At 55.9% G+C, this 108323-nt stretch overlaps 32 protein-coding genes across 32 annotated transcripts; 11 read left to right on the forward strand and 21 right to left on the reverse strand.

Moving 5' to 3' along the window:
- Positions 1–3813: 3813 nt before the first annotated feature.
- On the forward strand, positions 3814–6911 carry B0H18DRAFT_1120739 (uncharacterized protein; the record flags this gene model as incomplete). The annotated part of the gene is made up of 15 exons (XM_048034198.1): positions 3814–4039; positions 4088–4291; positions 4357–4473; positions 4522–4667; positions 4731–4988; positions 5039–5386; positions 5437–5664; positions 5716–5868; positions 5924–5994; positions 6051–6143; positions 6194–6483; positions 6539–6580; positions 6644–6664; positions 6717–6817; positions 6876–6911. The coding sequence occupies 15 exons, from the start codon at positions 3814–3816 to the stop codon at positions 6909–6911; spliced, it is 2334 nt and encodes a 777-aa protein (XP_047891584.1).
- Positions 6912–13183: 6272 nt separating this feature from the next.
- On the forward strand, positions 13184–14510 carry B0H18DRAFT_1120741 (uncharacterized protein; the record flags this gene model as incomplete). The annotated part of the gene is made up of 3 exons (XM_048034199.1): positions 13184–13424; positions 13473–13587; positions 14135–14510. The coding sequence occupies 3 exons, from the start codon at positions 13184–13186 to the stop codon at positions 14508–14510; spliced, it is 732 nt and encodes a 243-aa protein (XP_047891585.1).
- Positions 14511–16738: 2228 nt separating this feature from the next.
- B0H18DRAFT_1016682 (P-loop containing nucleoside triphosphate hydrolase protein) lies at positions 16739–20794 on the forward strand (the record flags this gene model as incomplete). Its single annotated transcript, XM_048029285.1, has 11 exons — positions 16739–16745; positions 16801–16992; positions 17019–17226; positions 17280–17957; positions 18013–18234; positions 18288–18483; positions 18552–19252; positions 19307–19651; positions 19710–19874; positions 19929–20025; positions 20058–20794. 11 exons carry the CDS (start codon positions 16739–16741, stop codon positions 20646–20648), a joined length of 3402 nt encoding a protein of 1133 aa, XP_047891586.1. The 3' UTR covers positions 20649–20794.
- Positions 20795–23540: 2746 nt separating this feature from the next.
- B0H18DRAFT_502585 (uncharacterized protein) lies at positions 23541–25031 on the forward strand. Its single transcript, XM_048038339.1, has 3 exons — positions 23541–23858; positions 23916–24476; positions 24531–25031. The coding sequence occupies exons 1-3, from the start codon at positions 23816–23818 to the stop codon at positions 24860–24862; spliced, it is 936 nt and encodes a 311-aa protein (XP_047891587.1). The 5' UTR covers positions 23541–23815; the 3' UTR covers positions 24863–25031.
- Positions 25032–27287: 2256 nt separating this feature from the next.
- B0H18DRAFT_1120744 (uncharacterized protein) lies at positions 27288–28784 on the forward strand (the record flags this gene model as incomplete). The annotated part of the gene is made up of 7 exons (XM_048034200.1): positions 27288–27425; positions 27492–27592; positions 27635–27767; positions 27826–27858; positions 27909–28025; positions 28105–28348; positions 28405–28784. 7 exons carry the CDS (start codon positions 27288–27290, stop codon positions 28782–28784), a joined length of 1146 nt encoding a protein of 381 aa, XP_047891588.1.
- A 3614-nt stretch (positions 28785–32398) lies between these two features.
- On the reverse strand, positions 32399–33308 carry B0H18DRAFT_1016715 (thaumatin; the record flags this gene model as incomplete). The annotated part of the gene is made up of 6 exons (XM_048029286.1): positions 32399–32650; positions 32714–32793; positions 32852–32865; positions 32886–32980; positions 33055–33131; positions 33196–33308. Coding segments are annotated over 6 exons (483 nt in total), but the record flags the coding sequence as incomplete, so codon positions are not given.
- Positions 33309–35056: 1748 nt separating this feature from the next.
- Positions 35057–35845, reverse strand: B0H18DRAFT_1016717 (uncharacterized protein). Its single transcript, XM_048029287.1, has 2 exons — positions 35796–35845; positions 35057–35523 (listed from the first exon to the last, which is right to left on the reverse strand). The coding sequence occupies exon 2, from the start codon at positions 35498–35500 to the stop codon at positions 35294–35296; it is 207 nt and encodes a 68-aa protein (XP_047891590.1). The 5' UTR covers positions 35501–35523; positions 35796–35845; the 3' UTR covers positions 35057–35293.
- B0H18DRAFT_502787 (uncharacterized protein) lies at positions 35659–36207 on the reverse strand. The gene has a single exon (XM_048038340.1). It carries the CDS (start codon positions 36087–36089, stop codon positions 35715–35717), a length of 375 nt encoding a protein of 124 aa, XP_047891591.1. The 5' UTR covers positions 36090–36207; the 3' UTR covers positions 35659–35714.
- A 1176-nt stretch (positions 36208–37383) lies between these two features.
- Positions 37384–37954, reverse strand: B0H18DRAFT_879151 (Osmotin thaumatin-like protein; the record flags this gene model as incomplete). The annotated part of the gene is made up of 3 exons (XM_048040674.1): positions 37384–37487; positions 37545–37624; positions 37680–37954. Coding segments are annotated over 3 exons (459 nt in total), but the record flags the coding sequence as incomplete, so codon positions are not given.
- A 686-nt stretch (positions 37955–38640) lies between these two features.
- Positions 38641–39549, reverse strand: B0H18DRAFT_1016739 (uncharacterized protein). Its single transcript, XM_048029288.1, has 4 exons — positions 39316–39549; positions 39238–39292; positions 39128–39155; positions 38641–38974 (listed from the first exon to the last, which is right to left on the reverse strand). The coding sequence occupies exons 1-4, from the start codon at positions 39381–39383 to the stop codon at positions 38868–38870; spliced, it is 258 nt and encodes an 85-aa protein (XP_047891593.1). The 5' UTR covers positions 39384–39549; the 3' UTR covers positions 38641–38867.
- A 1052-nt stretch (positions 39550–40601) lies between these two features.
- B0H18DRAFT_1120747 (Osmotin thaumatin-like protein) lies at positions 40602–41288 on the forward strand (the record flags this gene model as incomplete). The annotated part of the gene is made up of 4 exons (XM_048034201.1): positions 40602–40654; positions 40714–40989; positions 41044–41123; positions 41182–41288. 4 exons carry the CDS (start codon positions 40602–40604, stop codon positions 41286–41288), a joined length of 516 nt encoding a protein of 171 aa, XP_047891594.1.
- An 87-nt stretch (positions 41289–41375) lies between these two features.
- B0H18DRAFT_503025 (NAD-P-binding protein) lies at positions 41376–43389 on the reverse strand. Its single transcript, XM_048038342.1, has 10 exons — positions 43137–43389; positions 42913–43073; positions 42841–42863; positions 42695–42777; positions 42520–42633; positions 42408–42454; positions 42306–42349; positions 42090–42251; positions 41961–42033; positions 41376–41904 (listed from the first exon to the last, which is right to left on the reverse strand). The coding sequence occupies exons 1-10, from the start codon at positions 43183–43185 to the stop codon at positions 41620–41622; spliced, it is 1041 nt and encodes a 346-aa protein (XP_047891595.1). The 5' UTR covers positions 43186–43389; the 3' UTR covers positions 41376–41619.
- A 21-nt stretch (positions 43390–43410) lies between these two features.
- On the reverse strand, positions 43411–45269 carry B0H18DRAFT_503093 (uncharacterized protein). Its single transcript, XM_048038343.1, has 10 exons — positions 44909–45269; positions 44836–44858; positions 44700–44782; positions 44523–44642; positions 44405–44451; positions 44306–44349; positions 44091–44252; positions 43963–44035; positions 43601–43906; positions 43411–43545 (listed from the first exon to the last, which is right to left on the reverse strand). Exons 1-9 carry the CDS (start codon positions 45173–45175, stop codon positions 43622–43624), a joined length of 1104 nt encoding a protein of 367 aa, XP_047891596.1. The 5' UTR covers positions 45176–45269; the 3' UTR covers positions 43411–43545; positions 43601–43621.
- Positions 45270–46292: 1023 nt separating this feature from the next.
- On the reverse strand, positions 46293–47976 carry B0H18DRAFT_1183469 (uncharacterized protein; the record flags this gene model as incomplete). The annotated part of the gene is made up of 11 exons (XM_048035990.1): positions 46293–46693; positions 46750–46822; positions 46878–47039; positions 47091–47163; positions 47207–47242; positions 47321–47434; positions 47492–47574; positions 47628–47650; positions 47706–47774; positions 47804–47865; positions 47928–47976. The coding sequence occupies 11 exons, from the start codon at positions 47974–47976 to the stop codon at positions 46409–46411; spliced, it is 1029 nt and encodes a 342-aa protein (XP_047891597.1). The 3' UTR covers positions 46293–46408.
- Positions 47977–48319: 343 nt separating this feature from the next.
- B0H18DRAFT_503488 (uncharacterized protein) lies at positions 48320–49339 on the reverse strand. The gene has a single exon (XM_048038345.1). The coding sequence runs from the start codon at positions 49059–49061 to the stop codon at positions 48432–48434; it is 630 nt and encodes a 209-aa protein (XP_047891598.1). The 5' UTR covers positions 49062–49339; the 3' UTR covers positions 48320–48431.
- On the reverse strand, positions 49248–50482 carry B0H18DRAFT_1120751 (uncharacterized protein; the record flags this gene model as incomplete). The annotated part of the gene is made up of 4 exons (XM_048034202.1): positions 49248–49664; positions 49715–50053; positions 50112–50220; positions 50268–50482. The coding sequence occupies 4 exons, from the start codon at positions 50480–50482 to the stop codon at positions 49248–49250; spliced, it is 1080 nt and encodes a 359-aa protein (XP_047891599.1).
- Positions 50483–51106: 624 nt separating this feature from the next.
- Positions 51107–51959, reverse strand: B0H18DRAFT_503369 (uncharacterized protein). Its single transcript, XM_048038344.1, has 2 exons — positions 51714–51959; positions 51107–51658 (listed from the first exon to the last, which is right to left on the reverse strand). The coding sequence occupies exons 1-2, from the start codon at positions 51850–51852 to the stop codon at positions 51378–51380; spliced, it is 420 nt and encodes a 139-aa protein (XP_047891600.1). The 5' UTR covers positions 51853–51959; the 3' UTR covers positions 51107–51377.
- Positions 51960–52025: 66 nt separating this feature from the next.
- On the reverse strand, positions 52026–52903 carry B0H18DRAFT_1105507 (uncharacterized protein; the record flags this gene model as incomplete). The annotated part of the gene is made up of 5 exons (XM_048032654.1): positions 52026–52064; positions 52136–52270; positions 52319–52544; positions 52601–52698; positions 52778–52903. The coding sequence occupies 5 exons, from the start codon at positions 52901–52903 to the stop codon at positions 52026–52028; spliced, it is 624 nt and encodes a 207-aa protein (XP_047891601.1).
- Positions 52904–54672: 1769 nt separating this feature from the next.
- Positions 54673–56256, reverse strand: B0H18DRAFT_1016813 (uncharacterized protein). Its single transcript, XM_048029289.1, has 4 exons — positions 56137–56256; positions 55893–56079; positions 55395–55854; positions 54673–55374 (listed from the first exon to the last, which is right to left on the reverse strand). Exons 1-4 carry the CDS (start codon positions 56177–56179, stop codon positions 55132–55134), a joined length of 933 nt encoding a protein of 310 aa, XP_047891602.1. The 5' UTR covers positions 56180–56256; the 3' UTR covers positions 54673–55131.
- A 2919-nt stretch (positions 56257–59175) lies between these two features.
- On the reverse strand, positions 59176–60475 carry B0H18DRAFT_1016849 (uncharacterized protein). The gene is made up of 3 exons (XM_048029290.1): positions 60215–60475; positions 59929–59995; positions 59176–59881 (listed from the first exon to the last, which is right to left on the reverse strand). The coding sequence occupies exons 1-3, from the start codon at positions 60264–60266 to the stop codon at positions 59218–59220; spliced, it is 783 nt and encodes a 260-aa protein (XP_047891603.1). The 5' UTR covers positions 60267–60475; the 3' UTR covers positions 59176–59217.
- Positions 60476–60931: 456 nt separating this feature from the next.
- B0H18DRAFT_503536 (uncharacterized protein) lies at positions 60932–61777 on the forward strand. The gene is made up of 3 exons (XM_048038346.1): positions 60932–61370; positions 61425–61485; positions 61540–61777. The coding sequence occupies exons 1-3, from the start codon at positions 61111–61113 to the stop codon at positions 61738–61740; spliced, it is 522 nt and encodes a 173-aa protein (XP_047891604.1). The 5' UTR covers positions 60932–61110; the 3' UTR covers positions 61741–61777.
- Positions 61778–62538: 761 nt separating this feature from the next.
- Positions 62539–63561, reverse strand: B0H18DRAFT_1183474 (uncharacterized protein; the record flags this gene model as incomplete). The annotated part of the gene is made up of 1 exon (XM_048035991.1): positions 62539–63561. The coding sequence occupies exon 1, from the start codon at positions 63424–63426 to the stop codon at positions 62539–62541; it is 888 nt and encodes a 295-aa protein (XP_047891605.1). The 5' UTR covers positions 63427–63561.
- Positions 63562–71894: 8333 nt separating this feature from the next.
- Positions 71895–72401, reverse strand: B0H18DRAFT_956129 (uncharacterized protein; the record flags this gene model as incomplete). The annotated part of the gene is made up of 2 exons (XM_048042433.1): positions 71895–72288; positions 72334–72401. The coding sequence occupies 2 exons, from the start codon at positions 72399–72401 to the stop codon at positions 71895–71897; spliced, it is 462 nt and encodes a 153-aa protein (XP_047891606.1).
- Positions 72402–74535: 2134 nt separating this feature from the next.
- B0H18DRAFT_1095395 (NAD(P)-binding protein) lies at positions 74536–76321 on the forward strand (the record flags this gene model as incomplete). Its single annotated transcript, XM_048032415.1, has 9 exons — positions 74536–74559; positions 74601–74750; positions 74810–74832; positions 74889–75091; positions 75357–75446; positions 75553–75670; positions 75748–75820; positions 75880–75996; positions 76106–76321. 9 exons carry the CDS (start codon positions 74536–74538, stop codon positions 76271–76273), a joined length of 966 nt encoding a protein of 321 aa, XP_047891607.1. The 3' UTR covers positions 76274–76321.
- Positions 76322–79161: 2840 nt separating this feature from the next.
- B0H18DRAFT_1016896 (uncharacterized protein) lies at positions 79162–79811 on the reverse strand (the record flags this gene model as incomplete). The annotated part of the gene is made up of 4 exons (XM_048029291.1): positions 79162–79339; positions 79392–79465; positions 79534–79668; positions 79695–79811. Coding segments are annotated over 4 exons (504 nt in total), but the record flags the coding sequence as incomplete, so codon positions are not given.
- A 4690-nt stretch (positions 79812–84501) lies between these two features.
- B0H18DRAFT_956131 (uncharacterized protein) lies at positions 84502–87597 on the forward strand (the record flags this gene model as incomplete). The annotated part of the gene is made up of 13 exons (XM_048042434.1): positions 84502–84615; positions 84855–84875; positions 84983–85125; positions 85812–85835; positions 85905–85993; positions 86042–86358; positions 86411–86504; positions 86553–86874; positions 86935–86947; positions 87004–87078; positions 87222–87407; positions 87462–87484; positions 87507–87597. The coding sequence occupies 13 exons, from the start codon at positions 84502–84504 to the stop codon at positions 87595–87597; spliced, it is 1512 nt and encodes a 503-aa protein (XP_047891609.1).
- Positions 87598–88163: 566 nt separating this feature from the next.
- On the reverse strand, positions 88164–88918 carry B0H18DRAFT_503809 (uncharacterized protein). The gene is made up of 3 exons (XM_048038347.1): positions 88895–88918; positions 88697–88838; positions 88164–88645 (listed from the first exon to the last, which is right to left on the reverse strand). Exons 2-3 carry the CDS (start codon positions 88771–88773, stop codon positions 88240–88242), a joined length of 483 nt encoding a protein of 160 aa, XP_047891610.1. The 5' UTR covers positions 88774–88838; positions 88895–88918; the 3' UTR covers positions 88164–88239.
- A 1788-nt stretch (positions 88919–90706) lies between these two features.
- B0H18DRAFT_1212470 (copper amine oxidase) lies at positions 90707–93773 on the forward strand (the record flags this gene model as incomplete). The annotated part of the gene is made up of 12 exons (XM_048036473.1): positions 90707–90863; positions 91589–91838; positions 91921–92011; positions 92062–92202; positions 92321–92495; positions 92527–92534; positions 92609–92713; positions 92776–92862; positions 92916–93020; positions 93071–93206; positions 93259–93384; positions 93489–93773. Coding segments are annotated over 12 exons (1665 nt in total), but the record flags the coding sequence as incomplete, so codon positions are not given.
- A 795-nt stretch (positions 93774–94568) lies between these two features.
- Positions 94569–95364, reverse strand: B0H18DRAFT_503870 (uncharacterized protein). Its single transcript, XM_048038348.1, has 3 exons — positions 95334–95364; positions 95135–95276; positions 94569–95083 (listed from the first exon to the last, which is right to left on the reverse strand). Exons 2-3 carry the CDS (start codon positions 95209–95211, stop codon positions 94723–94725), a joined length of 438 nt encoding a protein of 145 aa, XP_047891612.1. The 5' UTR covers positions 95212–95276; positions 95334–95364; the 3' UTR covers positions 94569–94722.
- A 325-nt stretch (positions 95365–95689) lies between these two features.
- On the forward strand, positions 95690–97298 carry B0H18DRAFT_956134 (uncharacterized protein; the record flags this gene model as incomplete). The annotated part of the gene is made up of 7 exons (XM_048042435.1): positions 95690–95751; positions 95806–95899; positions 95956–96135; positions 96191–96520; positions 96567–96590; positions 96615–96835; positions 96884–97298. The coding sequence occupies 7 exons, from the start codon at positions 95690–95692 to the stop codon at positions 97296–97298; spliced, it is 1326 nt and encodes a 441-aa protein (XP_047891613.1).
- Positions 97299–106720: 9422 nt separating this feature from the next.
- B0H18DRAFT_1016951 (uncharacterized protein) lies at positions 106721–107333 on the reverse strand. Its single transcript, XM_048029292.1, has 3 exons — positions 107164–107333; positions 106856–107128; positions 106721–106830 (listed from the first exon to the last, which is right to left on the reverse strand). Exons 1-3 carry the CDS (start codon positions 107180–107182, stop codon positions 106790–106792), a joined length of 333 nt encoding a protein of 110 aa, XP_047891614.1. The 5' UTR covers positions 107183–107333; the 3' UTR covers positions 106721–106789.
- A 432-nt stretch (positions 107334–107765) lies between these two features.
- Positions 107766–108194, reverse strand: B0H18DRAFT_1120766 (uncharacterized protein; the record flags this gene model as incomplete). The annotated part of the gene is made up of 1 exon (XM_048034203.1): positions 107766–108194. The coding sequence occupies one exon, from the start codon at positions 108192–108194 to the stop codon at positions 107766–107768; it is 429 nt and encodes a 142-aa protein (XP_047891615.1).
- Positions 108195–108323: the final 129 nt, after the last annotated feature.

Below are 108323 nucleotides of genomic sequence, written 5' to 3' on the forward strand. Positions count from 1 at the left end.
CGCCACCCGACCTCCTACCCCCGTCCCGCCGCTCTCCGCCGCCCCCGTGTCCCGTCTGCTGCGCCAAACGCAGCCCCAGGCCGCCCTGGGACTGCGTCAACACCCCGCGCGTAGCGGGGTGCCTTGTGCACGAAGGCCGGGCCCTCCAGTACCACGCCCGCCACCCGACCTCCTACCCCCGTCCCGCCGCTCTCCGCCGCCCCCGTGTCCCGTCTGCTGCGTCAAACGCAGCCCCAGGCCGCCCTGGGACTGCGTCAACACCCCGCGCGTACGCGGGGTGCCTTGTGCACGAAGGCCGGGCCCTCCAGTGCCGAGCCCGCCACCCGACCTCCTACCCCCGTCCCGCCGCTCTCCGCCGCCCCCGTGTCCCGTCTGCTGCGCCAAACGCAGCCCCAGGTCGCCTCAGGACTGCGTCAACACCCCGCGCGTACGCGGGGTGCCTTGTGCACGAAGGCCGGGTCCTCCAGTACCACGCCCGCCACCCGACCTCCTACCCCCGTCCCGCCGCTCTCCGCCGCCCCCGTGTCCCGTCTGCTGCGCCAAACGCAGCCCCAGGCCGCCCTGGGACTGCGTCAACACCCCGCGCGTATGCGGGGTGCCTTGTGCACGAAGGCCGGGCCCTCCAGTGCCGAGCCCGCCACCCCGACCTCCTACCCCCGTCCCGCCGCTCTCCGCCGCCCCCGTGTCCCGTCTGCTGCGCCAAACGCAGCCCCAGGTCGCCTCAGGACTGCGTCAACACCCCGCGCGTACGCGGGGTGCCTTGTGCACGAAGGCCGGGTCCTCCAGTACCACGCCCGCCACCCGACCTCCTACCCCCGTCCCGCCGCTCTCCGCCGCCCCCGTGTCCCGTCTGCTGCGCCAAACGCAGCCCCAGGTCGCCTCAGGACTGCGTCAACACCCCGCGCGTATGCGGGGTGCCTTGTGCACGAAGGCCGGGTCCTCCAGTACCACGCCGCCACCCGACCTCCTACCCCCGTCCCGCCGCTCTCCGCCGCCCCCGTGTCCCGTCTGCTGCGCCAAACGCAGCCCCAGGCGCCTGGACTGCGTCAACACCCCGCGCGTACGCGGGGTGCCTTGTGCACGAAGGCCGGGCCCTCCAGTGCCGAGCCCGCCACCCGACCTCCTACCCCCGTCCCGCCGCTCTCCGCCGCCCCCGTGTCCCGTCTGCTGCGTCAAACGCAGCCCCAGGCCGCCCTGGGACTGCGTCAACACCCCGCGCGTACGCGGGGTGCCTTGTGCACGAAGGCCGGGTCCTCCAGTACCAGCCCGCCACCCGACCTCCTACCCCCGTCCCGCCGCTCTCCGCCGCCCCCGTGTCCCGTCTGCTGCGCCAAACGCAGCCCCAGGCCGCCCTGGGACTGCGTCAACACCCCGCGCGTATGCGGGGTGCCTTGTGCACGAAGGCCGGGCCCTCCAGTACCACGCCCGCCACCCGACCTCCTACCCCCGTCCCGCCGCTCTCCGCCGCCCCCGTGTCCCGTCTGCTGCGTCAAACGCAGCCCCAGGCCGCCCTGGGACTGCGTCAACACCCCGCGCGTACGCGGGGTGCCTTGTGCACGAAGGCCGGGCCCTCCAGTGCCGAGCCCGCCACCCCGACCTCCTACCCCCGTCCCGCCGCTCTCCGCCGCCCCCGTGTCCCGTCTGCTGCGCAAACGCAGCCCCAGGTCGCCTCGGACTGCGTCAACACCCCGCGCGTACGCGGGGTGCCTTGTGCACGAAGGCCGGGTCCTCCAGTACCACGCCCGCCACCCGACCTCCTACCCCGTCCCGCCGCTCTCCGCCGCCCCCGTGTCCCGTCTGCTGCGCAAACGCAGCCCCAGGCGCCCTGGGACTGCGTCAACACCCCGCGCGTATGCGGGGTGCCTTGTGCACGAAGGCCGGGCCTCCAGTCCGAGCCCGCCACCCGACCTCCTACCCCCGTCCCGCCGCTCTCCGCCGCCCCCGTGTCCCGTCTGCTGCGCCAAACGCAGCCCCAGGCCGCCCTGGACTGCGTCAACACCCCGCGCGTATGCGGGGTGCCTTGTGCACGAAGGCCGGGCCCTCCAGTACCACGCCCGCCACCCGACCTCCTACCCCCGTCCCGCCGCTCTCCGCCGCCCCCGTGTCCCGTCTGCTGCGTCAAACGCAGCCCCAGGCCGCCCTGGGACTGCGTCAACACTCCGCGCGTACGCGGGGTGCCTTGTGCACGAAGGCCGGGCCCTCCAGTGCCGAGCCCGCCACCCCGACCTCCTACCCCCGTCCCGCCGCTCTCCGCCGCCCTCGTGTCCGTTCGTGTCCGTCTGCGGTGTCAATTGCAGCCCCAGCACCCATCGGCACTCCGTCAGCACCCGCGCGTCGGTGCACGGTGCCTCGTGGGCGAAACGGCGGGCTGTCCAGCGCCGAGCCTACCACCCGGTCCTCAGGTAGGTATGTAACGTTACATCACATACATTCTGTAGTGTCTACTGTACTTTCCATCACTTAGTACAAGTCTAATCAACAACGTTCTCTCTAACTGTTGTTGTGCTGTCCGCCGGCCCGAGTGACTTACTATTATCGCGAAGTGTGCGGCGCGTCCGCACAGTGCCGCTCGACCGTTTCACCTCCCTCTCGCTCACCTTTCAAGACTGTGGCGACCACGAACGCCGTGGCAGGGACAGCGCTCCGGACGCCCAGGACGCCCAGCCCAACCTCTGCACAACTGTGCTGCCTCCCTCACACTCACGCGGCCAGAACATTGGTAAGTTTACCTTCAGCTTCCTTCCTGACTACTTAAGATGGCGTTTTAGGGCATTTATCTGCACGCGGGGCAGCGGGGCACCAGCCGGAGGACCTGTGAGACAAGACCGTGCCGGACGTGATATCGTGGCAGGATAGGTACCCACTTATGTCTCGATTTCGAGTTTACTGATCACCCGGCACCCAGCTACGTTTACTGTACAGAATGAGTGCGTAGACACAATACGTACGAGTCCTCGCACTCAGTATCAGTCACGAACACACGAACGTCGGCTGGTCCTCTGGCCATATACCAAGCACGGTGAGTCTTCGTACGTTGGGCGCGGCGGATAACCGTTTGTCTTGCAACCACAACCTACCTCAGCAATATAAGGTGACGTATATATGGATAGTCTTCCCGTGAGTGGGATGTCTGCGACGGTGCGCATGTAGTCAAATGCACACGTACTGGCACTGACACTGTCTCACTAACCTACCGTTTCACTCGCCCGCTGTTCCGCTTGCCCACTATTCAGCCGTCCACCGTCCACCGTCCACCGTCCGCCGTCCGCCGTCCGCCGTCCGCCTTCCGCCGTCTCTGTCCGCTGTCCGTCTCGCTCGCCCGTCATGTCTCTCATGCGCTATCTCGCTCACGCGTCGGGTCTCTCGGCGCCTGCTGTCTCACTCACCTGCCCGTTCCGTTCGACGGGCTAGGATAAGACGGACGAACTGAGTACGGTGGGGCGGAGAGTTGGTACCTAGGGCGTGAACACCGTCGGGTCCTACCGTGGCAGCGACTGGCTGAATGCGTGCGCGGAAGTACGAACGGCGCCCGTAAACATTCGTTACACTGGGTACTGTACACCAAATAAGACTCTACCTCTCCGCGCCCATGTCTTCTAAGACATGTGCAACTTGGCCTTTACGTCTTGAAAGCTGCGCGGTGGGAAATTGAAGCCTACGCTATCATCAATCGCTGTGGGAATATCCGTGGTAGCTCTCTCGCAACTTGAACGCTCCCTTTGCTGCTACCACGACCTCTCTTGACGGTTCCACTGGCACGACCTCTCTGGACGTATCCACGACGTCTACTACCACGGCGCTTCACCTCCTACTATGTCGTCTCCTCGCGTCACAAGATCCAATGCGAAGTCAGCCCAGAAGGAAACAGCGACATCCCGGAAACCTCCAAGGGCGGGTACCGCGAAGAGCAAAGCAAGAAAAGCAGATACCGAAGGTAACGAGGCAGCGACTTGGGACGATGCTGAAGAGAAGGAGTTTCAGAGGATGCTGAAGCGGAAGAAGCAAGCGCTTCAGCGCAAGGAGAGCGGCCGTCAGGGCGGTGAGTGCACTAAGATTTCCAAGATGTACAAGTATTGATACATTGCAGACGTGCGTAAGAAGGCCTTAGACATGATCCAAGAAGAAGAGCAGTCCGAGGGCGAGGAGACGCGACCACGTAAGAAAGCGAAGAACGCATCAGGCTCTGGTCAGCCTGCGAGCGGAGAGGAAGCCGATGAGCAGACAGAGCAGGAGGACGAGCAAGAGCGTGATGAGGTGGTACAGTCTGAGAGCCCCAGGGCCAAGCGTCGCCGTAAGTACTCAGTTGCGACCCAACGAAGCCATAGGATCTACTAACGGTACGTGACTCTTACCTAGCCCAGCCAAAACCCGCCTACAAGCAGGGGAACCTCAAACTTCGTGGCGACGACAACGAGCGTGACGCGAGGCCCGGGCTTGACGAAGGAGAGGGCAGCATTGCTGCCGGTCTGTTAGGTAAGTCGTATATTGCTGTCGTTGCTAATCAACCTGATATAATCATAGATGAGACGCAGACGTCCCCGCGGTCGAAGGTGAAGGGCAAGGGAAAGGGAAAGGGAAAGGTGGTGACGGTGAGCGGTCTTGTGAAGGATCATGACGGAGCAGATGAGACGGAACCTGACGGGCCCAAGAGCGCGCGAGGGAGGAAGGTAAGGCTCACGGAGAAGAGCCTCCAGGCAAGTACCACCGTCAGAACTTAATGCTACCTCGAGCTGACACCTTACACGACCGTCGGTAAGTCGAAGGCCGCCGCTTCTGCCAAGAAGGCAGCGGGCAGCCAGAAGGCCGGCGGTTCACGCAAGCAGCTGAGGGATACTGACGACGATGATGATGATGATGGCGATGACGACGACGACGACGACGACGACGACGACGACGACGGTGCCTACGACGAAGACGCTCTCAGCGTCCACAGCTCAGACGAGGATGTCAGCGGTGACCAGCTAATCGATGAAGACGACTCGGAGATGGTAAGTCTTCCATCTGACTAGACGTCCACAGAACGTTTGAGCCTGGCCAGGTCGTCACACAGGGGAAGGACAAGAAGTCCGCGAGGGCCAAGAACACCAAGCCGCGCCAGCGTGTCAAGTTAGCGGACCTCCCTCCCAAGATCCGCGCCCTTGCCGTCGTGGCTCAAAACTCGCTCCGCCTCACCCTCTCGCTCGAGTCGGCCTGGACCAGCGACTCCAACGTCTCCAGCCCACGCCTGCTCGCGAACGTCAACCTTACAGCCGAGGCTCTCAAAGACGCACGCAAGGGCAAGAATAAGGATGCGCGGGAGAAGAAGGAACTTAGGCGGGCGTATGCGAAGGTGCAGGCGGGGGAGGGTGACGAGGGAAATCATCTGCGGACGTCAGTGAATACCGTGGTGAGTCTCTCAATGTATTCCGTCTTCAGTTACTTAGTGAGGTTGGTCAGGTGTGGGCGGTGGCTGCGCAGTTGCGCAACGAGGTGAAGAAGAAGGCTAAGACCGTGGTTGAACACGCGTACGGCTTGAACATGCACCCAAAGCAGCGGCGTGTATCTCTCGCAACATGGCTCCTCAAGACCCATCCAATGCGGGTGAACGGTGTAAAGCACGACATCCCGAACTTTGTGTTCGGGGACATGGAGCTTGCGTGGAATAAGGACGGGCTCGACACTAAGGTGCGTCCCATGCTCCGTCTTCATATTCTCAACAACGCTGAGACCCACCAGAAATGCCGCGTGAGCCCCGAGCAGCCGTTCCGCCACCCAGCGATCGCCGAGATTATAGTGCAGCAATGGTTCCTGGGGAACGGCGGCGCCGGTCAAGCGGTCCATCGCTTCCGCGAGGTGCCCGACAACCTCATCTGCCTCGTGTGCAACTCGGTGAGCGGACGCCGTATTTCTCTTCAGTATATCGCTAACCGGTTGCTGGAATCAGATCGAGCTTGGGCTCAAGGAAGCCGTTAGCTCTACTCAGATCATGTTCACGAACAGGCAGTTCGCTCCAAAGTAAGTAGTTGCCGTCGCCGTCTCTCAACTTAACTCACTGACGACCGTGAGCCTAGGTGGGATAGTCTCATGACTATACTGGAGGCCATGCAGGAGAACGCGCCTGACTACTACCGCGACCTCAAGACGTACGTTTGGGGCCGTATCAGGTGAGTCAGTTGCGTTCAGAAAAGAGCCACTGATCAAGAATGATCTGCAGTCAGCGTGTCGACGGCATCACCAGCGATCAGTCGGACGACGAGCCAGACGAGAACTTCATGGACTGGACGGCTTTGCAACAGGCCGCAAAGCCGGCGTCACCGTCCAGACCTGCCAGTGGGCCGTCAACATCGCGTCCAACCACGGCGAAACCGTCCTCGGCGAAACCGTCCTCGGCGAAACCGTCCTCTTCAAGAGCCGCTGCGAAGTCAGCGCGGACCGCTGAGCAAGAGAAGGACGGCGAGGTCGCGGTTGACGAGGTCGCGGTTGACGAGGTCGACGAGCTGCAAGGTATGATATTAGAAGACGTGGTAGTATATTGACGTTCACTGACCTTCTCCTGCAGATGAACGGGATCCGGTTGCCGAAGGTCGTAGGCAGGGCGATGGTAAGGAAGGAGGAGACAGTGAGGGGGGCTCGTCCACTTAGTGAGTGCCGTAGCGTTCTACAGTCCGTGCGTACGAGTTCCAAGGTGAGTACTGTACGTAGTATCTGGGTTATGCACAACTGAAGACTGTTCCTAGGCATATATCCTACCAATCAACACTCCCTTGGACTACTAGAGTACGTATTTCAGTCGACGTCGACGTTTCCTCCACTTCTGCCATCTGTCTCGCCTCACGCGGTGTGTATTTCGGAGCGTAGTAGCAATATCCTGTACCGTATCTGTACCGTTGTATTAGTATCAGCCCAAAGCCACTATCATCTGCACAACCTAATAAGACACAAAAGAACTGTCCGTCATAAAAGTCAATCAAGTGAACCATTGTGTAAAAAGACTTGAAAGTGCGACATGCCATTGAGGCATTATGCGTCTTGAATGTGTGGACAAATATCCAAAGACAGTCAAGAATCTATTGTAATAAAGCATTGGATGTGCTCAACGTATTTTACCACTGCGGAAGACTACAAAGACTTTTTGGGACTTTGAACGTAGATAAAGAAGGGAGGTTGTCTTTGTGCCTTGGTTTACCTTTTTTCCCTTGAAAGTCCTGAAAGCTAATCCGATTTTTCCTGATGCGAAGACAGGAGAGATGGTGCATGTCCTCCTTCTAAAGAAGTAAAGACAAGGCACATAAACAGTGAGCTTCGATCGTATAGACTTCGTCTGCACGAATGACCCCCAAGAGACGAAAACGCACCATGTGTATGGGTGTACCGTGAAGGCATGAATACCCGGGGCCGATGGCGTACGTCCCAGATGAAGACTCTGATTTCTTAACGAGACCACAATGTAACGAACGCGACAGCGCGCAGAGTCGAACTAGTTTCACAGGCGTCAGGCGACGTCGATGTCGTTCCGACTTCCTGAATTTGTGATGCATGAGGGAGCTTCATGTACGTGTCATAGTAGGCACTTTCGTTTGAACGGATTTGACGTCTTCAAGAAAAATGCCTCGCTCGACCGCAGAGCAAGGGATCACAGCGAGCTTGCACGTTTGTGAAATGTGCATAACGTCGTCGTTGCAATCTAGCGCTGCAGGGTAAGCGTTCGGCAGACCATCATGACAGGCTATATTTCAGACTCACACTCAATGCACATTTGTGAGCAATCAAGCTCATTGAAGATAAGAGACTGTATTATGTTGGCAGTATGTGTGTTCAGTCGCGCGGAGGAGGAGGAGGAGGAGGAGGAGGAGGGGAAAGTTCACAGAACTGTGACACGCATATGCCAGTGCGTGCAAAAGGAGCGCTTGCGGCACAAATCTCGGCGCTTAGACTTCTGCTTTGTGCCATCACCGACCTTGAGCTACAATATTACGACGGTACTGCGTACTGTGTACATCCGACACTCCCTCGGGATCGCTGATGTCCTCCTACTGAGTTCCGACCTCGCGTCTCGTTCCTTGACTATATGATTACACTGAAGATGATATAGGCTACAGTTACACGTCGCGGCTGGATGTCAATGAAACTTGAAAGCAAGGCATCACAAAGACAGGTGCTAGGAAGAGCGGAGGGAAGCGTGCGAGGGCGTCGTGGTCGAAAGGAGGTGCAAGGAACATCGAGCAAGAGAAAAGGATCAGTGTATGGATCGGAAGGTGGATGGAGGTGAGTACGTGACACTGATAACACGACGAGGGAGCATAACAGCGATAGCAGACAGATAGCTTGCAAGACAACGTAGGGAGGAAAGCAAAATGTAACATAGTCCGAGTCTAGGGTTGAATCAAGGTCAGACGTCCGTCGGGTGACTGTCTGAGGTAGTGTTGAACGGGATTGACAGGCAGTGCAGAGCACCGAGGCCATCACCAAGCTCCCGACCCATGAAAGAACTGCGAAGTCGGATCGAAAGAAAGCGAGTCTGGAATTGCCCCGGAGGCGCCATCTCCGAAAACAGTGTCCGCCCCGAGTGGCAGTAAGACCAAGCCGGTGCCGTGTTCCAGTGGCGGTAGCCTTGTAAACATATCCCGTGTATCTTCCAGTGGGGGTTGTGCGTTTGTGGGTAAGTTGAGCCATCGAGGTGCTGGAGCGACCGCCTGTGCAGGTGCGCCCGCCCACAAGAGCCCCGCGGGCTGGTTGGGGTCCATCTGATATATTTGTCCAGGACCTGTGCCGTGCGAAGGCTCGTACGCGGGTGTCACACGCGGAGCAACAGCTTGTCTCTCTGTGCATATCATCAGACACGTTTCTGAGGATATGTAACATACACTGGTGCGTACCTTCCGGTCCATATAGGTTTTCGATCACTGTTTGTTCTGTGCGAGACACATCCGACAGGATTAGAGGGTGTTCTGTCGCCATGGTGCTGTTCCACCATCGTTGGGCATGAGAGTTAGTGCCCTCAACGCAGCCTCTGTGTCAGGCTCCGCGTACGTCTCAGTCTCGGCGACAGCATGTCCGTGGAGCCGCGTCGTGGTCTTCGCTTGCGTTCGCGACCCACGTAATCGACTCAGGAGCTGACAGCGAGAGCGTTTGGATGGTGGCAGAGCGGAAGACACCTGAGGTCCGGGAGACCACTCCGAGGATGACTGTGTCGCTGCGGGTGAAGCTCTATGCCACTGTACGGCTCGGATAGTCCTCCGCTGATGGCGTAGAGACTGGCGTGACTGGGAAAGACTGCCGTGCGCGGAGCGGTAATGTAGAGTGCACTTGCTTCCTCGTATGCTCCTGAGCTCTCGGGCCGAAGGGCGTCGTCTCACCGGTACCAGTCTGAGGAGGATGACGACACTGGGCTGGTCCTGGAGCTGTACCCGGCTTGCGACATGTTGCAGAGGTGATGAAGGTGTGTAGTGGATGGATCCCAGAGACGAGGTCGAGGTCGCTGGCGTGGACCTCGCCGATGCCCAGTATTGTCGGGCTACGGATGGCGACGGCGGGGCGTTGTAAGAGGCAGATGCAGCCGAGGTAGATGTAGGAGGTGACACGACGATCTGTGGCGGTCGGGCGTAAGGGCTACTGCCTACACCGCCGTGGTCAGCAAGCTCAGGACAACGATGAAGTTAGCATTGCAAACATACCGTGCCGTGATGATCTCGCTGTTGTCTTTGATGTATTGCTGTCCCGGGTGTGTGGCGTCGGCGAGTTGCTCGCAGCTGTATTGGCGATTGCAGAGCGCTCCTTCCATACGACTGCATGTTGTTGGATGGAATAGTTGGATGACCCAGGGTGGCGTATTCAGAGGGAGGGTCCAGGGGCATCTGGAACGAAAGATGCAATGGCATCGGTTGGACTGGGTAGGCGAGCTGCTGCTGCTGTGGTTCGCGAGGCTCTCGGTCGCGTTTTCTTGCACTCGGCGGGTATGTTTCTTTCATCATGGTTCGAGACGCCGTCGGGAGCGGAAGGGCAGCAGAGCCGCTGCTGGAATCCTCGTGTGTTTCTCCAGGAGTGGCAAAGCCGCCTTCGGTACTCCTGGAAGCTGCAATGCGCGCGGACAACGATTTGTCCTTTTTCCCCCACGACACTCCCCAGACGCCGAACTAAAGCAATGGGTTGAGAGAGTGGGCCTGCAGAGGAACGATGAGGGCAGACCTTGCTCGTATCTGGCAGTTATCCCTTAGAAGCTTCTGTAAGGGGCGCGTCTTTGGTGTCTTGTTCTTCATGATGGCTGATAGCCGCAGAGACAGGGTATAACGAAACCAGGCGAAGAACAAGGGGCGGAGATCCAACGACTCCGCGGTGGGAGAGAAGCGGAGGCGCGCTGTCCAGCGACCCCCGACGCGCATACATATACTCTGGAATACCTGTACGCGCGAAGCCTCCCGCTGTGCACCGCCGGGTCACCGATACGGCCCGCAAGGCTGACCACGACGACCGGCACGGTGCTCTGGAATGGAGCTCATCGACAGTGGACGCATAGGGGTCGGCGGCGAGAGGGCTGCGCAGATTGGGAGCCGATGTCAGGGCCGGGTATGGTAACACGTTGGGCGGGTAACCTTGCTAGGATGGCTAGATCGCGGGTTGGCGTACAGCATCTGGGGAAAAGAACTCCGTTAAAACCTAGTAATCTAAATCTCATTGCATAGATAAGATCGACATGGTGGCATGCAACAATAATGATGTCGTCTCGTCAATACCTGTGTTGAGGGCACCACTGAGCCTGTTCCTCAGTGTAGAATGTAGAATTTCTTAGGCGCAAGCCTGTAGCAAAGCATTGGTGAATTTGGCTATATGAACTTGAGTGACGGGCGTAGAGAAGAGGTTGTTCCATCTGAACGTGGTCGAACCATGGTACCGTAAACGCTCGACGCGTGGAATTTTACATACCGAAAACTACACGTGACCGCGTTGGCAACGCGTTGTTTTTGTCCGCCTCGGCGCTCGCTACTGATCTATCCCTCGTCCGTTTCCCTACAATGGCTCGCATCACTGTACTGTCCTATGCTTCATTACAGCATAGGAAAGCTACCAGACATGCCTGGGCGACGACCTTGCTGCACTCGCATGATACTGGGATCGTCCCGCTCGCCTTACTCCTGGAACAAGAACAACACACCGCGTCTGGTGTATAACAGATGCCGTATGACCTTGTCTGCCGCTACTCTGTGTCAATTTGAGGGTGCGTATTTTATTCCATTATAGATGCTTGCACGGATTAGAATGCACACTACTCATCCAGTGTCACTCCAGATACCAGCTGGTATTTCACTCGCTCCAAGCGAGGCAATCCACCGGTCGCACTGACACAGCATTCTCCGCGCTAGGCGAGGTTGACGGGCACTCCGGCTCTTGAACAAAAGAGTGTATCGAGGAGGGATCTCGAGCACCGGACTCGACCTTTATAACGGAAGCTGCCCCCGTTGCTGTTCCCACGTCATCTGCCTTCCTGTCCGGTGCGTGTCTCCCCGAATAGTCAGTCTTGTACTCTATGGCTGTACCTACCACCCCTTCTCATTTGCCTCATGGAAAGTGATGCTGCTGTGCCTGTGCCTGGTAGTCGCGAATATCATCCTTGCCGCCGGTCATCTTCAAGCGTCAACCCTGGCGACTGTAGGCTTATTACAGGGTAATATATCGCTCTCAAGAGCTCCATCGACCACAGCGCGAATGATGGACTTGTGATGGACTATTGATATCCGATCTGAACTCTATATGATCCAGCCCTGCTTGCAGACATTGCCCTTGGTCTCGATCTGCCATGCACTCTGTACATATTCTAGTATATGCTTCGATCTGCTCCGTCGCTCACGCTATGTCGAATGTACGCTGCCGAACGAGAATCTCTAGTAGCCCAAGATCATACACGACTCAAAGATGCATGTACGCCATCGTATGGATAGAGCGTGCCCATGAACGTACCAGGGTGAGCAAAATCTCGGCTTTCTTCGCGGGGTGCAAGACATCATGACACTCATTGATTCATGCATGATCGTCGCCGCTCGAGTATATTCTTGTGTACTCAACGGGACCCGCAGGTGTTCCTCCTGTATCCCATCGTTCGATGAACGCGATGGAATCAGACTGCAATATGACACTGCTCGAATTGGCGGCATCGCCCGCATAAAACTTGACGTGCACGGGACTGCCACAGCTCTGTGCTGGTGCTGCTATCACATTCGGCAAAATGACTCCAGACAGGCAGTATGCCCTGGACGCGTTGTGACTTTGGATTCATGCCATCCGCATACACGTCTGACCAATTTTGTAAATCTTAGCTCAATCTGGAAGCAGAGTCGTTGAAAAGCTCTGCATCTACTGAAGCCGCGCGTTTTTTGACAGAGGGCTCTCGATGGAACTGCAGCACGACTGCCAGATTCGTGTGCAGACGGCATCTGAAAGTTGGCCAGTGCGCATGAGCATTCGCTCTGCCTGCCTCCCGGAGTATGTAAAGGCGCAGGGAGCTTTTTTGAAGCCCCAAGACTTTCTCCCCCTCTCCTCTATACGGCCGCGTGCTTCTTCCTGCTTTTGAGTTGCTTTTGAGTGCACTATCCCTCGTCCCGTGACCTTGTCGTTCTGTCGCGTATTAGTAAGTACGAATGCCTCGCTCCTTCAACTTCCCGCGAAGCTTATTTGAATACGGGATCCCTCTTCCAGCTGCCCGTCTGGGGCGTGCGAGGGACATGCCACTTTTGATGGCTATGATGGCCGTGGTACATCTACGCACATCGGGATGTTAGCGCAGTCGAAGAACGTACTGTTGAGCATACTCCGGCAGTTGGAAGACAGCATAGTGAGGTCTTGTATATCATCAGTTCACGCAGAGCTGGGCTGACAGTGATTATATGATACTGAAGCAGCACAGGAAGGCCCGGGACACGCGTGTCAGCAGAATTGCGAGAGCGGGGGCCTGCCCCGGTGACTGGTTCGAGATTTGTCTGGGGCGTGCACGATCTCTGATGGCGGAGAAGGGAATAAAGTTGTGAAGGTGATGTGATCTCATCGAATCACAAGCCCAACGCTAATCATAATGCCTGGCTCTGGCCGTCTTCCTTCTTGCGCAGTCGCGCTATTCGTCAGGCCTTCAGGCCCTATATAATGTCTCGTCCCGACCTGCAGTGGGAGGTGCTAAGCCCTCGCTTTACCGTACGTTCTTCCCCGTATCGGGCCGGCCATGGATCCCACCCAGTTTCACAATGCCAACAGCGGCGACCACATGCCCGAGGTGTCTCTCGGCACTTCCCCCGCAGCCGTCTACGCAAATGCCACCATACATAATAATCTTGTCGCTCACCGAGAACACTCTCATGAGCTCCAGCTCCCTCCTGACGCACAAGAGGAGGAACGATGCAGACACGTCTCTGTTGGTCATTTCGACCCCACCGGCGTAGACGAGCTCAAGCGCACCATGTCTCGTAAGTCGCATGGTCAGCAAGGCGAAACGCGAGGTGCACCCTCAGCAGGGCTCATGCCGGCCTATGCGTCTCACCACTCGTCAGATCGGTCCTCGGACCACACCCTCGCGCCTGGAGATGGGCCGTTCGACTTTGAGAAGTCGCTCCAGCACTTGGTCAGACGGTGCGTAGCATAATTTAATTTCTTGCAAGCTCGGTCCAGGCTATACCGGCATATGTATGTATAGAATACCTGTAGTTAGCGCAAAAGGGTGTATACATAACAAGCCTGTACTTACTGGAGGGCGCCTCTCATACATGAGCCGCCACTCGCTCATGTATGAGCGAGGCGCCGTTGGTCGCTACCCAATATAGCAGCCATGCCGGGGCAGTCCGGTCCCTTCGTCCGTGGCGGGGCCGCCGGGGCGGCACCACTGGCGCGCGATGCGAGCTGCCCGATATGGACGCACATCGGGGTCAGGGCATTCTGAATCAGGTCCTGAGATCCCCAGGCGATCCCTGCGCGGCGTCAGTTTCGGCCAAACCCGGGAGCTCGCAATGAGCCGAATGAGCGGCAAGCGCTTCCGCCCGCTGTTTACGACCACCATCCCGCGTCGGTCACCGACGTTGTTAGAGCACAGCGGGCACGACGACAGCGACTGGGAGTAGCCGACACTGGCATTCAGGTGAGCACAGACACACACGAGCGAGCGAGCTGACCGTGGCCACAGGACGCGGCGACGTGCAGTACAACACGTCGACCGCGAGCGCGCAGGGCTAATGCCCCGCGTGAAGACGCAGCCGACGGATGGACCACGGGCACAGGCGCGAGGGTCGGTGGGCGCGCGCGGGCGGATAGACGGACAAGCGGATGGATGCGAAGGCGGACTGGCGGGCAGGAAGACGGGCAGGAAGACGGGCGAGAAGACGGGCGAGAAGGAAGACGGGCGGGAAGGAAGGCGGACAGACAAGCGGACCGGTAGGAGAACGAGCAGACGGGCAAGTGGACAGGCGACAGCACACGCCCACTGCGAGTGTGCTGGGCGAATGCCCGGCACGCTGACACAGCCGACGGATACACACGCAGGCCCGCAAATGGGCGCGTAGGCGGACGGGCGGGCAGGCGGACGAGCGGGCAGGCGGACGAGTGGGCGGGCGGACGGGCGGGCGGGCGGACGGGCGGGCGGGCAGACAAGCGGATGAGCAGGTAAGTAGGTGAGCGAGCAAGCAGGCAAGCGAGCGGGCAAGCGGAAAAGCGGGTGAGCAGGACAGTGGGTGGTTGGGCAAGAGGGCAAGCGGGTGAGAGGGAAAGCAGGCGAGAGGGAAAGCAGGCGGGCACAGAGCGCGGACCAGCACCACACGCACGGTGACTGCGAGCGTGCAGGGCAAATGCCCAGCAGGCAAGCACAGCCAACGACCGTAAGGTGGGCGCGTGAGCGAAAAGCGGGTGACCGCGATGGTGGGCAGGGCTGGGGCGCGCAACACGCCAATTGCAAACACAGAGGGCGACTGCCCTGGTGCCCCTGCATGCAGATACAGCAGACGTCTTCGTAGATAGAGTTCTTGTAATGCTAGTATGAATATACACTATAAAACTGAGACCGATATATTCACACCACAACACCCCTTACGACTCGAGACTAAGAGAACCAGTACAGAAGTGTAGATAGACACCCCTACTGTACACGAGAACCCTGGCCTTTATGCTGTACTCATCTATTGAAGTAGATGCCACTAAACATGAATTAGATCCCTTAGACATACCTTAGACATGCGGACATAGTGTGATAACGTCCAGAAAGCGAATCGTAGGTATGTTGCAGCTCTAGGGGGACCATTATTCGCGTCCTGATTGGCCAGAATCAGTCCGAGCACATCGGGTTTGCCCAATTTGGTTAGGAAACAAATAGACACAAATGTTCGATTCACGGGGGCGCCCGCAAAACTCACCTCTTGCGCGTGCGGTCTACAAGGTGCTACATCCGTCCCTCTACCCTCTACCCAGGCGCACCCTCTTGCCTCTTGTCCTGTTCCCCATGTCCCTTCCTTGCCACTCGCCGAATCACACATCAAGACTCAACAAGTACGTCCGATGGCGCGTCAATGAGCACATGTGAATGGCATGTCGGCATGGCCCATGCCCAGCTACTTACATCAAGACATCTCGCAGCATGGTAAGCACGGACGAGATTGCATCCGTGTAAGGAGGAAGCTAACCGACTCGACCTCAAGGGCTGCAGCGTGCACGTTGAGGTAGAACTGCACAGCGAGAACAGCCCCGATCAGGAGACACTTCACAACGGGCGCAACATCGGGAAGACCCTCCCTGTGGACTACGCATGCAGCATCATGCGCACCGTCGTCATCGATGGCATCGACCGCAGCCTGTACACCCCCTCCTCCGAGCAGGTGAAGGACAGGGGAATGATGGTGATCTTGTCTGCCTATTACATAGTGCCTAGTATACTCTCCAATGTCGATATTATGCACAAATAATGAAGCACTATACAACCGCTGCATTTGTCACAGCGGGATAATTTGTCAAGGCCTCAAACATACCAAATCGGGAAGGCTGCCGCTTGATCCCTTGGCCCTTTACTTACAGTGTCCACGAACTGCATCAAGACTTGAAGTTGAAGCAGTAAGTGACAATTGGCATTGCAATGAATGTATTCCTACTAGGTGTATGTCGTGGCGCACGACATACATGCTGTCCATCTGCCGGATCTCGATACAGGCTATCTAGGCACGGTGCATAAATCACTATAAACGGCAGTGTATCTAGGCCCAGAAACCGTCAGATCACAAATCACGATTGCAATACCCGATCCGGGCCCGCAGCGGCACCCAAAGTGGAAGAGTGTGCAATACGACCTATTTAGGGTAGGGCCGCCGCCGCGAGCTCTCCCCGGCGCCGGATGACCTAAGCTGTCCCCAAAGGGCAGCTGCCTCTTTAGGTAGTGAGTGCGGCGCCTCGCTCATACATGAGCGAGTGGCGGCTCATGTATGAAAGGCGCCCTCCAGTAAGTACAGGCCTTTCATGTATACACCCTTTTGCGCTAACTACAGGTATTCTATACATAGGCCTGCCAGCACCTGGTGCTCGGTCGGCCTAACCTCTGCGCAGGTTGGACCAGTCTGACATCAAGCGCCGAGAGCTGGGTGTCGTTTTCGACGATCTTCGAGTCGTCGGCCTAGGCGCATCCGTCAGCTACCAGCCTACCGTCGGCTCGGTCTTGAATCCGTTCCAGATATTCGAGACCGTCAAGAAGATTCGACACCCTCCCGTGAAAGATATTCTGAGCGGTTTCGAAGGATGTGTGAAGCCAGGGCAGATGCTGCGTAAGTCAACTTTCATGCGTGAGATACGAACACTGATTGCACGGCATCGAGGCAGTGGTACTTGGGCGTCCCGGTGCAGGCTGTAGCACATTGCTCAAGACGCTCGCCAACCAGCGGCAAGACTACCACCAGGTTCTTGGTGACGTGTGGTACGACGACTTCACGCCGCAGGAGATCGAGAAGCAATATCGCGGCGATGTGCAATACTGCCCGGAGGACGATGTCCACTTCGCGACGCTCACCGTCCGTCAGACACTCGACTTTGCTGCAAAGATGCGTACCCCCGCGCGCGTGTGTACGAGATGCGTGAACAACACCGTAACACAATGATCGACGTTATGACAACCATCTTCGGTCTGCGGCATGTCAGGGATACACTTGTCGGCGACGCGAGTGTCAGGGGTGTTAGTGGGGGCGAGAAGAAACGTGTCTCCATCAGCGAGGTCCTCACTGCGCGTAGCCTCCTTACATCCTGGGACAAGTACGTGCGTTACCGTATACACTCGCTATAATTCTAACCATTCTTAATCACAGCTCCACCCGTGGACTCGATGCTTCAACCGCTCTCGAATTCGTCCGTGCGCTGCGGCTGGCTACAGATATTGCCCGTGTCTCCACGATTGTCTCGATTTACCAGGCGGGCGAGCAGCTCTACCAGTTGTTCGACCAGGTCTGCGTCATTTACGAAGGCAAGATGGCGTATTTCGGGCCGGCCTCCAGCGCCCGCCAGTACTTCATCGACATGGGGTACGAGCCCGCGAACCGGCAGACCACGGCAGACTTCCTAGTCGCAGTCACGGACCCGAACGGCCGTATCCCCCGCGCAGGCTTTTCAGGCCCTCCTCCACCGCGCAGCGCGGACGAGTTCGCGGCGTATTTCAAGAACAGCAAGCTCGGCCGGCTTAATCGCGATGACATGCGCCGCTACCGCGAGGAGGAGAGCGGGATGCTGGAGAAGAAGCAGATGTACCGTCTCAGCCACCGTGCGGAACATGCGAAGACCACGTCGAAGAAGAGTCCCTTTATCATCTCGATCGCGATGCAAGCGCGGGCCCTGATGCTTCGTCGGTGGCAGATCATCCAGGGTGCGATGGCTACGCAGGTAACCCAGGCCTTGAGTTTCGTCTTCCAGGCTATCATTGTCGGCACGATCTTCCTGCGGCTGGACAACACCACCGGGACGTTCTTCTCCAAAGGCGGTGTTATCTACTTGTGAGTGAAGAGTCTATGTCACGTCTTTCCTGCTTTCTGACGTCGGTCTGTATAGCGCCCTTCTGTTCGGAGCTCTCTCGACCATGGCGGAAATCCCGGCGCTCTTCGTTCAACGTCCTATTGTACAGCGGCACTCCCGAGCCGCGATGTACCATCCGTTCGTCGAGGCGCTCGCGCTGACACTCGTTGATATCCCAATCACCGCTATAACGCTCATTCTCTTCTGTATCATCCTTTATTTCCTTGTCGGCCTCCAGGAAACTGCCGGCAAGTTCTTGTGAGTGTCGTGCTTTCATTATTCTTGCCATCGTCTCAATGTATGTGTTGCAGCACGTTCGTTCTGCTCATCTTCAGCATGACGATCACAATGAAGGGCTGGTTCCGTATGATCGCTGCGATGTTCAAGAGCCCTGCGCCCGCGCAAGCGATTGCTGGAGTCTCAGTCCTCATCTTGACCCTTTACACCGGCTACACTATCCCGCAGCCGTCCATGATTGGAGCTCTTCGCTGGATCACCTATATCAACGTGAGTACACTGTAACCACGAAGCGGCCTCTGGTTCTCACCGACCAATGCATTTCCAATGTTCCATAGCCGCTCAAGTACGGTTTTGAGGCGCTCCTGGTGAACGAGTTCCATGGACTTCAAGCGACGTGCTCCCAGATCGTTCCCTCAGGCCCAAGGTACGAGGGTGTTTCGCTCGCGAACCAGGTTTGCACGACAGTCGGCTCCGTCCCGGGTCAGGCGACCGTCGATGGCATGAGCTACGTCGCGTTATCGTTTGGCTACGCGTACAGTCACCTCTGGCGGAACTTCGGTATCATCTGTGCATTCGGCATAGGCTTTATCTCGCTCCTCCTGGTCATCTCGGAATTCAACCTCGGTCTCGCGGGGGAGTCGTCCGTCACGCTGTTCAAGCGCGGCACTAAGGTAAACATAGACCAGCCCAAGGGCACGGCGGACGAGGAGAAGTCGGGTGCGAAAGGTGACGGTGCGTCGGTGCGGCGCGTGTCGGAGGTGTCCCAGAAGGCTCTTGAGGAGGTGCCCGGGGGCAGGAACACGTTCTCGTTCGAGAACCTGACGTACGTCGTGCCGGTGCAAGGCGGGAAACGGAAGCTCCTGGATAATGTCTCCGGCTATGTTGCGCCCGGCAAGCTGACTGCGCTCATGGGCGAGTCTGGTGCGGGTAAGACGACGCTCTTGAACGTGCTCTCTGATCGTACGGCGGGTGGTGTCGTCACTGGCGATCGCCTGATGAACGGCCAGTCTCTCCCCATCGACTTCCGCTCTCAAACGTAAGTCCACGTGTTCGAGCTGGACAGATCAACACACTCACTATACATCGGCAGTGGCTATGTCCAGCAGATGGACACTCATTTACCGTCTGCAACTGTCCGCGAGGCGCTCCTTTTCTCTGCCAAGCTCCGTCAGCCCGCCTCTGTCCCGATTGAGGAGAAAGAGGCCTGGGTCGACAACTGTCTGAAGATGTGCGGCCTTCAAGACTATGCGGAGGCCGTTGTGGGCTCTTTGGGCGTCGAACAACGCAAGCGCACGACTATTGGTGTCGAACTCGTCGCGAAGCCGTCCCTGATCTTCTTGGATGAGCCTACGTCTGGCCTTGACTCGCAGAGTGCCTGGGCTATCGTCTGTTTCCTGAGGAGCTTGGCGGATGCCGGTCAGTCGATCGTTTGCACGTACGTGGTCAATGCCACTGGCATGGGCGTTCGTTTACTGATGATCATTTTCATTTAGCATTCACCAACCGTCGGCGGAGTTGTTTGAGGTTTTTGACAGGCTGCTCCTCCTGCGCAAGGGTGGTCAGACGGTGTACTTTGGTGACCTCGGTCACAAGTCCTCGACACTGATCAACTATTTTGAGAGCAACGGCGGTAGAACCTGTGCAAAGGATGAGAACCCGTAAGCCCTGTCGTTCGCGTTGCATTTAGACTATCCACTCACTGCTGTGGACAGGGCTGAGTACATCCTGGACGTCATTGGTGCAGGTGCTACGGCAACAACAGACATTGAATGGCACGACGTTTGGAAGAAGTCGCAGGAAGCGCAGAATGTCAACAAGGACTTGGAGCAGATCAACGCGAGGGCCGTGGACGTCCGCCTGTCCAGGCGTCGATGACCGGCGCATTCCCGACGAGATGGGGCTACCAGCTGTGGACTCTGCTCAGCCGTGACGTTCAGCACCGCTGGCGTGACCCATCCTACATGGTGGCGAAGCTCGGTGTCAACATCGCTTCTGGTCTGCTTATCGGTTTCACTTTCTTCAAGGCGAAGGACAGTATCCAGGGCACGCAGAACAAGCTGTTCGCAATCTTCATGTCGACCATCATCTCCGTACCGCTCTCGAACCAGCTGCAGGTGCCGTTCCTGGACTCACGCCAGATCTACGAAATTCGCGAGCGCCACAGCAGCATGTATAGCTGGACTGCGTTCCTCACCTCCCAGCTCCTCGTTGAGTTGCCGTGGAACATCCTCGGCTCGACGCTGTACTTCCTATGCTGGTATTGGACCGTCGGCCTCCCGAGCGACCGCGGCGGATTCACATATCTCATGCTAGGCATCGTCTTCCCGCTATACTATACAAGCATTGGCCAAGCCGTAGCAGCGATGTGCCCGAACGCGGAGATCGCGGCGTTGGTGTTCAGCTTCTTGTTCTCGTTCGTGCTGTCCTTGTGAGTAATTCTGCCGTACATGTGTCGGTCTTGGTTTGATGTGGCCTGCAGCAATGGTGTCTTGCAACCTTTCCGGGAACTCGGCTGGTGGCGGTGGATGTACCACCTCTCGCCGTTCACGTACCTCGTCGAGGGCCTGCTTGGACAGGCCATCGGACATAGCGCCATCACTTGCTCGTCGACGGAGCTCGTCACGATCGAGCCACCTTCGAGCCAGACGTGCGGGCAGTACATGGACGACTTCATCAGTGCTGTGGGTGGATACCTCACGAACGAGGATGCGACGAGCGGGTGCCAGTATTGTGCGTATTCGACGACGGATGCATTCCTCGGCGAGAGCTTCAACATCTACTATTCGAATTACTGGCGCAATTTCGGCATCTTCTGTGCATACATTGTTTTCAACGTGAGTGTGATCGTGGTGTTGGTGACGAGGTCGTGCTGACAAGGTTTCAAACAGGTTGCTTGCATCTTCGCCTTCTCGTGGCTCTTCCGCTTCAGGTCAGGGAGCATGTTCGGATGGATTAAGAGGCTCGTCGCTCGCAGAACCTAGACATTTCATTCTCATATCCAACGGGCTATCAATCAAGATGCAGTCTCTGGCGCTTCGCATCTAAAGTACTAGATTTCACGTACCGCACATATAAAGTTATGACACTCAGGCTTAATGCAAATCGGTGTTCTCTTAGACCAAGGCCTCTGATACCGATTCCTTCTGCTGTGTTTGCCCTCCAAACATCGATGCTCATTGCAGCTTTCAGGGACATCATACGTTGTATGTTGCATTCGTGAGATTCAATCGGTACGAGACGTTACTTAAAGCATCGCTGGAGAACCTTTTCATACGGACGACGACATGATGAGGCATTGCGTTCTGAGGTTCCACACTCAAAATATCGCATGACCGCCTGGCCTTGAACACCATTTATCTTTGTTTAGAAGCACCTCCGTACGGGTCTCCCTATATCCACACATCAGTGCGGAAAACTCGCCCTAGCTCGCCACGCGTTGCCTGCAGCCAACACCAGTACACTGACAACAAATTCTCCGAGTGCTCACGTGCATCAACGATTCGAAGTGTCTCCCTCACCCATTTTCCAGACACACTGGACATGCACTGGATGGCGTAAGGCCCATTAACAGTTCCCGCTACGGAACCACCCACCGCTGCATCCGGGAGAGGGCGCGCTATGTACGCCTGCAGGGCTTGCTCACTTGCGAGGCCCATATGCGTGATGCTCCCCGCGAGCGCAGGCAGGACACCGCCGCGCGTTGGCGGCGTGACGGTGCGCGGGGTCGGGTTTAACGGCGCGGAAAAGAGCAATTAGTACTTCTCATACTTAAGCGTAAGACGGGGGACTCCGAGGAGCGAAGGATAAGTCCGGATGACAGGAGGGCAGCGTGGTTCAGAGTGAGCCAGGTGGGAAGGAGACTGGAGCCAACGAGCACTAGCTGTTCGGTGGCGTATAGAGTTCAAGACGCAGGGTAGAGGGCTCATCGGAGGGCGTAAGTCTTTATACCGACACACTGCATTCCAGATATTCGGATTATGCATGCGGGCGATGCTAGCCAGTATGGAAGCTGCCTGAGGAACGCAGTCGGCGGTGTTCGCAGGCTGCCAAATAGTGACGAAAAGAAGAGACACAGCATGCCATGAGGTCACACGAGGCCTCGCACCCGGGCTGCCGATGAACAAGGCTGACCATAAGAAGTGAGATTGAGCAACAAGGGAGGAAGGTGACGTGGGAACGGAAGAAAGCCTGAGTATAAGGATGAATACGTATAATCATGATTTGGAGCGCCATAAAACAGACCTATGCCAGAGTCGACGAGCCCCACAGGTCGTGGTGTGAAACCCTCGTCTCGTTTGGAGGAGTGCAGCTCGCAGCGACGAAAGCTTGCAGGTGCGTTGCGTACTGGAGGATTTTCTACGATGTATAGCAGAGGATTCCAGGTGATAAGAGGATGATTACGTCAAGCGAGGGAGAGAAATACATACCCTTGGGCTGCGACCCTATCGAAGTACGAGCACAAATTGAACCTAGACGAATTATCAGTTGCAGGAAGACCGGAGAGCAGACGCTCGTACGTCCGGCACGCGATCACGTGCACGCTGTAACGACGTTGTCCACCGCTCCGCGTCGCGCTTGCAGGGCTTCTCAGGCACTCTTAGCGCGTCAGTCCGGTGTCTAACCCAGGACGGGGAGCTCGTCTCCGATAAGAAGACGGTAAGGACCATCTGGCAGACATCCCATTCGTCAATCACTGCCGGACGTCTGTGAGAGTAGTCCTTGCATACATATGCCGGACAGACTTACCTCACTGCCAAGTAGCACCGGCCGTTCTAGCTCTCTCCCGTATAGATAGTGCGCGTCTGGTCGGCTGGGCACAGTATAATATAGCACGCTCGACCATGCTGCCCCGACCGGCCCCTCGACCTGAACTGCCCCCGAGATGTCGACATCCCGTCAACGACGCGCCGACCGATGCCTCCTCCCAAATTCGTCCGGTATCTTGACGCTGAACCAGTGCAGCCCCCGCGCCGCCGACCCCTATATGTCGAACGTCGGCGGCGTCAGTTCTCTACGTAGAAACGGGCCAGCCGACGAGCCAGCCGGACGACGCGTACTGTACCTGAGACCGGGCGGTGCGTGAGCGAATGGCTCCCAATTTCGCAGGAGCCCAGCTCACAGTCGAACTTCGGCGCACTGCTGAGCACCATCCCTCCTACTTCCAACCACCGCGGGCCCGTTCGCCCTCCGCCCCTTGTACTTCCTTGTACTCCGCTTCGATACGTTGTATCGGCCTAGTCTACGGCGATCAAGTGCTTCGAACAACACGATGGCAAAGAAGACAGACTTACAAGAGCTACTCAAACGAGGGTGCCGGACCAGACCGGAGTGAGTTGTGCTTAATGCCCGCGACTACCGACGCGACTCCTGATCATTCCACTAACAGTTCGCGGTCTGGCGCGAGAGATGGGGAGAAAGTGGATACGCTGCCTCTGCTCGCCTCGCCGCGGCGAGTGGAAGTCGCGAGGGTTCGTTCGAGGCCACATCGGAGGCGCCCCAACAAGTCGCGGACACATCTTCTGGAGTTTCGACCTATTCCGCGCAGCACCATGGCCAGCAGGCTGTGGGCTCGGGTCAGCGAGTGGAGTACGCGTCGCCTATGGGCTACTCGCCGACGACAGTGAATGGATCTTCGGGGCTAGGTACGTCCAGCATCTCGTTGTGCTTTCGGTCTCGAACCCGCTGATGACAACGGACAGTAGGCATGAGCGCGAATGTCCTCGACTCTACATCCATCTTCAACACAACCCCAGTGTCCACGACGTTCCACACAGGCCCCCAGTCGTACCTCGACTACTCGCACGAGGTATCAGCGTACTCATATCCGACCAGCGAGTACGCTGCCACGAGGGACCTGTATGCTGCACCAGCCATTGCAGACCATGGGTCAGTCACGCAACGGGCCCCGCAGCATGGACCTCATAGCACGACGGCCACGTACGGTCCCCGTCCTGACTACATGAACGAGAGCTCGCCGAGCATCGAAGGGTTCAGCGGATTCTCGCCCCACCCTCGCAGCACCTCCGCGACCTCTCTCACTCCATCCCACGATGGCCAAGCTTCCGAGCTACCATCTGCGCAAACAACAATCCGGAACCTAGAACTCTCACCAGAGCCTCTGCAATGGAACGGAGCCTACGGCGACGGAATCATCCCGATCGAGGAATGGCTTGCGATACTGAGGGCTGCTGCGTCCGGAAGTCCTGACGCACCCGACACAGAAAACGAGGGAAAACAGGACGACCTACAGGCCTCCACAGGTGAGTACCGTATCAATATAGCCGACTCCCGAGTGATAATGAAACGTCTCGAAGACTTCAACGCTGCGCCTGTGCAAGGGTTCACCGCAGCGGCTTCTACACTGCTCGGCGCCGAGCCGCAACCCGTCCCCGAGAGCACAGGGCAGCCAGCCGGCCTCCTCTGGACGGATGCTCCTTCCGCCGAATTGGTCGAATGGCTGGACCTTCCTAGCGATTTCGACTTCACTTTCGGCGCGTCACCCCAAGGGACCACCGACGACGAATCGCTCCGCGCACCACGTCTCTCAGGGAGCGACGAGTTCAACCCTTGGTCGGTAGCGGCGCCTCCCCCAGCTCCATCGAGGGCCGTCCTCCCACGACCTCTGGGAGCACAGAGGGACTGGTAGTCTGGATCACAGCCATCCGTCACGAACCAAGATCGTCCTAGAGCAGGATGGACTTACCTTTGAGCTTGGACTTGACATCTCTTTCGCACCTCTCACGTACTATCGTCTCGCAATCGTCTCGCTGTCGCCGTTATCTCTGCTCTTCATTCCGTCCAGTCTCGCTGCGATTACACGTTTGTCGCGCTGTCCCATCATACTGACCTTGCTCTGAACTTGTCGCGCTCCTATCGCTCACGTACTTTTGTATCTGTAGACGTCCACATCCTCCGTTTCTACTGGTCTTATAGTGAACAGGTTAATATAAATCTCATCAACCCATATGCAAGCCTCTCACCGTCTCAGTGTGCCATATTCCCGTCCTTGCGTCGTTCCGGTTGTTTCACACAGATCTCGTTGGGTGCCTCAAAGGATTCATAGAGGATAGTATGTAATTGCGATGGAGTAGACTGCAGTAAGTCAAATGGAAACGCGCGACTTGCTACGTGGCACTCAAGTGTGGCCTTGCACGTGACATGCATAGTTCCAGATCGCGATCTGGTATGGGATCTCATTTTGGTTCCGCCACACAACGCTTGGACCCGTGACACACCTCGCTGGCCGGCTCGCTCTGTTCTTGTTCTCTGTGATTGCTGTGATGGACAAATTGATATACTTCCTTCATTCTCAGTGCTCAGGGTGGTTCTCGACATGATTACGACTCATAAACCAGCCTCGAACATCAGGAAGCGGGCACGCCTTGTGCACGCCGGAGAGTCCGAGTCGGAACTACATGGTAGTCACGGAGGATGCCTTGGACTCAAACAGTGAATACTAGTGAATGGTTTGGCCGAATCCAGGCCAGAATACCCTCGGCGTATGCTTACACCGGTGTCTAACTCGAAAACTCCCAGCAGTGTAGCCCGACCATCAACCTGAAGTGCTGCATTCGCTGATGGACAGGCCCTCGGAGGCGCGTCGCCGTCGTTCAATGTTGGAGATCATATAGGAGAGACTGGTGCGTATCTGAGATTTATTTGGCCATGGAACAGCTCACGAACGTCGGACGTTGAGTGCATTTTTTTGGTACACATGAATTCGGATTTGGGAGTCGGACTCTTGAAGCGACATGCAGATGCCCCTCCGGAATTATTGGACGCTTTAATAGGGAGGCATGAGAAGGCAGGAGGCGCTCCAGAGGGTAAGCGTTCGACAATGCAATACGTTCCGGATACGACGTTTTCAGGCGTCCTCCGGTGTACAGCGGCCCCGCTCGCTGTCACTATGTCCGTCCATGCTCCTCGACGGTCTGTGGAAACGCGGCACGTTAACGCAAGCACCTTGCGACTTTCTCGTTAGTCTCCTCTATACTGTACTTAGACACAGCGCGGCCTTTCTGGGTCCTGATACAGTCTGCACAGTAAGTACCTGTTCAGGCAATTGACCTTTGAAGGCGCTGGCTATAGACACAAGCTTGACATGACGGCACGTTGGCGGCGCCGTTAAGAGCTGCCACTTGGGACGTACACCTCGGTTGGCCTGGAACTCTCTCGATGTGGTAAGCTCTGCCAAGATATGCATGCCTCCAGTGCTAACCGGCATACTAGTCATTCAGCATGACTCGATGCCAGTGGGATGCCGATGGTCATAAGTCAAGCATCTTCCCAGAGAATGCTGGAGACTTGACTAGACGATACAGCAACGCGTGTGGGTGGCGTGCGTCGGACACCTCCAAGGCGACCTCCCTGATTCGCCGCGCATGACATGCCTGACCCTTCGATCGCCACAAGATTCTGCCAGCGAGGATCGCCGGATGATACTTCGCCATCCGATACGTATATGCTACACCGGGGGCCATTCGGCTCCACTCCCGTATTCTCCATTTTGCGGGCTCTCCTGTGGTTCTGCCATGAGAAAGTCTCCGGAGGTAACTATGGCGTGTGATACGAGGTAAGCCAAGGATACGCATTTCGTGCTAGAAGATTGATGTAGGAAAGCTTTCGGCTTTCATCAGGTTTACTTGCGCCTCCATGCTATGCCAGAGTTGCACGGCGGCTAGCACAACACGGTGCTCGGGGTTCTGTGGCGTCCTGTGTCTGGCCTCAGGCTTTCCGGTCCGATGTCGTGCAGATACTCGGACACATTGTCAAATGCCTGGTCGAAGTCTCGTACCGTCCGCTGTCGCATTGAGCGTCCTGCGCTCACCGCCTGCTCGCTTCATCCTCCAGTTCATCCGTACAACCCTTCCAGCGGTTCGTCCTTCGGCTGCCCGCTTCTGTGAGATCACCGTCTTCCGACGTGGGACACCACAAAATGCCCCGGGGGAATGTTCGTCGTTGCTAGGCTCGTGGTATATAAGTCTGGTGTTATGTCCACATCATCATCAGGCTCAACAGCAATCAACCCCCCCTCTTCGTAACACTCTGAAAGTCAACCGCAACACAACATAATGTCTCCCAGCACGCAGAGCGTCCAAATTCACCTCACATCGGCTGCCGGAGAGTTGGTCCTTGAAGCGGGACCTTCTCGTTGCGACCTAGGAGCGGAACACATTTTAATCATCGGAGGTGGCGTGACCGGCTTAACGGTGAGTGATGGCAACCTACTAGTTGCCCCATCATCCGAGGACAGTTTCTGAGAATATCATTCGCAGACTGCATGGGCTCTCTTGGACGCAGGCTACCAGGTAACCGTCGTCTCGGACCGATGGGCCAACCCCAAGAACCGCATCACCTCTCAGATCGCCGGAGCCTTGTAGTCGCCCCTTCAAATCTACTGCATCCTAACTTTTCCTAGGTGGGAACGGCCGCCCGCAGTATGTGGTAGACATACCGATGTTATCTCCCTGGAGCATTCGAAGGGATGGGCGATGACGTCCTACCACGTATTCGAGAAACTGATGGAGCTCCTACCCGCGGAGGCACACGGCGTCCGCATGCGCCTGGCAACTTTTTTTCGACCGGCCGTTGGAGAACCTGCCTGATCAGTACGAGAAAATGATAGAGATTGAGCACTGCGGGGTAAGCGACAGACAAGTTCATCGTTTTCGGCTCGCTCATGAGGATTTTAGGTCGCTGGATTCAAGCGAGATCCCAACCTCGTGAAGCAGCATGCAGTAAACCAAAGAGCCAGCGTCGTCGACTCTTACCGCCATCTCGCTCCCGTTGTCGACACTGACCATTACATGGTCTGGCTGCGGGATCTTGTCACCCAAAGGCGCCACGTTCATCACAGGACGCATCTCCGGCGACCTCCTGAGCCAAGAGGACAAGCTCCTGTCAAAGTACGGAGCGCATGCTATCGTCAACGCCACGGGGCTCAGCGCAGTTGAACTAGCAGGAGATGAGACCGTCTATCCTCTCCGCGGCGCACTCATCCGTGTGGTGAACGACGGGAAGAGTTTTCCGAAAGTCACGGAGGCTCTGGCTGTCGGCATCGACGACGCGCACAGAGACGAACAGGACCTCGTGTGCATTGTGCTGAGGAACGACAACGTCCTCATCCTCGGAGGTAAGTTCATCTTCTGTTGGACGCGGCTTACGGACTTAGTCAATCTCGTACTATAGGGATCGCACAGCCGCGGCAGTGGAACCTCGATCTAACACTCGAGAGCCCGGAGATCGTCCGCATGCGGGAACGCTGCAATGACTTCGTGCCTGGATTAGACAACGCGGAGTACGATCCTGACGCGCCACTGGTGCAAGGAAACCGTCCGGCTAGGTCCGAGAACGTCCGCGTCGAGAGAGAGATGCGCCTCAAAGCGGACGGTTCCGCTAGCCGGATCGTTCATTCCTACGGACAAGGCGGATCAGGCTTCTCCCTCTCGTTCGGTTGCGCCGGGGAAGTACTCGGTCTGCTAAAGGAACTCTCTCTGGGTGTCTCACCTGCGAGAATGGCTCAGCGTGGACGGGTACTAGCGGCAGATTTGGCGCGGGCACACCTATAGCTTTCGGTCTGCGTGGCATGTGCCCATAATATGCTAGTTAGTATATACTTGTATCGTAATCCTGAACATGTCACTTCGTCACTGGCGATAGCAGAGAAGTGAACTTCGACGTATCGAGCTTGTTGTCAATTAACGACTTTCGCCCCAGCGCACCGTCTGCATCGTTGCGGCCAAAGGGAATGTTTAGGCCTTGGCAGTAATAGTATAGTACTACTCATTTCACTGGACTTGGATTGCCTCCAAGTTAAGGCATGCCACTGCGCGCACCAGCAACGTTCGAGTTGCTCATGGGCGTACATTCGAGCGCAATAATGACAAGGGAAGCTCGAGGACTCGCGTTGGATTCGAAGAGACGGAGGGTGATAAAGTAGTACTAATACTTAGTGTTTCCACCACTGCTAGTGGTTACGTAATAAGCATGTCACAGTAGCGGGCCTCACAAGGCCCATCGCTTGAGTTTTCTCTCGACTCCCACCTAGGACTGCACAAACATCGCCCATCGGGTCTCAAATTGAACTGAAAGGCGCAAAGGTATAGGTCTCAAAGCACTACGGAGGTTCATTGCTCACGTTACGGTTCAGCGCTGCCACAGTGAGCGGGCCGAACACTCCCAAACTCGAAGTTCGCAACTGCCATGGTTGCTTGGAATAGTGAAAGCGGCGGCCGCGCAGCTACGATTTATTACTGAATGGTTCATGCGATATGAATCAGAGAGATCATCGTGTGTCTGAGGTATGTTTCTCCATGGCAACTTCAACTTGAAATTTGCTTTCCATAGTATCCGCCACCTTCCATCCGTCTCAAAATCTACGTCTTGTAGATAATGGATGGTCAGGGTGCGCACGTTCATGCTGGATGTTTTGTCGTGACACGGAACCCAGCGCTGTCTCTGCCATTGGAGTGGAATGCTGTCTGCCGGGCCCCGTCATTCAGAGAACTTGAAACCGTGCTGCTGAGTATCTTGCATGCTCATCACCGTGCACCTGCTTTGGACTTGCATCCACTGTACTGCTCTGAAGTGCTAACGCGTTACGAAATTGAACCAGAGCGAGCGGGCGGCGGTCGAGTCGGGCAGTGAAGATGACAACGGCGTGATACAGCGCAGCTGTGTGTAAGTGTCACGCTCTTTGCTACATAGTAGACGAGCCTCTCATTCTGCGTCAGGAGATGCCCCGAAGGGCGCGATCCTCTTCAATCTTCCTTTAACTGTTCCATGAAGACTGGGAAGAGCACTTCATGTTGACTCTACGGCTATGATGTGTTCCGATGCGGTGCGGACCTCCGGCTCACCTTTCTAGCCATTGAGTTGCTCATGACTATTGGCTCTACGTCCATTCTATTTTACTTAGATCCGAGTCTTAGGAACCGTATTTTCTTCCTGCTCACCAACAGCCTGAGCACTTACCTCATATGTCTCAAGTGCGTCGGCGCTTTGACAATGTCATATCATGAACTTCGATGCATCCTGCTGCCGGGCTTCTCTGCCAGTGTGTAACCACGGTCATTATCAGTCCGAACATCACATGCACGACTGCTTCGCGCAGCATACAGTTGTCACTGCATGGCTTCACCAGGACGCCTTCTGTGGCCAGGGCACAGCTTGCAAATCACTCACCTTGTGGGCACGCAGGATGCCGTGGCACATTCGTTAACGTCTGAAAACGAAATATGGCTGAATGCGTACTCCGAATGGCTTTTCTTCCTCACATATAAAGCGTGTCTGACTCGTAGCGGCTGACCCCCAGAGTCCTACAGCAGCATGTCATCTGGAAACGAGGCCCAACTTCAAGCGATCGATGGCGTTCTCGCAGCTGGGTGAGTACACACCACTTACCAGCAACCTGTCTGGTCAACTCATTCCGGCCCCAAGTTTCGTCACGCGATATTGCACGTTTTCTGCCTTTGGTCAGTGATCCATGTTCATGGGCCATGTATGCGTAAACATCCTACTGAGGCAACAGACGCACATTGCAGCAATTGCAGTCTATGATCAATGCTTACTTCTCGAGAAGAAGTCAGGTTCATATGGCAGCGGAAGCTGTCGCTTATGACGTTTTTGTATGGCGCTCTGCGCCTGATGACACTGGTGTTCTACATCTCCAGCGTTGCGCTCATGTACACCAGTTCTTGCGAGGTACGCTTTGCCGTGACTGCATGTTCCGTACGTTGTCACTGACATAGTAGTCCTTTGGTAGATGTATGCGACCTTCTTCGCTCGATGATGACTGAATTCTGATGCCGTGATGTGCAGCGATTATTCGATGGCCCTTGTCAGCGCGGCATCCCTGGTGATCCTTACGCTTGATAGTGCAGGTGCGCCAGCTACCGTTACTTGATCATTCTCGACGCTAGTTGAATCATATCACTAAGTGATTCCTGCTTTACGATATATGCCATTAAGGGCTTGACCGGCGGGGGGCCTTCATTGTGTTCGGCATCCTCCTGTAGACCCTGTATATCTACTGGTGCGTATGCACCTTAGAAAGAGTGTCTTTAACGTCACCTGTATTCTGCACAGTACCAGGTGTGCACCCTGCTCGTTCCCGGATCCTGACGTGACAGGATGCTTCATATACCTGCTAATGAGACGTTTTGAACGAGTACGTGGCGATGTTATTTGGATCTGGAGAAACTAACATGCTCGTATTGAAACAGTTGTGCGTGTTCATCACAATCTGACTTCGACGATGCATTAACATGAGCGCACGTGAACGTCACAGTGGGTAACATTGCCACAGCGACATCGGCAATTGGGAACGGGCTCGTGCTGGCCGTTACGTGGCGGCGAACATATAAGACCAAGAAATGGCTGATCGTGCCGACGTCAGCGCATCAGTGTCAACCTTGCTACTCAGAGATGGTACATCAACTCGTTTGTTTCATGCATTGTCAAGTTCTGATAGACACGATTGATCTCCTCAGGAAGTTTGTATTTCGGGTATGCCGAGCTACAGGCGGGCATGAGAGCACATCTAGTAATGCTGACGCCTATCTGTTTACAGTGCAATGTTACTGCTCAATATTTCCAGCACTGTGTTGAGTCTCGTGCCCTCCACGATGGTGCGTATCATCTCCTCGGGCTTGCGACGATCACTAAGGCTTCACCTGCAGTGGTTCTCGGGGTTGACTGACATAATTTGACGTGAGTCACGCGTCATCGAAACGGCTCACAAGCTCACGCATATATCCCCTTTACCCGAAACCTCTAACTAGCCTCCAGACGGTCATACAGACCCGCTTCCTCCTCAATCTGCGCGAAGCGGCCTGGTTCCCGATATACCATCACGTGCTTCTGAGATGTCCGACGCCCAATTTCAGAGAGCGTTTGGCTGCATCGGAGGCTCGATTGAGTACGAACAAGATAAAGAGGCAGAAGAAACAATGGGATCGATCAAGAGGACGATGTGGAGCAGCAGACACGAGCCCTACAGGAAGAACACGAATCACGGAGTTCGATACTAGCGTACAGGAGATTCCGCGAGACACAGGAGAAGTCGTGCCAGTGGATGTGTAGCAATAGACTGCTGGATGCTCGGGTAGAGGATGTCAACCAATGGCGCTGCGTATTTGTGAGACGTGCCGGTCTAGCAACATGAGGGAACGATCGCCCGCTCTTTCCGTAGGGCAACGTACTCCATTACAACATGATCAATCGTAAGGTACAACAACGGGGACTAACAGTCTCAAAGTCCGGGATTATCCCTATGTTTAGCACGCCTTTCAGGACTACCCTTCACAGGGATCAACACTTTTAGACCTGCGCTAGCAGAACGAGACAGTGTAGTCGGTGCCCGTCGGGCAGGAGCTCGTCATGCCGCAGCCGTCACCCTCGTCCTGAGCGGTACAAGCCTGGGCGCCGGTAGTGCCTACACGCAAAGGCAGAGTTAGAGTTCAATCGTTCAGACGAGGGAAATCAGCATGCAACGTACATCCAGTCCCAGGAGTGATCGTCACCGCCACGTTGAATCCATCCGTCGTGCTTGGGTTAAAGAAGTCCAAGCTTTCCCAGCTACACACAGCACGTAGTCAGCACCCGAGCCCCTCTCCGTTGCCTTTCCCAGACTCACCTGTTGATGGTGAACTGCGCGAGCGTAACACCACTGCCGCAGGCGCAGTGCAGTTCTCGCCGCCGGAGCAACCGCCGGTCTGGCAGTTGCCCGATGCGTCGCAGCCCGTGCGGCCCCAGATACGCCCGCCTGAAGTCCACGCCGAGTCGAGCGAGACGGATGAAGAGCTCCTGCAGCGACGGCGAACCCGCCGGTGTAGGAACCGTCGGAGGCAGTCGCAGCGGGGTAGAAGCCCGGGTCGACTTCGTAGCCACAGTTGTTCGTCACAGTGACAGTCGTCCTACAGGTATTCCAATCTGAGTCAGCTGCGAGGACGCGAACTGGCTGGGTTGGGGTGCACTTACGCAGACGCGATAGCAGCAAGAGCAGCGAGGACAGCGGATGTGCGACAAACATCGTGGAATGAGTAGCGAGGAGCGGAGGTGGTCAGACGAAGAATGCGAAGCGGATGAGATGGCCTAGTCGACACTCACCGTCGTCTCCCTCTCTTATATACACCAAAGACCAGCGCGCCACCACATCATGGCGTACGGTCGCCGCACCAGCCACACGCGGTGTTCTCTGGGGCTCCGCATGTAGGTATATCAGCGGCGTTGGACAGCCTTGGCGGGCACTGTGCCAGTGGGTGCACACAGCTTCTGCGGCGAGTGTATGTAAACACCCTGCCCGACGCAGACAATGTTGCACTGCAGCCTGGCGGGTTGCTGACGGGTGCGATTTAATGAGATCATCCACGGCGAGTTATGACCGACACCATGGTGATACCCTTCTCCCTGGGAGCCCACATTCCTTGGTCGTGGCATTGATAGCACTGTGCTGCACGAGCGAAGCTGAGCATACGAATGCAACGCTGCGCATGCGGCATACGTTGAAATGCATGTATCATCCGAAGAAAGCAGAGACGACCAGCGCAAGAACAGCCGCGCAATAGGACTCGTAACGTACACACGTGGTGATGGTAACAAACGGTACCGATACGGTCAGGTGATCGCGTTGATGCACGACGCGACTGTGTTAAACCGAGGTTCAACCAACAACCTGGCATGTGGGTGGACTGTGGACATGGTCACCATACCCTTCGATACACGACGTGACGTGGCAAACAAGACATTCGATGGAGGTAGTGTTCCTCGCGCTGAAAGGCCCGTCGGATGAAGCACTGCGGATTCAGGTCTAAGTACTTCCCGGGACCTTGAGAGCTAAATCAGGACGGTCGTTTAGCGTGTCAAACTATGACAATTGACGCAATGATGGGAGTTCTTCATATCGTCGCTGCAAGTGAGCTCGGTTTCGGGAGACCACTGCGGTAAGGCTCAGAAAAGAAACAACGCCCTAACTTCGGAGGTGGGCGCGTGTGTGGATCCATCTGTTCTCACGCCCGAGTCGTCCATTCGAGTCGCTGGTCGGTTATCCACGTTGCATGTCAGAATAAAACTATCGCGATGCTTGCGGGCGTTGTATGCACAGTAGAGAGTTTGGAAACAACTGTTGAAGTTGAATTGAACGGTGGAGGTGGAGCTGAGGTCTGGTGGTGGTGGGGCTCCGTGGGCTGGTCGAGAGTGGACCGATGACGGCGTGACACTCCTACATTCATGGCAATTCGCTCACGACACGCTCGAGGCGGCGGCGCCCGGTCACGCCCACCGCAGACTGACAGAGTCGGTGCGAGCGTGGTCTGTGGGCGGAACTCACAGGCTGCCAAACTCTCTAGTAAGGCGGTGGCGGAATCGAGCGTCGAGTCGGCCACATACTTCGCGCTAATAAGTATCGTCATCGGATGACAATGGAATGACGATTATTTCCACAACTGATTCTCAGCGCTCATCTCTGGCGGACAAGGTCATAGACGACGGGTACCATACTGGTAGCCTGCCCAGTCCCATGTAAGCAGCCCCTTGTCTGGATGTTCATGCCGACCGTCCCAGTCAATGTCATTATTTGCAGCTCGCCCCTCTGCCCTTCCTCACTGCACCGTTGTTGAATGGAGACAAGGTGTTGACGAGGTCATTGCATGCGGTAACAATGTTGTGAGCGAGAACGATGCTCGAGGTATCGGTATCCAAAGGCGACGGTACCCAGGCCGCGCACCTGCCAGGCCAGACGCGCAGCACGGCCCTTGATACAGAATGGTATTGAGCAGAAGCTGTTGCGAGTCTGCGACGCTGGCCCCTCGGAGGCGGGTTGGTGATCAGTTGGAGAGGATACCATCGTCAGCGCGCGCCCGACTAGGTGCGCTTAGCGATCCCATTCCGTCCTTGTTGCCTGATCCTCGCGCATCTCGCTGCAGACGTCTACGCCTTCTGCGCCTCTTGCATCCTCAGGAACGACGGTGGTGCACGCGTCCCGGTTCACGGGCCGTGATTCGTCGTCGATGTCGCGTGCGCACTTTGCGAGGGATGTCTCCACTGCTGAGTATCTGCACCAAGCATCGATATCAAACATTCATGGGGCTGCAGGGTTACGAGAGTTCGTCAAGCGCACGATACAACGATGTCCGAGCCTCATGTTGATGATGCAGTTGGAGGGCCAGCGTAGCACAGCTACAAACGAATCGTGCAAGGTGCCAAAGATCCAGATGTGTGTCGTATCATGGGGAGGTACTGGTGGAATGGCATCAATAACCAAGGAGGGAGGACTCCGGGAGAGCATGAGTTGGATGCGCCGAATGAAAACTAGAGTGAACGACCAAGCGTCAGGGACAACTCGAACATACTGGCATGCCGTGAGAAGGGTTACTCCGGCGAAGTGTTGATGCGTCGCCACGTTAGTGGCATGCGATCTTGAGGTGCTCGCGACGACCGCTGGCTGCGCCTGGCTGCACCGGCCGCGTTGAACGCGTTATCCGAGCACTAAGAACAACAGGTCAGCACTGCGTGGCGAGCATCCCAAGGTCATTTGCGCCTCTTGAGCAGTAGCGCATTCCAACAGAGGACGGGGCGCTCACCATCATTTCTCGCCTAGCAGTTCGACACGCCCTTGCAAGTTCCTCACGTCTGGGCGCCTTTGAGCAGGCGGTTCGGACGTGACGAACCACACCGTCTGCGCGCGACAAAGCTGCACTGCAGTAAGGGCATCCCTTTTTGGAGCTCTTGAGATGCGCTGTTGCGATATGCTTGCACCTGCCGGTATAGACGCGCAGCACGGCCCTTGATACAGAGTGGTATTGAGCGGGAGCTGTCGCACGTCTGCAGCGCAGGCCCTCGAAGGCGGATTTGTGATCAATTGGAGAGGGTACCATTGTCAACGCGCGCCCGACTAGGTGCGCTTAGCGATCCCATCCCGTCCCTGTTGCCTGATCCTCGCGCGTCTCGCTGCAGACGTCTACGCCTTCTGCACCTCTTGCATACTCAGGAACTTCGGTGATGTACGCGCCCCGGTTCACGGCCGTGATCGCCTGCGCACTTTGCGAGGGATGTCTCCACTACCGAGTCCGCCTCGACTGCTTCAGCCATGCCCGGCCTTGCGGTAGACCGGTCAGCATACAAGCCAACTTGAGACCTCGAGACCAGCGGGTACGCGAAGTAGATAAGCTTCCTTGAAGATGCGGACCGTGTACGGCCTGGTCATTGCACGCCCACCGGGGAAGACGGCACGCATCGAGGAAGTCGACGCGGTTCGTGTGGTCCTTCGTAGCACCCTGCAGCCCCCCCCACATGCCGACAAGAACCATGACGTCCGAAGGCATCGCCGCGTGTCTTCGAGGGGTGTCGCCCGCCAGTCGGAAGGAAGATTTGGGTCGGACTCCATGCCACGCGCTTCCTGATGAGGTTGCCACGTACCGAGCACTCCGACGACGACGTGGATGGCAGGGATGAAGATTGCCCCATTCGTGTGTCGACGTCGTAATCGAAGCCGCATGTGTTGGCGGCCTCGGGCACTCCAGTCCGCGTCTTCAGCAGTCCGTCATGCGGCGACTGGCGAAGTGCGCAGGTGGCCACATTGCACTTGAGCGTGACTCTGCGTCTCCGTGAGACGGCATTTGAGGCATACGTCGTAGCGAGCGGGCCCGGTCGTGTCGGGCTGTCGTTCGCCGATTCGCGTCTGAAATGGGTGGTGAGCGGTGCTTCCAAGGGATGTAGGCAGAAGACTGACTATGAAGTATGTTCGATGCATGTACATGACGGTGGTAAGTAGCTTTTGTGCGGTGGAAGTGAGTCGAGAGGAAAGATGTTGTGTCTGCATCCGCTCGCTGTGTCCGTTATATACTAGGAGCGTCGCCTCGAGAAGGGTAGTCAGACGGGCTGTTCACGTTAGACCCCTCGGGACACTATTGTTGTCTGCTACTATGCGTCGAACCCATCTACGCCCACACCGACTGGCTATTGTGTTCTCAGCCTCGTACGCGTATCAGATTCGACGAAACTACAAAACTCACTGCTACAATACGGAGCGACCGCAGCATCATCACTGCAGACAACAGAGCTTGTATTCGATATTGTCATACAGTCCAAGATCATGTCCGAGCACGAGACAGTCCAAATGCGAGTGCAACAAACGTCCTATTGAAACAGTCCACGCGTCCATCGTCACGTTCAACAGAACGAGATAGTGTAGTTCGTGCCGGTGAGGCACGTCGAGGTGTCGCCACACCCGGTGCCCTCGCCTGCAGCCGTGCAGGACTGCGGGCCCGTCGAGCCTGCAGACAAGTCGCGTCAGCACGGCGAATCCACGACCAAACATAAGGAACACGTACATCCGGGACCGGGAGTGATCGTCACGGCGACGTTGAACCCGTCCGTCGTGCTCGGGTCGAAATAGTCCAGGCCAGCGTACCTACACGCACAGTCAGCTCTCCAGCTCCAGGCACACCACCGCGCTTATGACGCACCCGTCAAGCGTGAATTGGGCGAGCGTCGGGCCCGCAGCCGCAGGGCCCGTGCAGCTCTCCCCGCCGGGGCACTCGCCCGTCGAGCAGTTGCCGTCGGCGTCGCACCCCGTGCGGCCCCAGATGCGCCCGGAGTAGGTCGGGTCGAGCGTTACGTCGGCGGAAAAGCTTGCATGGAGCGGGAAGCCACCGGTAGACGAGCCGTCGGAGGCGGTCGCGGCGGGGTAGAACGCGGGGTCGACTTCGTACACGCAATTGTTAGTGAGCGTGATGGTGGTCCTGCGAGAGGCAGAGGGTCAACCGCGAGTGAGGTACGATGCTTGGGCTGCACTTACTGAGCGTATGCGGTCGCTGCGAGGGCGCCGAGGACGAGGACGGTGTGGGCGAACATGGTAGAGGTGTAGGCTGGATGTGGTGGGTCGAGGATGTAATGAGTAGGAGATCCTGGCTTGAAGGCTCTCGATGCTGCTCACCTTATTTATAGCTCCTCCCCTCGAGCCCATCCGACGTAGCGCATCGTCAGATGGCATGCCCTCGCCGCGGTGCGCCCGGAGCTGTCAATGCGTGAGGTCATACTGAGAGCATTTATTGCGTAGGCGCAGGGCATTGCAAGGGATTGTCAGGTAATTCGGATTCCAGAGCGTGCGGGATGCCATGGGCCCCGCGTTCGTTACGAGATTCGCACTGCATGCGCGGTCTGGAGGCCCCGCTCTCGGCGGTCTTGTGAGCGGTCACGGACGCCTGGGAGACAGCGTGGATCATCGACGGCCATACGTCCCCGTAGCCAGAGCGTCTTTCAGTCAGGGACGAATCCAGACGAATTCGAGCGGCTGTCTCGGGAAGTGGAGGCCAGAGAAAGTCGAACGTGCATGCGCACGGACTCGGAGACGATGGACGACGTCGACCGCTGTAAGTATGAGGCCCACTCAAACAAAATAGACGCCTGAGGTACGGTATGTTTCCGGTCACGTGTGAAACACGTACGGTACGTACCAGTACGTACCGGTACATCAGCAAGCGTTTGACTTTGTACTGAGCTTCCTTTCTCGCGTTCTCTCCTTTCCTCCGACTCGGAGTCCCAGGCCACATTCTCACTGCTCTAGCGGACACCTGATTTCACCGTTCAGAGCTCAATTGACATCGAAGTGCGGAGACTCGTCATGAAGCTTAATGGCTAATATAGAGTGGCACTCAAGTCGGCACTAGTGGCGGGCCTAGGCAAGTCTGGAGACTCGCGACGCTAGCACGAGCGTTGACATGGACAGCTGCCGCTGGCTTCCTGCATCGTCTGCGCCCACCTTTCGATGGAAAGCAATACTCGGAATACCGCCTCGGGAGAACCGGACGGCGTCCCGTTACCACTGTGGCAAGGAAACGCAGAACTGGCGTGGCGGCACTGTTCGAATGAGGGCTCTCGAGGTCATCGTGTTGCGTCATGATTCGCTCCGCACGTCGCATAAAGACGACAGTATCCTCAGGCTGTGATCCTCCATTCCGGGTGAGTTACTCCACCGAGCCTGGGTGACCTGTGCTCTAACTGCTTGAACTGGCTGAAGGCCACCTTCCGCTCGTTAGACGAGTCGTAGTATTGCATGTACGATGCAGAGCAGCTATGTCTGCGGTCACAGGCTGGCGCAACAGCGACGCGCTCAGAGTCCGAAAGACCGCACATTTTGGCAGACCAGATCCGAAACGCCCCATGCGCATCAGTTCTTCAGTTCTCGCGTCTCTATGCACCCTCCGAATACTGAGCGGTTCACCGTCGGGATGAAGGACAGTCCGGTGTGGCAAGGTGTGGGTGTTCAGCGTAATCCCTACACGTGCGATGTCCATGCTCCACCCAGCACTAGCGGCGCCTTAGCGGACACCGCTCGTTTTATAAAGAAATACTCGGAAAGTCACTGTCTTGTTTACATATTCCGACTTGTTCCGATCGGTGCCTTTGACAGCAATATTGACTAAACAGTCTTAAAATTGAACCCGTTGACCTCCGATGAACACAGAGCATGCGTCTACACGATACTGGGACCCGGAACTAATGGCAGGACGGTAGCGCGGCGGGGAATGATAATGTGGCTAAATCGGCGAGTTGAAACTTGAGCCTGTCAATGACGAGCGCGCAAGTATACCCAATGCTTTGTATTCCTCTGGTTGGCGTCCAAGCCAAGGTGAGTGCAAACTGTGCCCTCAACCTTCCCGGCCAATCCTCGAGGGATGCAATCACCGTCCGACAGCGGGGCAGACGCAACTCTCGCGTCTCGTCGCTCAGATAGTACATTGTGAGTTGTCCACTTGGTCTTTCACGAGCTGGAGTTCCTCAAGTGTACTTCGCCACTATATCGTATCACTCGTTCGGGAGGAATTTTACATCGCCGCTACGTCAGTTGCTCTACAGCAGCAGTGCCCTTGGTGGACTCACCGCTCGTCCACTGACAGAAGTCAAATAATCCGTTGAGTCGTCCTCCCGTATTCCTCTGCGATGTACCTCTTGATTCGCGCCACCGCAGCGTCCGGCCCACATGTACAGCCCTTTGGCGGGGTGGAGTCCCCGCATACGTCCTCGAAAACATCCGGCACCCACGGATTCAGCTCGCGAGCCGCCCATACTTCCGTCTACCGCTCGACCACATATGCACGTTGGTCTGCGCGGCGCGCGTTCGCGGACGAACCAGACCTAATCGGTCATCGCGCCCGCCCGACATTTGCAAACGTGCTGCCAACATACGTCGCGTTGGTCCCCTCTACGCCTCGTCAGGTGCACAGAGGGCGGCAGATACATGCCTTCTCTGTGTGGCGGACGCGCCTGTCAGTAGCGTGAGGCGCTGCTGTTTGGGAGTATAAGACAGTCAACTTTCTGGCGAGGTCCAGCAAGCCTTCAGCTTACCAGAAGACGACAAGCACTGAGCCAGACAGGCCATCAACGACATGTTCGGAATCGCCACTGTCATCCTCGGTGTCTTCACCGCCCTCTCCTCCGCGTAGGTTGCCGTTCTCGCCACCACAGTATCCATTGGCTGACGTCCCGCTTGCCCCACAGCTCGTTCGTGACCCTCAACAACAACTGTGAATTCCAGGTCGACGCGGCGTTCTACCCCACCGTCGAGTTCAACCAGACCCAGACGGGCGGGTTCGCGCTGAACTCCACGCACCCCTCCGCGACGGTGCTCCTCGCGAACGACTACGACGGCCAGATCTGGGGCCGCACGGGCTGCGACGCGAACGGCAACTGCGCCACTGGCCAATGCCCCGGCGGCGAGAGCTGCACGGGCCCGACGTCGGGGACGGCGACGATCGCGCAGTTCGCCCTCAACGTGTGAGCGCGCTATGTCTTCCATGTCAATTGCGCAGCTGATAGTGAGAGGTGCAGGACGAACGGACAGGACTCGTTCGGTGTGAGTGAAGTCGACGGGTATAATATCCCGGTGACTATCACGCCCGGCCCAGGATGTAAGCATCTAGCTTTTGAATCCGGGACGGTTCCTGACAGCGATTAATATGTGAATAGGCTCGGTCGCGGCTGTGGACTGCACCGGTCCGGACGGCGAGGGTAATGGCTGCGGCCAAACCTTCCAATGCACTACGACCACGGCGTACACCTTGACGTTCTGCTAGACCGGCAATGAGCGAGAGTGGTCGAGGGGTGCTCCCGCATGAGCGCGAAGCCGAGAGTACCTCCTCAGATGCTATCGAGACATTTCTACATAGCTGTGTATTCCATGTTGTACTAGTGACATCGGACACAACGCACTTGCCAGAAGTACTCGCTGTGATGACTCTGCTGATTTGACAGGTCCATGCTGTGTAGCAGGGAACGTCTGAGACATTGTGCACGTATGTAGACAGCATAACCGTAACAACTGAAATTACGCCGCCCTATGAATTCGGTCGACGAGATGCTTCCATGTGCCACCGTGAAAATACGGCGGAATCATGACAGTAGCACCTACTCGTCAGCAACTACTACGATCTTCTTCCCTTTGTTCCTCCCCATCTGCACGTCCAGCATCGCTTCACCTACGCTCTCCAGTCCGAAGCTAACGTCTTCGGTGTACTTGATCTTCCCCTCCTGCACCATCCGCGGGACTTCCTCGTAGAACCGTTCCGCATACTTGTCGTGGAAGTCCATGACGGTGAACCCATACAGTGTGAGGCTCTTGGCGAAGATGAGCGGAAGGTTCTTGACGGTGTAGCTGTTCGCGTTGTTGTATGCGGAGATCATGCCGCATTCCTGTCACCACGGAGCAGATAAGCAGGCGGCAGCGGGAAATAAGACATGAGACTGACAATGAAACGTGCGTGCCATGCTGCGGCCTCGAGAGCGGCATCAAAGCTTTCCCCGCCAACATTATCCCAGTATCTGCGTAATACCCGATCTGTCAGCGTTAGGAGGACTGCGTTCAGCTCCTAACGTACATGTCGATGGGACCCTCCTTCAGCAGCACATCGAGTGTCTTCTCAGTTTTGTAATTGAACGCCACGTCGGTCCCATTGGATTTCAAGAAATCAACCTTTTCTTCGGAGCCGGCGGATGCGATCACCTTGCACCCTGCTTGTTTCGCGAGCTGAATGACAGTCCTTGAGTCATAACATGAGCGGAGGATGATCCGGAGTGTTCGAGTGACCGCTTACGAGCCGACTGGGCCTGCGCCGGCGGTGACGAATACAACATCACCCTTGGGTCGGTGCGCAATAAATATACCCTACACGTGTCCGTTGAACAAAAAATCGTACCTGCTTAGGCTTTGCGAATTCTACCCAGCCATGGTGCGCCGTGTGGCCTGTTCGTTGTGTCAGTGCACTGTCATCCATGGAAGCCTCCATCTGATTGGGGCCTGGTACTGACCGGCTAGACCGCAGACACCAACGTACACAGACCACGGCAGGCCTCCCTCGTTCTTGAGTACTCGTGCTCTGCGCAATTCGGAGATTTCTCTGAACGTGACGTATTCTTGAAATGCTGAGGGTATTGCTGTGAGCGCCGGTCCATCCGCGTGGACATTTGTGCGAGATCGACTGACGATAGAAACCATAGACATGGTCTCCAGCTTTGACTTGATCGTTTTCGGAACGGAGCACAACGCCTACTCCGAAGTTGTCCATCCTTCGAAAACACGGCGTCAGTACTAGACGCTGAACTGAGTGAAGGGCTGATGAACGCGCTCACGGTGCTCCGATCTTAAACGCCATCTGGCAGAGCATCAGCATATATGCACTCGCGCTTGAATAAACAACGTACAGAGTAGCTCTTGATACTGGGGTCGCGCATTCTTCCGCGTAGGTACGGATCAATTGAGAGAACGAGTACCTTGATCAAGAATCTGCCATTGAGAGACACATTGTCGACGTCGATGAGCTGTGAGTCGTCATAGACCATAGTCTTCCCGGGTTCTGGGTAACCTACGCAGTACGATATGAGCGCAACTATCGAAGCAGAGGCAGTTGGTGAGTCCAGATGCTTACCTGAGGGTATCTCATTGAAGAGCACGCGTCCATTCCGGATGGGAGCCATTGGTGTAACCGCTTATGCAGACATGCCTATCTCCCACCCCTTTTATATATCCGCAAGCTCGAGAGCAACAATGCATCGCTGTAGGTACCAGGTCTCAGGCCTCAGGCCTCAGCGGCGAGCTATACCGAGTGATGCCCGAGGCTCTCAGACGTGTTTCCGTAAGGCGCTTCATGGATGCAACGAACTGACCTCCTCCTACGAATCGCACGGCCCAGGTACAGCTCACATACGCGCTGCCTCAGCCGCGCGAGGCGGTACGAAGCACAATGGCATAATGCATTCGCGTCGAACAAAGGTGGGCCTCGGTCGAATGACCGAAGACTGCCCGTGCGCGCTATAGTATACAACTTGATTTGCGGTCTTTTTACGTGAAGTTTAACTCCTGCGGGACAGCACGACTACTTGCCAGACTCACATACTGATTACGAGACCCGCTTCACTTCTCCGCGACCAGGATGACCTTCTTCCCCTTGTTCCTGCCCTTCTGTACCTCCAGAATGGCTTCGCCCGCGCTCTCCAAGCCCCTGCTCACGTCCTCATTGAACTTGAGCTTCCCTTCCTTGACCATCGCCGGGACCTCGTCATAGAACCGGTCGACGTACTTGGCGTGCAGATGCGAGAGGGTGAAGCCGTACAGCGTCAGGCTCTTCGAGAAGATCTGGGACAGGTTCTTGACGGGGTAGTCGTTCTCGCTGTTGTACGAGGAGATCATGCCGCACATCTGTTCAGAGTAGTATGAAACAATGAGACTGGAATATGATGAACGGATGGACGCACGATGAACCGCGCATGCCACGCAGCTGCCTCGAGCGCGGCTTCCAGGCTCTCGCCGCCGATGTTGTCCCAGTATCTATGACGATCGGTTTGAATGCTTAGGCAACCGCACCGACAGTATGGGTGCGCACATATTGATCGGGCCCTCTCTCTGCAATATGTCGAGCGTCTTCTCTGTCTTGTAGTTGAACGCGACATCGGTACCGATGGATTTGAGGAAAGCGATCTTCTCCTCGGATCCCGCTGAAGCGATCACTTTGCAGCCCACTTGCTTCGCGAGCTGGATGACGGTCCTGCGCAACACACAGAGGATCAGTACTCGCTTCTTCTTGAGCTCATGACTTACGATCCGACGGGCCCCGCACCGGCAGTGACAAACACGACATCATCCTGTTCAAGCGGATGTGCATGAACAACGAGTTGGCTCATCGACGGGCGAAAATACCTTCTTTGCATTTGCGAATTCGTTCCATGCATAGAATGCAGTCTGGCCTGGGTAGACCGTCAGCGGATCCGGATGTCCCAATCTGCTATTGGACAGCAGATGGAGTGCCTTGGCTTACCTGGCATCCCGCATACGCCAACATATGCCGACAAAGGTATACCTTCCTTGATCCCCAAGTCCAGGACACGCGCACGTCTCAGCTCGGACAGGTCCCTGAAGACGGAGTATTCCTGGAAGGCTTTTGGGTGCGAGTATTCAAGTGATTGTGAGGTGAAAAACGGAGATGCGACTGTACCATAGAAGCCATACAGATGCTGCCCAACTTTGACTGCCGGGTTGTCGGAGCGAACGACAAGTCCCACTCCGAAGTTGTCTAGCCTATGGGTCGATCAGAGATTCGGATCAACAACTTTGAGGCAGACACAACTCACGGTTTCCCCAGGATGAAGGGCAACTGGCACGGTTTCAAGAATTCGAACTTTGGAGATCATGCGGGCTGCTTACCGAATAGCTCTTGATAGACGGGTCGCGCATCCTTCCTCTCATCCAAGGATCGATCGAGAGGACAAGGATCTTCATGAGGAAACCCCCGTTTAATGGGACGGTATCGAGATCGATCGTCTGGGAGGCATCGTAGACGACGGTCTTTCCGGGCTCTGGATACCCTACATGCACACAGAGGTTACACACATGTATGGGTGTTGCGATTCGAAAAACGTACCTGATGGGAATCTCGTTGAAGATCACACACGCGTTGTGGACAGGAGCCATGGTAGAAATAGCGACAGAGTTCTGGCGCGCTGGCACATGGCCTCAGGCTTTTATGCTTCATCGGTCGAGTGAGTCACGGTGTCTGCGCTAATGTGGTCCTATAGATTGACGTCGAGAAGCGCGGAGATGACAGCCTGCGGACACTGGACAGTGGGCTGCGGAACGACCTGGTAATCTGGTGGCAATCATCATTCAACTGTGAACGTGTGACTGCGACTTGCAAAGACGGTTGCAGCGAGCAGTACTGGCCAGGGAACGGCTCGGGCGGTCGTAGTGCAGTTGACGGTGTTGGGATGGTGTGGAGGTACGGGACAGGTTGGCGCGAGGTGTCTGAGCAAAATGTAGACGAGTGATCTACTCATGATCCGAGGACTGGTGGGAAGTCGCTCGTGATTCTTCTGCTTCCCTTGGGATCATCACAAGTGACATCGACAAGTAGACATATAGATGGCCGATTTATAGAAACATCCGCACGAGATTCGGGGAGCAATAGATGTCCGGTGGAGGAGGTGGTTCAGTGCGGGCCGCAGTACTCAGCCGCATAGGCGTTGTAGGCAACTGTCAGGACATGTACGTCTGTCGCAATTGTGGAATAAGAAGTACTCAGATGTGATGGAGGAGGGCAACCCCGTCTTCGACGTCGACGGCCTCGCGACCTTGCGGCAGATCTCATGCAGGCCCCACCGGCAAAGGCCGGCCCGTAGCGTGACGTTGATACTGAACGCCAGTTACTTACTGCTCCTTCTGTCAATTCAGTCACAAGTACGCCATGGCCGGCATTGCAAGCATATCATAAGTGTACTGAGTCAGTCTTGTTCTGCGACAACCTCAAGCTATCTCTTTTGCCATCTTGTTTGCAGAAAACAGCAAAACTACATCAGGCTACTCCGTGCTGCAAGCTAGTAGAAAGCTCCCGCAAATGGGGTGCTCATGCAGGACCACGACGTCGCGGCCCCTCAGGCCTCAGGCCTCAGCGGCGAGCTATGCCGAGTGATGCCTAAGGCTCCCCGACGTGTTTCCGTGAGGCGCTTCGTGGATGCGACGAACTGACCTCCTCCTACGAATCGCATGGCCCAGGTATAACTCACATACGCGCTGTCTCAGCCGTGCGAGGCGGTACAAAGCACGATGGCATAATGATCAAACAAAGAAACGTGGGCCTCGGTCAAATGACCGGAGACTGTCCATGCGCGCTATAGTATACAGTATTACATACAAATTAAGAGACTAGCTTCACTTCTCCGCGACCAGGATGACCTTCTTCCCTTTGTTCCTGCCCTTCTGTACATCCAGAATGGCCTCGCCCGTGCTCTCCAAGCCCCTGCTCACATCCTCCGTGAACTTGATCTTCCCCTCCTTGACCATCTGCGGGACCTCGTTGTAGAATCGGTCGCTGTACTTGTCGTGCAGGGGCGAGACGGTGAAGCCGTACAGCGTGAGGCTTTTGGCGAAGATCTGGGAGAGGTTCTTGACGGGGTAGTCGTCCGCAGTATTGTACGACGTTATCATGCCGCACATCTGTAGAAGGTAGCGTAAGGTGATGCGGCTAGGGAGCGGTGCAGGGATGAGCGCACGATGAACCGCGCATGCGGCGCAGCTGCGTCTAGCGCGGCTTCTAGGCTCTCGCCGCCGACGTTGTCCCAGTATCTATGATGATCGGTTTGAATACTTAGGCAATCGCACCGACAGTATGGGTGCGCACATGTTGATCGGGCCCTCTCTCTGCAAGATGTCGAGCGTCTTCTCTGTCTTGTAGTTGAACGCGACGTCGGTACCGATGGACTTGAGGAATGCGATCTTCTCCTCGGACCCCGCCGAGGCGATCACTTTGCAGCCCGCTTGCTTCGCGAGCTGAATGACGGTCCTGGGGCAGCGTACGGATCAACATTGGTCTTATGCGGAGACTGCAACTTACGATCCGACGGGTCCCGCACCAGCAGTGACGAACACAACATCATCCTGCCCAAGCGGCGAGTGCCCATGAACAACTTTGAGTCGGCCGACCAACGGACGAGATCACCTTCTTGACACTTGCGAATTCATTCCATGCGTAGAATGCAGTCTGACCTGTGCAGACCGTCAGCGGACCCGGATGCTTCAATGTACGTGCCGCTGCGAAACAACAGATGGAGCGCGCTGGCTTACCTGGCATCCCGCATACGCCGACATATACCGACCAAGGTAGATCTTCCCTGTTCTCCAAGACACGCGCACGTCTTAACTCGGACAGGTCCTTGAAGACGGAGTATTCCTGGAAGGCTGTGCAGCGCGGGTATTCAAGTGGTTATCGGCTGAGAAAAGGGGACACGACTCTACCGTAGAAGCCATACAGATGCTGCCCAACTTTGACTGACGGGTTCTCAGAGCGAACGACAAGCCCCACTCCGAAGTTATCTAGCCTGCAGGTAGATCAGAGCCTCGAATCAACATTCTCGATGCAGATACAACTCACGGTTTCCCCAAGTCGAAGGCTGGCTGGCGCGGCCCTCAGGAACTCGAACTGCGGTACCTTGATGACATGACTGCTTACCGTATAGCTCGTGATAGATGGATCCCGCATCCTCCCTCTCATGTAAGGATCGATCGAGAGGACGCGGACCTTCACGAGGAAGCCCCCATCCAGAGGACGGTATCGGGATCGATGGTTTGAGAGGAATCGTAAACGACGGTCTTTCCAGGCTCAGGATACCCTATACGTATACATGGATTGTAGACGCGTAGAGTTAGAGGCATTGCGATTCGAAACACTCACCTAGTGGGATCTCGTTGAAGATGATGCACGCGTTGCGGACGGGAGCCATGGTAGAACTTGCTCACTGGCAACTTGCTGGCAACAGAGCTCTAGCACGCATGGCCTCAGCCTCTTATGAGGGCTTCACGAGTTCGAACAGGTCACGGTGTCCAGACTCCACGATGGCGTATCTTATCTGTCGCTGGGCGAGTCGCGAGACGCCGAGACCTACTGCCAGCGGTAAGTTGCCGGCGCCGATCGCGAGAGCGTCAACGATACTTAGGCTTGTGCCAGCATTGACCGGGACCCCATGGAATGACGTCAGGGCTGGAAGCGCGGTCCACTGGCAGATGTGACGGCATACAAGGCATTGCAAGCATATTCGTAACGGTACTCAGTCTTATTCTGCGACAACCCTGAGTCCAACTTATATGCTCGTTTGTAAAAAACATCAACACTACATGAGTATACGTATAGACTATGTCCGTGTGGAAGAGAGAGAACCAGAATCTCGCAATAGGGTTCTCAGGCAGGACGACGTCGCGGGCGACCTAGAGCTGCTCGTCGGACGCTCCCTCCTGGAAGCGCTTCTTCTAGATCCACTGGTGGTCTCGGACGGCACTTCCGGTGATGCCGTAGAAGAGCATCGTGACGAGATAATCTCTTTCCGCAGTTGGTGCAGAGATGCTTCTTCTCGCCATTCATGCATGCCGAAGTATCCGCGTGCCTTCTCAGGTCTCCTGGGCGTACGAAGGTCTTCCGACAGCGCTTGCATTCGGAGAGTGCACGTCCAGTCACTGAGCTGCTGCTTGTGCGGGACCTCTTCGCTGGGCGGTCATAATCTTCATCGTCGTAGTCTTCATCCACCTCGTACTCACCGTCTGCATCTTCGTTAGATCCGCTGTCATTATCATGGTATTCGCGGCAGACTTCGAACTCGCCGTCCGTATCAATCGCGGCAGGTTCGTCATGATCGCTGCCTGTGGGGTCCTCATCGTGGCTGGAATCTGCGTTGTGATCGTGATGCGAGTGGCAAGACTCTGGATGAACCGCGGGAGGGTGCTCCGTCTCTTCCTTCGGTCCACGACGATATGATGGGAGTACCCGTCGCCCCGGTAGGGATGTAGGCTCGCGGACTTGAGGTTGAGCCGTCATGCGGCTCGAGCGTGGCTTCGGCAGCGGCTTTCGAGCACGAGATCTTGAGCGGCTCGTCTTACCCTTGGTAGACTGAGACAAGTTGGAGGGACCACGCTTCCTTTTCGTAGGCACGGCCGCTACGTCGGGCTGAGATGGCAAATCGGGGTTGCCTGAGCCACAAATGATGGTGACTCACAGGGCTCGTCAAGCGCGACGACTGTGAGGAGAGTGCCAGAGAAGAGAGATGCGTGGAGGCGTCCAGTCTGCGTCCAGTTCTCTTCCAGATTCGGGGCTGGAGGCCTTCATTGCTGGTGAGTCCGAGTCGATATCGAGGGTTATTGTGGACGGAGTGCGCAGAGGGGAAGCGGCGGTGTATACGCTACAAAGTGGGGCGTAAGACGGTGAGAGAGGGGAGAGCGTGGCGGAATCAGGGGTATACGTAGAAGATTGCAGCAGCATAGGCGATATTGTCTGCTGTTCGTGGGGTATTGTCGACGTCGGATGAAGGTCGGATGATCTGCTACTAGACAAGGGCAAGAGCGAGTCTGATGCCGAAAAGCCGGCCGAAAGCCTCTCATGTAAGGTGCTGATATCCACCGTGACGGAGCCGTTGCCATCGAGCTGTACGTCGGTCAGTCTGCATCTTTGAATCTTGTCCAGCAGAGACGTACCCGTATCTGAGGTGGCGATACACCACCGTCTCTGTGCTCGTCCAGGTCGAAGGACGGCGCCACGGCAAGTGGCACCTCCAGCTCAGAGAGCGCTACCGACGGTTCATCGAACAAAAACCAGTCGATCGATTCGTCGCCACTGGACGACGTGAGGAGGCAGTCGTCGCCCTGGGTTGAATCTGAGTTTGAGGCCGTGCGAGAGCTATCAGACGTCAACGACGGAAACGCAGCGCAGCTGCACATGCGGGTAGAATGACGAATCCGGTGCTCTACGTGCAGGAACCATTGCGCTATGCTATCTGCGTCGTCGGACCAGACGACTAGAGCTGGTACATCCCGCTAACGTCCACCCCACAGTATGAGCACTAGGCGTAGAATTCCGGTGAAGATTACTCACGATAATAGCTGCAGCTTGCGACGCCACACGGCGAGGTACTGATGCAAGTGAGTCGTAGATTGGCAGCTCGATGCCATCGCCGACATCGACAAGCGAAGCTGTGGAACCACTGCAACAGATGAGATGACGCGGCGCAAGAGCAGGAGGTTTACGGACGTGGCGGCCAAGAGAGAGTTGAGTGCGGGTGTACATGCCTTGATAGCAACCTTAGGATGCAAGTACGTCAGAAATTCCTCGAAACAAGAGTCTCTTGGATTTAAACGCAGGTTTCCGTCGTCCAGGCGGACGACTACGGCCACGTCCTCACGGTTCGCCTCTGGCGAGCAGATCTGCTGGAGGATAGTCTGCGGTGATTCATGGGCGGAAGTCATGGCGGGTGAAGAGATAATGTGAGCTGTGGCACTGAAACTCACCCATTATATTGCTTCACACTGTGTGCGCACGAGCGCTATCTTGGGCGTCAGTGGCCATGCCTCAAGGACGTCGCATAACCTTAATAACACGCATAAGTATCGGTTATCGGAGCTGAGCCTGCACAGCAAGAGCTCACGTCTTCATGACCCATCTCGTGTTAGGATGGCTTATAGGTGCCGTGGAGGCGTCACAAACAGACGGCAGACTATGCGCAATTGAGCTCGGCGGACAAGGTTCTGGGGTTCTCATACAGGATGAGCATTAATCTGCATCTCATTGGTACGCCGTTCCTCGCACCTGGCGTCGTAGAAGCTCTCCGCCACCTTTCAATCGAGTGATAAGGTCGGCGTTGTTGCAGTATCCACACGATGTAACATTCTTTGGCGCTGCGATTTGATCAAATCGATCTGAATGTGATAAAAAGGATCGTACATCGCAGTCTGCGGAGGCTCATGCGTAAGCACGAGGAGAATCCGTCTTGTCTTGAGCGGCGAGGGAGTGTGCGGAAGACATCAACGAGGTAGGCTGCCAGCGTCAGCTGGCGCTTCAATAGAGAGTGCACAGGACCCACCTAAACGCAAACCACGCCTACCGGCGAGTACTTCCCAATACCCTCCCCCCGCATCTACAGATAAACATAGCTCGGTCATACCTAACAATGCCTGATGTTCATCCTTAGTTGCGGCTCCCAAATCGTGCTGCCCCAGTCGTCGAGACGTGGACGTTAGAAGAACGCGAAGAGAGCGAGAGGACGAGTACAAATTGGTGCTGTATATGTTCGTCATTCGCTCTCCTATCCGGTGGTGTTCTTTTGTATATATCGGCCGTGTTTGTGGTGGACCGCGAGGCTTGCTAGGCCGCCGTGCGGGCGTTGGTCCAATGGTAACTTATCTCCAAGTTCGCAGCAAAAGAGCGGGTGACTAAGACAAGAATCTTCGCGGTATACAATGCGCGCGGTATCGTAGAGCAGTTATTCGGGTGACTTGTGTTTACTGTAGGGTGTAAGTCGCCAAGGATTCGGATCAGGGACTCGGAAACCGTTGCCAAACAGGTCGCCAAGTTCGGGCCATAGCTCGTTGCGAGGCTCTGATGAAACTCCATCCCATGCCGGTCGAACAAGTTGCTCATGTGACCTGAATTGATAAACACGTTCAGAGGCGGTGACAAAGTAGTGGCGACGATACCTACCAGTCCAGAAAGAGCCCGTCGCGGGACCTGGGATGCTGTTCATGGCTGAGCTAGTGATTCGCATTCGCAGGTAGGAGAGAGCGCGTAGCAGCGCAACGCCCGCCAACAGGCAGACTGTGACCAGAGTAGCGGAGATCATGACGAGAGACGGAAGTAGGAAGGCACGGACCGTCGGGAGCTGCCTACCATGTCCTGAGGCAAGGCATCGTATATATAACCGGAGGCTCTAGAATTGGTGAACGAGTGTTCTTTGCAGATATTTTTCGGCCCGCGACCATAGGCAAGGACGTTCATGTCATCGGCCCGGAAGGTCTATGATGCGGGCCCTGGGCGGTCCTTCACGCTCCCAGGCTTCATATACAATCACTTCTCAGGTCACCGGAGACACGTCCTGTGATGAGCGTGGCCCCTTTCTGACTGACAAGATCCCGTAGCCAGACCATATAATGGTCGGTGTCGACAACAGGGGCGAGATGGCGGTAAGAGTCGACAACGCCGGCTCTTTGGTTTACTGCATGCTGCCTCACGAGGCTGGGATCTCGCTTGAATCCAGCAACCTGTGATCATCATGAGCAGGCGGAAACCGATGGACGCTCGTGGCTTACCCCACAGTGCTCAATCTCTATCATCTTCTCGTACTGATCAGGCACATTCTCCAACGGTCGGTCGAAGAAAAAGTTCGCCAGGCACATGCGGACGCCGTGGGCCTCCACGGGCAGGAGCTCCATCAGCCTGTCGAATACGTGGTAAGATGACATCGCCCATCCCTTCGAGTGCTCCAGGGAGATGACATCGGTGTGTCTTCCACACACGGCCGGTGGCCATTCCCGCCTAGGTCGGTAAAAGTTAGAACGCAGCAGATTCGAAGGGGCGACTACTGCACGTACAAGGCTCCAGCGATCTGAGAGGTGATGCGATTCTTGGGGTTGGCCCATCGGTCGAGACAACGGTGCCCGTAACCAGCATCCAAGAGAGCCCATGCAGTCTATGAGTGAGAGTCTCAGTGTCGTGTCCTCTAATGAATCAGGCAGCTAAGTAATCATGACGCACCGTTAACCGGTCACACCGCCGCCGATAATCAGAATGTGTTCCGCTCTTGGGTCACGGCGAGGAGCAGGTCCCGCTTCGAGAATCAACTCCCCAGCAACGATCATGAGGTGCATTTGAACGCTCTGGATGCTGAGAGGCATAGTGTTGTGCTGCGATGACTGAGTGTAAGAATGTTTGAGAAGAGGATATGGAAGAACTTGCTTGCGGTTGAGCTTGGTGATAATGTCGGGCATGATACCAGACTTATATACCGCGAGCCTAGCAACGACGACTATTTCACCGGAGCATCTTGCTGTCCCAGTTGGAAGACGGCGGTCTCGCAGAAGCTGGCGGTCGAAAGACGAGCCGCCGGAAGACTGTACGGACGAACCGGGCAATGAAGGAGGCAGATGACCACCGGAGACGCTGAACGCGACAGCGCGCGGTGCGCCACTTCTACGAAAGATTGGCAATGTATCGTATCCGCATGTCATCGGGGAGAGCCTGAGGTCAGGCCGAAGTACTTCACATTCTGTCAAAGATCCGGAGCATGGTGGCACACGGAGACCTGATGAAGGCCATTAACTTGACTGAATATTGTCCAACACAAAAAACGCGTGCTCATCACTTACCTCCAGGACCTTGCCACCGCGGGACCCCAGGAGGCCGAGCAAATTGGAAAACACAGGAGGGGAGCCGAACCAGGCCCCTGTGCAGCACAGACCGGACGGTGAAGTGTCGTTCGGCGATCCTCGCTGGCAGGGGCACGATTGAAGGGTGGGGCCCCGCGCGATAGATGCTTGTGCCTTCCCTCAGTCTGAGCGAGGTGTCCGACGCACGTCACGCACGTACGTTGCTTGATCCTCTAGTTCCCGGAGATGCTTTGCTTATGATGCTCCCATCGAGCCATGCTGAATGACCAGTACGCGGATTAGCACTCAAGACATGAAGATGACAGGGTTTCTGCAGCGAGAGAGCTCCAGGCCATCCGAGACGTTGCGAGTGGCAGCTCTGGCGGTATTTTCAATGTGCCGTCACGTCAAGGTGTCTTTGTTAGCGCCTCCAAAGGTCAATCGACTGAGCGAGTACTTACTGTACAGACAGACAATACCCCGAAGGCCCGCGCTGTGTTTGCGCTGTGTCCCATGATGCTTGCGTTAACGTGCAGCATTTCCATAAACCGTCGAAGAGCAGGTGACAACGGGTCGGGACGCTGTACATTGTACGCCATCTGAGAGCAACGTATCCAGAATGTATTGCATCGTCTTACCTTCTGGGGCGCCTCCTTCCTTCTCGTGCCTCCCTAATCAAGCGTCCAATGATTCCGGTAGGGCATCTGCATGCCGCCTCAAGAGTCCGACTCCCAAAAGCTGCACCTAACGTCCGACGCTCATGAGCTGTGTGCCATATAAAATGACAGACGCCAACGGTCTCTCCTATATGATTTCCGAGTTGAACGACGGCGACGCGCCGAGAGGATGTCCATCAGCGAACACAGAACTTCAGGTTAATGGTCGGGCTACGTTGGGCGTTCGAGTTAGATATCTGGTATAAGCACACGCTGCAAGTCTGCTCACTTGTATCTTCCCTGAACCATTCACACTTTGAGCCTAATACATCCTCCGTGACTACCATGTAGGTCCGACTCGGACTGCTCTCCGTGCCTGCTTCTTGTTGTTCGAGGCTGGTTACTGAGTCACAATCGTGTCGGAAAACACTTGGGCACCGTAAAATAAGAAAGTGTATCATTTATGTCAAGCACAGCAACCTCAGAGAACAAGAACACGACGGCGGGCCAGCGACGTGTGTGGGTCCAAGCCTTCGTGCGGCGGAACCAAAATAAGATCACATACGATCGCGATCTGGAACTATGCATGTCACGTGCAGCGCCACACTTGAATGCCACGTAGCAAGTCGTGCGTTACTGCCTAGTGTATCCCGTCGCAATCACATACTATCCTCTCTATGAAGTACTTTGATTCACCCACAAGATCTGTGCGAAACAAGCCGGAACGACGCAATGTCCGGAATATAGCACACTGAGACGGTGAGAGGCTCTGCATATGGGTTGATGAGATTTATATTAACCTGGTTCACTATAAGACCAGTAGAAACGGAGGATGTGGACAGTCTACAGATACAAACAGTACGTGAGCGATAGGAGCGCGACAAGTTCAGAGCAAGGTCAGTATGATGGGACAGCGCGACAAACGTGTGTAATCGTCAGCGAGACTGGACGGAATGAAGAGCAGAGATAACGGCGACAGCGAGACGATTGCGAGACGATAGTACGTGAGAGGTGCGAAAGAGATGTAAAGTCCAAGCTCAAAGGTAAGTTCATCCTGCTCTAGGACGATCTTGGTTCGTGACGGGATGGCTGTCATCCAGACTACCAGTCCCTCTGGTGCTCCCAGAGGTCGTGGGAGGATGGCCCTTGGTAGGAGCTGGGGGAGGCGCCGCTGCCTGACCAAGGGTTGAACTCGTCGCTCCCTGAGAGACGTGGTGCGCGGAGCGATTCGTCGTCGGTGGTCCCTTGGGACGACGCGCCGAAAGTGAAGTCGAAATCGCTAGGAAGGTCCAGCCATTCGACCAATTCGGCGGAAGGAGCATCCGTCCAGAGGAGGCCGGCTGGCTGCCTGTGCTCTCGGGGACGGGTTGCGGCTCGGCGCCGAGCAGTGTAGAAGCCGCTGCGGTGAACCCTTGCACAGGCGCAGCGTTGAAGTCTTCGAGACGTTTCATTATCACTCGGGAGTCGGCTATATTGATACGGTACTCACCTGTGGAGGCCTGTAGGTCGTCCTGTTTTCCCTCGTTTTCTGTGTCGGGTGCGTCAGGACTTCCGGACGCAGCAGCCCTCAGTATCGCAAGCCATTCCTCGATCGGGATGATTCCGTCGCCGTAGGCTCCGTTCCATTGCAGAGGCTCTGGTGAGAGTTCTAGGTTCCGGATTGTTGTTTGCGCAGATGGTAGCTCGGAAGCTTGGCCATCGTGGGATGGAGTGAGAGAGGTCGCGGAGGTGCTGCGAGGGTGGGGCGAGAATCCGCTGAACCCTTCGATGCTCGGCGAGCTCTCGTTCATGTAGTCAGGACGGGGACCGTACGTGGCCGTCGTGCTATGAGTCCATGCTGCGGGGCCCGTTGCGTGACTGACCCATGGTCTGCAATGGCTGGTGCAGCATACAGGTCCCTCGTGGCAGCGTACTCGCTGGTCGGATATGAGTACGCTGATACCTCGTGCGAGTAGTCGAGGTACGACTGGGGGCCTGTGTGGAACGTCGTGGACACTGGGGTTGTGTTGAAGATGGATGTAGAGTCGAGGACATTCGCGCTCATGCCTACTGTCCGTTGTCATCAGCGGGTTCGAGACCGAAAGCACAACGAGATGCTGGACGTACCTAGCCCCGAAGATCCATTCACTGTCGTCGGCGAGTAGCCCATAGGCGACGCGTACTCCACTCGCTGACCCGAGCCCACAGCCTGCTGGCCATGGTGCTGCGCGGAATAGGTCGAAACTCCAGAAGATGTGTCCGCGACTTGTTGGGGCGCCTCCGATGTGGCCTCGAACGAACCCTCGCGACTTCCACTCGCCGCGGCGAGGCGAGCAGAGGCAGCGTATCCACTTTCTCCCCATCTCTCGCGCCAGACCGCGAACTGTTAGTGGAATGATCAGGAGTCGTGTCGGTAGTCGCGGGCATTAAGCACAACTCACTCCGGTTTGGTCTGCGCACCCCCGTTTGAGTAGCTCTTGTAAGTCTGTCTTCTTTGCCATCGTGTTGTTCGAAGCACTTGATCGCCGTAGACTAGGCCGATACAACGTATCGAAGCGGAGTACAAGGAAGTACAAGGGGCGGAGGGCGAACGGGCCCGCGGTGGTGGAAGTAGGAGGGACGGTGCTCAGCAGCGCGCCGAAGTTCGACTGTGAGCTGGGCTCCTGCGAAATTGGGAGCCATTCGCTCACGCACCGCCCGGTCTCAGGCACGGTACGCGTCGTCCGGCTGGCTCGTCGGCTGGCCCGTTTCTACGTAGAGAACGGACGCCGCCGACGTTCGACATATAGGGGTCGGCGGCGCGGGGGCTGCGCTGGTTCAGCGTCAAGATACCGGTCGGATTTGGGAGGAGGCATCGGTGGGCGTGTCGTTGACGGGATGTCGAGATCTTGGGGGCAGTTCAGGTCGAGGGGCCGGTCGGGGCTACATGGTCGAGCGAGCTATATTATACTGTGCGCAACCGACCAGACGCGCACTATCTATACGGGAGAGAGCTAGAACGGCCGGTGCTACTTGGCAGTGAGGTAAGTCTGTCCGGCATATGTATGCAAGGACTACTCTCACAGACGTCCGGCAGTGATTGACGAATGGGATGTCTGCCAGATGGTCCTTACCGTCTTCTTATCGGACACGAGCTCCCCGTCCTGGGTTAGACACCGGACTGACGCGCTAAGAGTGCCTGAGAAGCCCTGCAAGCGCGACGCGGAGCGGTGGACAACGTCGTTACAGCGTGCACGTGATCGCGTGCCCGACGTACGAGCGTCTGCTCTCCGGTCTTCCTGCAACTGATAATTCGTCTAGGTTCAATTTGTGCTCGTACTTCGATAGAGTCGCAGCCCAAGGGTATGTATTTCTCTCCCTCGCTTGACGTAATCATCCTCTTATCACCTGGAATCCTCTGCTATACATCGTAGAAAATCCTCCAGTACGCAACGCACCTGCAAGCTTTCGTCGCTGCGAGCTGCACTCCTCCAAACGAGACGAGGGTTTCACACCACGACCGGTGGGGCTCGTCGACTCTGGCATAGGTCTGTTTTATGGCGCTCCAAATCATGATTATACGTATTCATCCTTATACTCAGGCTTTCTTCCGTTCCCACGTCACCTTCCTCCCTTGTTGCTCAATCTCACTTCTTATGGTCAGCCTTGTTCATCGGCAGCCCGGGTGCGAGGCCTCGTGTGACCTCATGGCATGCTGTGTCTCTTCTTTTCGTCACTATTTGGCAGCCTGCGAACACCGCCGACCGCGTTTGTAAGGGGTGTAGGTCTTCTCGGACGCCGTACTGAGCTAGCCAAAGCCTGTATATTGCAGGGGCGAGCGGTGTACAACGATGGGGGAAAAGACGACGAGAGCAACGGGGCGCGTCAGCTATAAAACGGTCCTTCGGCGGACTCCGGGTCGCTGACTAAGGCGCTGACTAAACTACTTTACCATCGTCCTTACATCCTCCCCCTCCAGGAAAACGTCGTAGACGTCGACATAGGGCAGTGTACATAGAATATAGCATAATGTGCATAATGAAGATACCCGTCGCAGCTAAAGTCGACGGGGATTCGTAGATACATAATCATAATAAGTGGTGAACAAGCCACTCAGTGGTAGTGGGCATAAGCTCGTCGGTGCGAAGTGCGACGAACAACGGATACATAGGATCGCGAATACGGCAAACACAAACTTTTAGAAGGAGTATGGAGAGAGGACGAACCATCCCTCGGCATTACGCCGAGTCCCGACCAAGCGGCTCGACCGCCATTGCCTCTTCGCCGGCTGCGACGTTCGGAATGGGCTGCTCGCCGTGGCCAGTCGCGGGTTGTCCACCTGGTGCGACCTCGCCATCGATGTGCTCGGCCACCAGCGGGGCTCCAGTCGCGGTCGGACCCAGGTCTGCCGTTCGTAGTCCACTCGCTAGGTAGTCTCGGGCCCACAGGCAGAGGTGGTGAAGCACGAACTCCGGGGTGATGCCGCAGCGCGCCGCATGTACCGCGACAGTGGTCATCGTGACGTCGACCGTCACGACAGCCCCGTTCTGCGTCTCCGGCAACGGGGTGATATTGAGGGCCGGTTCGGGATTGACATTCGCGGCCTGGAGATGTGCGATGTAGACCTGCGGGTCGGTGAACAGGGCGGCAAGCGTGTCGAAGATGGCCGACTTGTAGCGACGTCGGGTCGACGTGAGGGGAGAGGCGATGCGAATCATCATGCAATGAAGATTCGCGCGGTCGATGGGGACTTGACCGCTGTTGTCGCGCACAAGTCCGCGAGGAAGGCGGGCTCTTGGGTAGCGCGAGAAGTAAGAGGCCCACTTCTCGGCTGCATCAGGAAAACATGAAATCTGTCTGACGGCCCTGTCAGGGGGTTCAGAAGCCTTCAGAAGCCTTCAGATTGCTTCAGATTGCTTCAGATCTTCAGCCCTCATGACCTCGTTTTTTTTTGATGCTAACTCGTCAGACAGGATCCTCAGACTGTTCAGACAGCCTGTCAGACCTCCCAGCTCGTCAGCCAAGATCAGCCAGGGCATAGAAATCAACTCAATATTATTCCATTGATCACTACTACTGTACAGAATCGCGCTAGCTAATCATAATGTACTGTAGAGAAGTGCAATCTACCGTCTGCCCAGTGGGTGTGCATGGCGGGCTCTCTCCCGCTCGTTGCGTTCGTTACAAACTCGGTGGCCTGGCTCCTCCTCGGGCTAGGATGCAGCACGCTCATCCTTCACGGGTGTATGTGCATCGAGCTGGAGTATGCCCAGCTGTTGCTCGGCAGGCCATTTCAAGCCGCGCCGGATGCCTGGTGGACTGTTGCTTGTCGCAGTGCTGCTCGTTGAGCTGTGTCGTACCGAGCTTGGGCACGTTATGTATGGCGAACTGGCCCGCGTCGTATCCGTGCGCGTCGGTTCGTGATCCGTATCTGTAGGCGGCCAATCCTTTGATGCTGATGGGTCCGTGCGCGGTATGCTGAGGCTCGTCAACTGCATACCTGTTGGGTTTGCACCAACGGGCTTGTGTCGTCGGCTGGTCGCGTGCCGTCAGATTTCGCACGTACTCATACTCCATCTTCGTCGATAGCACGTACTTCGGGCCGTACACCTCGTCCCAGTGCTGCAAGTCGATGTGGCGCGGCGTCCGTGGGATGAGGAGCAGGAAGTCCACGTAGAACACCGAGTCAACGTACGAGACCGTGCGGTACAGGCGGGGGAGGAGCGGCTTGCCGCGGTTCGCCGCAGAGAGCGCGCCAGACGAGGATGGTGATGGGCGAGCGGTTGAGCCCGTAGGTGGAGAGGATACGCCGCGCGAGGTGCTGGAACCGAGCGAACCGGTAGGGCCGTCTTCGTCGGGTTCATCACTGTCCGGTCGTCCTGTTGGACAATCACTTGCCGGGGTTGGCAATGGGGTCGAGGTGGACAGCGGTGCACTCACCTGACATGCTGACCCTGCGGCCGCAACCCACGGATGCGCGGGTGAGTAGGAGATGAGGCAAGTGCGACTGGGTATGTGGTGAATGAGTGGGCGAGCGCGAGAGGGCAGAACTTGGGGGTGAGAGCGGGTGGGCGGGCGCGAGAGGGCAAGCGAGAGTGAGAGGATGCGCTGGATGCGCGAGCTGGTGGACAAGTAGGCACCACGACTCGGAGCTTTAAGCTCGTCAATGCGCGTAGTGTCTAGCAACAGCAGTCGTTATATAGTAGGTACACAGTAGAGAACTCACATTCGATTTTCGTCTCTCTGCTTAGGCCTCGTCCATTGCTCTTGCTCCTCATTCTTGTGACTTCTCCGTCTGGACTCGTTTTGCCCTTGATCCCGTCGTGTTCGAGCTGGGGAACGGTACGAGCGCCTCAAGCGCGTCGCGATCTTGAGCCGTGCAGTGTTCCAATGCACGTACCGTCCCTTACGGAGTGGCCCACCTGCGTGTACTGGAGGTTGGCGGCGGGCAAGCGAGGGTGAAGCGGAGGTAACAGACAGGGAGAGGCTGAAGTGAGAGGAAGTCCGGAGAGTGCGTGTGACGTGTCGTGGCTGAGGCGCTTAGCACTTCTCGCGAGTCGCCTCCACCCACGTCCAGCATCGACTCCTCCTCAACGCTGCGCTCAACTCCTCCTCCTCCTCCTCCTCCTCAACAATGCGCGGTAGCGACGCAATATGCAATTCGGAGAAGTGTTGGCAGCACGGAGTTTGGGAAGGCGGGCCCCGGCAGGGTTAGTACAGGTGAGTCTCCCACTTCGTACGCGTGCATATGCTCGCCAGACCATCTTGCCAACTTGAACCGTCTTCTCGCCCGCCCGTCTTCTCGCCCGCCCGTCTTCCCGCCCGTTCGTCTTCCCTCCCGCTCGCCTTCTCTCGCGCCCGCTTTCTCTCGCGCCCGTCTTCTCTCCTGCTCGCCTTCTCGCCACCCCGCTCGCTCGCTGACCTTGCTCGCCGACCTGCCGGGCTTGCCCGCCCACATCACTCGACTTTGCATCCACCTCGCTCCCTCACTCACCCTCGCTTACTCACCCACCCACCTGCTTCGCACTTGAGCCTCGCTCGAGTATCCATCCGCCTCGCTCCCTTGCTTCCCCGCGCCCGCCGAACCCGGATCCGTACGCGAACGTGCATCTCGAGACCCTCATGCTGCCCCGCACGCACTCGCTGACGCTCCGCGGCACGGACCTCGTCCGGAACCTGCACTTCGAGAAGCGCGTCGCCGTGCGCTTCACGCTCGACGACTGGCAGACCACGAGCGAGGTTACGTGTAGGCACGTCGTGAGCCTCCCGAGCTTGCCGCCGCCGTTCCCGCACGAACATCGGACCGTGGGCGATCTGGCGGTGGGCATTGCGAGTGGGCGGGTGAAGGCGGATGAGCTGAGACCGGGTTGGGATCGCTTCAGGTACGTCTCTATACTACGACTTCGTCCTTATGTAGGCTGATCAACGGGTTATAGCTTCACAATCCGGTTAGAGGACTACGAGCACAAGCTTACCGACCGCATGCTGTACCTTACTGTGCGCTACTCCCCCGGCATTGGCGGCGAGTGGTGGGACAACAACAGCGGGCAGAACTACAAGATCGACTTCCGGCGCGCGTCCGCGTCGCACTCGCTGAACTTCAGCAGCATGGGCTTCGGCGCGATCGGCTCAGGGAGCTTCGGCCAGGCGATCGCGCAGCAACGGACGTTCAGCGCACCGAGTCCTGCTCGCTTTCCTGGCCGCTCGTCTTCCTACCTTCCTTCCCCCCGCTTGTCCCACCTCCCTTACTGACCCGCACATGCCACGAAATCTTGAACCCAGCGAGAAGTGGGTGTTACGCAAGTGGGTAGGACGAACGTAGTGTTCATTGGTATGCTGCCCGAGCGGTCCTTGCGTCACGCCCCTTACCTACATCCTCATCCCCAAGCATGCACGGCAGAGGTGCTGCGTGCGAACGTGGCCAACAAATGCACCGCGGGCACAGCCATACTGACGAGGGTGCCGGCGGGAGGTGTGGGCACGGCGAGTATGTGGCGGGAAACTGCGAGCAGATGGCGGGGATGGGCGAGGGCGAGTGCAGATGGGTGAGTGCAGACACGCGTGAGCGGGTGCGCTAACTGCAGGAACAGGACCCAGCGATGTGAATCATGGTGTGTACGCCGCCGACTGCGAGCGTGCATGGCGAATGGCATGCAGACACTGACGAACAGACAGTGGGTATGCAAGCGAATGGGTAGGCGGGCACAGGGTATAACGACGGGCAGTACACGGCGACTGTGAGCATGCCTGACGCCCTGCGTGCAGGCATGGCCGACGAACGGGGCATGGGAGCTTCATATCTCTATTTACTTAAATAGAGAATGATGCAATATAATGGTGTCGGATGGCCGACATTGCACAAGGTCAAGGGTGTGAGTGATGTACGTCGACATTAAGTGTTGGTGCGACCGTTCGAGTACTGTACAAGCAAAAACTTAAGACTTGTACTGAGCCTAGTAAGAGGACAGAGATACTCTGACAACTGTCGATCTCTGAGAGTGACTGGCAAGTCTGAGCGAACTGAGCTTCTGAGAGGTGGCTGTCAGCCGATCAGATGCTCAGCAATTGCCCGATTTGCTGATGTGGGTCGGTATAGCGCGGAGGGGTCTCGTGCTGCTCCTGGGTAGGCGGGTTCGTCGTGCGATCAAGTCGGGGGGTGCGAGGGAAGCGGTGGAGGTACCAGTCGGGTAGTCCAACCCAATGGTTTTGCAGGGTCTCTTGGGTCACTGAGAGGGGTCGTCCCACAGCGAGGGTGGCGAAGATCGCCCTGCGCCATTGCTGAAGCTGGCGCACGGCTGCGAGGCCTACAGCGTCGTCGATCTGCGCTCGACGCAGTGCGCCGTCGACTTCGTCGATGGTCAGAGGTACCTCTGACATGAGGAGGGTCTGGTGGCGAGCGGGTCCACGGGTACGCTCGTTCATGTTGAGCCTGCGAGTGAGGCTATTGTCGAGGTAAGTATCGACAGAGGAATCAGTGTTGTAGGGGGCGAACCTATTGCGAATAGGTCCCAATCCTCCCCCTCCAGGAAATCGTCCACCGGTGTTTGCACGGGTGGCGAGTTGGCCTTCGAGCTCCGCGATGCGAGCTTGAAGTTGCTGGATTGTGGTCGCAAGCGTCGCACGGTCCTGTTGCGCATCCTCATAGCCTCGTTCATAGGCTTCGCGTCGCGCGGAACGGGCGGCGGTGTCGTCCTGTTCAGTGCGTGCGACCTGGTAGTTGCGAGTACCGAGGGCGTCAGTTGCGTGGTGCAAAAAGGCATCGCAGACGCCGCAGTTGCTGGCGTGCAAGACGGTGTTCACGCCTTCGTTGTGGCGCCACATCGCAGGCGCCTGTGCGATGTTCGCGACAGGGTTGGTGACAGGTCCATTGGCGACCTGCACAGTATGGATGTCGGCCATGGGGTGGTCGACGTCGGCAGTAAGGATAGCAGTGGACATAGTAAAAGAGGCGAGGGTAGAGCACGCACAGATGAGTAGTTAGGTGATTTGGTGAGCACGGCGCGATGGCGGCGTGCACTTTAATAGGCATCACGTCGGCCTACGAGCGTCGCGGCGGGATAGTCGCGAATGTTCGACGCGGGTTCGAAGAGTTTCTGGCGACTGTTGGTCGTCAGGTAGTGGGGTGTTGGGCGGCGAGTCGGTCGCCGATCTAGATAGTGGAACTATCACCCGCCAGGGCGCATTGATCTTCGCGCGTGGCGGTCGGGCCCGGCATGTCGCGGCAGCTGTCGCCAGTCCGAGATACCTTGTAGCTCGAGATACCTGTCAAGAGCTTCAAGATCCTTGCAATTATCGTATGACTCCCAGAGGATGTCGCCATCATCAAAACGTACCAAGAATTCAATACGTCGACCAGCCCAGCGATGAGTGAGGATATCATCGACTAGGTATTCTTGTTCGCCGTCGAGTCCGAAGTCGTAAAATCTTGTTACGTCTCGGCCCGGGAACATGGTGTCATCATTCGGCTGATGAGGCCGAAGGAGCGACGCATGGAAGGTCGGGTGAATGCGACGCTTCCGCAACATGTCTGGTAGCTCCAGTGTGTAATTTGATGTGTCGGGGTGTGCCCTGACAATACGGTAGGGGCCTACATAGCGTGGGGCGAGCTTGTTAGCTCGTCCTTTCGGTAGGGATAGATTATGAGTACTCAAGTAGACGAGTTTGCCAACCTCGTATCGAGGTTGGTCATCACCAGTAGGGTTGTCAGCACGTCGGCGACGGTTCGCATGCGTCGTCTGAGTGACGCGCGACTCGATGATTGCGTCATGGGCAATCAGCAGATTTTCGACTGCACGATCGGCAAATGCTCGTACTCCGGGCATCGCGGGCGTGTTTTCGAGTGTGCGCATGATCCGGGGCATGTATCCGTAGGTGAGCTCGAATGGTGCGAACCCCGTCGAGGCATTGACACTCGAGTTGATTGCGAACTCGACAAGAGGTAGGCGGTCGACCCAGTCGGTCTGATCAGGTCGAACGACGCTTCGCAGAATCTGCGAGATGGTCTGGATAGCACGTTCCGAGACGCCGTCAGTCTGTGGATGAAATGCAGTCGACATGAGTAACTTATTACCCATGAGTCGATGAAGTTCGTTCCAGAACTTCGACGTGAATTTGGGGTCCCGGTCCGAAACTATGGACTCGGGAAGACCATGCAGTCTCACTATTTCCTTGAAATAGAGCCAAGCAAGCTCAGACGCTCGTACTCGAGTCGTCACAGGAATAAGGTGGAGATGTGAGGTTAGTCGGCAGATAATTAACCAGAGGTAATCAAACCCTCGCGACGAAGGGAATGGACCGACAAAGTCCATTCCGACAGATTGCCAAGGTCGCGAAGGAATAGGCATGCTATGTAGCAGCCCAGTTGGCTTCTGACGCGAGAATTTGGACATTTGGCAAGTGCTACAGCTCGCGCAGAAGGCGGCTATATCCTTGCCAATGTTGGGCCACCAGTACCATCGTCGAACATAGTCCGACGTGCGCCGAGCACCCAGATGACCCAGCGCAGTGTGCGCCTCGTCAAGAATGATCTCAGGGAGTAGCCGACGACGTACCGTGACTCGAGGTATACATAATACCTCAGTATCTGGATGAGGTTTGTACCAAAGTAGTTCATCGCGTACGAAGAACATGCGATGGTCTTCAGGATGGTCCATTATGGCCTTGAACAAGTGATCTTTGGCGTAGCCGGATCGCACGGTTGATTGCAGGTCGAGGGCTTGCTGGACGACCGTGTCTAGTGGTGGTCCAGCGATTGCAGAATCAATTGCAGTAGGGTCGTCCTGACCGGATGACGAGCCTGCGTCCGAGTCGGACGAACCAGGGTCTTGCGGGAAGTGAGCCGCAAGCTCCTCGGCTTCGCGAACTCGAGGCTCGACGTGTTCAACAACACGTTGTGCTCGGATCTCTGCGAGTCGAGCATCAGAAAGTGTCTCACCGTAGGGATCGATCCTTATGTCCGCAGAGACATAGTCTTGTGGGTCGTGTAACACGTCGGCGCCCTCACTAGAGAAGTAGCGAGAGAATGAATCAGCGACAAGGTTCTTGGAGCCTTGGACGTACACAATCTCAAAGTCAAAACGACTGAGGTATTCCGTCCAACGCTCGAGTCGTGGCGCGAGCTTCCGCTTGTCTTGTATGAAAACGAGCGCGCGATGGTCAGTGACGATCTTGAAATGTCGTCCGATCAGTTTGTCTTCCCATTTAAGGAGTGCTTCGAGGACGCCTAGGGCCTCCATCTCGTAAGTGAAGTACGCGTGCTGCGCGGACGTGAACTTCTTCGACATGAAGCCAGCCGGGCGGCAGTTGTCCCACTGAGGGCCCTGGCCATATACAGCACCGACTCCTGATGTAGACGCATCAGTAATGACCCAAATGGGGTCGGAATTCCTAGGATCGATTGGTCGTAGGATGGGTGTCTTACACGCGAGTGCCTTGATTTCGTCAAAGCACTTTTGATGGATAGGTCGCCAGTCGAATGACTGGCCATTTCGTGTGATGCTCGAAATTGGACCTGTGTATGCTGCGAGGTTAGGCATGAAGTGAGCGAGATACTGCACAAGGCCAAGAAAGCGCTGTACTTCGTGGTAGTTCCGAGGTACAGGCCAGTTGCGAACTCGGGCCATTTTGTCAGTATCTGCATGGAGTCCTTTCTCGTCGATGATGTGTCCGAGGCAGTCAACTCGTCTCGCAAATAATGCGCATTTGTTGACACTGAGGTACAGTCGATTTTCACGAAGCCTCTTGAAAACCCATTCAAGGTGTCTCTCGTGGTCTTCGAGAGTGTCTGAAAAGACAAAAATATCGTCCAGATAAACATGGACAAATATCCCTATGGCATCGCGGAAGATCGATGTCATGAGGCGTTGGAACGTAGACGGGGCGTTCGCATCCCCTTGTTGCATAACAAGGCTGTAGAACGTACCATAGATCGTCGCGAAGGCGGTCTTGTGGACGTCCTTCGGTTCTACTAACACCTGTTCATAGGCGTTTGACATGTCGATCTTTGAGCGGTATCGAGCGCGGGCAACGTCATTCCGGATCTGGTCTTGATCCGGAAAAGGCGTTACATCCTTGATGGTGTTCGCATTGCGCTGGCGAACGTCTGCGACGGTGCGTAGTCCGCCGTCTTTCTTCGCGAGGCAGAGCATTGGTGCTGCTTGCTCTGTCTGGCACTCTTTCCACCAGCCATTGGCGGTGTAGAGCTGTATCTTCTCGAGCAATTTGGGCTTGAGAGAGTCTGGGCACTTAGGTAGATAGTAAGTGTACCGTTTTCGGTCATCAACTAGGGGTATAGTGTGATTGACCTCTCGTACCGGGGGTAGTCCAGGTGGTACTGGACCGAAGAGTTCAGCGTATTTCGTCATGAATTGCTCGCGGATCTGTGTGATGCGCGCTTCGTCTGCAACTGGAGTAGACTCATTAGCAGTAATACGGTGGAACGAGACGGTTTGTAGTGGGTCGGGTGACGCACTACTGTCCATCTCGGCTAGTCAATGTGAGGGATTAGGCGGGGGCGCAGACGGAGCAGGCGTCTGCTGCGATGTATTTGTGACACTCCGGCGAGAAGGGAAGGTACGTCGCCGTCTATTTGCGGCGTCCTCCTCCTCCCGCGGAAGCAATGCGGGTATCGCAATGTCTCCGATGCAGATTGCCGACTTCGCGAAGTCAAGGCATACACCGAACTTCCGCATGAACGGTGTGCCGAGCACTGCATCGTAGCGGTCAAGATTCACAACATCGAAGTAGACCTCACCTTTGAATTGACCCCAGATCACGGGTACGTTCACGCCGTAGTTGATGCGTGAACGGCTTCCGACACAGCCAAGTTGAAGGATCGCCGGGTTTTCGAGTTCAAAAGCTTTGATACCAGCGACTCGCACGAAGTCGGGGCTTATGGAGTCAGTAGTACTTCCGGAGTCGAGGAGTACTAAGGCCTGCAATCCGTTGATTGTCAGGTAAGCGGTAAGGCATGTTTGGTCATACCGAGTTAAGTCAGGTCGACGACCTGTTACAGCGCGTCGCACGGTTGCACGTGTTGCGAGGGGCTGTACACTCGAGTTGGGCGCGTCGGGAATGCGTCCAGTACGAGCCAGCATTGCTCGTAATGCCGGGTATGGCGGAGGTGGGTCATGCATGTCTGCATCTTCTCTGAGCACTTGTTCGGCAAGTGCAATGGTCGTGCCAAACGAGGGCTCGTCTAGATAGTCGTAAGATAAATCTGGTATGTTCATGGAACCTACCAACCAGTTTTGGTTGTCCAGTCGATTGCGAATGCGCTCGCGATCTTCTGCGCTTGGCCGGTAGCGCTCGAGGCTGCGCAGCAGCTCGTATCGTGTCCAAAGGAGTTCGCGGCACAGCGTGCGCAAGCGGCCTGTAAGCGCGAGAGCATACGTCTCTTCGTCAGTGAAGTCCGGGACAACATGATCAGACTCGGGTATCTCTTCAAGAGATGGTATCGAGTCGTCAGAAGAGATCGACATGGCGTCGGGCTCGCCTAACCCAGTGGCAACTGCAGCGTCCACTGGTGCAGGTCCCACGAAGTCCTCGGCTATGTGTTCATAGCTTATACCACTGCGTTCAGAGACGGCTTCAATTGATGGGCCTCGACGCAGGATCTCGCGCACTGCAACGTTGTCTATCGACTCGAGGTCGATGTTGTCAGCACCATTACTAAGCGCGCGGCGCCACTCGAGCTCGAAGACACTGTCCTGCATGCTAACATCGCGAGGAATATGGAAGACACGAGCCCATATGACGTATGGTCTCCGTGTGAGGTTTCGGTGTGCTCCACCAAGTCATTATCGACCTGTGAAACCTCGATGCGACGCATTGAGCCGTAGTATACGACATTGTCGTCATCCTCGAGTGCATCCTCCATCGTGATGTACTCGTCAGGATCATACTGTGATCCATCCATGGCGAGGTACTCGTCCTCTAATTGGGCGAGTACTTCGTCTTGGTTATCAGCACTTGCTGCCTCAACCGCAGGCGAAGGAGCCTCCGGCGTCGCATCCGGCGACACTTCGGGCGCCTCGACAGGATTGTCGGGCGGACGTTCCGACTCGTTTACATCGGGATCGTCGCGATCATCGACGATACGCGCCGCACGGAAGTTTGTGCGTGGTGGATGGGGACAGTCTTTTGAGAAGTGTCCCTCTTCTCCACAGTTGAAGCACTTGCGTGAGTGCTGCGAAGTGCCATGTGCGTGAGAATGAGACTGGTGCGACGCACCCTGCTGGCCTGACGAACGGTTGCCCGAAGCAGGTGCAACACCACCACGGATGTTTGAGGTCGGCTGAGAGGATTGTTGCAGTCCCTTAGGACGAATCAGCGGCGCACCTCCGCCGCGAGCTGCAGCAGCCAAGAGGTCAGAGCGACGAACGAAACGAATGAACTTACGAGTGCCCTGTTGGCCACTACTATGCCCTCGGCTATCGCGATGGTTCGACTCGACACGACGGTCAGTGCTTCGCGTCGAAGGGTTGCTTGCAGTATTGGGTATAGTTGTCGCAACCCGCGCAGCGTGTTTTGAACGGTAGGCCGCAACTTGCTTATTGTTGTGTTCTTGCTGCAGAGCAAGACGTCGGAGTCGCTGTAGAGGAGTCAACTCGACGGATACGTTTTTGGCCTGGAACAGCGGCACGCCGATGTCGCTGGGAAGCGCCTCCGTGAACACGCGTGCGAACGTGTAGTCGTCAGGTGGTATGGGCATACGGGCCGCATACTTCGTGAGATAGTCCCAGAGGCCGTTAATACCACCTTCTTTAGTGTATTTAGCAGCGTAGAACTTGTCGGCTGCTGTGCTGGCAGTCGCATGATGTAAGAATCTATCGAATAGACCACAGAGTGCCTCAAGGAACGTCCAAGGCCTTCCGTTCGTGGTAGGAGCATCGATGGTATCATTATACCAATCGGCAGCCTTTCCCTTCAAGAACTGGCCAAGTATATACAAGCGTTCTTTGTCGAGTGTCGGTCCACCTAGACGGAAGAGACTCATCCAGCGAAGTAAGTTCTTGAGCCAGTTTTCGAACTGCTCGTAGTCGTCAGTACCATCGTACTGCGAGGGTGTGGGTATGTTCTTAATATTCTTGAGCGCATTGCTGTCAGGCATGCTTTCAGACAGTTTTTCGCGGACTAGCCTTCGTATCATACGAAGGCCTTCAGCTCTGAAAGTGTCATCGTAGTCCGGATCGTAGGGGTCACGGACTCGTCTATTGCCAGTGCGTGTATCGTACAAAGGTACACGTCGGTCAGCTAAGTATGTGGGACTACGGGTGAAGCGACGTTCATCTCGGCGCGGGGGCTCGCGCGCGTCCTGCTCGTCATCTTGAGGGTCTTGCTCGTCGTCGCGATCGTCCGACCCATTGCTTCCATCGTCGCCATCGGGTGGTCCGCCAGGTGGCGGAGGTGGCGGCGGAGCGGCTCCACCTCGTTGACCATCCGCATCTGGATGATCTCGGGGTGGCCTAGGGTCTCGCGGCGACGGTTGGCGCGGGTCACCGTCGTAGTCGTCCCCCGGGTCGTCATCGTCATCATGAGGACCCGGGTACGGCGCGTAGGCCTGCTGATTGGCGTACGGATCACCTCCGTGTCGTTCCGCAGCCTCGCGCCAGGTCTGCGCGATGCGAGCTTCACGTTCGCGTCGGCGTTGCTCCATTCCTTGGCGGTCCAGAAATTGATCCCGACGTCGGGCCCGGTTGGCGTATTGAGCGTCGGATTCATTCGGTCGCCTCGGCGCGAACATAGTGTCGAGGGACATGGTCTCGACGTAGTCGTCATCGCGGATATGCGGCGATGGTTGCCTGCTGTCAACAGAATGCGGAGAGGCATGGCGTCCGTGATCATTGTCACGTACCTCGTCTTCCTCTTCGGCTGGTCCGTACCCAAGACGGTCCAGTTGTCTACGGATGTCCAGGAACATCGTCCGCGTGAGGTTGCGCGTCTCGGCCGCTCGTTGCTGAGCTGCCATGACGTCACGCAAGGCAGTGTTGGCGAAATTCGCCGCATTTCGGATGACCTCGTCCGAATCTTCGAGACGGTCGTTGATCATGTCGAAAAAATCTTGGCACATGTCACGGATGCTGGTCTCCGACGTGCGCCGTGTTTCGGAGCGAGCTGAGGGCGCAGGAGATGGTGCGCCCGCGGGTGGTGTGCGCTCCAGGGATGGTGCGCGGGCGGGTGGTGTGCGCTCGTGCTCAAGCTCTTGCTCGACGTGCTGAGGCGAAGAGGTTCTGCGAACAGAACCGTCAGGGATAGGTGAGCGAGGTGGCATTTGCTCACCGGGGCCCTGGTCCTCGGGACGACGCTCGTCGACGTCCCGGATATTGCCCTGAGCATACATCGTAGCTCGGCTCGATGCGCGGGTGACGGGTCGACTAGTAGTAGTCTGTTGAGTCCGTCTTTTGGTTTTGGTCTTTGTTGTTGTTGTCGACATGGATTGCGGGTAGATGGATGGCGCGAGAGTTGAGTGAAGCAGAAGGAAGCGAGAGAGTGAAGCGAGAGAGTAAGGGGGCTCCTCGATTTAACGAGGTCGGTAGCTCAAAAAGATGTAAGGGGTGTAGGTCTTCTCGGACGCCGTACTGAGCTAGCCAAAGCCTGTATATTGCAGGGGCGAGCGGTGTACAACGATGGGGGAAAAGACGACGAGAGCAACGGGGCGCGTCAGCTATAAAACGGTCCTTCGGCGGACTCCGGGTCGCTGACTAAGGCGCTGACTAAACTACTTTACCATCGTCCTTACAGCGTTCCTCAGGCACCTTCCATACTAGCTAGCATCGCCCGCATGCACAATCCGAATATCTGGAAGGCAGTGTGTCGGTATAAAGACTCATGCCCCCGGTGCCCGCTGGCCTACGTTTTGAACCCTATTCGCCACCGAACGGTTTCCCGGAATCTGAATTACCTGCCACTATGCGCTCCGGGTGTCGGACGGGTAGGAGGGGAGGGGCTATAAGTGAGGTGAGCCGCGTCGAGAGCCTCCGTGCTATGAACACTCTACCCAACGCGTCCTCGACCCGCCATATATAGCGTGCACCTCTCTCTCATGTTCGCCCCATAATATTCGCGGCAACAACGCATCCTCCCGAGTACGCTCTGCGCTCGTTGCCCCGGAAGCCGACCTCGACAGAAATGTGCCCGACAAACTTCTTGTACGACCCGCACCCATCCCCCTTGAGGTCCAGCGCCGTCGGGATCCATGCGGACTTTCACCGTCATCCTGAACATCCGCTACTCTAGATGGTCCACAATGTCAGCATGAGCAACGCTTAGCTGATGATCAAGCTGCCAGCACGCATGAGTGAGCCTTCACGTCACGACTCACATTACAAGTGGTGCGCAACGATGTACACGACGCGTACGACGGGCAGAGATACATCCCAACAGCCCCACGATCATGCTACGTCCGCTCAGTCAAGCTCATCTACCTCGAAGTCGCGTTCGAACAGCCCGCCGTCGGGGTCATACTCCCGGGAATGGTGTTGGCCTCTCGCCCCTTGCCCGGCGCCGCCACTCGGATGTGGGGGAGACGAATGGTGACGAGGCCGAGACCCGGAGTGCTGAGCTGGCCTGTTGGAAGTCCCCGCGGAGTGAGTCTGGCCTTCAGCGTGCCCCATCATTCTGTCCCCACGATCTAACATGTATTTCTGCCTTTCTCTATGGTACTTCTCATCCGGACTCTCTTCAGCGGTTTTACGCGCCTCGAGGTCCCGAGAGAGGAGGGTGTCGTAGTAGCCGCGCTCCATCAGTGCGTCTTGGAGCTCACGCTCAACCATGGAGACATCCCCGGTCGCGCGACTGTTACTGCATGCTCAGCCATGAGATCAGATTCAATAGCGAGGGGCTCACATCGTGACCGGACGAGCGAGCGCGGGAATCGCCAAAAGCACAGTAGAGGCGAGTGTAGAGTAGCGCATGATGCCTTGTATGGACTGGGGTCGTTACGAATGTGTTCAGTGGAAGGAACGCTAGTCGTCAACAATGAGAGCGAGGCTGGAGGGGTGCAAGGGGTAAGTGCAACATTGAAACCATTACCGTGGGAACACTTACTTGCCGGCAACCTCGGTGAACTCGAAGGAGAAGACGAGCTGGGGGTACGACAGGCATACCTCCCCTTGTATAAGTACGCTGGTATGCGTGGCTGTGGCACTGACTTGCCATCACAGAAGTGATCCCAAGATCTTGCGCCGTTCCATCTGCGATCAGGTCCATCGCAGGCGTGTATGAGGCAGTCTTGATCTCATGTTCTACTCTGTAGGTTAGCGAGATCATCGTTTCACCAGTTATGATGGTGAGTAGACGGACCTGTTGAACGTCGGTCGTAGTGCTGCATAGAATGCGTGAGTAAGTAGTACTAGTGAGTATCGATCTAAGTTGACGGAGATACAAGGCTTAGTTGTTTCGGAGCAAGCCCCGTGTCCGGGTTGGCTGTAAGCGTGAGCAGGCCTTTTGCGAACAAGGTCAAGACTGTTCTTGCACGAGGCCACAGGGCCACTTAGTCGGGCATCGGCATCGTCTCCGTGTCAACGTGCGAGAATCAACTGGTACGCGAAACGGAAGCCCCGTATTCCGAAATGGCTCTTAGTGATGGAACGTGGAAATAACAGGAAGAGCAAGAGGGAGCGACCGCTCTGACGAAAGCATTCGTGCCGCCCAATCTGAACTTCTACTTTACGCGGGTCTCGGTCTGTAATCGCGTGACTGGTACTTGTGGAGAGGACGTGTAACAGCTTGAGTACCGTGTCGGTCAGACAAACAGGACGTACGGTGTACCTATAATCAGCAGACGGATGCGCCGTAACGACCGTTACTTTCTTGCACTTTGTCGACGAAGAAGCTCCTCAGAACGACCAGCCGAGCGCAGCTTGTGCGGTGGCGGCGACCACAGTGGGAGATAAGCAGCTAGGGTAGCACGGCGTGCCGACCAGTTGAGTTTGCGAGTGCAAGTACAGAAGGAGAGAGCCATCCAAGCCGGTGGTATGTGTGCGAAGGTGGACAGTGCGAGTCCGGGAGGGGGTCAAGGTGCCGAATGTTGAGCAATGGACACGCATTGACATGTCAGTCACTGTGGTCGCTCTGACGCGTCTGTGGCTGAGGCTCGGCTCTTGCCGACGCGTTCACAGATGGGAGGAGGATCAACTTCAAGTTCGTAACCGCCGCCGCGGCGCTACGGTCACATTTCTCTCGTCTCCCATCTGTCACTACCTACAGGACCTCTCTTGGTAACGTGGTTATTGCTGCAGACCCGATCGTCGGACCTCAATGCAACGCTCTCTATCGGCATCGTCGTCCGCTATGGCCAGACAATCGCCAGCGTACTGAGCGCCCTACGGTAGGCCGTCTTGGAGCTGTCGCAAGCTTCGTGTCGAGCAAGCGATACGGCAGACTTAGGAGTCGCTACTCGCTCCTGGCCGTGCACTCAGCCACTGCACTGTTGCAGGAGAATACCCAAGGTACGTGAAATCCTCCAGTGTCACTGGTGTTTCGATGTAACATGCTCGCCCATATCAACGCCGAACTAATGCTGATCTATATTTCAGGGAACATTTCCGGGTGATTTCGTCACGAGCAAAAATAGGATCGCCGCGAGTTTCGAAACATCAAACTCGGACAATAATAAGCATGTCTAAGACCCGCGATCTGCGACTCACTCTTAGTCGAGTCAGGTCCGCCTCATTTTGAGTACTCGCTGCGCTCATCCCTAAATGGCACAGGTGTGGGCATTGCTGCCCACGCGGCGCTCACCACCGTTGGCTTTGTGCGTTCGCTGCCATCCGTAGTAACGTGGTATGGCCAGAGCAGAACGAGGGCTCGGACGGCCGAGTCTTTCGGGCATGGAGGAGATTACGGGAGCATCGCGAACGACGCAATCGGGACGCTGACCTATTCTCGGCTGTTGGCCGCTACCGCGTTCCAGCCAAGTACTGCCGGTCATTCAGCGAGACACAGAAATTGACATTCGCTGCTGAGTATTTTTATACTATAAAGCCATGACTGCAGAGCGGAGTATGCTCTCAACTCAACCCTTCGCCCGCATACCTGTTCACCACAATGGCCCCCGTCCGCAACGCCCGCGTCCTTTATAACGCCATTCCGCACCGAACACCTTCCCCGAGCCTGGCAAAACCACTGTCTACGACGACTCCCAGACTATCGACCTTGACACCATCCCGCTCAGCGGTGGCTTCCTCATAAAAACGCTCGCGCTCAGCATCGACCCTTTCATGCGTGGTCGCATGCGAGACCCGAGCATCAAGAGCTACGCCGTGAGTCCTGTACGTGCATATACGCGCCGATACGCATTGATAGCACGTCTTCGATCTAGCCCGCGTTCTCCGTCGGCGAGCCGTAAGTGTCTCATAGTACGCTCCCACCCGTAAAGTCCAGGTTCTGACTGCTCGTAGGCTCAGTAACTACGCCGTCGCGCGGGTCCTCCGCGCTGAACACCCCGCCGTCAAGCCGGGCGACCACGTGTACGGTTTCATGCCCTTCCAGGAGTACACCATCTTCTCCGACCCTGCCGAGCTTGGCCCGGATACATTCCGCATCTTGGAGAAAAGGGAAGGCCTCCCATGGAGTGCGTTCTTGGGTGTATGCGGCATGCCAGGTGCCTCGCGTGCTCTTTGAAACTGCCCAGCCTGGTTACGCGTCGCTGGTGAGAGACAACTTGAAGGCCCGACGCTACATCGGGGGCTTTCAGGATGCTCGGCCACGAGATCTGTTCGTCGTCTGTACTGTGTAGAGCTTCTTTGTGGGGACATGCTGCAGCCTAGTGTATGCCACGACGTAATATGTACACTACTCAGGGCGCTTTCCGCGTTTTCTGCTTATCGGATTAGTAACTCATACTGACCGACTTTCTCGACACACAGGACAGACCGCACATCACGCCTGGCACGAACACGCGCACGCCAAGCCCGGCGAGACCGTTTTGTCACTGCTGCTGCAGGCCCTGTTGGCGCGTAAGTATCCAACCCACGGTCTTTCCATACAATTCTATCACTCTGTTACAAGGGAACTACGTGCCGTGGTTGCTGACACACCGTATATCACAGGACGGTCGTTCAGCTGCCAAGATCTGCGGACTGAAGGTGATCGCGAGCGCGGGGTCGGACGAGAAGGTGGCGTTTGTGAAGTCGCTCGGCGCGGACATCGTGTTCAACTACAAGAAAGAAGACACAAGAGTGTGCTGGAGCGTGAGGGTGGTATAGACATGTGCGTAACGATCAGATATGGTGATGACGTATGCTAATGTTGGTACAGTTACTGGGACAATGTCGGCGGGCGGACTCTCGAGGCGGCGTTGGCTGCGGCGCACAGCCACGCGAGATTCATCGTAAGCCAGGCCTCGCTCTACGCCTCCGAGTCGCGCGTGGTTGACACTCTGTATCGTAGGAGTGCGGGATGATCAGCGCGTACAACGCGGAGCCGTACGTACCGAAGAACCTGCAGCTCATCGTCCACAAGGAGATCAAGATGAGCGGGTTCATTGTCTTGAGCCTACATCACAAGGTGAGTATGTCGCACGTCCTATGCACTCGCTGCTCCGATCCCACGTGGCTGACGCCGCCCGCGTCCGTGTTCCTCTCGCTCCCTCAATTGTGTCGGCTCGTCGGTGTAGTACCTCAAAAGATTTTACGAGGAAGTTCCGCCGATGGTGGCCTCGGGACAAATCAAGTACAGCGAGGACAGGTCATTCGGGCTCGAGGCGACGGGTGAAGCGATCGTCTCGGTGCAGAAGGGCACGAATACGGGGAAGAAGGTCATCATTGTGGCTGAGGACGAGTAGGCTGTACCATGAACCATATGTACATCCCCCGATAACGACTGCGATGCCAACATGAAAGTGCGTGTGACTCAACGAGTGCATATGCGACACTAGCAGGTAGGTATAAGTGTCGGCTGAGCTGACGTTGCCCAGAGCCTATAGTACGATAGTTATCACGTACTCCAGCATGCTTTGGGTAAAGAGGGATTGTCTGGCGACGGCAGTCCTCGGATGTAAGTACATTCGGAGGAGCATTCGTGACGCCAGTGCATGCCAATCAATGAGCCACGGCGAGAACCGAGCTTCGGCGCTTGAGCCATAGACGCGTCTCAGTTTGCTTCCTCCCCTGTTCACGGCGCGCTACACGCTACACTCGCGTTATGACCTTCTTCTGCAACAAATGTACTGGCTACTCGTATGGCTGTGTCAAGACTGAGCTCATGATTTAGCCGTCAATCATCGTGATTCAAATCGCTCGTACCAGTAGGCAGGCTCCGGCGACTCGATCATGATGCTCTACATGCACATTGTCTTCAAGTTATAGCCCTCGCCGAATATTGTGCTCCTGCTCTCAAGAAGGACGTGAGGTAACGCGTCATTGTCAATCTTTGCGATGATCGGGGCATTGCGGTGACATCTGTCGTGTCTCAGAAGGTGAGGCCGGTGTCCTGTGTTCTGCAGTCCCCGGCTCATGTCCATCGACGAAGGAGGCCCTAGGGATTTACACCAGTGCTGGATTCCTCTCCGCCAGAGAACATGCAAGGATCATATGCCTTCGAAGAGTTGCCGCGGCCTTGGCTTGAAACTTGGGCCCGGGACAGTGGCCGCCCACACTGCATGGTAGCCTGAGAGGATGGTTCATTGGCGAGTGGTCACAGCCTCATAATTGACCTGGTCTCAACGAGATTGCGCATGTCAATTGCGAGGAAACCACTGCGGAGTTACTTGATAAGCCAGCGGGTCGCAAACACCCTGAAGGGAAGACGCACATCTCCCAACGTCTGTCGTTCACACGATTTGTATCTCGCACCGTGTGCTGGAAACGACCATCATCTACGCTTGAACAGTGCAAACAGACCCAGCTCAGGAAGGCGCTGCTCTTTTTTGTCAATGGTGTCGATCCACCTCAACGCGCGCGAAGTGCGGGCCGTGTCATTTGTCTCCGAGTCGTGACAAAAACAGCATCCGTCAGTAAGGCATTGGCTGATATTGGTGAGCCTCACTCAGTTTCCTGTTCTTGGGTTCAGTTACGGATCACCTTCACATTCGCTAGAAGGCGAGAACTTGGTGGGCTTGACATGAATAGTAACGTAGGCAGGAGATGCATTGCATAGCCGAGTAGAGCGACTCCTGTCGTGTCTCCCGATGCCTGGGCCATCTGTCCCTTGTTTTTCCCTCGTTTTCTGTGATCTCACGCTGTCCATCGCACGGAACACTCGCCCCAGAGCCTGCATTGAGTTCCATCTCAGTGGAGTTGGATTTCTTTGCCGCCGATCGTCCACTCCAACGTGCAACCTGCCTTGTGGTCAATGGGATCCCGCCATTAGTACGTATCTCGTCGTTTGACAATAAAATCACAATCTCAATGAGCATTCAGGACTAACAGCAATGACAACATCTCCATCGCGTCACTCTCAGCGCCGCTCGGGCACGACGCCAAACAAGGCAGCCACGACCAACTGTTCGGCAGTCCGACCTTAGCATCGCGTAATGACTATTACATTTCGGTCACTAGCCGTTGCGGCGTTGAGTGCGTGGCGGTCCGACCTGCTGAGTCGAGCTCAATGCTGTTGTCTATTCTTTTGAATGTCCGCATAACCCTGACGAGCCTCGCATGATTCGCGGATCGCGCTCAAGACACTCAGCGCATGAGTCGGTGAATTCTCTGTCAGTCGAGATCATGCGAGCCAGAACGAACCAGTTACTGACACTGCCTTCACTTATCAAAGATGCATAAATGCTACTGTCGATGACTACTCGATGCAACTGCGATCACGGCCCCGCAGCCCTATCTGATGCACTGCCGCGGATACCAGCTCGTCTGAGTCGGGAGATGCCAACATGACAGATGCACATCTTTCTAGTGAGTTCATCATGCAACCTTACATCGACATCGTTCTGACAGAAACACTCACGGTGGCGCATTGACCGCGCGCATATACAGCCCTGAGATGTTGAGGCTTGAATGAGAACGCACGAGGTCCTGGCTGTCAAGCATGGAGCACCCGAAGCTCCAGTAACCATCTGTTTCACCCTTGATGTGAGTCTTCCGGTACTGTATTTGGCAGATGTGAAGAAGACGTGCACCGGTGCATGGTAGCCCCCGAGCATTACCTGCAGGAGCATATTGTATGAGATAGCCAGCTGGCATATATGGTAATCCCGATGCTAGGTCTGCTAGGAATATAACAATCTCGGTGGGAAGGCATCATGTACACCTCGAGTTGGCTGGCACATGGAGTCCACGTGAGTGCGGCCCGCGAAATACATGGACCTGCCACCTGAGACGCGCTGACGACACATGGTGGCCACGAAAAGGAGGAAATGGCCCCACCGTGTCGACAGTCGTACGTGGCAGACAGGTGGTGTGCCAGCTGCCTACGAGGTGGGGTGCGCGTGGTTTTGACATGCGTTAACGTAGTACCGCCGTGCAAATTACATTGATATGAGCTGCATGCATGCGTTGAGCGTGAGGTCCTTGCGTCGCAGACAGCATTCTTGCAGTATTCAAGCACCCATTCACGATCACGAATCGGTATTCAATCGCATAGTAATGGTTCACGTCTACGCAGCCCACATTACATTGAACAGTTCGAATAATGCTCTATGAGTACAGTGAAATGAAATCCACAATTGAGCCCAGGCCCGGGATACACGCGTGGCACAGAGCACTAGTAGAACGAGGACTACTACGCAGGAGATCCGCTGGGGCTTGGCTGCGCATCATCTCTCTCAGTCGACGAAACAAAAGCCTTGTTGACCTGTTGCTGCCGTTCATCTACTACTTCATCTTCGGGAACAGCGTTGATCGCGGCGGGGTTATTGCCATGTGATGCCCTATCATTGTCGAGGATAGATCTAAAGACTCTGTGGCACGATATCAGTACATAATGAATAGAAGCCCAGAAGGGAGACATACCGTGCAAGCTTTTTTGCGTCATTTCCAGCCGACTTGCGAAGACTAGTGAGATGGTCGTCGAGTGTGACCCAGTACTTAGTTGATTGATCTTCTTCATAAATGAGGCGCTATAGGGCTCAGTCAGTGGAGTCCCTGGCAGGACGAGCTCGTCGACGGAGCCGCGCTCGGCGTGGACACAGGTCTCGAGCGAGAGCGACGTCATGCTTGAGCTGAGGCTCAACGACGCCGACGCAGTCAAACCGCCCGTGAACCGGCTAAAGAAGCCGGAGCGTCGGGACTCCCGACGCTCCTGCTTTTGGAGACGGTGCTTGCGGGCGTTGACGGCGTGGTCGTGTTGTTAGTCGCGACGCTGAGCGTGGACGACGCCGTGGAGGACGGAACAGATGGTGCATTGCTCCGCGGGGGAGACGCAGCAGGAGCCTCGCGCAGAAAGGGGGGAAATGAGAGACTCCGAGTCGGATATCATGTTTATAAGATACACGCCAGTGACCGATGTCAGATGGCAAAGCAAGCAGACGTCAGCGCCTGCACGGGAGAGGAGCCTAGTGTCTCGAAATGGCTGCACTGTAGCCTCGTGCGGAGGCCCAATGTCGGGGGCGCGCGGGGGTGGCGCGCTGGACGTGGTCACTTGATATGTGGATCTCACTGAGACACCGCTCTAGATCTGGCTCGCCACAATACGGATGACATCCGAGCCTAGGCTGGTCCCGGATCCGTCTACCGAGCCACCTTCAAGTTGAAGGACAAGGAGAACGCGCTACTAGTACATAACACTTTTGAGAAAGCTAGATCAGTGGGAAGGCAGTGTTGTAATGATCAGACATCTCACCCTGCGCTCCCAGCACCGGTGCAGTGCTCGACGGCATCGCGTATTCAGTGCACCGAGTACTCATTATTTAATCATTGCTGGTGCCCGTAAAATTGCATCGAGTTTATCATCAGAGTACGAGGCAGTACTACCACGCAACTTGAAGGACGTACCGGTACACACAGAACTGAAATACGAGTAATACTTCGAAGGAGGAGGGGGTCCATCGAGCCACCGGCCGATACCGCATGCGCGCTCGACTCATCTTGACAGTGGGTGGAGGCAAGGTGGAGGACCGCGGCGACAGAACCTGTCTCCTGCTGACAAAGCCGTGACAGCACGTTCCACACAGGTTTTGCCGTCAGCTGTCCGACACCTGGCTTGCATGTGCTCCGCACGTATTGAACATCGTGTCCCGTAGCTGCTGTCGCCACGTTAGACGCACAATTCGCCCGTTTCGAGGTGTACTGGTACTGCTTGATGCGGTTCATCACATTGCCTACCATCTTCCCGGAATTCCAATGCGTGACTGATCAGTGATTTAATGTGTCATTCTAATTGCCAAACATCTAGGGTTTGATACACTCTGCATGCCAACATATCTGGGCAACCATCAACCAATTATGGTGGTAGTAGCTGCGAGCAATTTGCCACTATGCTATATAATTACCTCAAGTACATCATCACCTTTGCTTTGGAGAGTCCCATCATGAACAACAGTGCTCCTGCCAGTATACAGAAGCAAGAAGCAGTACTTGATGTTGTGTGAGTGATGGCAAGTTATCACTTGTATATGATCAACCATGTTGACTTCATCCTAAGCTTTGCTCAGAATTGTGCATTCATTGCATCACTCTGTGAGTGCCATTACTTTCTGTTAGCTAGCTGGTAATATTGAATAACTCAGGCTTCTATCTGTTTGACTTGTGCCTTACCTTTGACCAGCAAGTCAATTTCCTGTGGAATCGCAAGTTCTCCATTCCATCCCTGTTGCTTGTGCTTCTACATTTGTCTGGCTTGCTTTGGATGGTATCAATGGCTGGATTCCCATTTGTCCTGGGGTGCAAGGTGTGTGTGTAGTCTTGAGTCATGTTTCCTACCATATACAAGGGTCATTGATGGAACTTTTTATTGCAGAGGTATGGTGAATTATCAACATTTTACAAAATTGGCTGTTGAGCATTTTGCTGTAGTGCTGCAGCCCTATTTTTGATGCATCTTGGAGCTAAAGCTATATTCAATACAACAACAGGGGGTATGACTATGCTTAGCAGACCATGCTGAAGCAAAGCTGATCTCTTCATTACAGCCATTGGAGCCCTGCGTGTTTATGCCATAAATGGAAGACACTGGTTGCTTCCTTGGTTCATTATGTTACTCACAATTGCAACAGTTGTGTATGATATTGTGAGCAGATGTGTTTGCTCATGGTCTAGCAGCATTGACATGAGTTACAGTATGCAGCTGCAACTACCCATTCAATTAGAACCCCTGTTGGATGTTACCTTGGGCCATATAATGAAAGCCTTTACAACCAGTATGCATTGTTCACTTCATTGGTATGAATTGCTGATCAGGCTGATGGACTTCTACTAGGTGTAAGCAGATTATCCAGGGCCCATGCTTCTCATAATTGATACATGCTTTTTTAAGTCAACCTTGCTGCCACGATCACAGCTCTGATAGCAGAAGCCCTTGTATTATTGGCAACATGGTATCATACATTCAGAATCAAGATGATGGCCCATGCTATTGGTGAGAAAGCTACACTGACAACAATACTACTCTGGGATGGTCAGTTCAAATTGCAATAAGTAGATTAATACTGATACTGATATATATCCTAGGATCTGTCTATTTTGGGTACCTGAACACAAAATATCATGCATTCAAATACTCACTCCAACTCTCTTGATAGAGCACTACTTGTTGTGAATACCTCAGAGGTTGTGGCTGATTATATCCCAGTAAGGATCCTAATGTCTTTACAGTGCTTAATGTCTGTGTATCAACTACTCAAAATTTTGATAACAGGCTTTTCAGGTATTTGATGCTTTTCCTGCTAGGTGAGTTTTCAGCACTCATGTGTGCTATGCTGATCTTGTCAACACAACTTGTGCTGGCAGTCTCACAACAGTAATATTGTCCCGCTTCTTTCTCAATCTTCGGAGTACAGTAGATCCAACACAAGGCACAATAGAGTCAGGAACCATGTCTGAGCCTCACTTCACTGGTCCAAATGACCTTGGTGGCTCAGTCATGTTCAATGATGAAGACAATTTTGTGGATGAAGACATAGATGGTGAAGAGGATGATGAAGGTGTCATGGATGGACAGGACAGCATTGTCCCTGCTGTGGCCCTTGTTGAGGATAACCAGATACAAGGCAATGTAGAGCTGGTGATAGCATGACTAGAGTTGTACTGTTCCTTGTGTTGGTTGATATGCATGGGTTGGGGTGTTTGTTTGTATTGTCTTCTTCAAGGTCAATTCTTGAACATGTATATTTACATATTCAATCTGAACAGTTTAATGTATTGCCATTGATTTTGCCATTTGTTCTTGAATGTGAATGTTTCCATACAATTGCAGCTTTGCTCACATCCAAGATGATATATTCCATATGTTGTTGCACATGGCATTCCTCTTGAAGTCATGTACACATGCTACATTCACATTGTAACCATTGACTGACTACCACAATGTCTTGTCAACATGCAACAATGCTCACTGCATGCATAGTATTATTGGGTACTCACTTACACTAATAGATTGTCAATTGATTCCAGCCTGCACATGAAGAGCACTCAAGTCAGAATGCTACCACATAGAATGACAACAAACATCAACCAGCCACACCACCCGACTGTCTTCGACGCATAGACGTTGGCCCACCGCGGTGCACTTGCATGCACTTGTGTATCACTCTTCATAATTGCAGTGTTGATGCCGGGAGATGCTACAAGTGGACCGGTATCCTGTGCATTCGGTGTTCGCGGATAGTGTGCTGTACCAGCTGAGCCTATACCAGACCTTTGGGGTGCTTTTGCCTCGCCCGGGAATATAATGATTGGGCGCTGCTACGCGCACGGGACGTGAACTGTACTGGGGAAAACTAGACCTGGGCTTCGACTCCACCTGCGGGTACGCAGGCGGTCAAATCTGTGTGGCAGGGAGATCAGCGCGAGCATTCTTCCGCGCAGTGGACAGGTGCTACAGAGGTGCACATAATGTAAGAGGTATGATGCGCATCACAATGCAGTGCAGGCGTATGAGGCCCTCGATGAGCGGACCAACAGGCCCCACACACAGACGGGTGCACTCAATAATCCCTTTCAATTGAATTGAGTCTGCCTCGTCTCAAATCGAGATATGCGATGAGGCGACGTGGCTTCGCCACGAGCGATATGCACGACACAGATAAGTACAGTTGGCGAGAGCAACAACACATCGACCAAAGAGCCCATGGTCCATAGTGCTCGCCTGGAATACCGCCGACAGATTTCACGTACCACGTCAAAGAAGCGCCTAAGTTGCGAGACTTCTGCGCTGAGCTATCCGCTGACGGAGGGCGCGACCTTCGGCGTTGAGCGCTCTTGTTGCTTGTAACGTCGACGCTGTGTGGGGCATGAAGAGTGATCAGAGCACCTGCTGACGGCGCTGGTGAGGAACCAGCGTGAAACCTTGTGTGCATACAACGACCTACACTGCCGATTCATGCACTGTACAGGTTCCCGAGCGCAGAGGCAGTACGGCAGCGCGGACGGGAGGAGCCGCTCGCAGCGTAGCGGTACCCGATGTGTGCTGAATGTCGATGAAGCGTTACGTGGTCGGACATGAGGGACGTGAGATGACATCCGAGTCGAAGCGGGGAACGGGTAGGGATGAAATTTTGCGCAGATGCAAGCACTGACGAACAAATGAGACAAGTACAATTTACGACACAACAGAGCAAGCCAGTATACCGTAAACCTGGTTGTCGGTGTGTCTTTCGATGCCATATAGCTCGCCAAGTGGAGGTGTTGCATGTTCGCGACAAAACCGGGGGTCGGGGCCGCCGAAAGTCACCGTGAAGGCAAGTGTTCTCCCGTAAAGCGAGAGTTGATCCAAGAGTGTGTGTTTTCAATGGTCATGGGGAGGTACGGAGAGTCGAAATTGAAGAGCGGGGTTTGAGGAGCGTGAGCACAGAGGCTGGATACGACTCACTCCTGGTAAACGCATATAAGCACCCTACACCGCACTTCACAGGCTCTGCTTCGCGGGCTGCCGCATATTGAGCACAACAGCTGAGTGAGAACGGGTATGCGCAATTGGAAGGCCGTGTCCGCCAATGTCATGACACACCGAGACTGGGACATGATCGGGCTCGAAGATGTAATTGGTGCAACGACGACGGTCACGACCGCGCTTGTACGGGTGTGCACGCGAGCACGGACAAGTGGCATTACTTACGGTGACCCAATCCCAAATGGACAAGTTTCCCGTCCGCCAACACGCCTCTATGCCTCTGTCCTGCATAACGACCGGCCGAATGGAAATGTCGGTGGTGGCGAGACATCCATCAAGACACGGGGTATGGCTCGCAATCCCGCTGGCATTGCGAGGGCTACGCTTATGTCGAGAGTGATTGAGGCTGTTGATATGCGTTCGCACAGCTGGTCGAGAAGTGCGGAGAGGTGAGCAAGGCGGTGCTTTTGCATCTCGGCAAGAGCCGAGCTTCAGCCACAGACGCGTCGTGGAGTTTGTTTCCGACCCTACTGTAAACGCGTTCCATACACTACAGTGGCAATTCACTTCTCTTGCAACGCTGCGTACAGTCCTGGCTAATCGCATCTGCGTGCGCGAAATGAATGAGCTCAGTGAACCGTCTGGCTGGTGGTTCAGGTACGGGTTCGTGCTGCTCCGGCAGTTCAACGCTGGTATTAGGTATGCACTGACCGAGTCGCAGACTCGGAGTTGTGATTACTCATCAGCATACTAAAAGCTTGCAAATCTTCATGCCGAGCGACTAGAGACACATGCTGCGGTGTAAGACTATTCTGCGCGACACAACAAGCTTTGCGTCGCGTCATATTTCCCCCAGCACCAAGACGACTCGTATGGCAATGCTTCAGTGCTCTCGCTCCACTGCCGAGGCGCACATAGAGACTACATAGAAATATGGTGTGGTTGCCATCGCGGAGATAGCCAGCGCGTCAGGAAGCCAAAAATTGGTGAGTCGCCACGTATTCATACTCGACTGGAGACCGCTAAGTTAAGTTTGCGCGGGATAGCAGACGTCAGCTACGCTCGTCAGAGAATCGGATCCGCCTCGACTGAAACGACACCTACCCTGAAAGCGAAAAACATACATCTGTTGACGGCTTGTGATTTGAACCCAGTAACAAGACCGAATACTGGAGGAGCCTGATCTCATTGAGGAAAGACCCCCTCTCTACGCTCGTCGGCAACGTTGATGCATCCAGTGCTGTCACGCGACTTGAACGGGAGCCAGAAGCAACATCCGGACGCTTTTCACTGGGTCGTCCCACCGTGGCTCCTTGCTCATAGGTTTTGTCGTGGCTAACCTCCGTGTTCGGCCGCATGATGATTTCCGTGTGATCCTCGGATAGCCCGAGCGATGCACAACGTGACTGGTGAGTCCATAGTGAAGCGGTAGTTCGACTTCAAACTGATTTAGACAGACAGCTGATGTGCATATACAGCCTAGCCCATATCGGCAACCGTGGGGCTCTGCGCCTCAATCATGGGACAACCACAGCCCAGCGTCACGGTCGTTTATTGAGATACCCAAGTACGTCTTGGATCCAGTCCGTTCCTTGCCAGTTGCATCGTTAACAAGTGGAATCCTCGCGCCTCGCCCCCCTGCACCCGTCAACCTCTGGGCCTCCCTCACCGTTCCGGAGACGACCGCGATTGTCCACTGGTTCGACGCCCCTGAACGCGGACTCAACCTCACCTCCGGCACGTCAGCGCACATCTCCGACAACTACATCTACCATTGGCATCGGCGCATGGCGCCCCGCCAAAGCCGACGCGCTCGCGTACGTCGCAGACCCGGGGAACACCGCGCCTCCCGACCGCTACGCGCGGGTGACGATTCACCATGGCGCGGTGGAGGTCCCGAAGGTGCAGGACTATCTGGTGGGCCCGCTACCGGTGAGTAGCAAGACAAACATGCGCACTCTGACGGAAGTCTACCACCGGCCAGAGGTGCCGTACAACGTGCGGGTCACACGACCCTCGCGGAGATCCAGCCGATCCAATTGACGTGATGCCCAAGATGGCAGAGGCAACTCAGGTGCGTGAGCTTACCGTTCCACGATCTTCGCATTTGACGGAAGCGTGTGCAGGCGCGACAGGCCCGCAGGGCTTCGATGGCTCGTTCCACCGAGGCTGGGTTAACTGGCGGCGGAACGTCCCCGGGCTATCATTCTCTGAAGCATTCCGGTTGACGCGCGGGCTGATCGTATACAACCACCAGGTGTTCGAGTCTGTAGACGACTTCATGGGCGCATTCCGGAACGGGACGCTCACGCGCCTCCCCGCGCGCCCGGACAGCCGCGACGTCGACTGGACGACGTGCACGCGGCCTGACAGCGCCCGCCGCGACCTGGATCATCTCCTCGGGCTGCGGTCGGTGTCGTTTGCTGGGCTGCGCTTCCGGGTGGAAAGGTGCGTGTGCGCGGCGCAGGGTCCGCGGCGGCGCGTGTATCATGCTGAACGAGTCGACAGCAAGACGCAGTACGTGAGCTAGATGGGCTGGGGGATGCACCTCGGCTTCGACCACGACATGGGCTTCAGTCCGTGGGACATCACCGCGGCGAGCGCGTCATCTACGAGATGCGCATCGTCTTCGGCCGCCATCACCACCTCCAGGTTCGAACAGCCAGATTCATGACATATGTCATCGCCGTTCCAGATTCTTTCGCCTATATATCAAGGCAATGCCCGTCATTATTACTCCACACCCGTATCACGCTCACGTTGCGATGGCCCCAGTCTGAAACCCTCACATCCAGTTCAACGAGATCCCCGCGTCCAAGACCTTCGCTGAACCCGGAAAGACCACCGTTTACTACGATGATTCCCAGACAATCGACCTCGACACTGTCCCCCTCAACGGCAGTTTCCTCGCTAAGACGGCTGTATTCAGCATTGACCCTTTCATGCGCGGCCGGATGCGCGACCCAAGCATCGGTTGTGTTGTAAGTCCGCAAGGGTCCGTATATGCGCGTTAATCGTTACTCAATCTTCTTCAGGTGCCATTCTATGTAGGTCAGCTGTGAGTCATCCTCGTAATGTAGCTCACGTTGGGTCCTGACACTCCACGAGGCTAAACGGCTTCACCGGTGGACGTGTTCTACGCTCCGAGAATGCAGCTGTCAAAGATGGTGATCATGTGTACGGCATCCTCCCCTTCCAGGAGTACACAGTGTTTTCCAACGTCCCGCACTGGCCCAGCCCAGACACCTTCCGTGTCTTCGAGAACAAAGCAGACATCCCATGAAGTGCGTACGTAGGCGTGAGCGGCATGCCAGGTGAGTGGGCAATATGTATTTCTTGATAACCTGAATCCTGAGCGTGCATACATATATTCGCCGTTCGGGGCGTATATCTCGGGCACAAAGCTACTTACATGGATGATGCCGCGGCATACGGACCCTCTTATAAGTGTAGAGTCCGTTTCGGACGTTGCGTAAAGGCTAGGGCACTATGTTTTCATGTATGCATCTTGTGTCCAGCTGAGTGCATGACATCCCCGACGCGGCTCGAGCTGCACCCGCAGAGGATCAGTTATTGCGTGCTTGAGTGCCCCGGGAATGAGTATGCTAGACGGCGATGTCGGCTACACGAACCGTATATCGGCACTCAGAGCAACACCTAGCTGATGCTTAAATTGCCAAGCACGCATGAGCGGGCCTTCACGTTACGATTGTCATTCACAATGGCACGCAGCAATGTACACGATGCGTACGACAGGCGAATATGCATCGCATCAGCCCCACGATCATGCTACGTCCGCTCAGTCAAGTTCATCTACCTCGAAGCCGCGCCCGAACAGCTCGCCGTCGAGGTCATACTCCCGGCGATGGTGCTGGCCTCGCGCCCCGTGCCCGGCGCCGCCGTTCTGCCTCGAACCACCGGTGGCCCTGAGCCACCGTTCGGATGAGGCGGATGAGGCGGATGGGACGGACCAGGCGGAGGCCCGGACCAAGGCCCGCCCGGCCTCGGTATCTGCAGATTCGCGTGCGCCTCTCTGAGCAGCCGGTGGTTCTCCTGGTCCCTCTGGCTCTGGACACTCGCAGCGTGCGGCTTCGGCGGTGCGTCCTCAGCGGTTTTACGTGCTTCGAGGTCCCGAGAGAGGAGGTCGTAGTAGTAGCCGCGCTCCATCAGGGCGTCTTGGAGCTCACGCTCAACCATGGAGGCATCCTCGGTCGCGCGACTGTTACTACATGCTCAGCCATGAGATCAAATTCAATAGCGAGGGGCTCACTTGGTGATCGGGTGAGCAAGCGCGGGAGCTGTGGCCACCGCCAAAAGAACAGTAGAGGCCAGTGTAGAGTAGCGCATGATGTCTTGTATGCACTGGGATCGTTACGAAGGAGGAACGTGAGTCGTTTCAAAAGAGAGCGAGGCTGGAGGGGTGCAAGGGTGAGCGCAACATTCAAACTGCCACCGTCGGAACACTTACTTGCCGGCAACCTACTCGGTGAGCTCGAAGGAGAAGATGAACTGGGGTGCGATAGGCATGCTCCTTGTATACGTACGCTGGTATGCGTGGCTGTGGCACTGACTTGCGATCACAGAAGCGATCCCAAGATCTTGCGCCGTTCATCTGCGATCAGGTCCATCGCAGGCGTATATGAGGCAGTCTTGATCTCATATTCTACTCTGTAGGTTAGCGAGATCATTTAATGATGGTGAGTAGGCGGACCTGTTGAACGTCGGTCGTAGTGCTCCATAGAATGCATGAGTAAGTAGTGCCAGTAAGTATCGATCTAAGTCGACCAAGGTACAAGGCTTAGTAGTTTCGGAGCGAGGTCAAAGGGTTACTTAGCCGGGCATCGCCATCGTCTCCGTGTCATGTACGAGAACTGGTCTGCGAAATGGAATTGGAAGGGCCAGGGCCCCGTGTCCAGTGCCTCTTGTCCTGTAACGCTTTTGTGTGGAATGTACGGCAGGCGTCGCCCTGTGCCGGACTTGCGCATCTAGTCCGAGTCAACGTTACAGTAACAGGAAAAATTAGAAGGGAGCGATCGCTCTGACGCAAGCATTCGTGTCGTACAATCCGAACGTCTACTTACACGAGTTTTGGTCTCATTGCTGTCGGTAATCGCGTGGCTGGTACTTGCGGAGAGGACGCATCACAACATGAGTATGTGTACTGTGCTCCTAAATACCAGAGAGCAATCAATAGGACAAAGAGGACGTACGGTGTGCCTATACTCAGCAGGCAGATGCGCCGTAAACATCATTGATCTCTCACCCTCGTCGAGAAAGAAGCCCATCGTGTTGAGTTGTCGCGCCCAGGGTACTCCTTAAGATGGCCAGCCGAGCGGGACTTGTTTAGCGGCGGCTGGGAGATGAGCACCACGAGTGTGAGAACAAACAAACGGAACGACGGTCGACGGGCGCGAGTGTCCCGGGCACGGACGATGCTCGAAGGGCAATCGCGTGAGGTAGGTACATCGAAAACCTCCTGTCTATATACCTTTCCCTTATCCGTTCTCGGCCAGGTTTTATCGCGACACAGCTTGCGAGCTCGTCCCTAACCTCATGCTCCAACAACGAGGTACGACGTGCAGTCCCCTCAAGTTATGAGCGACACGCTGACGGAGAGGCCGTTATTAGTATAGACCTGCGAAGGCGGAGAGTGCGAGTCCGGGAAGGGGTCAAGGTCACGGTGTCGAATGTTCGGGAGCAGTGGACAAGCGTTGAGATCGTCAGAAGGCATTCACAGGCAGATATTGTCGGGCGACGCTTCTCTTGATCCGTCAATTCCTGTGTAATTTACGAAAGGCGGCGGCTGCATTAATGCGGCTGAGAGTAGTGCGAGTGTGTGGCGCGACGAGTCAGAGGTCGCTCTGACGCGTCTGTGGCTGAAGCCCGGCTCTTGCCGACGCGTTCACAGAACGACTCGCACCAAGGTGCCGGTGAACGCCTTTGCGTCTCGGCAAGAGCCGAGATTCAGCCACAGACGCGTCGTGCGGTTACGCGTTCCATACACTACCATTCACAGTGGCAATGTACCTCTCTTGCAACGCAGCATACATTCTCTCGCTACTCGTATCTGCGTGTGCGAAAACAACGAACTCAGCGAGTCGCCCTGCTGGTGATTCAAGTATGTGTTCGTACCGCTCCGGCGGTTCAATGCTGGTATGCAACTCGCAGAGTCGTGATCCAACCGTTACTCATCCACATACATAAAACCTGCAGGCCTCGGGATTGAGCGACCAGGAACTTATGCCGTAGTTCAAGGCCAATTCACGCTACAGTCCCGCCAATGTCTAATGTAACATCCTCGTCCTCGGCTGGTCCTGAGCCTGTGTCGACCGTCGACGCGATGGACCTGGATGCGAGAGTCACAGTGGACGTGAAAGCGCAGATACAGAAGCCCCGCTGCGCACAGGGCAAGGCTGTTGTGGACATCCGACGCGTGTGTGAGAACGTGCAAGCGGTGCGTCGCGTCATGCTTTGCTCAGCGCCGAGATGAACTTGAAGTATGGCAATATGTTAATTGTTATCGCTCCACCCCAACGCACATAGGGACTGGAAACCGCTAAGTTTGCGCGAGATAGCAGACGTCAGCTACGCTCGTCAGATCCGCCTCGAAGTCGCACCCTAAAACGACACCTACCCTGAAAGCGAAAACATACGTCTGTTGACGGCCTGTAATTTAAACCCAGTAAGAAGCCCGAATATCGGAGCCTGATCTCATTGAAGAGAGACTCCCTCTTCACCCTCGTCGACAGCGTTGATGCGCCCTTCTGAACTCGGGGTATCCAGCGCTATCACGCGACTTGGACGGGACCCAGAAGCGACATCCGGACGCTTTTCACTGGTTCATCCCACCGTGGCTCCTTGCTCATAGGTCTCGTCGTGGCTAACTTCTGCATTCGGCCGCATGATGCGTTCCGTGTCATCCTCGGATAGCCCGAGCGATGCATAACCGGTGACTGGTGAGTCCATAGTGAAGCGATAGTTCGGCTTCAAACTGACTTAGACAGATACATAGCTGGTGTGCAGATCAGCCCAGCCCATATCGGCAACCGTGGGGCTCTGCGCCTCAATCATGGGACAGCCACAGCCCAGCGTCACAGTCGTTAATTGTACGAGATCCCCAAGTAAGTCTTGGATCCAACTCGTCTGTCACTGAAATCATTAGCAAGCGGAATTGACCGCCTCGCCCCTGCACCCGTCAACCTCTGGGCCTCCCTCACCGTTCCGGAGACGACCGCGATTGCCCACTGGCCCGGCGCGCATGAACGCGCGCTCAACCTCACCCCCGGGACATCGGCGCACATCTCCGACAACTACATTGATCACATCGGCGCACGGCGCCCCGCCAAAGCCGACGCGCTCCAATATCTCGCGGACCCGCGGGGCATCACGCCTCCCGACCGCTACGCACGAAGGTGCAGGATTACCTGGTGAGCCCGCTGCCGGTGAGTAGCAAGACAAGCATGCGCACTTTGACGGAGGTTCACCACCGGCCAGAGGTGCCGTACAACGCGCGCAGGTACACGACCCTTGCGGAGGTCCAGCCGATCCTGATCGATGTGATGCCCAAGATTGCGAGGCGACTCAGGTGAGCGTGCTTGCTGTTCTATGTTCTTCGCGTTTGACGGGCGTGTGCAGGAACTGCTCGGCGGCCTCGCGCTCGGCCTCGCGAACGACACCTTCGCCGGAGGCGCGACGGGCCCGCTGAGCTTCGACGGCTTGTTCCGGCGGGGCTGGATCAACTGGCGGCCAAACGTCCCCGGGCCATACCTCCACCCCGTTGGTGTCTTCCTCTACATCGACATGACAGGCACGGACCCCAAGGAATGGGAGTTCCCAAGGTGAATCATATCGAAGAACGCAGCGTTCGAAGCGCGCTAGCTGATGCGCTGTGCAGATCGTATACAACCACCAGGTGTTCGAGTCACGGTCTGTAGACAACTTCATGGGCGTGTTCCAGAACGGGACGCTGAAGCGCCTCCCCCCGCGCCCGGACAGCCACGACGTCGACTGGACGACGTCCAAGCGGCCCGACAGCACCCGCGCGACCTGGATCATCTCTTCGGGCCGCGGTCGGTGTCGTTTGCTGGGCCGCGCCTCCAGGTGGACAGGTGCGTGTGCGTGGCGCTGGATCCGCGCATATTGTGCTAAACGGGCCGACAGCAAGACGCAGTACGTGAGCTAGATGGGTCCGATCGGTGACCGTCTGGGGATATACCTCGGCTTCGACCGCGACATGGACCTCAGCCTGTGGGACGTCAAGTTCCGCGGCGAGCGCGTCATCTACGAGGTGCGCCTTCCGTTGGTTCGCTGGAGGGCGGGAGTGTATGCTGAGAATGGAAATGATTACAGCTCGCGCCCCGGGAGGCTATCGCTCAGTATGCAGGCAACGACCCGATGCAGAGCATTACGGCTTGGCTGGACAGGTTCTTCGGTATGGTGAGTCTGCGTCGCACTCTGATGCGTGCGGCGGAGGGCTAAGCGATGCGTAGGGCTGCTCCGTGCGCGACATGCTCCCTGGGTATGGCTGTCCGCATGAGGCAGTGTTCCTCCCCGCGACGACTACCAGCTTCGTGGGCTCCATCACACGCGAGAGGCGTGTTGTTTGCTGAACCTCATTCAGTCCATCTGACTCGTGAGCTTCAGAGCTATTTGCATCTTCGAGCACGACTCGGCGCGCCCGATCACGCGCCATATGGGCTACTCGGAGGCGGAGTTCGGCGCTGTGCGTGGGTACAACCTCGTCGTGCGCTCGATCTCGACTGTGGGCAACTACGACTACCGTACGTCGTGCCTGTGGAATGTATTTTGCACTGCAGCTGACATGTCATGCAGTGTTCGACTACATCTTCCACAGCGACGGGACGATCGAGGTGCGCTTGTCTGCCTCGGGCTACCTGCAAGGTGGCTTCTGGGAGCCTAGTCCAGAGGGTGAAGGTACCGCCATCCGGGACGCGACCAGTGCGTTTCTCGACGCATCCATCGTGCCATCCGACTGACATCCGCATCTCACCTTGACAGTGGGCTCGCTGCACTACCCTGTGATCAACTACAAGATCGACCAGTGGACGTCGCGGGCGAGAAGAACTCGCTCCTGGTCACGCACGCGCACCAAGAGGAGATCGAGCAGCCGTGGTCCGAGGACGACTGGGGGAGCACGGTACTCCAGCAGAAGATCACGCGGACGTTCGTCGAGACGGAGGACGACGCGCTGTTGAAGTTCCCGTACAACTTCCAGGGCGATGACACGTCAACCGGCTCTGCTACTCAGGGCACGTGCGCGGGAGGCTATGAGACGACCGCCTTGTTCTTCCTGCGCCTGCATTGTCCACCCATCTCCCCCAGCGTCCGTACCGCTACCCACTCGCAGACTGCCGAATCAGCCGACTTACGACTCGGAACTAGGACGCCGTCTGCGCGATGCCGCAAAAGCGGTACGTTTTCTTTTTTAAGGCCCCTCAGACTCTGCTGGGACTGACTGGCAGCCGTTGCCAGTATAGACCGGACACGTTCATGTACACCAGAGCCACGCACCCAGTCGGATCTTTCCTCAGCTCCCGGATTTGTACGCATCTGCAAAACCTTTCGGTGTCAACATCCAACCGAAGAAACGTCCGTCGCCAGCTTACCCCCGAAGACGCTGGCAGCAACAGCCGTTCGCCGTCAATGTCTCGAGGGCCGCCTTCCGCTGAAACGACCGACTAACTACCGACCACCTCCCGAGTGTCTCATCCGTGCCGTGCTCACTGACATTCTTCACGTCGCGCGGCCATCGACTACGAACTGTAGTCTGGGCGATGGCTTGAACCGCAGAGACCACTCGGTGATCCGTACACGAGCCAACCTCTCCACCCCTCGCGCCCGAAGCTCACCCTTCACAGACCCCACACTAACTTCACGACCTCGGCCGCGCATTCCTTCAACTCCCTGAGTCCTCAAGCTCAAGATCGATCTTCGCGGCAGCAACGTCCTCAAATACACTCTACGCTCGTTGTCCCCGCAAGCCGGCCTCGACAGCAATGTGCCCGACAATTGGTACGGGCAGCACCCACCCACCCTGAGGTTCAGCGCCGTCGGGATCCATGTAGACTTTCCCCGTCATGCTGAACATCCGCTACTCTAAATGTTTGGCCTGTATGATGTCAGCATGAGCAACACTTTGCTGATGATCTAGTCGCCAAGCACGCATAAGTGAGTGTTCAGGTTACGATTGACACTGCAAGTGATGCGCAACAATGTACACGATGTGTACGACAGGCGGAGATACATCGTAACGGCCCCACGATCATGCTAGTCCGCTCAGTCAAGCTCATCTACCTCGAAGCCGCGCCCGAACGGCTCGCCGTCGAGGTCATACTCCCGGGGATGGTGTTGGGCTCCCGCTCCCTGTCTCGAGCCGCTGTTTTGTTGAGGCGTTTGTTGAGGCTGATGACTTTGCTCAATCTTTTTCTGGTGATGTTCCGCGGTCGCTATAAGGATCGTCGCCCCCTTCTCGCGTACCCGTGCCTGCGCCTCCCTCGCGGCGCGGTCCACAGCCCTTTCCGATCTAGGCATGTGGTGCGCCCCGAAGTGCCGAGGGAGGAGGTCGTAGTAGTAGCCGCGCTCCATCAGGGCGTCTTGGAGCTCACGCTCAACCATGGAGGCATCCTCGGTCGCGCGACTGTTACTACATGCTCAGCCATGAGATCAAATTTAATAGCGAGGGGCTCACTTGGTGATCGGGTGAGCAAGCGCGGGAGCTGTGGCCACCGCCAAAAGAACAGTAGAGGCCAGTGTAGAGTAGCGCATGATGTCTTGTATGCACTGGGTTCATTACGAAGGAGGAACGTGAGTCGTTTCAAAAGAGAGCGAGGCTGGAGGGGTGCAAGGGATGAGCGCAACATTCAAACTGCCACCGTCGGAACACTTACTTGCCGGCAACCTACTCGGTGAACTCGAAGGAGAAGATGAGCTAGGGGTACGATAAGCACGCCTCTCCTTGTATACGTACGCTGGTATGGGGGCTGCTCAATTCTAAAAAGCGATTTGGATCGCTATTTGGATCGCAATCCGTCAGCGCTTGGCGCACGCAAGCGAGGCGGCGTCCGAGCTCGCCGGGCTTCGCAGAGCCCGAACCTCGCACCGACGCAGCGGGTCGGCCCCAGGGGCCCGCGGGCGCTACGTGGCGAACGTTTCCCACGCTCAACGCGCGAGGCGTGCGCGCTGCGCGTCGACGGCGTCGCGCCGTGCAAGGACGCCTCGCTCGCCCCTTCACGAGCGACACGGAATGGACAACATAGATGTTGAGACCTTGATGCGCGAGAATGGTGTGGATGATTTCCTAAATGAGTGAGTGGGGATTTCGTCTTCGATTGACTGGACTTCAAACATCATTCTCGTCAGGCTAGCTGCTCGCGATGTTGAGGGAGGTGCACAAAACATGGGTAATGCCCCTAACTTTGTTGGCGAGGGAGCTCTGTATGATATAGAGCAAGTCGTAAGTGACATTTCCTTGCTCTCAAGTAGCCTCTTACTCAGAAAGATTCATACTAGATGCATGGTGGCTTCGAGGCTCCCCCTGTCGAGCCACGACCTGCGACCCCACCTGTCCTGCCGGATGGTGCATGGCACCGCTATTGGGATGAGGTTGATGAAGCAGAGCTTTTTGCAGATCCTGACGCCAATCAGGATCTGCAAGAGCCTTGGTGGCCAGCTGCAGATCGACCGGAATTGGTGCGTTCACTGTAACATTCCATCCATGCACTTCGAATTGACTTGATTCTTGTAGGTGCAGCCTCTGCCAGGTGCAAACGAGTTGGCACCGGCTGCTCAGGTCCCACCAGCCCTTCAGAAGAAGCGCTCGCAGTCCGATGCATCAATTGCTTCGGAGCATAGAGGTGATGTCGAAGTCAACGAGGCGGGCAAGGAGAACATGGCTCAAAGGAAGCCTGCGGGTAAGCGGGCGAGGGTCGAGTCCGTGCTCACTGCCGGTGTGGATCGCAAAGGGAAGACGTGGGTTCCTGAGGAGACATCTACTCTCCTCGAGTACTGCCTCGGTCCCGACGCGGACTCAGTGTACTCGAAGGTTCAGAGCAATGCGGCTAAGATATGGGAGAAGGTATGGGGCTTTATTGTGTGCTGTTCTCTACTCATTTCTTGGATAGATTGCAAAATCTGCCTTGAACGGGGTACGCTCACCTTCATCGTGCCAGAATCACTTCACCGGCCTCCGTACGTTGTTTGGCTATGTTCATGACTACATGAGCATCACTGGTGGCGAGGGGGATGCCGATCTGGATGTTGCTGATGACCAGGCCATCGAGGAACACCTCGGGAGGTTACGAGAGAACAAGAAGGCTGCGGCGGACAAGTTGTCGGTCAAGGTCATCCAAGCGTGGATGGAGCATGGCTGGTATGACTGGTTTAACACGCGGTATGTGCTTCTGCTGTACATCTCGGTCAATGCTCACTGCCTATACAGATATGGCAAACACCCGTCTGTCGTGCGCAAGACTCCGTTTCAAACAGGTCGTCTCTCGCCCCCTCCTCCGGCTGTCCATGCTGCACGCAAGGATGGTGATCCACCTACCCCACCTGCACGGGCTCAGCCATTGCCTTCATCCTCGAAACAAGGTGGTGTGCCTGAGCCGGCACATGTCCCGAACAAGTCATCGTCGAACGCCGCCTCTTCACTCATGGATACGTTCACAACCATCTCTGGGCTGATTCAGAAGCAGACAGAGGGGTCATCATTGTCCGATATCAAAGAGGGCCTCAATGCAGCCCAGATGATATTGGGCATGGAGGGTATCGACGAGGGGGTGAAGGCACAGGCAAGGGAGTCGTTGACAAATCTCTCCAATGCACTCCTAAAGTTCTCTCGCGGTACTCTCTAGTTCCGTTGCATTCTCGATCAACACATCACAATACCATTCCCTACTATCCACGTTCCTTTACATAGCTATATACTTGTTTCTAATGGGATTTGAACCTTGCGCGGCACCCCGTCCACGCCCTGTTGCCCGTCCGCACCCCCTTGCCCATTCGCACCCTGTCACCCATTTGCAGCCTGTCGCCCATTTGCACTCTGTCGCCCCCTTGCAGTCCTGCACCCGCTACACGGCGCGGTTCACGCACCTCGTCCGTCCGTCGCCCATCCATCTGTCGCCCCGCCCGGCCGCCGACCGTTCGACTGCTCATTCGTCGACCGCATCTGCGCACTGGGCATTAGCCCAGCGCGCTCGCGGTGGGCATGTGCTATGGTGCATCGCCCGTCCCTGCCTTGCCCGTATCTCGCGCGCCCGTACCTCGCCCGCACCTCGCACGCCCATACCTCGCGCGCCCACCGTTCGACGGCCGTGCCTGCGCGCAGGGCAATGGCCCTGCGTGCTCGCGGGCGCCGTGTTGTGCGTCGGTCACCACGTTCCACTGCGCGCCGTCCACGCACCTCACCCGTCCCTCCCTAGCCCGTCTCTCCCTAGCTCGTCCCTCCCTCGCCCGGCCGGCTCCCATCTGCGTGTACGCTCGTCGGTCGTGTCTGCGCACTGGGCATTTGCCCAGCGCGCTCGCGACTGGCGTGCGCTGTGACCCACCCATCTCTCCTTCGCCTGTCCCTCTGAGTCCCTCGCCCGTCCCTCGCCCGCCCGGTTGCCGACCGTTCGCTCGTCGCCCGCGTCTGCGCACTGGGCAATCGCCCAGCGCGCTCGCGGTTGGCGTGCGCTGTGGCCCGCCCGTCTCTCCTTCGCCCGGAGTCTCTCGCCCGCACTCGCCGGCCGTGTCTGCGCACTAGGCATTCACCCAGTGCGCTCGCGGTGGGCGTGTGCTGTGGCCCGCTCGTTCGCGTCGGTGTTCCACGGCGCGTTCTTGACTCACCTCGACCGTCCCTTCCTCGCCTGCCTGGCCTGTGCGCTCGTCGGCCGTCGCGGTTGACATGTGCTGTGGCCCGTCCGTCCCTCGTTCGCCCGGAGTCTCTCGCCCGCACTCGCCGGCCGTGTCTGCGCACCAGGCATTCGCCCAGTGCGCTCGCGGTGGGCGTGTAATGTGGCCGACCCATCCCTCCCTCGCCCGTTCCTCACCTGCCCTCACCGCCGGCTGTCTTTCCCTCGCTCATACGCGCCGCCCATTCCGTCGTTCCTTCGCGCGCGCGCCCGCCGATCATCCGTCCGCCGCGCCCCGAGTCGTGGTGTACGTATTCTTGCCGGCGTTGTTGCACGCGCAGTATTGCCCGCGCGTGCCATCGCTCGAGCGCTGGCGCGGAATGGGGTTGAGCAGGTGGTGGCACGGCAGCAAGAGAGAGGAGGAGGAGCATTGAGAGGGAACCTCGCGTGCGGCACGGTTGGGCGCCTGCGGGTCTCCCTCTTTTGGTAAGGATGTCACGTGACCGAGCCAGCCACTGGACGGCGGGTGAGCAATAGTTGTAATGTGGCGAAGACTGCACACTGTACCCGTACACAGGGACACCTTGAGTATATTACTGCAGGTGTACCTGGTACCTATGGATCTTATTATCTGGAATAAATCTGGCATTGCTACCTCTATTGTGGTGGAAACAAGGCCTCAAAGAACTCTTCGCGCATCTCCTGTCCCAATTGGCGGTATCGTGCCACTTCGTCTTGACCCTCAGCATCCAATCCTCCATCATCCCCAAGGTCCTCCCTTGCCATTGCCACTGCATCCTGTACATCAGGATCACTCCAGTCATACCATGGAATGTCCTCTGGATGGTCACCCTCATCAATGCAGAAGTTGTGCACCGACATCTGTCATCAATGCCTCCACTGTCCGGTACACATCCTCAACATCCACAGGAGTGCCAAACAGCTTAAGCCCTGGGAAGCGGCCCTTCAACATCCCAAATGCCTGCTCAACACGTACCCGAATGGACGAGACAAGGCGGTTGAACATGCGCATACGTCGGTGTCGCTCGGGTGTCGCTCGGGCAATCTCTGGCTCGGTGAAAGGTCGTAGAACAAATGGTGAAGAGGGATATCCTGTAGACCATTTCAGTATGTCATGCATGAGAGCTCAAACCCAACTCACCTTTGTCAGCAAGCACATACTCTCCTGGACCAAAGAACTCATGACGGTGCTCCCAAATGAATGACTTTGTCCAGAGTGATACATCAGTCACGTTCCCTGGCCATCCGAGGTCAACATTGAGGAACCGGCGAAGGTGATCAACAATGGCCTGAACATTGATCTAGTGAAATGCATCAAATTTAGCACCAAAGCCATAAACAACAACTTGAAGAACATACCGCAGGAAATTTCTTTCTGCAGAAGTAAGTAGATCCCGAGCCTCGTGGTGGCTCCGTCATTTGGATGAGAGTCCCATCTAGCATCCCAATACATCGTGCAAGGTGTGTTCTGGCATACACCCAAGCCTTCGTGGTGGATCGATCCGACCAGCGTACCCAGTCTAAACCGAGGTGACGCAATGCCCAAATAACCCGGCTGCAATAGAGATGGACAGTGCCAAAGCCTCTACCCATCTTCTGTGCAGCATCAAGGGCATCGCATCCACGTGACCCAAACCGCATAAGAAAGCATCCGAGCTGGTGTCGTACAGGTCGCTGTGGCTTACGCCCACTCGACTGAAAGATGTCAAGTGGCTCAAGCCGCGCGACCAGCCACTCAAAGGTTGTGCGGCCCATACTAGGGAAGGCATGACATAAAGACTAAGGTAGAACTATGAAAGACGTACCGGAATGTGTGGCGAAACCAACGATCAGGATATGACAAGGCCATCGTAAAGAACTGTGGGCACTTAAGAAACTGATTGTACGGTCCCCGTGGTCCAGGATCAAGGAGAACAGCAAGCCCGAGGATACCGGCTGCCTGTGCAAGGAGAGCATTTGATATCACCTGCATGTTGGCTGGCAGCGGCATTCCGAAGCGATATCCACGGATCGAGAGGGATGGGAAGTACAGTGCGAGGATGAGGTATAAGAGTGCAGCTTGCATCAGGAACTCTTGTGCAGCTTGTCGGGACCCGAAGGTCATGCGTAGTCCTGAACGCGATGGCATACTTTCGCACAGGCACGAAGGTGAGCGGGCGGCGAGCACGGCGCGACGCCGTCGACGCGCAGCGCGCACGCCTCGCGCGTTGAGCGTGGGAAACGTTCGCCACGTAGCGCCTGCGGGCCCCTGGGGCCGACCCGCTGCGTCGGTGCGAGGTTCGGGCTCTGCGAAGCCCGGCGAGCTCGGACACCGCCTCGCTTGCGTGCGCCAAGCGCTGACGGATTGCGATCCAAATAGCGATCCAAATCGCTTTTTAGAATTGAGCAGCCCCATGCGTGGCTGTGGCACTGACTTGCGATCACAGATGCGATCCCAAGATCTTGCGCCGTTCATCTGCGATCAGGTCGTATATGAGGCAGTCTTGATCTCATATTCTACTCTGTAGGTTAGCGAGATCATTTAATGATGGTGAGTAGAAGGACCTGTTGAACGTCGGTCGTAGTGCTGCATAGAATGCATGAGTAAGTAGTGCCAGTAAGTATCGATCTAAGTCGACGGAGGTACAAGGCTTAGTAGTTTCTATGAGTGACGTTTTCGTGGAACAATACTTACTGGCAAGTCTTACTTTCCCGACTTAGAATTTAGTGTGATTGGCGCCCGTCCAGCGCCGATGCGGTACTTGCCTAATCGGGATGAACATCGCGCCTGCTAGGGCCGCTGCGCCAGGCGTTTTCCCCTTATTCTCTTTCATGTATGATGTCTCTTCATAAATTTCATACGCCTTTTTTTTGTGTTGCATCACCTGTTCTCCTCGATATAATGAGAACCACAGGCTCATGCTATGGCTCTCATCGGAGATTCTACTGAAGCATCCCGGGCCATACTTACGTCTCGTCGATGATGAGGATCATGAGGATGATATGCTGAGAGGAATTTTACAGACTCCCTTCTATAGAATTATTCGTGGGCTTCCGGATTGGCCGTGCAATGTAGTGCATTGCAGGGGTTCGGGTAACCCGCGAGGGTCGCGGGTAGGGGTACTCGCGGGTAGGGGTCCGGGTAGCGATTTCCGTACCCGCATACCCGCCCTGCAGTCGTGCGGGTATTGCCAAAAGCGGCAACCCTGCGAGCGCCCAAACTCGCGGGGATGCCCCGGTTCCCCCGGCCTGTCTCTCTCCATCCACCAGGTCGACTCGCGCACGGCCTCAAGCGCCGCAACATGGTGTACGCGCGCACGGCGAGCTCCCATGGCATAGGCCCTCGCGCAGACGAAGCCGATGAACACCATGGGCCTGGCCGCTGCCACGAACGGATGCAGACGTGCCGCGTGGACGACAAACGGACGGCAGGTGTACACGAGGAGTGGACGGGCGAGGGCGAGGGCGAGGGCTAGGGTAACGGCGAGGGTGACAGCAAAGGCCAGGTGAGTCCAGGCAGGCGCGAGTGGGCTTGCTAACAGGAAGTACAGGACGCGGTGACGTGCCGCATGACGCGCACGACGACCGCGAGCACGCAGGGCCAATGCCCTGCGTGTAGGCACGGCAGACGAACACGAGGACGGGCGACAGCACACATAGACCGCGAGGGCGTTGGGCACACACGCACGGCCGGAGAACGGGCAGGGGTTGCAGACAGCCAGGCGGGAGAGCGGACAGGCGACCGGCGACCGCACTCACGTCGATTGCGAAGCGGACGAGCGGGTAGACGAGCGGGCGAGTGCACGGGTGAGTGAATGGACGAGCGCGCGGGCAGATGGGCACAGGGTGTAACGGGTGGACCGACACCAGGGCCCGTTGTCGTGCAGCACGACACCCACGGCGACCGTGAACGCACAGGGCGAATGCCCAGCACGCAAGCACGGCCGGCGAGTGGATCGTGCGCGGTTGCGCGACGACGCACGGCACGCAAGCACAGCCGATGGACGAACCGTGCGCGCGTGAGCGAGAGACGTGAGATGGTGACGGAGGGCAGGGCGAGGGCGTGCGCAACACACGCCGACTGCGAGCGCGTTGTCAGGTCAGAATGTGTTTCTGCTGCGGTTCACCGGGTATGAGCAATACCGGGCTATCACAGTTGTTCGTTGTAGAGGGGGTTGGTTGAGTGTTGGTAGTACTGTAAAGTTTGTTAGCAAGTACAGTTGTTTTTACTTACCACAGCAATTGAATTGCCTTTACACACTATAACTTGGCTGATCTCGTTGAAGTGACGTGACGTGCTGAATGGATAGACTAACCACTAGCCTACCCACTGGACTGGAATACGTGGATACGAGTGACGTGCGTGACTGAGACGTGACTACAAGAGTTGCTGATTAAGGTAAACAGCTTACCGATCAAGAATCACTAGAGGCACTAACAGGGGCTTGAAGTCACACAATAGACTGTTAAGCTGAACTGTAGTATATTGCACACTAGGATGCCGCTTGTTAGCTTATGTTACTAACTTGCAGAGCAGCAGCTCACAAGATCTACACTGAGAATCTGGGAGAACTTGACTGCCTCATCCATGGAAAACTGGGGGCCTTATATACATGTGGGGAACAGCTTTACTCATACAGATTACACTACTTAGTCAGTCCTTACTCATCCTTAGTCATGAACACAGCTATGTACTTCAAAGCGACTCATGTGGTACAGCTTGTACTGCCATATGACATGGGTCAGCCAATCACAAGTCAGTATCTAGCACTGCCTTGTATCCTATTTGAAATACATCTGGAGGCTGTACTCTGAGACAACATGTGGATTGCCCAGCAGGCCCTAGCCAGTCCGGGGGCTGTGCGTAGGCTGTGCGTGGCTATGCTCATGCTGTACTCATGACTATGCAACCAGTCACACTGCAATCTCAAAGCCTACGTGACCTTCTAGACTAGTCTCACATGACTATGGCTATGCACTGCAGGGGGGCTGTGCTGTGAATGAGTAGTCTGGTAACAGGTCATATCAATAGAAAGGAAATAGAGGTATATACCATGTTCCTTGAGCCAAACAATATTGGCTCAGGACATCTGGACGGCACAAAGAAAATGCAACTGTCCCCAGTTGCACTCTGCATTCCTGGCCATAAAAAAAAAAAAAGTCCTACTCTTCATCTTCATCTTCCATCTCCTCTTCACTATGCTCTTGTTCATCATACTCCTCATCATCCTCAATTTCCTCATCTTCATCCATATCCAGGTCTTCATCATCATCGGCCCAGTTCAATTCTTCAATCTGTTCTCTTGACACAAATGGGAGAAGTCGGAATGCTGCAATTCCCTGTCTCCACACTGCACCATCAAGTTCGGATAGAACATATGAACCTCCTTTTGTCTGGCGGACGACACTAAAAGGCCCTAGGTATCTTGGGTGATGCTTTCGGTCGGCACTCTGTTCGACTGCCTTATTACGCACCAAGACCAAGTCACCAGGCTCATACACCTTTCTGTTCAGTCTCCTCTGATAGCGTCGCTCAAAGACTTCCTTAGAACGCAAGCGTGTATGTTTCAGCAGTTGTGCCGCACGTGCAACATCATCTGGCTTCTTCATCAACTGCTTGATTCGTAATGCTAACAGATCACTGGTAGACATCCCCGCATGGAATCCATCTACTAACAGAGTCATTTCGGCCAGATCAAAAGGGAGGACTGGGTGTACTCCATACAACAGATAGTAGGGAGAGAATCCAGTAGATTGACTAACAGTTACGCGATCAGTGAAGAACGCATGGTGAACATAGTCGGGCCATTTGTCTGCATTGCCTTCACAAGTCTTGAGGATTGACTCTCGAATAATGAAGTGCCCTCGTTCTACAACTCCATTAGCTTTAGAGTTGTAGCTGGATATCTTGATTTGTGGCAACTTGTATCGCTTCATCAATTTCTGAAAGGCCTCTTTGAACTCAGAGCCATTATCAGTTACCACTTCACCAACAGCGCCATACCGGCACAAGATCTGTTCAAAGAAGAAGGCTGCGACTGATTTTGCCTTCTTATTCTTCAAGGATTTACCTTCACTAGCTCTTGATAAATCATCCCGAGCAGCAATGATATACTTGAATCCTTTCGCTCTAGGCATCTCCATGATGTCTAGATAGACCTTAACAAATATAGTGGCAGGGGTGGAAATCACCAGTGGTACCTCGACTTTGCGAACACTGCGGATCTGGCATTGCTTGCATGAGCTTACATGATGATGAATGTCATTCCACATGCTTGGCCAGTAGAACCTTTCCTTGACAGTATGCATCACAGCTTGCTCTCCTCGGTGGCCAAGTCCTTCATGGGCTTGGGTCATAATTTCCAACCTCTTCTCAGCCTTCATGATCACTAGACGTGGAGGCTGGGTACCATTACGTCGGTACATCTTTTCATTCCTTATGAAGAAACGACTTGCACTCTGGATAAAGCGTCGTTTGGCTTGCTGTGTGTCTAAGAGAGGTAGTTCGGTGGATGTGAGGAACTTCCTATACTGAAATAGAAGCCTGTCTGCCTTGGTGTTGGCAGAGATGAACACATGGCCATGGCTCTGACTCAATAGTGTAGCATAGGATGGGATGCATTCGTACTTTAGCTGGCGATGGTGCTCCTGAATCTCTATGTTTAAGGCAATATCGTCTAGCCATGAGTCGTCCTCTTCTTCAGTATCCTCTCCATCCGCTAGTGGACGTCTAGATAAAGCATCTGGACCTTTGTGTCGCTCTGCAGGTACATGGATGAGCTTGAAGGTAAGAGCAATACTCCTTGTATCCATCGATTGATGGTTGCATTAGGCTGTAGGTCTGGCTCATTGAGCATGCCTTTGATATACTTTGCATCCACTTCCACCTCTAGGTTTTGCACTCCAGTGAGGTATAAGCGGTAGGCTCGTAGGCACGATACAGTCCATACAGCTCCAGCTTTGGCTGAGAATAGCGTGACTCTCGCTCTGACATTGGGATTGACCATATCGAGCAGGTCTCTTGCGTCCGGCTTCATCATATTGTGATAGGATGAAGCCAACTGCATACTTGCTAGAGTCAACGGATAGTACAACAGGATTGTCTGAGCTATAGTCAATAGGTCGTAGAGCTGGTGCTGATGTTACTGCACTTTTCAGAGCATCAAAGGCTACCTGACAGCTATCTGTCCACTCAAAATCTGTCTCCTTATGCAACAGCTGTGTCAGTGGACGGGCTACCTTAGAGTAGTTGTGAATCCATATCCGGACTGTTCCACATAGGCCCAAGAAAGCCCGAATGTCATGAACACTCTGTAGAACTGGCCAGTTAAGAATCTTATCAACCTTGTTTGACTTGGTAATCTGCCCTCAGGTGTACATGTCTGTCCTACAATCACAACTTCGGGACGACAGATTTGAGCTTTGTTAGGTGCAAAGGTTGCACCTGCATGTCCTACACGATGCATGACGCGATGGACATCATTTGCGTGTTCCCATATGAAGCGCCGAATGCCTGGATTGGCTTTCAATACTTCTGGGTTGCCATTCTCATCCGGATAGTCTGTTGCGGGTCCTCGAACAGGTAGATCATCTATGAAGATGTTGGCTATGTTTGGGATCTCATCCTGCAAGATGAATGCCATACACTTCTGGAACTCAGCAGGTGAGTTGGTGAATCCCATTGGTAGCGACGTGATGCGAAGAAGACCTAACGGTGTCTGAAACGATGTCATGTCTTACTCATGGGATGAACCTTTCGAGCATCAATCCCCAAAATAGATCAAACACTGAGTAGCACTTCCGCCCAGCAAAATCTTCAACAAAGTCATCTACTTTTGGTGGTAGACCAGCGTCACGAATTGATACCTTGTTCAAAGGTTGAAGGTCATGGACAATACGAAGTTTGCCATTCTTCTTAACCACACAGAACCATCTCGAACGATAGGATGATTGGCTAGGTTCATAGACTCCTGCATTAATCTTCTCCTTTAGCAGGGCTATGACTTTCTCTTTGATCCCAGGCGGGATCGGGATATTGGCAAATTCCCATGGTTCATGCGGAACCACTGGAATTATGTATGGAGTGAAGTAGTCTTCTCGGAATGTTCCCCGCTGAGCTTCTTCGAAAGCTAAGGCTTTCTCGTTAAGCTTGAGGATGTGCTGGAAGAGCTTCTCCTCTTCTGGCCACAGAAAGCCCTTTGGATTGATATTCATTTCTTCCAAATGGCTAACCGTAAGGCGAGTTCCTGGCGTGAAGTCGGGCGATGGATGGGTAATGGCTCTACGAGGCAAGCGGATCTTCCGGGATGCGTCGTTCGACTCGTGCATCCTCTGGGAATACTCCCGGTACAGGCTTCACTCGTCGGTCGACGCGTTTGTAAGCTCCCAAGACTTCGTTACCGTAAAGGCAAGTAGCTCTTCGTCGGCGTCTAAGTCTAGCGAGCTGACGAACGTGTCGTGGTCGTTGGTGCGACTCTCTTGTTCCTCCCACTGCTCGTGGTCGACCGTTATCAACCCAACGTACGCTGGCCATCCGTCTGTGAGTTCCATGCTTACGTTCTCACGTTCATACTGACTCGCGGTCGCATGTCCGGGTGTCGTAGTCGATTCGGAAGCTGAGACTGGTGGGCGTGTGCGTTGGGCGGAAGTTGCACTGTACGGTGGGCATTGCACAGAGCTTGGTACGCCCTGCTTAGCCGAGCTGGCACATGCGAGCAACTTACTTGTTTCTAGGCGCGTCGAGGAGTTGCCTGGTTGGGTGAAGCGGCGAGTTGTCGGGTTGACATGTCGAGAGAGGCGGCGACGTGCGAAGGCACTCGGGAGATGGCCAAGTTTGACGTGTGCGAGGTCTGCAGAGGTTGCGGGATTCTGGTAGGTGGTGGACCACTGAGCTCTCGTTCCATAGCTAGTTCTTGTGCACCTATATTGGTCGAGTCGAGTCGCTGCGCACATGCGGAGTACCGAATACGGCCAATATATTCGGGGCTTTTCGAGGAATTTACATCGCAGACTTGTACACTACGACTGAGTCGAGAATGCAAGCCTAATATCGTACACCGCATATAGTTCGTAAGAGTCGGAACCGAGGCGCGAGTCAAAACCGAGGCATACACACAATTCAAAGCAGAAGTTACATACAAGTCGAACCATAAGAGACAAGCATAATTGCGAGGCACGAGCATTCCGGCACACGTTTTGGGGTGTGCCGCGAACGCTCGCGCTCGCGTCTAAGCACTGAAAGGTCATAAAAAGATACATCAGAATCGAAGGAGAAGTCAGTTCGTAACACCAATCATAAGTCGAAGCACAAGACAAATCGTACTGAGGCGAAGAAACGAAGTTGGCCTTTTGAATGTATATTGTCAGTCGTAGTAGATCGCCGTACGTCCGAGCACGAGATCTCTGTCCAGAATCGTAAGTTACCGTGACCAGATTAATACAAGGAAGTTGACGTACAGCAGGGTGAGCGCGACGTCGAGCTCCAGCCTAGTTATGAATGGAGTAGGCGGAGTACTCGCCGGGCGCGCCGAACACGTTCTGCATGCATTGCGAGTGCAGCAGGATGCGTATTCGCCCGCCGCGTGTATTTGAGCGAGGTGTCGATGAGGGCGAGGATAGTGTCGGTGTCGTCGAGTCCATTGCGTTGCGGATCGCAGTGCGGTAGCGAGAGAAATACGCGTGTAGCTCACACAGCTGCTCGCGCTCCCTTTTATGCAACATCGGGTTGCCACGAAAGTGCCCGAGGTGTTTCTTGTACTTGCCGCGCTTCGCAACTTGCACGAAGTCACTGTCCGGGTGCGTCATCCATTCTCGCTTGCGGGCCTCGCGCATACCGTCGTGGCGACCGCGCGCACGGGCGGCGCGAAAGGCCTTGACAAGCGCGATTCGTACGGCGTCGCGAGTTTGCGTGTCCATCGGTGAGTGGCGTTGTCGAGGGTGAACGTCAGTTTCTCGTAGATGACATCCATGTTTGGATGTCTTCGTACCTTGTAAGGTGGGATGGCGTCGCGGTCCGTATCGTAGTCGGACTCGATCTCGTTATGG

Source organism: Fomitopsis serialis, assembly GCF_022376445.1.
Source record: "Fomitopsis serialis strain Sig1Antser10 chromosome Unknown B0H18scaffold_51, whole genome shotgun sequence".
Taxonomy (NCBI): Eukaryota; Fungi; Basidiomycota; class Agaricomycetes; order Polyporales; family Fomitopsidaceae; genus Fomitopsis; species Fomitopsis serialis.

Excerpts from the sequence above, each read along its gene's own strand:
- B0H18DRAFT_502585 (XM_048038339.1), top strand. The coding sequence starts at position 23,816 with ATGGGCTACTCGCCGACGACAGTGAATGGATCTTCGGGGCTAG. Across the intron at positions 23,859-23,915 it reads GAATGGATCTTCGGGGCTAG|TAGGCATGAGCGCGAATGTC; the intron begins GTACGTCCAGCA and ends GACAACGGACAG. Across the intron at positions 24,477-24,530 it reads CGACCTACAGGCCTCCACAG|ACTTCAACGCTGCGCCTGTG; the intron begins GTGAGTACCGTA and ends AACGTCTCGAAG.
- B0H18DRAFT_1016717 (XM_048029287.1), bottom strand. The coding sequence starts at position 35,500 with ATGCTCTCCCGGAGTCCTCCCTCCTTGGTTATTGATGCCATTCCACCA.
- B0H18DRAFT_502787 (XM_048038340.1), bottom strand. The coding sequence starts at position 36,089 with ATGGTACCCTCTCCAATTGATCACAAATCCGCCTTCGAGGGCCTGCGC.
- B0H18DRAFT_1016739 (XM_048029288.1), bottom strand. The coding sequence starts at position 39,383 with ATGCGCATGGGGCGTTTCGGATCTGGTCTGCCAAAATGTGCGGTCTTT. Across the intron at positions 39,156-39,237 it reads ACTCGTCTAACGAGCGGAAG|CCTGAGGATACTGTCGTCTT; the intron begins GTGGCCTTCAGC and ends GGAGGATCACAG. Across the intron at positions 38,975-39,127 it reads TACTGTCGTCTTTATGCGAC|GTGGGCGCAGACGATGCAGG; the intron begins GTGCGGAGCGAA and ends TTCCATCGAAAG.
- B0H18DRAFT_503025 (XM_048038342.1), bottom strand. The coding sequence starts at position 43,185 with ATGGCTCCCATCCGGAATGGACGCGTGCTCTTCAATGAGATACCCTCA. Across the intron at positions 42,778-42,840 it reads GCGTTTAAGATCGGAGCACC|GATGGACAACTTCGGAGTAG; the intron begins GTGAGCGCGTTC and ends GTGTTTTCGAAG. Across the intron at positions 42,634-42,694 it reads CCATGTCTATGGTTTCTATC|CATTTCAAGAATACGTCACG; the intron begins GTCAGTCGATCT and ends CAATACCCTCAG.
- B0H18DRAFT_503093 (XM_048038343.1), bottom strand. The coding sequence starts at position 45,175 with ATGGCTCCTGTCCACAACGCGTGTGTGATCTTCAACGAGATTCCCATC. Across the intron at positions 44,253-44,305 it reads GGTGCGGGGCCCGTCGGATC|GACCGTCATCCAGCTCGCGA; the intron begins GTAAGTCATGAG and ends TGTGTTGCGCAG. Across the intron at positions 44,036-44,090 it reads AGAGAGGGCCCGATCAATAT|ATACTGGGACAACATCGGCG; the intron begins GTGCGCACCCAT and ends CGATCGTCATAG.
- B0H18DRAFT_503488 (XM_048038345.1), bottom strand. The coding sequence starts at position 49,061 with ATGACGGCTCAACCTCAAGTCCGCGAGCCTACATCCCTACCGGGGCGA.
- B0H18DRAFT_503369 (XM_048038344.1), bottom strand. The coding sequence starts at position 51,852 with ATGATCTCCGCTACTCTGGTCACAGTCTGCCTGTTGGCGGGCGTTGCG. Across the intron at positions 51,659-51,713 it reads GACGGGCTCTTTCTGGACTG|GTCACATGAGCAACTTGTTC; the intron begins GTAGGTATCGTC and ends TTATCAATTCAG.
- B0H18DRAFT_1016813 (XM_048029289.1), bottom strand. The coding sequence starts at position 56,179 with ATGGGCTACTCGCCGACGACAGTGAATGGATCTTCGGGGCTAG. Across the intron at positions 56,080-56,136 it reads GAATGGATCTTCGGGGCTAG|TAGGCATGAGCGCGAATGTC; the intron begins GTACGTCCAGCA and ends GACAACGGACAG. Across the intron at positions 55,855-55,892 it reads CCAGCCATTGCAGACCATGG|CACGACGGCCACGTACGGTC; the intron begins GTCAGTCACGCA and ends ATGGACTCATAG.
- B0H18DRAFT_1016849 (XM_048029290.1), bottom strand. The coding sequence starts at position 60,266 with ATGAGGAGCAAGAGCAATGGACGAGGCCTAAGCAGAGAGACGAAAATC. Across the intron at positions 59,996-60,214 it reads CAGAGAGACGAAAATCGAAT|TCGCACTTGCCTCATCTCCT; the intron begins GTGAGTTCTCTA and ends CCACATACCCAG. Across the intron at positions 59,882-59,928 it reads CCGCAGGGTCAGCATGTCAG|TGATTGTCCAACAGGACGAC; the intron begins GTGAGTGCACCG and ends AACCCCGGCAAG.
- B0H18DRAFT_503536 (XM_048038346.1), top strand. The coding sequence starts at position 61,111 with ATGCTGCCCCGCACGCACTCGCTGACGCTCCGCGGCACGGACCTCGTC. Across the intron at positions 61,371-61,424 it reads CCGGGTTGGGATCGCTTCAG|CTTCACAATCCGGTTAGAGG; the intron begins GTACGTCTCTAT and ends AACGGGTTATAG. Across the intron at positions 61,486-61,539 it reads ACCGCATGCTGTACCTTACT|AACTACAAGATCGACTTCCG; the intron begins GTGCGCTACTCC and ends AACAGCGGGCAG.
- B0H18DRAFT_503809 (XM_048038347.1), bottom strand. The coding sequence starts at position 88,773 with ATGCGCTACTCTACACTGGCCTCTACTGTTCTTTTGGCGGTGGCCACA. Across the intron at positions 88,646-88,696 it reads CTTGCTCACCCGATCACCAA|TCGCGCGACCGAGGATGCCT; the intron begins GTGAGCCCCTCG and ends ATGTAGTAACAG.
- B0H18DRAFT_503870 (XM_048038348.1), bottom strand. The coding sequence starts at position 95,211 with ATGCGCTACTCTACACTGGCCTCTACTGTTCTTTTGGCGGTGGCCACA. Across the intron at positions 95,084-95,134 it reads CTTGCTCACCCGATCACCAA|TCGCGCGACCGAGGATGCCT; the intron begins GTGAGCCCCTCG and ends ATGTAGTAACAG.
- B0H18DRAFT_1016951 (XM_048029292.1), bottom strand. Across the intron at positions 106,831-106,855 it reads ACCCGGACATGCGACCGCGA|CATGGAACTCACAGACGGAT; the intron begins GTCAGTATGAAC and ends TGAGAACGTAAG.